At 39.1% G+C, this 117,394-nt stretch overlaps 4 protein-coding genes and 1 long non-coding RNA gene across 27 annotated transcripts; 3 read left to right on the top strand and 2 right to left on the bottom strand.

Moving 5' to 3' along the window:
- Positions 1-10,115: 10,115 nt before the first annotated feature.
- CCDC88A (coiled-coil domain containing 88A) lies at positions 10,116-94,536 on the top strand. Of its 19 annotated transcripts, XM_064145996.1 has the most exons (36): positions 10,116-10,285; positions 10,864-11,238; positions 11,349-11,449; positions 29,987-30,095; positions 33,699-33,768; positions 37,766-37,824; positions 38,263-38,346; positions 38,838-38,978; positions 39,645-39,814; positions 43,443-43,524; positions 44,187-44,345; positions 48,791-48,937; positions 49,682-49,826; positions 51,303-51,487; positions 53,652-53,789; positions 56,189-57,259; positions 57,746-57,873; positions 63,024-63,165; positions 63,792-63,968; positions 64,391-64,552; positions 67,112-67,389; positions 67,796-67,939; positions 68,940-69,126; positions 69,496-69,641; positions 70,311-70,403; positions 70,602-70,816; positions 76,383-76,466; positions 77,513-77,716; positions 78,027-78,098; positions 78,756-78,842; positions 78,970-79,026; positions 79,177-79,257; positions 80,641-80,906; positions 82,544-83,033; positions 87,122-87,221; positions 87,773-94,536. In XM_064145996.1, the coding sequence occupies exons 2-35, from the start codon at positions 11,176-11,178 to the stop codon at positions 87,184-87,186; spliced, it is 5,802 nt and encodes a 1,933-aa protein (XP_064002066.1). In that variant the 5' UTR covers positions 10,116-10,285; positions 10,864-11,175; the 3' UTR covers positions 87,187-87,221; positions 87,773-94,536. The 19 variants fall into 19 exon arrangements, with proteins under 19 accessions (XP_064002066.1, XP_064002067.1, XP_064002069.1 ...); XM_064145997.1 differs by lacking the exons at positions 87,122-87,221; positions 87,773-94,536 and adding an exon at positions 83,834-84,417; XM_064145999.1 differs by lacking the exons at positions 78,756-78,842; positions 78,970-79,026 and having other exon boundaries at positions 63,027-63,165.
- Positions 93,834-95,206, bottom strand: LOC135176727 (prolyl-tRNA synthetase associated domain-containing protein 1-like). Its single transcript, XM_064146002.1, has 2 exons — positions 95,068-95,206; positions 93,834-94,354 (listed from the first exon to the last, which is right to left on the bottom strand). The coding sequence occupies exons 1-2, from the start codon at positions 95,152-95,154 to the stop codon at positions 93,917-93,919; spliced, it is 525 nt and encodes a 174-aa protein (XP_064002072.1). The 5' UTR covers positions 95,155-95,206; the 3' UTR covers positions 93,834-93,916.
- A 2,412-nt stretch (positions 95,207-97,618) lies between these two features.
- On the top strand, positions 97,619-108,340 carry MTIF2 (mitochondrial translational initiation factor 2). Of its 3 annotated transcripts, none has more exons than XM_064146027.1 (14): positions 97,619-97,825; positions 99,213-99,444; positions 99,938-100,043; positions 101,187-101,358; positions 101,865-102,025; positions 102,431-102,607; positions 103,075-103,214; positions 104,150-104,274; positions 105,222-105,426; positions 106,277-106,529; positions 106,830-106,970; positions 107,236-107,400; positions 107,589-107,729; positions 108,093-108,340. In XM_064146027.1, exons 2-14 carry the CDS (start codon positions 99,220-99,222, stop codon positions 108,260-108,262), a joined length of 2,181 nt encoding a protein of 726 aa, XP_064002097.1. In that variant the 5' UTR covers positions 97,619-97,825; positions 99,213-99,219; the 3' UTR covers positions 108,263-108,340. The 3 variants fall into 3 exon arrangements, with proteins under 3 accessions (XP_064002097.1, XP_064002096.1, XP_064002095.1); XM_064146026.1 differs by having other exon boundaries at positions 97,721-97,806; XM_064146025.1 differs by having other exon boundaries at positions 97,746-97,940.
- A 556-nt stretch (positions 108,341-108,896) lies between these two features.
- Positions 108,897-111,061, bottom strand: RPS27A (ribosomal protein S27a). Its single transcript, XM_064146028.1, has 6 exons — positions 110,957-111,061; positions 110,804-110,865; positions 110,326-110,380; positions 110,111-110,196; positions 109,321-109,452; positions 108,897-109,078 (listed from the first exon to the last, which is right to left on the bottom strand). The coding sequence occupies exons 2-6, from the start codon at positions 110,849-110,851 to the stop codon at positions 108,929-108,931; spliced, it is 471 nt and encodes a 156-aa protein (XP_064002098.1). The 5' UTR covers positions 110,852-110,865; positions 110,957-111,061; the 3' UTR covers positions 108,897-108,928.
- On the top strand, positions 110,463-115,598 carry LOC135176735 (uncharacterized). 3 transcript variants are annotated; one of them, XR_010302793.1, is made up of 3 exons: positions 110,463-110,780; positions 113,338-113,505; positions 114,474-115,598. It is a non-coding gene; the product is annotated as an uncharacterized LOC135176735 (long non-coding RNA). The 3 variants fall into 3 exon arrangements; XR_010302795.1 differs by lacking the exon at positions 110,463-110,780 and adding an exon at positions 110,997-111,310; XR_010302794.1 differs by lacking the exon at positions 110,463-110,780 and adding an exon at positions 111,570-111,708.
- Positions 115,599-117,394: the final 1,796 nt, after the last annotated feature.

Genomic DNA, 117,394 nt, shown 5'->3' with positions numbered 1-117,394 from the left:
CCTATTTTCACTTGTTATTGTTGTCTTGCTGCAAGAACACTTAGTAAGTAAAACTGACCTATGTCTTGAGCTCTTTAGTGAGAAATACCTTAAACGAAACAAGCCTTGTATTCTTTATAGGGAGGATTAGCAGTTCCTAAATCCCTGACTAATTTCTTAAACAGTCCATGTTGCTGTAGAGGAAAATACAGTACTTCCTTGTTGGATGCTTCCACTTAACTACACCAGAACAAGACAGAAGCAGTAAAAAAAATCACTAGATAGAGCAAAAGATCTGAGCTTAGAGCAGAACAGTTATGATGTCAAGTCAGTCTGAATCATTTTCAGCAGTGTGTATTCACTCAGTGCAGAAGGATCAGCTCTGCAATGTTAAAAGCCTCACAAGCTGGAAATGTCATCTCTTTAAGGGAACTATGGATGAACTGGCTAGGGTGTCAAGGGTTCAGATGCTGATAATTTGAGTCAGAGGTTACTTTTTGTCTATTTCCACTATTAGTACCCATGCACTCTGTGACATCTGCTTTTCTACCAGCTGCTATCTGTTCTTCCGGGCTCCACATGCATCACCCCAGGATGAAAGCCTCAGCTCCAGCAGAGATCTCATCAGAGTCAGAAGACTTCTAGATACTTTGAGATAATGATGACTATTAGTGCCACCACCCCTTTGGGATGACTGGCAGTCTAAACTATAGCACAAAATTGTCTGTCCTCACTTGTTAATTATTTTTATTTGTAAAATACTCCTCTGAAGAAGAGGGAATAAATGTTACCATTAAGGACTTAAGTAGGCTTTCAGATGAAATGCCATAACCAGCTGCAGGTTAGCAACAAACCATTCTTTGTTAAGGTGTTTTCCTTTTACAGAGATGCAGACTGAACAAGCTGAATAATCTACTATTTTTAAGGTAGACTGTTAAGGTGGACTACTTCTAGGATCAAAAAATGTCATACAGGTCATAGTAGCAGAAATTAATTTTAAGGAATAAACTCTGAACTATTCATGTTTTCCATATAGCACTTTCTGAAGATTACCCTGTGACAAGGACTGTAATATTCTCCTAGTTATAATTAATATTTTATACATTTTTTGACCTGTTCCTAGCATGTAATACCATTCATCTGAAGCAAAAATAACCCCTTTCTGACTCCCACAAGAATTATCAAGATGGAATCAAGAGTAATGTACACAAAAATTAGAATCTTAATCTTACATCAGTTATTAAAATAATAATAATTGTAGCAGGTTATTAATAGAAGCATTTAAAAATCAGTCGTGTTTGAAATTGCTTCATAATAGACCAAAAAAACCCAGCCAAACAAAGAAAACCAAACAACTGACATGTTGGTGTGAGCCTGAAGTTACAAGTTAAAGTTACTCTATTTGCCAAATCATTCTTTGACCTTTAAGCTACCAGCAAGCTATGTTATACTCTTAACTCAGATGATCTCAGAAATTTCATCAAGTAGCAGCAGTATGTAAAAGTCATAAAGAACCTGAGTATTGAATGCCTACCTCAGGAAAAAACACAGCATTTTATAGGTATATATATAGCTGTCAAAAAGAATCCAAGGAAGGTATTTAGACACTGGAGAGGAATATACAGGAAGCAGTTGTTAATAAGACAGCGGTTCACAAAAGCCTAAACAAAATGATCACATGTATTGCTGTTGGTTTAACAGAAGAAAAATCAGCTGTTGTAGAATACTTGAATAAAAATTCTAAACATTGAGTGTAAAAGGGTAAAAATACCAGAAAATAAGAGAAAGGGAAATGGGTAAGAAATTCTGATTTGTGGCTGCTATTTTAATTGCATCTACTTAATTTTTCTATTTAGTGTAATGGTAGCTATTACATTGTGTACATATAATAGGGACCTTGGAGATCCTTCTCAAGATTGCTTCTAATAGCCTATAGAAAATAACCTAGGTATTGTTACTGTACACCATTAGCTCATTCAGTAGATGTAGCAGAAGTGAAGATGATACAGACACACCAGTAATTGTGTGCTACTGAAAGCTCACATTTACTGTAATTCACAAACCTGCTCTGAATCAATGATTTGGAAATTCAAGGTTCCTTTGCACACCTAGATGGCATAATTTCCACAGATGAGCAGGAATAGGTAAGAATTCCAAGTCTCTTTTCATCTCCGATTAAAATGGTATCACCATCTGGACATAATGTGATCAAAGTGTTCTTACAGTTAATAGTGGCCTCTGAAATAGGTGTGAATGAGTAAGGTGTTCCTAGATTTTAGGTGGCTTATGATTAGGATTCTTGCAAACATCTTAATCAGGAATGCTATCTAGTTAGTGTACATAGCTTAATCCAAACTTAGTTATTTTTTATTACTCTTTTTTATTAATTAGTTAAAATATTTTAATATCTATTTAATGTAATGTTATAAAAGAGTAACTTATGCTTGCTTGCTTGTCAGACGACTTTCCCAATGACAAAATGGGGATTTCTTAAAAGCTTTTAATTGTTTCACTAGTATTTCATAGAGAGAAAAGTTGTTTTCAGATGTAAATAATTTGACAAATAACCAGGGGTAAAAACAGATATGAAAACTAATAGATAATCCTGAGGGAGGCAGCTCCAGGAGAGAAAACTGAGATTATTTCACAACAATTATATTCTTATTGCTGTGTAATTTACATTTTTGTTGTGGGCATAACAAAGTTGCATACACAAATCTCAAAGGCAGAAATGTGTGCTCCCATCTAGTTCATTATTTACTGACTTCGGGAAGACCCTAACCAGCACCTCCAGTTGATGAGGAATGTCTATCTAATGAAACATGCTAACATCAAAGGTGATGCAATGCTTGATATGAAATAGATGCTAGTAACCTCTGCTGAGTTGGTAAATATGGGTTTCATGCCAGCATTGTCCAAGTACTGGGAAAAGGCAACTACAAAAATGTGAATGAAAGTAGAGAGGCAAGTAGAAAGTCTGAAGCAAAGGACAGAGAGGCAATTGCCAGTAACATTGTGGTGTGTGAATCAGGAAAACTTAAGGTTGTAACAAAACAAAATTGAAGCAACTGGAGTTTAAGAGGTAAGAAAGCCTTTCACGGGGGAATACAAAACCTCTTCTGTTTTGTTAAGCTGAATGGCAAGAGTGCTCTACACCAAAGGCAAACACTAAAGAAAATCATGCCATCTTGGATCCTTAACACATAGAAATGGCCTAATGGTGTTGGTACAATTATTGTCTTGCTCTTCTAGCCACTGATCTGCATATACAGAGCTAGTTGTAATTGCTGACAATTAGCAAACTGGGTTGCTCTTTGCTTCTTGTCTCAGGAAATGCATAGCATGCTCTAAAATTCCTCTTTCTGACCCAGTTCATGAACAGTACTGGCAAGAACTTGTTTGACAGAAGGCAAGTCAGCAAGAGCTTTTGCTTAGTCTCACTCCACCAGTCAAAGCAGAAGTTAGTACAAAAGCTATTGTCCTCAGTAACTGCTCTTCTTGCTGTAATATTTAACATTTGCTTTTAGAAAAATCAATCTGTTTTCTTTGTATGCAGCAAATAACAAAAGGAATTCATAGACAACTTTAGTCTTGTAGTTTGCAGATGAGTCAGAAACACATATAGATTTATTGGTGAAGCAGGCAAACTCAGCACTGTAATACAAAGTTCAAATGAGTATTTCTTGTAAGGCAGTATTTACCTGCTTAGGTAAATCTGAGGAGTCTGAGCCTATGGCAATACTTAAGAACGGCTATTAAATTTAAAACTGAAGGTGAATACTTTGGTTTGGAGCACATCAGCTGATTTGCCACAAAAGCATCCTTCAGGCCAGTGCAACCCCTTGAAAAAGAACAAAAAGCTATAAGCATCTCCCTCCTCAGATGAACAGCAGTATTAAATATACTTCTTCCATCATGGCAGTTTCAGTACCCACCTAGTTCTCCAACTAAATTAAGACTTGTGTAATGTGTAGTTCAGTCATACAGCAGTGGTTAGAATGTGGCTCTACCACTGCAGTTCTACCCCTATCAGTATGCTGTATTGTCTTAAGATGCTGCATATTAAAAAAAAACAACACCAAAACCCACACAAAGTATTTGGAACCTGTTATAATCAAGTCATTGACTTTGTTTAACAACTTTATTATCCATGTTACAGAAGGATTTCCCTTTCTTTTCACTTCTGCAGAACAAGAAGTAACAATCCACTGAACTTGCAGGACCTTTGGAAATTCCTAGCCACACTCAACCTTTCAATGCCCTTACTCTTCCCTTTATTGCCCTCTTTATTCTTATAGCCTTTGTTAGATGGGGAAGCAGGCTCCTCTAGGAAAAAACACAGGACAAGGAAGGTGATTGTCATTTGCCTGCAGTTTTCGCCTCCATCTGTCCTGCCAAGTCAGCCTGTATTCTGAGAACTCTGGTTTTGACTGTGTTTTCATAATTCCAGGTATCCATGCTGTTGTGGCGGGGATTTCTCTTATTCCTTCTTTATTAGGGGAAGGTGAGAAATTAATTTGAGGTGGTATTAATTTTTTTATAAAATTATTTATTAAAATTAATATTTACAAATTTGTACCACCCCCAACCACTATGTAATCAAGTTCTTTTGTGCATGGTTATGAAAACAGTTGGGATATGATATATTTATGTACAGGGATTTGATTATTAAATGTAAATATCTAATTATCAACAACTATAGACAAAGATTCCCTTAGGCTTAATGCCTCTTAACAACTATGGTGTCTGCCCAGTAAGGCTGAAACTGTGTGTGCTCTTAAGACAGAGGTAACTTATTTTACAAAGGAATTAAAGGTTGCTTAAATATATTGCTCTTAAGCATTAATAATCACCCTCTTGGGATTGTGTCACAGCGTGTGCCCAGTATTCGGGTCTTTGTGGAGCTGAAATCTTCCCTGCTTGCAGGAGAATGATAAGTGTTCCCAGTCTCTGGGGTAAACAGGATTTCTCTGTCCTTCCCTCCTGGTGTGAAGTAGTCTCTGCCTCGGTGCTGCTGGTTCTTCTGGATGCCGTGTGTCCAGGGATGGTCAGCTGGCAGGATTTCCAGGTGCAGGAGGAGGATTTGTCCATGCAGTCTCTGACACGGTCTTCTCACAGCTAGCAGGCTGTGTTTGTGGTTTCACAGACAATCTAGAAGGTCTGCTGACCTGGATTCTCCAGGTTTACAGGGCAGCGTGCAAGCAGTATATGCCGGGCTGCAGGGAGACTTGAGCTCCATAGATAAATGCAAGGTAGCAAGCCAGTGTGTATGGCTGCTCTAGGCTTAGGCAGGGGGCTCTTGGCTCCCCATACATGTATCAAATTCAGGCGTGCATGCGCTCTGCTTCTCAAAGGGTTCGCAGACAGCTTAACTGCACCTTGAGATCAATGCAAGAGGTCTGAGCCTCAGTGCGTACGCAAGTGAGTGAGTAAGGGCCTGACTCTGTGTCTAGGCCATGCAAGCAGGTCAGTGCTGCTATGTGGATCAGAGAGCTGAGCTTGAACCTCTGAACACGTGGTGCACCTTTGCACTCCTCTTTGTAGACTCTGAGCCTAGATTTGTGGCTCATTTGGCCAACTAAATTGACCAATCAGGCTGGCAGTAAGCCAAACCTTACCTTAATAGGCAGCAGCTGTTTGCCTGGACCCTCCCAATAGGGGATTACCTGGGCAGACCCCAGGGGTACACGGACTGGGTGTGTGTTTGTTACACAACCTGTTTACTGCCATGGGTCCTGGCAGAAAAACATGTCCGGGCATGTAGAGGCATAGGGAAGCCTCAGTTTTGGGGCAGCTGCCCCTCCACCACACATGCTTGGTTCCTCCTTTGACCTCTCTAAAGCTCCATCAAGCCAGGCAAAGGCCTAGCAACCTGGCAGCACAGATCAGTAGGTGAAAATAGCAACAAGAGCTTTATCTCTAGTACCTCTTTGCTTATATAGGAAAGGAAGAGAAAAACAGTGTCTCTTGCATCCCCTCCCCACGACGTCAGGGCTGACCAGAAATCTTCTGACAAGCTCTGAGGTGGTAAATGGTGCCGTACATAGGCTTTGCTGTTGTCTGCAGACTTAAGGCATCACTTTGTGTTCTAGTTATTATTTTTCATTTTTTTATTTTGCAATAACTACCATAGGAAGTTATGCTATGAGAAAACCAAGTTAACGTGAGATCATGAAGTAATGCTTTAATTTGTGGATCTGGGGTCTAAGCACAGGTTGTTTGGCATTTTGGTGTTTTCTGTGTATTATCTTTGTGGTACTAAAGGAGACACAATAGAAATTATATGGCATGCTTAATTCATAGAAGAACAAACACTGCACTTAACAGATCCACAGATTCAACTTATTTCAGAAGCAGCAGGCCACATGCTGTATTAAATACTGACAGGTCTGTTCTAGAAAATGAAGATATGAAAGAAGACTGCTCTCTGTGCCTTTTATGAAAGGGGTAATTTGTAAGTTGCAAAATATGGAATATGCAAGCCTAGAACAGTTTAAACTAATGTTTCTGCATGTTATTGTTTCAAACTAAAACCATTTTATCAGTTTTGTTCCAGCCAAAATAGTTTTACTTTCCAAGGGGAAGATAGGAGATGTAATTTCAAATGGATTCATATAATTTAGGAGAGATGCGGAGGAAGGATTTAGTTCAGCTCACATTTTGAGACGTAAGCAACTGCCTGCTACCAGTGTTCTCTATTTTTAGGTCAGTTAATGCAAGCTGCCAACTTTCTCAGCTGGTACTGACTTGTAGTAACAAAATTTTGAGATTTGCCACTACAAGTGTAGTCATCAAATTTGCTTTTAGGAGTCTTCCTAGGTAAAGAGTGCTAAATCAGTGCAGCTAGGTCTGTTAGAACCTACAGGTAATAGTGATGATGCCTCACTTGAAGTGGGGCTGTGAGTTCTAAGTATGTCTTAGATCAGTACTGCTGAAGACTCCTGACAGCTATGCTAAAAATGGAAGTCCTTCCATAGCACAGAATCACAGAATCAACCAGGTGGGAAGAGACCTCCAAAATCATCCGGTCCAACCTATCACCCAGCCCTATCCAGTCAACTAGACCATGGCACCAAGTGCCTCATCCATTCTTTTCTTGAATACTTCCAGGGACAGTGACTCCACCACCTCCCTGGGCAGCCCATTCCAATGGCAAATCACTCTCTCTCTGAAGAACTTCCTCCTAACATCCAGCCTAGACCTCCCTCAGCAAAACTTGAGACTATGTCCCCTTGTTCTGTTGCTGGTTGCCTGGGAGAAGAGACCAACCCCCACCTGGCTGCAATGTCCCTTCAGGTAATTGTAGAAAGCAGTGAGGTCATCCCTAAGCCTCCTCCAGGCTAAACAACCCCAGCTCCCTCAGCCTCTCCTCATAGCCTCTCCTCCTTGTGTTCCAGGCCTCTCACCAGCTTTGTCACCCTTCTCTGGATACGTTCCAGTATCTCAACATCTCTCTTGAATTGAGGAGGCCAAAACTGGTCACAGTACTCAAGGTGTGGCTTGACCAATGCTGAGTGCAGGGGAAGAATAACCTCCCTTGTCCTACTGGCCACACTGTTCCTGATAGAGGCCAGGATGCCATTGGCTCTCTTGGCCACCTGGGCACAGTGCTGGCTCATGTTCAGCCTACTATCTATCAGTACCCCCAGGTCCCTTTCTTCCTAGTTGTTCTCCAACCACTCTGTCCCCAGCCTGCAGCACTGCTTGGGATTGTTGTGGCCAAAGTGTAGAACCCTGCACTTAACCTTTTTAAATCTCATCCCATTGGCCTATGCCCACTCATCCAGCCTGTCAAGGTCCCTCTGCAGGGGTCTCCTACCCTCGAACAGATTGACACCTGTTCCTAACTTGGTGTCATATGTAGCGTGCAGTGAGAAAAAAAACAGCTGAAAACAAATATTTAACTTCTAATTATTTCTAGGAGTGTCTGTCAACCAAGGATTGAGCAAAGGGTCACAGCTCCCTGTCCTATGGCAAGTTATCTTACCTGTCTTAGATGGCTGCATTTAAAATAAATTGTTATGTATACCTTGTCCAATACCTCATCTTTTGTCTATTAATAATTTGTAAATACCTTTCAGGAATTCATTATGATGGATAGCTGGTTATACCTGAAAATTAAGTAATTTTTCTTACACTTACTTTGACGAAGCTTTAGCTACAGGAGCTGGCAGAACTTCACAGGTTTTGTCTAAAAAGAATGCAAGCCAAAACTCACATGACTGTTTCTGGGTGTCTTTTCTGAAATTTTCTCTTGTACTAATCTCCAGTTCTATTAAGAAACTAAATCATGACATAAACCAAATTATGATGCATGTCCTAAAGATAGTATGCAGTATTTATCTGAAGTATAGTAGTCCTGCAGGAACAGTGACCAGCAGGAATGTTGAGCATGAATGTGAACTGGATGGAAGTAAAACCACCTAAAACTGTCTAATCAAATCTTTATCTCAATGATATGAAATCTTAGTATAAAATGTATTTCAGGAACTCATGAGCGATCTAACATTAACATATGACTAGTACGTGGGTGGGCTATCAACTTCTACTGGCCTGTCTCTATTTCCTAGAAGTCACTTTATGCCAAAGTCATTACTGCCTAATCAGAGCCCACAAGAAATAGGGAAGCTCTGCAGTATTGCATGCACAATTGTATATTATATGGTGTGGCTAGATACAGAGAACTTAGTGGCTGGTTAGTCAGGCGTTTACAAAAATGCTTTTGTAAGTTGCCTTGAAGGGCAGTCATTTCACCTGTGGACCACCAGATTCTTAGTGAGAACCAAGACTGTAGTTTTTTCCCTTTCCGCTTTATCTCTTTTCATGAGAGGATGAGTTCACTCTAAAGATCTGGTTTGGACACTGGAATGGGCTGCCCGGGGATGTGGTGGAGTCGCCGTCCCTGGGGCTGTTCAAGGCAAGGTTGGACGTGGCACTTGGTGCCATGGTCTAGCCTTGAGCTCTGTGGTAAAGGGTTGGACTTGATGATCTGTGAGGTCTTTTCCAACCCTGATGATACTGTGATACTGTTTAGAAAGGAAAAACCTGTTTTTTGATGAAAACATGTAGTTGTGAGAATCAGAACTATGCAAATCTTTTAAAATAAATTTGCATGCTAATATATCAAGATCCATAGTTGACTTTTATGATCTTTTATTGGTTTTTTAGACATTCTCTTCAGTTTCACATATGAAGAGAATGGTCACGATTGGAACTTTTTAAAATCCTGGACGTGTGCTGTAGCCAGTGTTTGGGTTGAAGGACCAAATCTGTTTAGCTGTCGCTGATGTTTTCCAGAAGGACTTAATTTCAGTCACTTCTACAGCACTGTTTTCTGGTGGGTATTTTCTGTTTGGTTGGGTTTTTTTTTTTACAGTATGTGTAATATTAAAGCCATTTTGAAAAATGCTTCTGAAATTTAATTTGTCCTACATGGCAGAGGAGGTGGATTTAGTTTGTATTTTTGTAAAACGCTTTGTGAATAAACTACCTATCTATTATGCAGACATGGTCCCGTATATTAATGCAGCATGGGAGATGGGAAGCACAAGTAGCAAGAGATAGCTTAAGGACAATAGCTTTGGCAAGCAAATTGCTTGTCATCGTTTTGCTTTTCTGTAACCAAGTTGATCCCGTCCCTGTGTTCCTCTTTCTCTGCGAAAGCTCTCCAGAAAGCTGGATATTGCGCTAACCTGGGTGTTTCACCTCCTCAGGAGCAAACCTATCCTGCCCTGGAAAGCGGGAGCGTGTGGTTGTGATGCAGATAGGGAATTAATCCCCCATTTTTCTCTTCATGGGCGTCAGCGACTCCCCTTCCCCACCCGCCTTTCATTCCCTCACGACGAGTTTTTTTTCTCACTAAGAGCATCTTCCCTTGCGCTCCTCGGGGCACGGGGGCAGACTTGCGTGCGCCGGGTCCCCGCCGACTCGCCTGACCGTCCAGCTGCTGCGGGACGGAGGCCGCCCCGAGCGCACTCCCGCCCGAGCCGCCCCCCTCACGCGGCGCGGCCGTTGGCCCTGCGCGCCGCCACCGCCGCAGCGCGCGTGCACGCGCCCTGCAGCGCTTTGCCCCCGCTCGGCTCCTCCCCTTTCTAATAGCGCCGCCGTCCCCCAGCCGCGGTGAGGGGGGCCGGAGGAAGGGACCAGGGCTGGCGGAGGGATAACTGGCTGCGCACGCTGAAAGAAGCGGAGGGATCCATATGCTGGCACCGCCCGTCAGAGAGGAAGGGAGGGAAGGAGCAGGGGGCGAGTGATGCGGTGCGCTGGGGCCGGCTGAGGCGCGGTGGCCGTTATTTGGGAGAAAGGGGTAGGAAACGAAGCTGATGCCCCGGCGGCAGCCTGCAGTGGAAGGTGGTGGGAGAGCGGCTAGCTAACATCTGGAGCCTGGCGTTAAGGGGAAGTGGACTGGGGTGGGGGGGCGGGAAGGTGCCGCGGGGGGCGAGGAGAGCGGAGGGGAGCGGCTAGAGCGGGGGAAGGGCGAGGTTGTGGGGCGAGGCGGCGTGTGCCTGTCCTGTCCCTATCTTGTGTCGTAGTTCGGTAGAAAGGGGAACTGGTCTGATGTAGTGTCTCATCTCTGCCGGGGCTGGTTTCCTCTCCGTGGGCTGCGTGTGCTATTGCAGAGGGGGAACAGAAAGCTTCTCTTGTGTGCAGAAGCAGCCTGGGGGGCTTAGCTGTGAGTGGGGGTGGGGGTCTCTGCCCCTGTCTCCCTTCGTCTGGGTTTTTGGTGTGGTGGCTTTATGTTGGTTTTGTTTTTTTTGCGGGGAAGGGGCAGGATGTGGTTGCAGAGTTTTACTGGAATTTCTGCCTTTCTGAGGAGCTGCCGCAGCTGAAGCAATTTTCCTTTTTTTTTTTTTTTTTTTTTTTTTTTTTTTTTGTCTGATGCAGAATCCTAGTAGCTAGGCAGCGTCCCTCTTTTCTTTCCTTCCTTCAACCCTTTCGGTACCTGAGGAGGCAGAGACATTAATGGAAAGGCTGAAATACGCATAGAAGGACTTTTAAATGCCCGGTTTCGTTGGTGTGTTTTTTTGTTTTGTTTTTGAAAGAGGAAGGAAAATCCTAGTTGCCTGTCGCTTGGTAAAAATGGGGTTCACTTCCTCCAGCTAAATCTGTGGAGCATTTCAGAGAGCTGTTACAGTGAAGGACTTAGATTTTTTTGCATCAGAGGAGCTACATTGATGTTAACCAATTTTTTGTAAAATGGAGAATGAAATATTCACACCCCTTATGGAGCAGTTCATGTCTAGCCCTCTTGTCACTTGGGTAAGCATTCGTTTTTCCTCCCACATTATTCATCTATTCGGTCATTGTTTCAAGATAAGTGTGAGGACTAAGGTGGAGTTAGTGTCATGGTGGTAATGGTTATGTTTTAGGTTAAGACGTTTGGCCCATTGGCTGGAGGAAATGGGACCAACCTGGAGGAATATGTGGCGCTGGTGGATGGCGTGTTTCTAAACGAAGTCATGCTGCAAATGTAAGTGTGTGCAAGCTGTGCCTTGGTTGGGTTTTTTTTTTGTTGTTGTTCATTTGCTTTTGTTGGGTTTTGCTTGTTTCTTTTATGTTGTCTTATTTCTCTTTATGTTTTACTTTTTTTTCTGAAATTCTTTCCCCCCACCACCTACTTTCCTTAGTAAACCTTTTGCTTTTATGCTTGAGATAGTCATGTGGTCAGTTAGGAGGAGATTTGGGAGCATGGCAGATGCTCTTCATAGTTCTGTGTCTTGAGTGATGTGTATGCAGGATGTGTAGTGTAATACAGGCTGAATCATGATACGTAGAACTTAACTGGAAAATTGATTGGCTGTAAATAGCTTCACAGATTTCCACTGAGAAACATAAAGGTGCGTTCTACTGTAAATCATAAAATTTTGAATACATCTGCTTGGCTAGTAAGATTTTAATATGCATCTTGATTCATGTGGCGTGCAACTTAAGGATCATATGTGAGTTGCAGAATGTTGTTTACTGAGCAAATGAACCATCCTTCAACTCCTTCCACTTTTATTTTTCACAGTTCCAAATTAGAGATAGCAGTTGTGCAGTAAAGCTGGTATTTTAATTGAGAGTTTAGAATGTTTTCTGTCCATGAACCACAGAAGAAACATTTTTACATGGTTTTATAAATCATTTACTGAAAACTGATTGCTAGAGAAATTTCTTTAGAGGTGTTTTGACTGGAATGTTGCCAGCTACTGTAATGCCAGAGACTAACACATTTGTCAAGTGTGTGGTGTTATAAATATGTTAATGTAAAAATACATCGTACCTTTTTTTTCCTGGTATTTTAAGTCTTGACAGAAATACATCTTTTGTTTGTATGGGTGTGAAAAAATGTAGGCTTATGGATGAATAGACACATCAGTATGTGAGCTGCTTAAGTTGACAGCTGTTCCTTAGGAACACTGCTCAGTGATGGGCATACTTTTCCTCTGTAGCTTTTATTAATATTTAGTACTTTTAAACTTTTTGATGATGATATTTGGCTTGTGTAACTAATCTATGTAAAAAGATCTTCATATTATACAATTAAGTTTCAATTTGCATCCTTTCGAAAACAGTATTTTCTTTGTCACCTGATTCTCTGCAACTAAAACTCCCAGTTACTTATTTCTGTAGTACCAAGAAACATGGAAGATGTGGAATGGAACTTTTTGTAAAAACGTTGAGTGTGTTTCTGGTATATGTGATGCATTCACTGAAGCATACTATTTTTATTCTACTTTTTTTTTCCTTGCATTATAGTAAGTAACTTGTCACTTGTGGCCATACACTTAACACGTAGAGCTTCCATTCACTAGAAACGTTGGACAGCTGGAAGGCAAATTTAGTACTGAAACAAGGTGATTTTGAAGAACATGTTCTTGTAATTGAATTTTATTGGTAATTTTTTTGACTACTAAGAGTATACGTTAAATGTTAAATATAAGGCCCCCAAGAGGGACCTTTTTGCTTCTCAAGGCACTGTATGTTGAATCTGGCTTTGACTTTTGTGCATCTCTGACCTCACACTGTGATTACTGTTGGTAGGAGAGTCTCTGTATGCATGTATAAAACCAAATACACACAAGAGATGTAAATTAAAATTAAAATTGACAGAACAAAGAACTACCTTAAATTGGACGTGCATGTGAAAGGCATGAATAAGATCATGTTACAAATATCTAACTTCACTAGGAAAGTGTATTTTATTTAAAATAAATTTGACAGGGGAGGATCAAAATGCATTCTTACTTAACACTGCTTAGTATTGATGTTTCCAGAACTGTATTCCTATTTTAGATGGGTTTACTTTATTTTGGAGTTTTTGCCAAGATGGAAAGAGGGCAAAAAATGTTTCATGCTTTGCGACAGATTCCATGTCTGGTGAAGTCATTGTGGAAATGTGTGTTAAATTCTAGTCCTGTTCACTTTGAGTATCTTCCTATGAAATGTATCAGCATTTGCAGATGCATTTAAAAGATGCAGCTCCAACTAACCATCAGTATAAATTATTTTCAGTATTTCTCCATTTTATTAGTATTTCTTTATTTTTCCTTTCAGTCTTAACTAGCATATATTGAGGAAGTGTGGTAGAAAGACTTGTATCACGTGACTTAAAAAGCAAAACATTTTTCTTCAGGATGTGTGGTTTCGGTTTTTTTATAAGCTCTCTCTATGACTTGCTTCATGGCAGAACTAGAGATCTGTGGATAGGAGCTGTGATGCTCTTAGAAGTTACAGGAGGGCCATTCAAGCAAAACATCACTAGATTTTTTTTTAATGTGAGTTGTGTTGTTTGGTGCTTACTATTTACAATGGTTTTGAGATGTTTGCTGCAGTTAATGTTTTGGTGTGAGAATAGAGCTAGTGCATACCTGTGAGCTAAGGGTTTGCTGATGTGATGGAGCTGTAGGTTGGTTCCTATGGTTGAAAACCCATTGCAGCTTTTGATGCTCCAAAATGTGTTGAAAGCATAACAAGTGATGGCTGTTAGAGATGCCGTGATCCTGTGTTACGTATACTTTAGTACTTTATTTTTGCCTAATGTTGAAATAACAAATTCTGTAATTATAAAAGTGAGTGTTAATACTGCATTCAGTGTGGTTTTTAAATAGTGACACAATCTGAAAAAGTGACATTGTTGCTTACTGAGAGATTTTTGTTCAGTAAAGAGTCAATCTTGTCTTCTGTCAGTTATGAGTGAGAGTTTGGTAGTATGGCATTCGTTTCTCATTGTTTATTTCCAACAATTGTGAGCATCCAGACAGAGGAAATAAATGTCAGCATTGGAGCAGCCACAAGGTAGTGATACGGATGTGGTCAGGTTTTATCAGCACTGAGTTTATTACTACCTCAAAATAATTAATCATGTTTCCTGTATCTCTTTGCTTCTGAGGTTTTGGGCTTTGTAGTACACATTAAATTTAAACAGATGCCATTCAGTGTCCAGTTACGTCTAAAGAGGTCTGACTTTGCCAGACATGCTATAGGCAAATTTTAGTATTTTTTTAGATATAATTTTATTTTTAATTGAGGAGAGTTCCAGTGTTAAAATATCAACTCCTAACTCAAGAAAATGTTGTTTGCTGTTTAAATTTAGGTCCAGTTTTTCAGGAGTATTCAGTTACCTACCTTATGCTGGGATCAGTCACTATCTGATACCTTGGGATAGAAACCCATCTGTTTGCTAAATCTGAGCCTTTATCTTTGTGCTCTTTGATACGAAAAGGGGTCATGCTTCTTGGAAATAAATCAGAATGCAAGAGATCACCACAGTGGTGTTCTGTCATAGCAGGGAGGTGGCGGAACATACCAAGAATACTTCATACCTTTATTGTACCTCTATATCATAATTTATGCGTTTGCTGTTCCTCTGTGTCATACTATTGAATTGGACAAATTTGTCCAACAACTATGGACAAATCCTGTATGCAGAATAGGTGATGTGTAGAACCAATGTCTAAAAGTGAGTTAATTTAATCCACTGTTGACTTCCATCACACTGTTATTTTCATTACTTATTATTGAATATATTAATTTGCTGTATAAGACATGCTAAAAACCCCTTTGCCTTTTCTCGGTGTCTTTTTCACTGTCTAGATCCCCATGCAGGCCTCTCAGGCCCAGAGAACTTTCCAGGTGGACCAGCTGACTGGTTTTTTCCACCACTGTGTTGGTGTGTGCCTGGAATGTGTAGACTACTTCATTGACTCCTTTTCTGAGCCTTTAGTTCTGTGCTTTTTTTCCAAGCAGTTGACCTTGCCAGACCATACTTCTGACTTGCCTATATCTTTCTCTGAAAACTGGACTCCATCGCTAGTATCTGAGCCAGCTGCCTGGCTCTTTGAAAGAGCACAGGAGCATGCACTCCAATTAACTCTTTCTTGTGAGGAAGCCTACAAAGGGCAAGTGGAAGCTTCAGCCAGACTCTGACTGGGTGGGGAAATGGAAAGAAGTTGGGGTAGAATGAAATTGATGAGTTTAGCAGTAAAAGTGTAAGTTTGTATTTTAGTAAAAAGTCAAATACTGTTAAGTCTTCACCTTTCTCAAGGCTAATCCATTTGGTGTATGCTTTTCAGATATGCTCTGTTGAGCATCCATGGACGCAAGGTACTCGTTATTCTAGTAGTTTGTGAGAGTTGTTAATCTTTGGAGTGTTTCTGCAACATAGGGCCTAGGTGTTGGTTTTTTTTTCCTACGAAAAGCTGAATTTCTAACATTTCTTTTGTAAAGAAACAAATTCTTTACAAAATTCTGGTCCCCTGGAACGTTCACCAAGATCAAGATTGGCATTAAAACCTTCTGATTTTAGAAAAGGGAAAGATAGCTTTTATAGTGTAATAATGCTTAATTTTAGACTTGAACATCTGCCTGCATGGAGCTTTGAGTTGGGTGAATGAGGTGGACATGGGCTGGCAGCTGCCTTTGAGGCGCTTAAGGTTTTTATAGATAAAGCTTGAAAAAGTACATATTGAATGTGGAATGCTTGCAGTGTTTGATCTTTGCTTGTGTCTGTATTAGTAGGTGTTTCATGCTCTAATTTTTATACCAGAAAGATCAGTTTGCCCATATGGCTGAGCTGCTTTGAATTGTCCTGAAGCATTGCCATATTTCTTGGTAGTATAGCAGCAGTAAGTTCCAGGGTTTTAGGTTAGCTACAAAGGCTTAACTTGGGGCGATCAGTTTGCATCTTTCCTTTGGCAAGGCTGTGTCTCCTGGCTGCTTTAGGGATCTCTGCACCACAGATCTTCGCAAAATATTGCTGTGCTCTGATTTTTCTTTTAAAACCTGATTTAGTTAACTGAGCAATTGATTGCTGAATCATGCACATCTTAATCCTTAGCTAAGTTTGAGAGGCTTTCCTCTAGATTTTCCTCATTTGTTTCTTCTATTAAGAAGGGGTTCTTTGTGTTCTTTCCTATGTTCACCTTATTTTTTATTCCTCCTCATTTTTCTCTAAATAGCAGTTAGTTGCCAGCCTTGTCTTTCTTACTGTACCACTTTTCCCTATGTGGTCATTATTTAGGTATCAAGACTGTTTTTTTGAATGCTGCCTTGTTAGAGCACATGATTTCAATGGTTAGAGGTTATTTGGTGATAAGTATCTCTGTTTGTTTAATTTTAAAGAGTCTTATATTCATGCCTTAAGATACTCCAAAGAGGCACAATCCCTTAGTTGTTACTAAGCAGTATTTATAAAGTGCACCCACATAATTTCATTGATAGTAAGGCTTTGAGTCAAAGCAAGGCCACTGCTTGACCCAATCTCTGTTGATATGATTTATTTGCTTACTCTGAGGAAAAAAATAAGAATTATCTTCTGTTGTATTTTTGTATTGGAAGATCGTAAGGGATGAACTTATAGGAAGCTTGTATTATATTCCTGACTGTTGAGTGAATCTTTGTGTTGAACATTTAGACATACTTGAAAACTTGCTCCCTTTTTTATAGTGGTAGGAGATAAAGTCCACTTCAGTTTATTAGAGGATTTTAACTTACTTTAAGCTGCAGGGAAATGTTTGCTCTAGTTTTTGTCTTTGTGTTTCAGACTACTTTCATTGTGCAGTACTAACTGGGAATTCACAGCTTCAGCAAGGTTCAAAGTAAAGAATAAAATAACTGAACATTTTCCCAAATATTTCAAAGGAGAAATGGGTTTTGGTGGTGCTAGGATTATCAAATAAAAAGCAAAGTACATACTACTGTGTTGTTGTAAACTGGTTAGGGTAGAAGAGGGAAAAATTTGCATGTACAAACAATAATCTCTTGAGAGGGGGTTTTAAAGCTTAAATAAAGAAGACTGCATAAACGTTTATTGCTTTTAAATCCTACGTAAGTTATTTTTCCTTACATTAATATTTTAAATAATTGCAAAGCATGTTAGCTCCACAAATGTCATTTACCTGAGGGCAGTATATGTTTGTTTCCTTCTGCCCTATACTTGCTTTCTGTTTCCTATCTGTGGTGACAGCTTCCTGGCCGTATTCTTCTTGCATAAGTCTTTCTGATGTTTCTTCCAAATGACTACCTGTATGTTTCCAAGGTAGATTGTAAATGCTCTCACTTTAATGCCCTCTGATGCTTGGTATCAAGTCATGCTGCATCTTGGATCCATCTCTGTGAGCACTCTTTTATACAAAGCTGATCTCACTTGTCACAGGACTATTGTGGGTGTAAATGTTAGCAGTGTTGCAGTGGTCAGTTACATTGAGGTGTTAATTGCAAAATCCAGTAGTTCTCAGTTACCCTGTTAATTAGTAATGGAATGAACAGATAGTAATTAGAACTCATTTCCAAAGTGAAAGATATTGGCTCAGAGGGAAAATAACACACAGTGCCTAAAGTAGAAAGCAAAACTTTAGTATTCATTGTCATTAGTTCGTTTAGTTCTGGGCCCTCCAGTTAGGACGGACATCAAAATGCTTGAGCGTGTCCAGAGAAGGGCGACGAGGCTGGTGAGAGGCCTTGAGCACAGCTCTACGAGGAGAGGCTGAGGGTGCTGGGGTTGGTTAGCCTGGAGAAGAGGAGACTCAGGGGTGACCTTATTGCTGTCTACAACTACCTGAGGGGTGGTTGTGGCCAGGAGGAGGTTGCTCTCTTCTCTCAGGTGGCCAGCACCAGAACTAGAGGACACAGCCTCAGGCTGTGCCAGGGGAGATTTAGGCTCAAGGTGAGGAGAAAGTTCTTCACTGAGAGAGTCATTGGACACTGGAATGGGCTGCCCGGGGAGGTGGTGGAGTCGCCGTCCCTGGGGCTGTTCAAGGCAAGGTTGGACATGGCACTTGGTGCCATGGTCTAGCCTTGAGCTCTGTGGTAAAGGGTTGGACTTGATGATCTGTGAGGTCTCTTCCAACCCTGATGATACTGTGATACTGTGATTAGTACTTTGTTTCTGTGGTATGTCCATCTTTTTTCCTGTTTGTCCTTTGTAGAGTGTATAATTTTGCATCCTGTACCATCTCCTTGCCTTAGTTTAATTTGAAAAGTAATCCAAGTACTACAACAATCTTACTTTACCTTTTCATACAGTATTTGCTAGTAGAACTTCTGCAATTAAACAAAACACAAACTCAAAGCCCCAATAGGACAACTCTTGTAAGATACTTAGATTTGCGAAGTCATAAAGTGTGTTTGTCACACTTTGTTTCTCATATATTTGCTCAAAAAGGTTTTGTTTGTCAAGTTGTTTCTTCTGGGAATTCTCAATTATTTAGTACCCAGGAGTGTTTCTTTTGTGTGACAGCATTACATGTTCTGTGATGCTCTGAATCTAGTGGATTTTCTTTCCGTTGTTGGAGCTTCAATTTGGTGGAAATGAACTCACCTTTCACCAGCTGTGGAGCTGCTGCATTTTCTCATTGATCGCTGTGCTGTGGAGAGCTTACACAGGTTACTCAGTGCAGTGGGTAGTGACTTGCTATTTTCAGTGACAGTACATCTGATAGTCAAGTTAAGTTGTTTTATCCTATGATATAGGAATGGCTATTGCTCTGTAAGCTTCAAAATTAGGAACTTTTGGAAGGACCATACAAACATGTGCTTAATAAATGAGAGGTGAGACAGTTTATGTCCTCTCTTACTTTCTCCTATATTTTGCTCACCTAAATGTGTATTCCTTATTACTATTAAGGAAAAGACAACGGTATATCTGGGATGTTCTGTAATGTGATTTTTTTTTTTTTAAAACCCTGGGAGGGCAAGACTAAAGGTCACCAGACCTCTTGAATACACTACGATTTCTGTTTGGCTTTTTGTACATTCGTGTGTAAACCTCATGAAGGGCAAGTGTAGAGTCCTGCACCTGGGGAGGAGTAACCCCATACATCAGTACAGGTTAGGGGTTGACCTGCTGAAAGGCAGCTCTGCTGAAAAGAACCTGAGAATGCTGGTGGACATGAAGTTCACATTAGTTAGCAACATGGCCTTGTGGGCAAGAAGGCAAATAATATTCTGGAGTGCATTAAGAAGAGTGAGGCCAGCAAGTCAAGGGAGGTTCTCTTCCTTTTGTACTCTGTCCTGATGAGGCTGCACCTGGAGTATTTTGAGTTCTGGGCTCCCCAGTTTGAGTGAAACAGGAAACTACTGGATGGAGTCCAAGAGAGTGCCACAAAGATCATGATGATGCAGCTTCAGGCTGTTTAACCTAGAAAAGAGAAGATTGAAAGGGGATTTTAGAGCGTAGAAGTCATGAGAATGGGACTGCACGCTTTTCTGTGGTGCCCACTGATAGGTCAAGGGACAGTGGGTACAAATTGGAACGCAGAAGGTTTCACTTAAACGTAACGAGAAACTTCTTGTCACAGTGGTGGAGTGCTGGAACAGGCTGCCCAGAGAGATTGTGGAGTCTCCTTCTCTGGAAACTTTAAAAACCTGCTTGGATGTGTTCCTGTGCAATCTGACCTAGACATACCCACAATGGGGGTTGCACTAGATCTCCTGAGGTCCTTTTCAACCCCTACCATTCTGTGAATCTGTAAAGATGGGAGCATACACCTATAAGGGGATGTCTCTTCATGCAAATAATATCACTTAAAGTGGAGCCATGCAGCAGAGTAGTTGTTGAGGCTGTGAAGCACAGCAGAGTGATACTGGTGGACGAGGAAGAGATGGGGTTACTCTGCACAAAGGCTGTGGCACTGCTTCAGATGCAGCTATTCTAGCACACTTCAACCATGAGTAATTAGGCAGCTCCTCTTCTGTGAGTGCCAGCAAGAATGCTTAGACACTATGCAGCTACCTTGGTCAGATACTGAAGAGCTAAGACAGGGAGTTGGAAAGCTGTCTGCATATGCTCTGTATCTACTGATGTATTGTTGACAGTGTGCTCTGCGGTCTCCAACAGCCAATTGACTTTTTGGCCACTCGGTCATGTTTTTTTTTGAAGTAGGCACAGGGCTTCAGCCTCCTGATAGTTTATGATGTTGGATTAATTCTAGGAAATAGGGCTCTATACGAGACAAAAAAGCCTCCTAAAACTATAACGTTAGGATGAGGCAACCCCTCTTTGATACAATTGCTGAACGTTTTGCATATATTGTCCATCTTTCCTAAGTGTAAAGTTGGCCAAATATCTTTAAATTGAGATCTTAATATACACCTGGTTTTGTGGTAAAGGGTATTTCAGCATACGTAGTATCATTAGGTGTTTGTGCAGACATCTGCAGAACTACATGAGCATTTAACCTGTGTGTTTATTACTGCTGGAACAATATTGTCTCAGGGGTGTTTCAGAATTAAGAAGTAGATTGTCATAAATGCCTACAAAAAAGGCAAGAGTGATTAGTAGATATCACAACATTTATAGTTTATTGCAGATTAGGATTAGAGCATACTTTTACTGGATCCTGTGTAAGAACAGAAAGACATGTCTAAGCAGGATTCAAAAGTGCAAACTTGAACAACTCTAGAACATACATCACTTGCCTCTTCAGCAAGTCAGACGAGGGTCCTCCATGTGTAGTAATCGTGTGAATGGTTTAACATACCCTGGCCATTGCATTCAGTGTCATCAATACTTGTAGCCTCGGTGTTTATGTATCTTCTACAGTGCTATCCAAGATGTGGAAGGATTTATTGCCATCTATTTTTCAGATAAGATTGTGCCAGTTTAGTTCTGTGTATGCTCCAGCATGGTCTGTGTCATGAATTATTCTTTGGGAAATCCTCCATTTAAGTTCATTACTATCAAGACAGAAATCTTGATGAACATGTGCCAGAGGTATAGGAAAAGAGTTAAGATTCCTTTTTTCTGTATCTTTTTTATATGTTTAGCATAGGAATACCCTTTAGCAGCAGAAATTGATTATACTAATAGCTGCAGGAGGAGTTTCAAGTATGCCATCTTGCACCAATGTTTCTAGAGCATGCATGATCGCAAGATTCAGATACTGACAATAGGATACTTCAGAATCTGCCCCATTCTCTGATACTCTTAATTGCTGCAGACTGATGTTTTGTCTACTTTGGACCATGGTTTAGTGGGCATAGCAGTGTTAGGCTGGATGATCTTAGAGGCCTTTTCCAACCTTAATTCTGTGATTTGGCTGTTATTGGTGATTTAAAAATTAATCAGACAGTGCAGTGATGAAGGCCAGTGCACTGTTTGTCCCATATCACAAAACCCCAACATGACAGAGGTTGGAAGGGACCTCTGGAGACCAGCACCCTCACAGGAAGGTTTTTTGTTATGTTCAGGTGGAATTTCCTTGTTCTAGTTTGTGCCTGTTGTACCTTGTCCTGTCAGTGGGCACTACTCAAAAGGCTCTGGCCCCATCCTGATGGCCTCCTATGACAAAGTTACTGCATCAGTAGACAAGGTGAGAGCAACTTATGTCATTTATCTGGACCTGAGCAAAGCCTTTGACCCTGTCCCACATGACATCCTGATCTATAAGCTGGTAAAATACGGGTTTGATGGATGAACCACTTGGTGGATAAAGAGCTGGCTTGATGGCTGCACCCAAAGAGTGTATGTCAATGGATCTATGTCCAAGTGGAGGCCAGTGACAAGTGGAGTCCCTCAAGGATCAGTACTGGAATTGGTCTTGTTTAGCATCTTCATTGGTGACATGGACAGTGGCATTAAATGCACCCTCTGCAAATTTGACAGCTACACGAAGTTGTGTAGCTGACATGCTGGAGGGAAGGGGTACTGTTCAGAGGGACCTTGACAGGTTGGAGAGGCGGGCCAATGCCAACCTCCTGAGGTTCAACAACATCAAGAGCAGGGTCCTGCATCTGGGTTGGGGCAGTCCCAGGCAGCGATACAGGCTAGGCAGTGACTGGCTTGAGAGCAGCCCTGAAGAGTAGGACTTGAGGGCTGCTGGTGGATGAGAAGCTCAACATGAGCCACCAGTGTACACTTGTAGCCCAGAAAGAAAATCGTATCCTGGGTTACGTCAAGAGCAGTGTTGCCAGCAGGTCAAGGGAGGTGATTGTCACCCTGTGCACCACTCTTGTGAGACTCCACCTGGAGCGCTATGTCCAGTTCTGGGACCCCTGTTACAAGAAAGATACGGACATTCCAGAACCTATCCAGGAAGCAGCCACAAGGATGATCAAAGGGATGGATCGCATGTCCTGTGAGGACAGGCTGAGAGAGTTGGAGTTGTTCAGTTTGGAGAAAAGGCTCTGTGGAGGCATCACTGTGGCCTCCCAATATCTGAAAGGGGTCTAGAAGAAAGCTGGTGAGGGACTTTTAGGTGTTGGGTAGTGATAGGACTAAAGGGAATGGATCCAAGCTAGAGGAGGGTAGACTTAGATTAGACATTAGGAAGAAGTTCTTCACCATGAGGGTGATGAGACACTGGAACAGGTTGCCCAGGGAGGTGGTGGAAGCTCCATCCCTGGATGTTTTTACGGCCAGGCTCCGGGCAACCTGGTCTAGTGGAAAGTGTCCCTGCCCATGGCAGGGAGTTTGGAACTAGATGATTCTTCAAGTCCTTTCCAGCTCTAAAGATTCTGTGATTCTGTGATACTCTTTAGATCTTGGTAAGTACCGATAAGATCTGCGCTCATCCTTCTCTAAGCTAAACAGCCCCAGGTCTCTTGGCCTCTCCTTGTCAGAGAGGTGCTCCAGTCCCCTCATCATCTTCAGGGCTCTTCGTTGGACTCTATCCAGTAGTTTCTTGTCTCTCAAGCTGGGGAGCTGGACACAGAGCTTCACATATAGTCTCAAAATATATGCAGAAGTGCTTCTGGTAACTTCATGGCTTCAGTGTACTGACATCTCTGATGTTGCTTCAAATGTTTAAAGAAAATTGGAGATTATCAATTATTCTCCATTGAAGGCCCTCAATTTATTTTAACAGTAAAATGACACTGCTGTATTAAATCTCATTACGAGTCACATTTTCTACATGTTTATTATTTTCTTCCTAATAGTAAGTAATGGACAGGCTGCCCTGTTATTTGACATCTATTAAAAAATGGTGGTATGAGTAATTATTGAAATACCTGGCAGAGAGCAAGAGTGAGCCTGCATCAGTATTCCATTTAAGGAAACTTTGCAAAATATAACACAAGAGGCATTTATATGTAAAAGTGAATAGTGTGCTACTGTAAACTAAGATGCAGAGAGTCACAGTCAATATTTATGCCCCTTTGAGATGTACACTTGTGTAGAATTTTTTCAAATGTGTGTTTTTCAGCATTTCACTATACTTAACAAATACATTCAAGCAATGATATATTTAAAATTAGAGTGTGTTATGAGACTTAATGATTAAGTGCCATCAAGGAACAGATGGCAAGAGAGGACACAACTGGTATGCAGTCTGCATAGATTTAAGCATGAAGCCATTAAGCTATCACATTCCCATTTCTGATAGATTTTGGTCAATGAAAAATTAAAGACACATAATCCCTGATTATATGAGGTCTCAATCTGTAACGTTTGATACTGGTAGTAAGTCAAAAGCACTGAAGTTCTGTCTGTAATCAGGAGTTTTAAACTAATGCATTATTGGGCAAGATGCTCTTTTCTATTTTTATTGCTATTGAAATTAATGTATCTTGTCATAAGTAGGTTGCCCTTAAATGTAAAATTGCTTAAGGGTATCTTTTACTGCTCAGCTTCCTATTGACTTCTGGACAGATTTGCCCTATTTTGCTAGGCTGTTTGCCACTGAAGCAGTTCAGTATCTCCACCTAATAAAAGCAGCATGTGTTGCTTTAAAAACATTTACAGTCTAACTAGCACAGTAGCCACTAAAATCTGATGTCTTTAAAACCCTGTTTTTAAAAGTGATGTTTTACAAAGGTTTACTTTAGAATCAGTTTATTTTCAAAATTTTTCATTTGCATTTTATGTCCCTAACAGCATGTGCTAATTTATTTCAGTGGTATTGGATTAAATGTATTCTCATAAACAGAATGGTTAAGTATTCATAACATGAAATTATAATTAAAAAATCCTGGTCATAAAAATTAAATAATTCAACATATAGATACAAGTAATGTATTAAAACCTGTAATAAATCAGTTGCCCCAAAATGTATACTGATTTAAAGATGGGTGCTCTTGAGAGCAATGCAGACCTTGGTGATTTGTTTAGAGTGTTACCCTTCTGTATGTATCTTTCACTAGTTTTTCTCATCAGTTATTTCAAATGCTTGGTGAGAAAATTAATATGCCTGTTCCTGGCTTGGTCCAGTCTGACAAAATACGATTATACAAACCACATATAATGGAAAATGTGTAGCTGACATTATGGCATGTTACCTCCTCTGAGCGGAAGAAGTTAAGAAATCAGTACGTGAAAAGATGGATTATATTAAGTAAGTTTTTTTTTCTTTTTTTTGTGAATTAAGGAGTCTACTAAGCTCATTTTTGGGAATGAAGGTGGATTTATATTTTTACATAATGAATGCCCTTCTGAAGGACCTAATCACAGTTCTTTTGGTAATAGTACGTGGTGTGAGAATTGATCTGTCAGGCTGGTCTTGGACGTTCAATGCGCTTTGCAGGTCAAAACTGACAGTTCAAACATTATCTGAAAGCTAGAAATCACTGACTGGAGATTAGGGAACACTGATAAATACACTGAAGTATTCTTCTACTATGTGGCCTCTCTTTCAACACATGGGTCAGTTTAATAAATAGCCTACTAATACTCAGTATTCATTATAAAATATAATAATTTAGTAATGTATTGTGGTTTGGTAATGTATTGTGGTAATAATTTAGTAATGTGTTGTGGTTTAATGATTTAAATTACCATAGTACAAATGTAAGGTCTTATTTGCACTGGAAGGTACTGAAAGCATAATTTTACTCTGTGAAGAGTTAGAAATCACATTTTTCCAAGTAGAAGTCATCCTAGTCATTGCTAACATATCAATTGAGTGTGTCAAGGACAGCATACCTGCTTTGCCTGAAGAACAGAGACCCAATATTACAATCTTTACAAACAACTGACAAAATCTGAGAAACAATACTTCCTACTAGCTATAGTGAGTTATTGAGACTGAATGTTCTATACAACTTATTGTAAAGATTGTTACTGTTAGTACTGATATTTAAATAACTTATTGTTCTGATCCTTGAGCAAGAAAACCTTGTTACTATTACCTGTCTTAAATCTATGCTGAAAAATGTTGAGAAAACTTTGAGGTCTGGGTTTCAGGTGGACCTGTCTTTTGGAAAAAAATAAGATAATTAAAATTAGTTTATTCTGTGTACTGGTTGTCCTGAGGCTGACATTCTGATTTTAATTGCTGACAGTCTGCATGAACAGAGAATTGTAAAACTGGAACATTATTTTTTTAAAGTGGTAAAGATACTGTTCCAGAGCACATCTGGGGCTCAGTTTTCCCAGCAAAATTCAGTCTTGGTAAACTGTTTTCTGTAATTCCATGCTAATATCAAGAGAAGTTGAGTGCTTTATTTTTATCCAAAACAGTATAACTTCTATATTCTGGCATATAGCCTGGAGTTTCCATGAAGTGTAAGGAATATGTGTCAGCCCTTGACTTTACAAGACTAATAAACAGAATTTCTGATTGTGTTTGCTAATGCATAATTGGGTAAGAGTTGATCCCTATTATTAAGGATTAATCACAGAATCCCAGCATGATGGGAATTGGAAGGGACCTTTGGAGATCACCTAGTCAAATCCCCCTGCTAAAGCACGGTCACCGAGAGCAGGTTGACCAGGATCGTGGTGTCCAGACAGGTTTGGAATATCTTCAGAGACAGACACTTCCTAACTTCTCTGGGCAGCCTGTTCCAGTGCTCCAGCGCCCTTACAGAAAAGAAGGTTTTCCTCATGTTTAGATGGAATCTCCAGTTTATGTGTATTGTCCCTTGTCCTGTTGCTGGACACCTCAGAAAAGAGTCTGGCTGCATCCTCTTGACCTTTTGCCCTTACAGATATTGATAAGCATTGATGAGATCCCCTCTGAATCTTCTCTTTTCCCGGCTAAACAGCCCTAAGTCTCAGCCTGTCATTGTAAGATTGATGCTCCAGCCCGCTCATCATCTTTGTGGCCCTCCTTTGGAACAGTAGTTCCCTGTTTCTATTGATCTGGGGAGTCCAGAATTGGAAACAGTACTCCAGATGTGGCCTCACTGGGGCAGAGGGCAAAGAGAACCTCTGTTGATCTGCTCTTCTTAATGCAATTACAATGGAGAAGGTGAAGCATAAGAATGATTTACTGTAGGACTGTTGCCAAGAATCTGCTAAAGTGCTGAGGTTCCATTAGCATCTGTTAGTGCATTATTTGAGATGCAGTTTGTTTATTTTTGTACTATGGGGAGAAAAGTTGATATTCAGGAGTAAAGTGTAATGACATCTTACAGCTCCTGATCTTGCTGATTAAAAAAAAAAAAATAGTATCATCATATAAAACACAAAGCTGTATCTTTGGTGTATGTAAGTCCCAGTAGAGATATACTGTCCGTTAAAATATGAAGTAGTGACAAGGGTATGGAACTAAGCATTTGCATCCTTGAAGTCTTGGGCACTAATTGCCTTTTTTGATTTGTTTTTTCTCCTTCTCCACACAGCCATCTGACACTGATTGTTTCTGCTGTTTCTGAGGGGCTTCTTTCTGTGTCAATTTCCCATTTGCAGTATTAGGATAGTAATAATTAGTCTTAAAAGTGTATAAAACATTTATGTTTACATAGCATTACCAACTAGTGCCATGGAAACACCACTGCTCTCCGTTTTGAATTCTCCAAAGGGAAAGTCATCTAAAATGTTGCATTTATAGAAATTCTGGTGAAGATGATGAAAAAGCCTGGAGATAATCCGTTAGTCATTAAGGTTAGAGATTAAGATTAAGGGCCCAAATCGGCCTTTTGGAGATACGAATGCAGAAATAGGAGACTTCAGCTGATCTCTGTATGCCATCAGATCAGCAGGATTTATCCTGGATTTTCTATTCTGATTTTAACAAATTTGAATGAATTTCAGTTTGGAAGGGAGTTCAGTTATGTGCATTTGCAAAGCATAATGATTTTTAGCCCATGTGGCTGCAAGTTGGCTGATTTAATAATCCAAGGTGACATCTTAGAAGTCACATAGTTCGGGGTAATATATTCTAAAATGTACTGTAATTGTTTATATTTTTGTTTAGGAACATGGTGATGAGCATTTAGGAATGAGGCAATTACTCACGTGAGCATCTATGTCCTAATTTCCCTAGATTTATATTCATATGTGCAAGAAGAAAGGTGATGTGCTTACTTCTTTTTAAAATGGCCATATTTTGGAGGTTCCTTTTTGTATTTGATATGACTTCCTTTCCCAGCACTTTTTTAATGTTATTTTTATCCATGCATACAAGACAGGAAATTCTGATAGTAGTAAACTGAAGAAAGTATGTCAGTAGGTCTTTTAAAAATTAAAACATGTTAAAACCAAAGAAAGCTGTAAAAGGCAAATAAAAGTTTGTTTAGATAAGTTTAAATGAAAAATCCATACATTTTATATACAATATACATTATATACAAGCATGTGTGACACTACCAAGCAAAGTGCATCACAACAGATGATACTGCTGTGTTAGGTGGAGTAGAGGGAGTAGCTCATTTTGGGATGTTTATTTACAGATTTCAGTTGAATTAAGTATCTAAGTATCTGGGCAGAAATGTAGGGATCACATGTATCAGCAATCTTGTAGGATGGGGGGGTTGGCAGTGACATTTCTTTTCCCTCTGTATTTGGTTTTATCCACTACAGTGTTGTGGTAATTTTTATATTATAGCAAATTACTCCTCTTCCTGCATTTGATTCCTGAATATAATCTTTTAACTGTATCTCTGTCCTGCTGCTGTCACACCAGGATCATTGGTGTGCACTTTATCAGGGTCATTGTCTTTTATCAGGTTGCCATAGTGTTCTCTGACTTTTTTTTTTTTGACTGTGGATTTATTTTTTTTTATTCCTCCCAAATTTTGCCGGTAGCAGTTCTAGTAAGTGGATTCTGTATTCCATTGTCTAAATAATTAATGACAGTGTTGAATAAAACCAGACCCAGCAGACATACACCCTTGCGGGAGCCTCCTGCTTGATAGTGAGAAGTTGGTAGGTTCTTGTTTGAGTGCAGTACACCAGCCAGCTGATGATGGTGGTATCATTAAATCAATAATACAATTAAATATCAGAAGTTGCATTCTGCAGGTGTATAAAGTATTTCTGTAAAAGTTAAGAAACTTCACTTGGCCATTCTTCATGAATTCTCTAAGCCTTTTACAGGGTGTTATGGGGGAGTTGCATTGATTTATTTTTTTTTTTACATCACAATGAGTGGTTGTCACATTCTCTTGTACATGGTTAATAATGTGGTATGTTAAGAGGTAATTGAAAAAGGGTGACTTACCTGCATTTCCTCAAATCCTTTCAATGTTTTGGAGGAAAAGATTGATTCTGTGGTTTCCTCTCTGAAGCCATGCTAAACCAGAGAAAAAGTCTCATAGTATGAAAGAGTACATGATAAACTCCAGTTAATAATCCCTTTGTTGACAGATTTCAGTCATCTGTAAATAGATGTAAAATAATTGTGTGGTAGCATGCTGAATTTCATAATCCTTATGTTAAAGAGGGACATAGAACTGCTTGAGAGAGTCCAGTGCAGAGCCACGGAGATGATTAAGGGAATAGAGCAGGTAAAACTAAGCGAGCTGGGGCTCTTTAGTTTGGAGAAGAGGAAAATGAGGGATGACCTCATCAAGGTTTATAAGTATGTAAAGGGTGAGTGCCAGGAGGATGGAGCCAAGATCTTCTCAGTGATGCCTGATGGCCGGACAGAGGGCATTGGGTGGAAGTTTAGGCATAGGAAATTTCATGTAAACATGAGGAGGAATTTTTTCACTGCGAAGGTGACAGAACACTAGAACAGGATGTTTAGGGGGGTTGTGGAGTTTCCCACTCTGGACATGTTCGAAACTTGCCTGGATGCTTTACTGTGTGATATAGGTGATCCTGCTCTGGCTGGGGGAGTTAGACTAGACAATCTTTTGAGGTCCCTTCCAAACCCTGACATTCTGTGATCCTGAAAGTTAAAACTTGGTGGTTCAGTGCCTCATGACAGTAAAATAACATTGTATAATTCTTCAGTATTTAGGTGTTCATTAATGTAGCTGGACTGAATTCTGTTATTCTAATTGTCTGCATCAGTGAAAATGATTCTTGATGATTATTCAGTATGTGGTGGAATGTTTATGCTAGAGCTGTGTTCTGCTTTCTGTATTCCATCAGGGATGGATGGGGCTGCTTATATAGAAGTGCAGAGCCATGAAAATTTGTTCTCCTTGCAATTGTGATGGATGCTCCAAATTACATGTTGTGTTAATAGCCAAAAAGGGTGCTAAGATGAGTAGCTCTATCAGAGATAGATATTTCAAGGGTTTTTTTTTCTGTCTTTGGCAGTCACTTCCACAACTCCCTATTTGTGAACAGACAAAAAAAAAGGCATGGTAACCAGTAAGTTGTTATGCTGGCACATTAACTATATAATTTGTTTTATACAGAGAGTATTAAAGTTTAATGTTCGCTGTGTTTAATTAATTTTTTTTCTTCTTTCAGTAATCCAAAGTCTGCTAATCAGAGGATAAATAAAAAAGTAAATAATGATGCATCATTAAGGATTCAAAATTTGTCTATTTTGGTGAAACAAATAAAAACATATTATCAGGTCAGTAATTTTGTCTTTCACGCTTTGCCTGAAATTTTAGACCTCTAAAATAGCCACTGAATTTTTGGTGGGTTTGTTGCGATAGGTTAGAGCTAGTACTGTACCTTCTAGATGCAGAGCCTGAACAGTGTCATGGGTGCGCTATAGTGCGACACTGCAAATATTACCAGTGTGCTTTACAGTGTGTTTTTTATTGTTCTTCCACACTTGTCTGCTCATTTCCTGCCAGGAGAGTCCAGGTCTGGGAGAAAATTCTTTATCTGCCTCTCACAGTGCATTGTGGTAGGGCATGTGCCAATGTGTGCTTTTCCACCTGCATACACATAGATGTTTTCAAAAACTCCAAAGTACAGTAAAAATTCTCATCTGTCACTTAACTGCAGTGGTCCACCACCGTACATCTTCACAGCTAGCACTTTGCACCTCTGCTTGCTTTACATCATTCTTGGCAGCTACCATGTATGCTATGAGTGCTGTCTGCTAAGACCTGTGTGCTTTCCGTTTCCTGATGCTTGGTTGTTTTTAGCCAGTCATTAATGTTTCACAAGTGATACAGCAAAAGGCATGAACATTCACAGTAATGATCTTTATTTGAATACAGAGCATTCCCTGGCTATACACTATCAGCTGGTTCTAGTGCAACAATATCAGCTAGAATCATTTGCACTTGGTTAAATTAGCTCTGTGTGATTCAGGATTGGGAATGTTGCTCCAAACCTTTGCATTAGAAATTATTTTCTTTTCTTCTTTTTTTCTTTTCCCATTTAAAAAATACACAGTAAATGTTAAAATCAGTCATCATGACTTTAACAATTCAAGTTTGTTGCTGTGTAAGCATAAGCTGTATAGGCTTGCCTATACTTTTTTTCCCCCTTTCTCTCCCCAGTTGCTCAAGCTTCTGATTTTGTGAGATGCCAGCCTCTTCACATAGTGCAAATGAGGAAAGCTTTACTAGGAATAAAGGCGTTTAGTAGCTGAACTGAAGCACTTGTTCAAATTGTGTTTTTTTGCATGCATTAATATTCACTGAAATGTGCCCACGTGCATGCAGGGAGCATTATGCACTGTGGTGGTTTACTACGTGGGCTGTAGTCTTTGTTTCCTTAAATATAGTGCAGGTTGGCAGCTGGGGTTTTCCCATAGCCTGTACGTGGGTTAGCAAGGCAGCACAGTAAACATGGTTTCAAGAAGGCATCGGGTTAGTTCCTGTCAGCTGTGAAAATACCAAAGCAGAAAAGTTATCTCTTGATGGATGCCTCTGGCTCAATCTGAGAGGCCTCTCGTGGTCTGGACTATGCCTTGGCAGAGGCATGAGCCCTCACATCACATATGCAGGCATCATGCTTGCTGTGTATTCTGAACAGAATGAGATCTGAGAGTAATGAACGTGGAAAATAATCACTGTATTGAGGTATGTGATTAATTAATGCCTAGAATATTGGGTAGGTATAAGGTACTAACAGATATGGGGATTTTTAATTCTTACCATTACAATATCCTAACTCTAAAAACTTTTTTATTTTGGGTTTGTGTGTGCTAGTTTATTCCATGTGTTTCTACAACATCTGTGGAAAACAGTGTCTCAGTTTAGTGAATAATTGCATCAGTGTTGTATATGTGCTTGTCAAAAAACCTGCACTGATAAAATATAACATTCAAAATTAAAACAGATGAATAACAAGTGTTTTTGTTCCTCTATCATCTTTCTTGTCGTCTGTAATCGTGATTACATCTCTTCTTCCAACTGAAGCTGCTTTAATTGTTTACAGCAGCACCAAACTCTTACTAGGTCCCAAACCAGTCTCTTGAGAGTATGCCTGACAGCATAAAAGCATGGAATTGTTCTGATTTTAGAAGAACTAATCTCCTTTTAAGGTTTTGGTGTGCTTGGGAAGTTTAATACAGTGAGCTTCCGTGACCCCTCTGGGTGCTCTGGCAGCCTCACTTGCCAGATGGTGCGTGTCTTCAATAAGACAAATGCTAGTGAACTCTAGAACTAGTTTGTACAAGGAAGGCAGAATTTTGCAGATCAGCTTAATTTATTTTTGCAGGTTGAACAACAGGTAAAAGAATTAATGAGTTTTGGGACACGCAGGTTCTAATTTCAGGTTTTTAATAGAAGCAGTCATTTCAAAAGCTAAACACAAATAGAGAGCATTTCCACTGAGCTTACTGATGAAGTTAACACTGAAAGAAAAGATGGTAGACATATTTGAAGCAAGGTAGAAGTGTAAGAGAAGAGGTGATAATGTCAGTCTATAGGGGATATATTTCTTGACAACCTCTGCTTATACTCTGCTTCACGGTAAGAAAGTTTTATAATAGCACTGTTGAATTATTTGAGCTGTCACAACATCCCCCCCCAAAAAAGCCACCAATCCCCTACTTTTTAAAGTATGTGATTGTCTTTCACAGTGGCTGTAAATGCTTACTGAATTCCTTACTTTATCTGGTTTTTATTGACTTAGAATTTTCTGTGGAGCATTTAATATCTTATTTGAAAATCATCTTTCTCAAGATCTCTAAAGTGCCAAGAGCCAGAGTGTTGAAATTCATGATGTTTGAATAGACCAGAGCTATTTTCTCCCTTGTGCAATGAGTACATATTCTTCAGTCTAGTATCAATCAATTCGTATGTCATTATTATGTCTTAAATGAACTGGTGAGAACTTTCAAGTATAGCTATAGCTAGTAATTTCCAAAGATGTTTTTTAAGAAATGTCAGTTTTGAAGTTTGATATAAAACGGGACTTTTGTTATGTTAGGTTTTTTGTTTACAATATAACACATAATACTTACTTTTTGGATGTAAAATGGTGATGGTTCTGGATTTAGTTGTGTTTTAATGTGAACATTTAATGTATTAATGAATCTGACACTGTGGAAAAAACAAAAATGGATGGCATCTGCTGTGAGTAAACATCTGGGAACAGGGGAAAGACTATTTTGCTACAGAAGAATTAGGCTCTGTCTAGACTGGGGATTTGACCTGATTACAGCCATTACTGGCTGACAGAAACTCTCCATTGGTACAATCTATAGCATAGATAGAGCTGCTGCTTGAGTATGTGGGACTTAACCAAACTAAAACTCCACGTGATCACACAAATACAGTTTCATACTTTTATATTCAGGATTGTCCCAGCATAACTGCAGCAAAATAACAGAAATTTTCACCTCTGTGTTTTGGCAAGGCCAGCAAGACTACAAATATAAAATAGAGGAAATTGATCTTTTTTAGTATAAATGCAACTTGGATCTAATAAAATAAACATCTGTCGATACGGTAGAGAAAACTGAACATTAATAATTTGCAGGAGTTTTGCTACATTCTGAGACACAGGCTTAAGATCTGTAAGCCAGCTCTTTGCTATGAGAGGATTTTACTGTGTTGAAATGATCTTGGAAACCAGTAAAGGCTTTTGTAGAAGTAACTCATGCATGTAACCTTTTTAATTGGAGTCAAATTAATTACGATCGAACATATATGTATTAGGACTTGAAAAATTGTAAATTACTTATGTAATAATTTCGTTTTAACATTTGAGGTTTGCTTTTGTTCAGTGCATTTGATTTAAATAATATTTTCATTAACTTTTACAGGAGACTTTGCAGCAGTTGATCATGATGTCTTTGCCAAACGTACTAATAATTGGCAAAAATCCTTTTTCTGGTAAGTTTATTTTTGAGATGAAAATTTGTCATTGGTAAGAATTTACATTATTTCATTGGAAATAAAATTTATATAGGCTCAAGTCTGTCAGTGGAAGATTGTGTAGATACTTTAAGCAAATAAATAGTTTGATAATGATGAGTAACTTTTTCTTTGTTCACACCAAAGGTCCACACTTTAGAAAATTGTGTTTTGTCCACACCTCAAACACTGTCTGTCACTAGGAAATTTATACTGAAATGAAGTACATTTCCCAGCAACCAGTGAGCCACTGATAACAGCAAAGTACAAGCTTCATGTATTCCCAGCTACTATGCTTTCAACTTTCTTTACCTATGCCACCCCTGAGAAAATTGGCAGTTCAGTGCATCTCACTTGATCTAACTCCTGTTAGCTAACAAGGGTTAGCTTGTCTTTCTTTCTCCAGAATTCTTCTCCTCCATCGTTACCTGAAAAATGTTACAACTACCTTCTTGCTTTTTCCCCTGAACTGACACTGTCTTCTCCATGCTCCCACCTTCTCTGCTTCCAGCTCTGAGAGTTGCAATTTTCAGACCAAGAAAATTAGCCTGTGTGGACCCAGCTGACTATCCACAGCCATTTGGGAATCTCTGCACCATGCTCTCAATTCCAGAAGCACGGAGCAGACACACCTGGCCTGCATGGAGCCATATGGATTGTGCAGAATTTATTTACTTGGGTCTAATGTGTCCCAGGTGTTCTACTTCTGATGTTCTGAGGTGCTCCTCAGCAGAGAGGTTAGGCACTGTTCTAACAGGCTGTGTAGCTTCCCTTGGCTTTTTTAATTTATTTAAGATGTCTTATATACCATGCTTCCATGTATGTGAGACAAGACTTTTCTCATGAGCAAGAAGAACCATCTATGTTACCTCACTTTTCACTTCCAGGGTTCATAATGTTGATAATTTCCATATCTCATCTGCACATATCCCATTTATGTAGGTATCGTGATTTAAATATTTTAATTTTTACTTTCTGCTTTTGAATATTGCTGCTTCCGCTTCTGAGGTCATGACTTTTTAAGTTTTCATGTGTGTAGATGCTGTAATCTGTCATATATGCACCAAGAAGCTTGAATGTGGTCTCTCCTTTTCCAAAATGACAGAATGTGTTGTTCTTTTATATTTGGAATTTCTTAAGGTTTTCAAAACACTCCACGGATTTTCCTAGAGATCAGATTTAGTGGGAAAACAGATTTAACCCCCTTTCCCCACCTGCCCCACCTTAGTATTGTTTCTGTAGCAACATTTTTAATTATCTCTAAGATATTGAGACAAAACGTGTCTTAACAGTGTTGTAGATTGTAAGATTAAATTTTATTTAAAGAGCAGTGCAAAACCCAACAAAGATGCTTCAGTATTCGGTTGTATGCATAAAAATCCTATGCTTTAGTCATTAGTAAGAAAGCTTCTTCCTGTTTCAGGACCTGAGATAAGTCTGTGCAGCTTCTGTGGTTTGGCAGCTGGAACCTCAACTGGTGTATGCATTGCAATCCTGTGGGGGCGTTATTTGATTTGGGAGAAAATAAGGTCCACATATTAAAAACATTTGTGTTATATATATGGACAATACTCTCAAAGATGTTTCAGCTTACTCTTTGAGTTCATGGTGAAGTTTGAGCTGAATCAGGAGATAGACTTGTTCCTTCTGGGCTCTATTCAGAACGTTTTCCCTTTGAAAGCTCTTGCTGTGTCCACTTGAGGAAAATCTCGTCTTTATAGGGATTCTTAAGCAATTTCTTTTTTTTTTTTTTAAGACACGTCTCCTAGTTTCTCCCTTTTGCACTACTTTGCAAGGAATGATTAGTCAAGACATACTAGAAGGTGACAAATTACAGCAGGCAAGGGCAGATAAGATTTCAGGAAGAGAACTGTGTTTCTATCAGAGGCTGTTGGCTAATCAAGGAAAATGCAGCGAATGCTGGTAAGAAGAGGTCATCAGAGACTCTATCAAGAAACATTTCAGTTGAGCTAATTGGCAGGAAGCCAGTTTGAGGAGAAAACTGGAGGAGAAGAGCTACAGGCTGTGATTGTAAATGTTAAGTTAAATTATAGAGGAAAAGGAGAGAGGAGATAATGATGAGGCAAATGTCCTTTGATGGGAGAAGAGAAAATATTAAAATCAGTTCATGTTTCTGAAAGAGAAAGCCAGGGGAGGGTGGAAGGCTAACAAAGGATGTGGTAGTCACAGATAGGAGTGAGTGCAAGGAAGATCACAGTATAGGACAGAGTCAAGATAAAGTTCAAGCGGTGAGTTGGAGGGTGTAGAAGAGAATGATCTATTTCTGTATTTGTGAAGAAGAAAAGCATAGAGGATGGTTGGTAGCAGTGGGAAGATTGTTCTATATTTTGCCATGTTTCTTACGGGACAGTGGGGGAGAAGCATAGAAACAGTGGCTTTTAGGCTCTTAGACAAGAGATGCTGAAGCAGCATGCAAATGGGTGTCCCAAGAGGAGTTCAGGCATTGCTTTAAAAAAAAAGAAAAAGCATGGTGAATGTAGAATGTGAGATGCTGGGATAGATTTCATCTGTCAGAATATTCTGGTTAGTGATTATTGACTAAGAAAGGCAGCCAGGTAGAATTCCCATTCTTTAGCTGAAGTAATATGCTTCTGATGAAACATCAGTGGTACATATCTCCCTCTAAAAGAAGCAGACTGAGTCAGTGTTGAGAAAAGGCTTTCTACTTAGTATGGTAATGTACAGAAAACTCTGGAAGCCATGAAGAAGGTGGAGAAGCTTAGCATCTGTCTTTCATCTCTGCTTTATGGCAGCAGGCTTGACTCCACTGAAAGCTATTACAAATCATTAGGAATTCAGTACCCTTTTAGATTTTTTTTTGTGATTTCTTTTAAATTTTTCTCATTTGATTAAAACTTCCTCACATCAGCAGTGTTGAGAGGGTTGTGTTTTCTTTTAGATGCTTATAATAATCTCGTGGTCTGTGATTACTGAGTCCTTTAAGAAGAGAACTCAGTAACTTAGGTCAGGTTCAAGAGTGACTGTGAATACTTTAGTGCATGCCAGACATTTACTGTTTGGTGTATGGACTGAGACTGAATCTGTTGGCATCAGTAGTAGTTACACCAACTGTGTTGCAGAATGCGGTTTTGCAGAATGAAGGTCAGATTTCCAGTCAGACCTAGCATTATTGTTCTGGTAGGCTAACAATGAAATAAACTGTTGGCTGCAATCCAGAGTATGTTCTAGAAAGGATGTTATTAGGACCCCTTTATTCCTAGGTAGCCCAGTGGATAATGTTTTCTATTTCAATAAAGCAAAATGATACATGACCATGTAACGTTTAATTCCAACTAGCCTAAGCATTTTTTCCACCCTTGAACGCTTTTGCTTTGTGTCATTTATGTTCTACGTATGGCATATATTCAGTAGAAGGATAAGAACAATTTGACTGTAAAAAGTATGAATTATCTATACTAATCTGTAGACAGAGTTCTTTAACTTAAGCTTCTTTAGATTAAAATACCAGATTTGGAAATACATTTTTATTTTTAGATGTGCAGATGAATATCTAATACAGCTTTATAAAGTAAGTTAAATTAACTTGTCACTTAACTCTTAACAGCTTGGGGAGTGGAAAATAATGTAAGCACTTTTGTAAATATCTTGAGATACCCAAGATTACAGTTGAAAACTTCATTGTAGGTTACCAAAGAGGTTTTAGAAAATGTCACACTAAGTTTTGCTTTCTGAAAGCTCAAATGATGTTGTTTTCCATTCGAAACTGTTACAGATGTAAAGCTAGTTGTCAGTGTCCAAAGTTGGCAGTTAAGTGGTAGAAACAACTGAGGTGAAAACTGGAAAGATAGGGTTTTCTTCAGCTTTTTGTTTTCTAAACTAGGTAAAAAAATTACATGAAAATAATGAGAGAGCAGGATGCTTTTTGAGGAGTGGAGGAAAAAAACCAAATGACCATTTTACACCTGCCATATTTTTGTTCTTGTTTTCTTCTCAGAGCCAGGTACTGAAGAAATTAAAAAACTTCTCCTGCTTTTACTTGGTTGTGCTGTCCAGGTAAGTGTAATTATGCCAGTAGGGAATTGTTTAGCTGAGTTTGTATATGACTTCAACCTTCCTTCCTCTAATGGTGCTATTGCATTTCTTGACGTTCTGGATATTTTACTTCGACTAATAAAACTGAAAAAAATAGATCATTGTTCTAAGAACTTGACTAAGCATCTTGAGAACTGGAGGTGGACACTGAAAAATACCTGTGAACCTCACTGTCATAAAAATTGAATAAGTAGCTTTTTTAAGAACATTTTATTAGTGTCAAAAGTTGTTATAATTTCTGTCACATAGTATGAACCAAGTGTTTATTGGTTAACAAATTTATTGGACAGTTAGTTGATCATTGTAATTTCAGCCTTATACTTTTTAGCTTAGAAATACAAAAGGAGGATGAAAATACTTGTGATTTTATGTAAATGTTTATAAATTTACCATTTTTAGTGTCAGAAAAAAGAGGAATTTATTGAAAGAATCCAAGGTCTGGATTTTGACACAAGAGCAGCAGTGGCAGCCCATATTCAAGAGGTAATTTTTTTTTTGGCTTTTAAATTTTGGGGGGTAGAAGATTGTATTGCAAGAAGATTAAATGCATTATTTCAAAATCAAATAAATATGTGATTCCTGTATGTAGTGTTTTTAGTAAGCAAACAATTGCTTTTATTTTCACTTGATTCACAAAAGCTTTCATGATCAAGCTCTTTCAGATTACATTGTTAAAGCATGTTATTACATGACTGTATGTTGCTGCAAGATTTTCTTAAAATTAAAGCAAATTTAGTTACAATTGAAGTCACATGTATGTGATATATAATAATCTATATTAGGTATAGTCACCCTTTGCTTTTTATTTAGCAAAAAGTACAAGGTGGCACTTTCAGGTAGATGAGAATCTATTCCATTAATTTAATCAATTTTATTTTTCCAGAGCATTTAACCTATAGAGTTAAAGCATTATTTTCTTTATACTTCTTTCTACTTTTGTAATGTAAAGAATATTATTTTTCTCTTCCATATAGGTAACTCATAATCAGGAAAATGTGTTTGATCTGCAGTGGATGGATGACAATGTGTTGACACAAGAATATGTTGAACCTCTCTTGAAAAATATGGCGTTGCATTTAAAAAGACTTATAGATGAAAGAGATGAGCACTCAGAGGTATGGATGGGATGTGATGCTTAGGAGAAACATAAGAAATACTGAGTTTTTTTTAAGATGATACAGCTTGCTGGTTTTGTAACTAATAGTTTGATGTATGTTCTATTAGCATGTTTAAGAAGGGATTCCTTACTACCATAAAGTTGTTTCAGGTAGCTACAGTGTGCATACTAGTTGTTTTCCATGTGCCTTAGTTTTTTTGCAACAGGAAGGAAAAGTAACTTTAAAGGACAAGAGATCTTCATAATTGCATAACACCTGTATTTATACGGTCAAATCGGAATATTCCTGTAGATCTGATATTTTATTCAGTTGTCAAGGATACTGCTGCTTGCTGAAGAACACCAGTTTCTGTAGTGATTTATATTTATGCTTACATACAAGGAATTCCTGCCCTTTAATCTCCCAGTACATTCTGAACACCAATAATATTGTGGACCCTGAATCCCTGTAGTTTAAGAGTAGCCAAACAGTATTATGTATTTTTGATTATTTATTTGCTTTAGATGTAGATGTGTGTGTAGGGCTTCTTATGGCAAAACTTCACTTATTCTTCCTTCATTTTGGTCTTTGACTTATTGAGGCAGTGAGTGATTTTGGTTTTTGAAATAAAAGGTTCTGTGGATTCAGATCTATGCTTTTTTTCTCTCTCTTTTTAATGCTTAGACCATCATAGAACTCTCAGAAGAAAGGGACTGTCTCCGTTTCCTACCTCATGCATCAGCAGCACAATCACCTTGTGGATCTCCTGGCATGAAGCGCACAGAAAGCAGGCAGCACCTGTCAGTAGAATTAGCAGATGCCAAAGCAAAGATTAGGAGGCTTAGGCAAGAGCTGTGAGTACCTGTGGATTGCAGAAGTGTGTTGAGATTCATGAGGTTCTGAAATGTTGCTGATTTCTGACAATGGTAGTACTCCTAGACAAATTCTTTGTGCTTTCAAATGTTGAATTACAGATTTCAATGCCTTTTTTGTTTTAGTTATTGCACCCCAGGAGACTTTTTTTTTTAAATGTAAGCATAGTTGGTGACCAGTGTGACAAATACAACTTCTCATGTGTTTAAGTATTTACTGTCTTGGCTGTTATGACTTATATTGATGTTTAAATCATAAGCATGCTGAAATCAGTGTATTAGTGTGATGATTTTGTGTCATTGGTACTCTGAACTTTCTGGAAAAATTATGTTTGAGCAATCACTGGAGCATGTTACAGTGCTGTAGTGGGCTCTTCGCTCTACTGAAATATTTTGTCTTTTAGAAATGCATCTAAGGTAATGCAATGTTGCCTGCCTTCTATATATTCTTGTCCATACCATTGTTTCACAGACAGCTTATTTTTCTCTCTGTTGTTTGTTGTTGTCAATGAATTATGGAATGGTTTAGGTTGGAAGGGACCTCAAAGATCATCTTGTTCCAACCCCCCACCGTAGTCAGGGACACCTTCCACTGGAACAGGTCTCTCAAGACCTCATCTAACCTAGCCTTGAGCACCTCCAGGAAGGAAGCATCCACAGCCTCTTTGGGCAACCTGTTCCAGTGTTTCACCACCCTCACTGTAAAGAACTTCTTCCTGACATCCAGTTTAAATCTCCCTTCTTCCAGTTTAAACCTATTATCCCTGGTGCATTACTAGACCTTGTCAACAGTCCCTCCCCAGCCTTCCTGTAGGCGCCATTCAGATACTGGAAGGCCACCAAAAGATCTCCTCGAAGCCCTCTATTCTCCAAGCTGAAGAGCCACAACTCTCATAGCCTGTCCTCATAGGAGAGGGGCTCCAGGCCTTTAATCATCTTTGTGGCCCTTCTCTGGACTCACTCCAACACTTCGATGTCCTCCTTATGTTGTGGGCTCCAGAACTGTACACAATATTCCAGATGGGGTCTCACGAGAGCAAAGACTGACTATATTTTTAATATGGCTGTATTCATATGTTTCTGAGAGAATGCAGTTGAAGCATTTATGAGGTCAAATACTGAATAAAAATTTCATCAGGCATACAGGTAGGGAGTGGACTGATCATCCCGAGTGGAGTGGTGGGGAATAGATAACGCCATGTCCTGACCAGACAAGGACTGGTGGCAAACCCAACCTTTTTAAAAAGGAGGTAATTCTGTACTGATTCCTTTCTGGCAGCACAATTAGGCTAGCTCTTGTTGGAAACAAAGTAAGAAACAATCATCAATGATTTAGATTTGTTGCAGGTGGGAAAAAAATCCGAACATTAATATAATTTCCTGTCACCCCACAGCAGTGCTGATTTAAGAGTGAAGTATGTGCATTCTGAACTTAAAATACAGTATTAGATCTGAAGAGATTCAGTATGCATAGTAACTTGTCTATAGTTCAGAAACAGTATGAGTAAAGACTTCTTTAATCCAGCATGTGTTACGGACTGACATGAAGAGACAGGTGAAATTAAATTACAAGTTGAAGTTAGCACAAGTAAAAAATTTCAGCTCAGTGCTCATGGCCTGCTCTTATCAGACTTTGTTGATCAGATCATCTCTAGCTAGCTGGATTGAGTATCTGGTTGATTTACTCTGAAGGATCCCCTTCCCCCACTGTGTCTTGATTTTCCTGAAGAATAGAGGACAAAAAGATACGTCTCTTTTTTTTTTTCTGATGTCTGTATTATTATGTGTCTGTGAAATGAGCCCGCCCAGGATATTCTATAAACAGCTGCACCAAGGAAATTAGTGAAAAAATTGCTGTTATTAGTTTGATTGACAGTTAATAGATAGCCTAAACAGTGAACACTGGTATGTTCTGTATAATTTAGTACAATCCTCTCTAGTCTGTAGCTGAAGCATGCAATTAGGGCAACAGTGATGGCTCAGAACGTTTCACATTTTACACTCTATTTGAATTCAGGTTGTAAATAATTTTTTTTACATATAGTATTTTGTTTAAAGGTATTAAATGCTGCATATATTTGATAAATTTAAAGTTAGATTCCTTGTGCAGTTGAAAATGTTCAGCTCAAAATTTATTTATAATCTGCCGTTGGCAGTGAACCCTCATACCTGGGCTAATACAATTATATACAGAATGTTGGTAAGTTTTATTTTCCAACGGGATGCAAAACAGCAATTTGAGGCTTGTAATACAGAAACCCCAGAGCTGGAAATGACAGACCTAATTTTCCATATTAAGTCCTGTGTGTTTTTATGTTGAACAGTAATACAGGAGTACGAATGTTCATAGAAAAAATAATCTTATCATAGTACAGAATAAATTTGTATTTGCATATGGCTTCTGAACACATGATGTAGAGGAAAAGCTTTTATATCTGCTGTGGACAGTGGTGTTGCAGTGAGCTGTGCAGAGATGAATATTTGTAGGCTGTCAACAAACTTTTCTGAAAAATATCATTGGAAAAAGAACACTAATTGTGAGACTTTTTAAAACCAACTGTTTTGTGTAAAATAAATGTAGTTTTGATAGTATAACTGTATTATTCAGTCCGTTGAATTCTCTTGTTCCCATCTGTTCTACTACTTTTCTACTACTTTCATACTCACGTTTAAAAATCTAATGAAATGTTTGAACATGTAATGAATATTGTCTTATTATCCACAATATTGGATATGGCAGGCTTTTACAGCAGTGAATACTGTTCGTTTTGAGGTGCAACTGAATTTTGAACATTAGGTATTTTGTGTCCTTGAGAAAATTAAATATTTCTCTTGCACTTGTTTAATGAACTGCTTTTTTTTAACAAACACAATTTTTGAGCATTGAGAAATGTTAGTTGGAAGTTAAGAATGAGTCCTGTAAATACTGTAGTATTGTGTCAAATAACTTTTATTACTAATTTCTGAATAGACTAAACTAGGCATTGTGATGTTTCCATAAGATAAAAATTAATTATTATTTTTATTAAAATTATGCAGGTTATTAAGCAATATCTTATTTAATAAGTGATGACACCTGAAAACCTTAATACTTCTCTGTAAGAAATGGGAAAATTACAAGAGTATAAAAGTGCTTTCAAAATTGGCCTGATCTATGATAGGATGCACCTGTGGTCATTGACTGGCTGTCTGAGAGAATACTTGGACATTTTGAGTATATATTTTGAAATCAATCTGAGATTAACTTTTGGATGCAAATCTCCTGGTATGCATTCGTGTGGTTGTCTGGGGTTTTATTACCCTAAGAATCCCTTATCACATAAAAAACTCCACCTTATTACACCCTAATGTTTTCTGCCCTGGAAGAGCAGGAAATCTTTGGGAACAAATATTTAAGAAATATGAAAAATCTGTCAAAAAATAGAAGTTTAGATAACAAGTGAGACCTAAAAAATATCAAAACATAATGGCACAGCTGAGTTTTACACTGATACCCATGAATTTTTGCATTAAAAGATAGAAGTGTCATGAATCTCAGTATTCTTTTCTCAAGCTGATAGATATTAAGTTTTGCAGTCGTATTTAACTGTTTTGTGTTTTCTCTTTTAAGTGAGGAGAAGACTGAGCAGTTGCTTGACTGCAAACAAGAACTTGAGCAGATGGAAGCTGAACTAAAGAGACTTCAGCAAGAGGTATGGGGTTTGTAAATTTATTGTTTGAAGTAAGTGGGTTAAAAAAATTGCCATCACGAGAATGGTTTCTTTCCCTTTGTTTTTGTATTAGGAAGTATGTTTTCATGTATCTTTCTCCCCTCACCTCCCACTCTGGACACCATCTTGTGTAATTCATGCATTTATTTGATTTAGTATGGTGTGAAAATATTTTAGTTAGTGTTTCTTATCTCATTTTTTTGTTTCCTCATTTCCAGCAATTTACTACCAACATGTTGCATAAGCTGCATATTTCTCAAAAGCAATATGCTCAAATTGTATCTAATTGTCTTTAGACTTTGCGTCTGTGTGCTGATAATGAAGGAAAACACCCGATCCATTTATCATTAGGATATGAGTGTATAAAATTATTCAAGGTCGTTTAAGAATGTTATCTATAAGAGAAATGTACTGTTCCTGAAGTTGAAAAATGTTACATCTCTCTCCTTGTAAAATGCCAATACAGTTTTCTTGGAAATACATCATCTGAATGAAACACAAAAATATATTTTTCCTCTACTTTTCTCAAAATAAACTTGCGTCCTTCTGCACGAGCCCAGTTTAAGTAATAAAGTAGTTGTTTTCTATCAGCATGTACTGTCTAATATTCTTACCTTCAATTTCTGTGTTTTCATATTTTCTAGAATATGAATTTACTCTCAGATGCCCGTTCTGCCAGAGTGTACAGAGATGAATTAGATGCTCTCCGTGAGAAGGCAATTAGAGTTGACAAGCTTGAAAGTGAAGTCAGCCGGTATAAGGAGAGGCTGCATGACATTGAATTCTACAAAGCTAGAGTAGAGGTATAGTAAGGGAAAAAAAAAACACTGAATGACCATCATGTTTTGTTTGCTGTGGCTTTTTCAGTTATTTTGATGACTTGTTAACAGCTTTTTGCTTTGGAAAATATGAGTCAGTCTTTGTGATCAATTTCAGTTTTTAGGTAAGAGTCCCTGTGTCTAATGTCATGCAGTTTCATTTGAAGTCAGTAGGATTTGGAATCGGAATGGTTTGGAAGGTAATCTAGTCCAGTCCCCCTGCAGTGAGCAGGGCCATCCTCCACTAGATCAGGATGCTCAGAGCCTTGTTGAGCCTGACCTTGAATGTCTCCACGGATGGGGCCTCAACTGCCTCCCTGGGCAACCTGTTCCAGTTTTCCACCACCCTCATAGTAATACACTTGTTCCTAACATCCAATCTAAATCTGCTCTTCTCTAACTTTGAACTATTGCCCTTCATCCTATCACTCCAGGCCTTTGTAAACAGTCCTTCACCAGTCCTCTTGTAGGCCCCTTCAGGTAGTGGAGACTTTTCTTTTCCAGACTGAAAAATCCCAGTTCCCTCAACCTGTCCTCATAGGAGAGGTGTTCCAGCCTGCTGATCATTTTTATGATCCTTCTCTGGACCCACTCCATCAGGTCCATGTCCTTTCTGTGTTGAGGGCTCCAGAGCTGGACACAGTTCTCCAGTTGAAGTCTTACCAGAGCAAAGTACAATGACAGGATCACCTCTCTCCATCTGTAGGCCATGCTTCTTTTGATGCAACCTAGGATGCGATTGGCCTTCCGGACTGCAAGTGCAGTCCAGCTTCTCATCCACCAGCACCCCCAAGTCCTTTTCTGCAAGGCTGCTCTCAATTTCATCATCCCCCAGTCTGTATTGATATCTAGGATTGCCCCAACCTAGGTGCAAGACCTTACACTTTACCATAGCTCTAAGCTGGCAAGATAAGTAGAAGACTGTGTTTAGTGTATATATTATGTATCAAGAAGCTTATAACAGTAATAATAATATTATTTCTTCTGTTGTGCATCACCTAAGAGAAGGTAATTTTCTAAGTAAAGTGCTGAGAAAGCAGTGACAATACACATGAGTACAGGACAGTGGCATTCTATGGATAAAGGATATTAAAAATAGATATATTGACACCAGGCAAGAGAAATAGACAGTTCTGTTGTGATTTAGGAGTCCAGGAATCGAAAGGCGATAGCCTGTCTCAAATAGCAAATTTGTTGGGCAATGCCAAGGTGACTGAATTTGTGAAGGAAAGAATTACTTGTGGGAGTCAAAACTAATGTAAGTTGAAAAACATTTTCAAGGTAGTCATTAGGAAAAAGACTCCTAGTAAAGAACTTGAAATGAATGCTTGTTAGAAGAAATACCATGTTGCCTAGATGTAGTTTTGGGATACTGGTGCAAAGCCCTATTTAGGGCAGAAATTACCCAAAAACGAAGGTATGAGGCTAAACTGTAACAGAATATTGTTAAATAACTACTTCATTTAATATGGCCTCTTAGATTCACAGGCCTGGATGAAGTCTTGGGAATCATTCCATCAGTCCTGCTGCTTTAAGCATGGTATTTTTTAATATGGTCCTATTCCAAATGAGTGCTTGGCATTAATCAGTGTGTTAAGACTGCATCCACAGACGTTTTCTTCTCTGAAGACTGTGATGTGATGTGTCTTCTAGCTCTTTGTGCTCTGCAGCCCAACAGTGTTCGGTTTTGTTTGTTCTCTGGGTTCTCTCTTAATTCACATCTTCCTTAAAATACAGTCCCCTGAAATTGTAATGTCATTATGGCTTTACCAGTTCTGAATGCAGTGGAAGGATGACTTTTCTCTACACCTTCTAACACAGTAACTCGTAAGCAACACATTTTCTTTTGACTGAACTGCCACCTAGACATGATAGAATATCCCCAACATTTTAGTTGCTGCATCTGAAAAGTGTCATACTACTGATGACCAGTGATAGAGAGTCCTCTGGAAAAAGACTTCTCTTTAGAAGTTAAAACCTTTTAATGAATGTCTATTTCATGTGTCAAGATGATTGCTACTGATAAAAGTTACTGGTGCTGAGAGGGCAAAAACTGCAAAGCAGAAAGCAAATCTTTTTAATGCTCAGTTGCAGATCCCTCATCAAAAACGTCTAATAATAGCTTTAGTCAGAAATAAAATGTATTACCTGACACAGAAGCTGTTAGCTTTATAATGGAAAATGAGATGGATGTTTTTCCCAAGTGAACTGCAGTGTGAAAATGGCAGCAATAGACTCTAGTGCGAGAGGTCTGTAGTGCAGATAAAAGCATTGTCATAGTTCCCAAGACTTTTTTCTTTCTAAGTTGACTTGTTCTTAGCCTTGTTTGTGGAAATTAATTTTGTCATCTTACTGTATAATATGATTACAATGAGATTAGAAGAAACTTTCTCAAGATACTCCAAATACAGAACTTAACAGCTGTCACTGAAATATCCATGCTTAAAGAGTCTCCAAAGCTGCCTTGATATAACATTTAAAGACCAATAATTACTTCCCAACTCTGGATCACTTCTCAGTGACATACTTTAAAGATGATACTGCTGTTCAACTTGAGCTCAGTGTTAGAGCTCCAATGTTGTGATACAGACTGTCAAACTTTGTCAAAATTCTTGGCTGTTAACCTGTATATGATGTCACAGGTTAGTATAGATGGGTCTGTTGGAAAATCAAGTACTGAGAGTGGTGCGTAATCAGCCTGCCTCCATACGAGCAAATCTTTGTATGTGAGTTGTTTGAAAATGGTCTTGCATAAATCTTACTTTAAACTCTGTATATCTGCTGATGTTCTAAGAGGGACTGAAAGTATATGGTTAAGAAAATCAGTAAAGGAAGAGATTAGTGTGCAGGATTTTAAAACAGTGGGAATTTATTTTTCACAGAATGTTTAGTAAAAAGCTAAAATTTGTTTGCATGTTTCTTGGTTTATAAACTCTGACTTTTCAAGCATGCTTGAATAGAGACAGATGTTGATGATTATAATAAGTTAACTTAATATATGCATTGGGAGGAGTAAGAAGGATAAATATTTGTATGTTATATTCATTGATTTTTTTGTTTTCAGTTTTTGCAGATGACTGCATGATGAAGTTTGAGTAGTTTTTATATCACAAGTAAAATAATTGACTATATATTTTTACATATTATGATTATTTCATCGATGCCATTAACAAAAAATATTTTTTACATCAATTAAAGCTGTTTAGGACCTTTGGATAATGTCTGGTTGCAGTTTAAGGATGCAGTTGTGTTTTCAACATCATGTCCTGACTTCAGGCTTAAGAAGTTTGCCGAGTGGCCTTTACACCTTACTATGGCTTATAGAAAATTAATCTGGTTTGTTTTCTGTTTCCTACAACCCAAAGTTTAGGGAATTCAATAAATTAAGGACACAAAAGAAGTCTGCATTTGTCTCCAGGCTTTGACAGTGGCCAGTGGGTGCCTCAAGGAGAGTAAGGTAACAGGGCAAGCACATAGTGATTGCAACATCACAGAATGATAGGAATTGGAAGGGGCTGCTGAAGATCATCTAGTCCAATCCTCTGTTAGAGCAGGCTCACCTAGAGCAAATCAGACAGGAACATGTGCATACAGGTTTTTAACAACTCCAGACATGGAGACTTGACAGCCTCTTTGGGCAGCCCATTCCAGTGCTTTGCCACCCTCAAAGAAGAATTTATTTCCTTAATTTATGTGGAACCTCCTGCGTTCAGTTCTTGTCCACTGCCCCTTGTCACAGGACACCACTGAGAAGAGTCTGGCTCCGTTCTTCAGACCCTCACCCTTTAGATATTTGTAACCATTAGTGAGATCCCCTCTCAGTCTAGGCTAAACAGACACAGTTCTCAGCCCTTCCTTGTAAGGTAGACCTTCCAATGATACTTTTCCTGTTGTGCTCTCCCAGACATCAGCAGTCACTGCTTGGAAAAACTACTCTCAGAGGCCTTCTCTTGCATGAGTTAGATGACTTCTCAACAGGTGTAAGCTCTTTAATCTGCACAGTCATATAGAAGTAAACTCCATAAATGGTGTGTGAAGTGCTGCTTCTTGTTTGTCTTGAATCTGACACCTGTAACTTTTATGTCAGCATTTTTCTTAGCTGTAGTGTTATACATGCAGTACATCTTTCCAGATAGCAATTCAAATCAAAGATATTTATGGTGTGATGGTAACTATAAGCACTGAATTTATTATTAAAAATTTAGGGACTACATAATTTCCCTTCAGTTATGCAGAATTTTCTTCTCATAAAAATTCTGCAAGTTAAGAGTCATATGAAATTGCTGTCATTTTTTTTTAAATTTTAACTAAAAAGTCTGTTGCAGCTTCCAAATGGATGTTCTGGCATTAGAGCAATGTATCTAAAGCTGTATTAAAGTTCATGTGAATAAAGGAGCACTTCTGTTGAGATTTTTTTTTTATTGTTTCAGGAGTTAAAGGAAGACAATCAAGTGTTGCTAGAAACAAAGACAATGTTGGAAGATCAGTTAGAGGGGACCCGTGCCCGTTCTGATAAATTACATGAGTTAGAAAAAGAGAATCTACAATTAAAAGCTAAATTGCACGATATGGAGATGGTAAGTGTAAGTAGAGGATGATAAATACAACTGACATGCATTGAATTTAATTTTCATTTTTTATAAAACAGCTTCCAGTCAGAATGGAGAGGAAAAGAAGGAAGGTGTGTCTTGATTTCCTAATACTTTTCAGATACAGTTTCCTACAACAGCTTTGCTTCTACCTGGGAAAGGAAGAACTGCAAAGGCAGATCTCTTCCTAAAGGCAATACAGTGTTTAGCTGGATAGCTAAAATGCTATGATAAGAACTAGAGAGACCCGTGAGTAAGAGCAATAGGATTAATTTGGTTTATTATGTGAAGATATTCTGTTGTCACTTAAATAAAAATGGTTCTTCATATTTCAAGTTCTGGCAATACAGTGGCTTTTATCAGAAGGTTATTCCCAAAATAGTTTCTGTTTTTAACCAGTTCTTCTCTAAAAAGTAATGATTCTTAAATATAAAGTCATCATCTACTTGAGTGTTTGGGGTTTTTTTTTGTTATCTGCAAGGAATGACAGATGATTGCCTTCCATTCAGTTTAATTTTCAGCAGAATGTTGAGACAGAACGTTGAGAATTGCATCTGCAATTTGCTCCTGTTAAAGCAGCACGTGTGGGGTAAGGTATTTATAAAGTGAGACGCTCACCATGGGCCTGGTCCTGTTACAGCTGTTTGCATCACAGTAGTCCTATGATGATTTAGAGCAGGTGAAATTTTGCCTGTTTCTTTTTTTAACTTTACATGTGAAATAATTTTTAAGGAGCGTGACATGGACAGAAAGAAAATTGAGGAACTGATGGAGGAAAATATGACTCTAGAAATGGCTCAGAAACAGAGTATGGATGAATCCTTGCATCTTGGCTGGGAACTTGAACAGATAAATAGGACTACTGAACTTTCTGAAGGTAAGCACAATCACAGAATCCATCTTTCTGGAAGAGACCTCAAACATCATCCAGTCCAACCCTCAAACCACCACTGAAGAGTCAACACTGAATCATGTCAAGTGCCAGTTCCACACACTGCTTGAATACCTTCAGGAACAGCGACTCTACCACTGCCCTGGGCAGACTGTTCCAGTGTTTGGTGACCCTTTCTGTGAAGAAATATTTCGTGACATCCAATCTGAACCTCCCCTGGTGCATCTTGAAACCATATCCTCTAGTCTTGTCACTTGACACCAAGGAGAAGAGGCTGGCCCCTTCCTCACTGCAGCTACCTGAAGGGAGGTTGGAGAGAGTGACAAGGTCTCCCTTCAGCCTCCTCTTCTCTTTAGACTGACCAACCCCAGCTCCCTCAGACACTCCCAGTTGATCCTGTGTTCCAAGCCCTTCATGAGCCTTGTTGCTCTTCTCAAGATACACTGCAGCACCTCAGTGTTGGTTTTGTAGTGAGGGGAAGAGAATTAAACACAGTACTCTAGGTGTGACCTCACCAGTGCTGAGCACAGCAGGATGATCACCTCCTTGTTCCTGCTGGCCATCATGTTTCTAATGCAAGCCAGGAGTCCATTAGCTTTCTTGGCCACCTGAGCACACTGCTGACTCATGTTGAGTTGACTGTCAGCTAATACTCCCAGGTGCCTCTCCAAGTCGCAGATTTCCAACCACAAATCCCCAGATCTACAGCTCACCATGGGGTGGTTGTGACCCATATGGAGGACCTGGCACTTGGCCTTCATAATGACACTTGCAAGCTGATAAAATAGAAAAATTGAAAGATCTGAGACTGGACAGCATTGTGAAATTACAGGTCCTTCTAAAGTACAGATCCTTGTCCTTTGGAGAGATGCAGCAGCTTTAGGCTGAGTTGTTTGGCTTGGGTTTTGTGGTCTTTACTCAATCTCGTGTAGCCTTAGAGAACAGCCTGTGCGAGAAGTCTCTGTTCTTGTGGTTTTTGCTCAGTTAAGACAGAACTGTAAAACCGTGAAATACCTTGGAGTTACATCGTGCTGCCATTTAACCATGCTCTGGAGCACAGATTATGAGTTTTACTTTAATGTTCTCAGAGTTAAGAAAGATTTGTTATGGTTTCTCAGAGTGGCTATTTGCAGAGGTATCTGTATTGAAAAGTCTTGTTCTTCCAGGATAGCATGAATCCCATACAGAGAATTTGTGGAAATTTCAGAACGATGTTATCAGTTGCAGGAAACAAATCTCTGCTGTAATTCGGAGATGTGGAATGAGAACATTTACACTTTTATGAATCTGCAGTGTTATCTATTGAGTAAGGACAATGATTGATTAATCCTAAGAAGCTCTTCACCAAGAAGACAGTGGAAGGACCATCCAAAGTTTCTAAATCCTCTTAAGTCTAAAAATACAACGTCCAAGACCTAATTTATTTTTTTTTCTTTTATATTGTGTTTTTTTCCCCTGCAGTGCCACAGAAATCACTTGGTCATGAAGTCAATGAATTGACATCAAGCAGATTGCTGAAGTTGGAAATGGAAAACCAAAGTTTACTGAAGACAGTGGAAGAACTACAAAGTGCAGTGGGTTCTGTAGAAGGCAGTAGCTCAAGGATTCTGAAAATGGAAAAAGAAAACCAAAGACTTAGCAAAAAGGTAATGATCAGCATATGTTTGAATTGTGTAGAGGTTTCCTAGTGTCACTTGCCATTTTCTTTCTAAAGGGTGATTTTATTAATTTCTGTTACTTTGGGTAAAGCATTACTGGGGTGTACAATGTTAAGGTGCTCATAAGTTTATGGTACAAAAGAAAACTGCCTCAAAGAGGTTTTTCTCTTTTTTAATTATGCTTGGGGGGTTATTAATGATGTAAGAAAGATCTTACGCTAGTGAGGGAAAAATATTACCATATTGGGGAGTAACAAAAATGGGTTTTGAAGCTTGAGAATGTTATTTTTATCCTTTTAATGACTAAGCAGGGGAAAGTATGTGTATCAGCAGGTCTTCATATGTCCTCATTCATAATTGACAGAGGGTAGGCAGAGGAATTGCTGAGCACACAAATGAGAGGAGTTTGTCAGATTTGTCTATGCTGATCTGCAATATTTTGCTCTCTGAATTACGTATACCAAATAGAGAGATGTAGTTAGTGCATTTACAGAGAATAAATGTTGGGGAAAAGTGGAGTAATTACAGGGGAGTGAAATGTCTAAAGTTTTTTAAATAGCTTTTTGTTCAGCAGCTGCTTCGTATGTCAGAGTATTCTTAGAGCAAGTAATGTATTCCATACTTCTATGCTTTTTCCAATGTGTTAAATGTGGTTCCCAGATGGAAGCCAGCTTCATCGCTGCTGAGGTGACTGAGCTAGTGTGTTGGGTTCTAATTCAAATTCCCAGAGACTCCAACAAATTTGATAGGCTAACAATTTGTGGAGTGCCCTCCCCTCTTCTCCCTTCTTTCCCAAAGGAAGGGATTAGATATAGGGAGAGAGAGAGGTAAACGCACCTGAATAAATCAATCTCACTCGATTTGGAAGTTAAAAGGAAAAGTTTAACAATAACTTAGAAGAGGTATCTGAGGTAGAGAGGTTTACAAAGGTATAGGGAGGGAAAAATAGCAAAATCCAAAAGGTATAAATACAACCCGAGTTGTGTGATGGTGGCTTTGCCTGCTTCATGTCTGCCATGTGGTATGATGGCAGGCAGAGATGTGTAGAGTGAAGTGTGTGGAGAGAGAGAGAGAACAGGAAGTGCCCTCCCCTTTATAGGACAGGAAGTGGGGGGGACTGGGCTAACCATCACCTGGTGGTGTGACCCACCCCTGGGGAGTGGTCAAGACCCCTAGGGTCAGGTTCAGGGTTACTCCCCCTGGCGTGTTAACCCTATACAGCTAGCTATTTCTCCTTTGCAGAAGACAATGAAAGTGCTAATATCCCTGTAAAACATGTGCTAGTCTGCAAAGCAAGAGACCAGGAAAATCTGAATTGCAGAGGAGGAGGGAGAGGGAAGCAAAACAAACCTGGTCAAACATTAATGTTTTCATTTTAAGAAAAATGATTTAGTTCAGATTCTGTCTTAATTGATTGCCATGCTTTTTGTGTATTTTGGATCAACAAACTGCTTCATGGAGGAACATACTCCACTCTACTACCTTTTTGTGATTTTTATTTCTCCGTATTATGTACCAGCAATTTAATTTATAATTCAAATAATTTGTTTTTCAAAGTATTGCCTCTGTCTGGGATCCAAGTTATGTCCAGGCTCCTCTAGGATTGGGTAGTGTGGATGATGGACTTAACATAGGATGTAAACCTTCCAGCAGATGTTTGTTTAAAAACGCAAAGCCTACAATGCTTCTAAGTAGCTAATGATAACCTGCAGGTGACAGAAATGTCACAATAGTTTTGATGTCTTGCAAGTTGAAACTGTTTGACAAAACAGTATAATTAATTCCTAAAGAATTACCTCTTGAAATACTCTTTAACCCTTAGAAGTTAAAAGGGATTTGGAGAAGCATTGTAAGTCTTACTAAAATGGATTTCGAATAGAAAAAAAAGCTATCTGGGGAAATATACGTAGCCGAATAAAATCTTACTTTTTTAATGCAGAAGTATTTATAATAGCAATATTCTGAGATGGGGAGATAATTCAGGCAGAAGTTAGTTATTCCTGGAAGAGGTGAACTGTTTTAGATAAAGAATGGAAAACTCCGTTTTATCCTTTCCATAAACCTTTATTCATTTCTGTAAGGATACTTACAACCCAGCTAAGAGTAATGCTTTTTAAAGTGCACTTAAAAAAATGTGTTTCTTTTTCCGTAGCTTGAAGAGCTAGAGAATGAAATTAGCCAAGAGAAACAAAGTCTTCAGAACAGTCAAAACTTGAGTAAAGATTTAATGAAAGAGAAAGCACAACTTGAAAAGACACTGGAAGCACTTCGAGAAAACTCAGAGCGACAAGTGAGTAGCAGAATTAAATGTCTCAATGCTGCTTTGTGCAGTCGTTTTCTCACTTGTGCTTTTTTACAAGTATAAAGGGATTGTAAATGTAGCAGATTTGCCAAAAGGACATATCTGCAGCAAAACAGCTTGTCTTAAGACCTGCAGCCAGCAAGAGACATGACTCATTTTTAGTTGAGGCTTTGCTGGTTTAGAGTGGCTTTCGTGTGCTGTGCATTTGCTCTATTTGCTTTAGCGGGTGTAGCTCAGACAAAATAGAAAATGGGGAACATTGGAGGTAAGCCAGACACCTCTCAGTGGAGGAAAACAGGTTTGAGACAGCTGGTCAGTGTTTGAAGTAGTGTTGGAGTCGTAATGAGAATTACAGCAAACTGTCCCTCAGAGAGACCTGGCAGAAAGCTGTGTTGCTGCTCCATTGCTGACTGTATGCCTCCTATGTCACTTAGTCTTGTTTATCTGAGGTAGGAACCACGATATTCCCCTGTATTAAAATGTTTTCGTGCTATGACTTCTAGGTGGACAGCAGAACTTATTTATGTTTGCCAGAAACTGGCATCTGAGGCTCTGTAAAAAGTTTGAGCTGTGTTTGGGAGGGTACTAGATGTCATTGACTCGTGGGTGCCTTCTAAAGGCCTTTACAGAGCGATGAAGAGGACCTTTGGAAGGTAGCTACCAGGAAACAGGAACTGGAAATCCCATCTTCAGTAATCAAATCGTTCACAAGTAGAACTGCAGTTCCTTGTATAAATCCCATTGATCATTCGTGATGAGATTGACATGGTTTAATTAAATTTAATAGTACAGTATTGTGGCATATAGAATACTGTATTTAAGAAATAACTGAAATTGTTTAAGGCCTCATTTAATCAATAAATTAAATTCCAGACCAAATAAAAACAGAAAGAGAGAAAAGAAAGGCTTGGCATTGAAGCTCTATTTTCATTTAAAGAGAATGAGCAGGAGGGAATAGTTTTGAAGAAAGTATGTCAGCTTGTCTTAGTATTTCATTAGACTATGTTGATTTATACCTTTCATTAGAAGCGTACTCTGGGGGAGAAAGGATTAAAACTTTCTGGAATAGGTTAAATCCAAATTCAACCATCAAGGATACATTGTTTTAAACCTGCCAATAGGACTGGTATTTCAGTTGGACTATTTCTGCTATAAAATACTATGTTTTGATCTGTAATGGGTTAGCAGCACCTTACACATCTTCTGCTGTGCTGAAACTGAGTGGAGGGGGCTGTACAAAGTTAAACTAATTTCATCAAAAATTACAGAGGATCATGATTTCCTGTTAAGTTTGGATTACAGAAGCAGAATTCTGGGGAAGTAGTAATGCATGTTCAGTAAGTACCAGGTTAGGTAAAGAAGTGTTACAAAGTTGTGGGTTTAGTTTCTCAATTAATTGTTTCAGAACATTTTGTCATTGCTGGGAACAAAGCCGTAGATCCTGTAATTAACAATTACATTCAAACTTAAATATGAAAGAACAGTCTATAATTTTCTCAGTCTGATTTTCATGGCAACTAGCATTTTTTGCTTTCTCCACAACAGTTCATTGTTGAAATATCCCTTATGCTGTGTTATTAGTGTATTCCTAAATATTGATCTAAACAAATTTCTGGACTTTGCAATCTGTTGATACATGTCCAAATAATTTCAAATTGTTTGGAGTAACTGAAAAACTCAAGAAATACTAAAAATTAAGATGTGAATCCTATCTTTTTCCTTGAAGAAGATCTGGGAACATGTTATCTAGGAAAATAATTCAGTTTAATACAATTTACTTTCTTTGGAGACTGTTTTGGAACAGCATGTCCAAGGGTTCTCTTCAACTCAGAAATAAATGTAATTTTGCAGTTCTTCCAAAAATGTTGCTGGCTGTGGTTAGAATGTGTTCATGTCTCGCAGCCCACCTGTGTGTTTTACGAAGTGAAATGAAGACACTTTAGTGGTGCAGTCATTTCCCTCCATCTCAGGTTTGGTTGAGGACTTCTATTACTTTTCAACACATGTTTCAGGAAATTGTGGAGTTTAAGAAAAAATAATCTAAATCTGGGTAAACAAAAACAAAAACTAAATGATGCTAAGAGACAGTATTTTGGTTTGTGCTTTGATTAGTGTTATTTTTGTGCTATTTACCAATATCCAAGAGGAAGTTATTTAAAAATTCTCTTAGACTTATTTTGCTGTCCAGCTTCCACCTGTGTACATATGCAGTGTTTGTAATGCTTCAAATAAATACCAGCAGAGTAAGAGAGAGATTTTTTAAAATCTAAATTAAAAGGAAAATATGATGTAGTCTTACTGCCTTAGGAGCCTTCACTTTAAATATGGAAGTAGTGACTTATGGGCATGTTGTTCACCAGTCCTGACCATTTTTCTTCCCAAATTAGATTAAGCTATTAGAACAAGAAAATGAACATTTGAATCAAACTGTAGCTTCTCTGAGACAACGCTCCCAAATCAGTGCTGAAGCAAGAATGAAAGAAATTGAGAAAGAAAATAAAATCCTTCATGAGTCTATAAAAGAGACCAGCAGTAAGTTAAATAAGATTGAATTTGAAAAAAAACAAATCCGAAAAGAACTGGAACACTATAAAGAGAAAGGGGAGAGAGCAGAAGAACTTGAGAATGAGCTTCATCATCTGGAGAAGGAAAATGAAACATTACAGAAAAAAATTACAAACTTAAAAATTACTTGTGAGAAGGTAGAGGCCTTAGAGCAAGAGAACTCAGACCTGGAAATGGAAAACAGAAAACTGAAAAAAACTTTGGATAGCCTGAAAAATCTCACATTTCAATTAGAATCCTTAGAAAAGGAGAATTCACAACTTGATGAAGAAAATTTAGAATTAAGAAGAACAATTGAATCCTTGAAGTGTACAAGCATTAAAGTGGCACAGTTGCAATTAGAAAATAAGGAACTGGAGAGTGAGAAGGAGCAGCTTAAAAAAAGCCTTGAACTCATGAAAGCCTCATTCAAAAAAACTGAACGCTTGGAAGTTAGCTACCAAGGCCTTGACACAGAAAACCAAAGGCTACAGAAAGCGCTTGAAAACAGCAATAAGAAGATTCAGCAGTTAGAAAGTGAATTACAAGATTTAGAGTCTGAAAATCAGACTCTGCAGAAGAATTTAGAAGAGTTAAAAATCTCTAGTAAACGCCTAGAGCAGTTGGAAAGGGAGAATAAGTTGTTGGAACAAGAGACTTCTCAACTGGAAAAAGATAAGAAGCAGCTGGAAAAAGAAAATAAAAGGCTTCGACAACAAGCAGAAATTAAAGATAGTACTTTAGAAGAAAATAATGTAAAAATTAGTAATCTGGAAAAGGAAAATAAATCTCTAGTTAAAGAAATAGTTGTATATAAAGAGTCATGTGTACGCCTGAAAGAACTAGAAAAAGAAAATAAAGAACTTGTGAAAAGAGCTACCATTGATAAGAAAACGCTGGTCACTTTAAGAGAGGTAAGCAGAAATCAGCTGTTTGTAACGTAGAGGAAATTGTCTGTGTTTCTTGAAGAGAGTTTGTATTTTGTGAGGTTTTTAATGCTTTAATCTGTATACTCTTCATATCTTTAGTGGTTACAGTAAGGCAAGTGTTAGGTAAACATTTATATAACAAATGGACTCATATAACCATATGACGTTTAATTCATGGAGCTGTTAAACGAAGGTTGTTGAGACTCTTCACGTTGGTATTTGTTCTGGATGAAATATTTCCCTTTTACTGGGAAAGGGAAGTTCTGCAGAAAGGGGGCAATGAGCAACTACAGTGATACTATGTTCTAGTTAAAAACATATTATCCATTATATCTGAAATTTAACAACTGGAAGGAGAATTAACATCAAGTTGTTCAAGCATGCAGAGATAAAAGCCTTGCCTCAGCACATCTGGAATTAAGGCTACCTTATTTTGTTTATATGATAATACTGTAATTTCTCCTGTGTAAGGACTTGGTGAATGAAAAATTGAAGACTCAACAAATGAACAATGATCTGGAAAAGCTTGCCCACGAGCTTGAAAAAATAGGCTTAAACAAGGAGCGTCTTTTGCACGATGAACAGAGCAGTGATGACAGGTGAGAATGGAATAGCATAGAAATGAAAAGCTTTTTTATCCATAAAGATGAAATGGTTTTGCAGACTGACCTTATACATATGGATTTTAAGGAGCATTAATATACCCAGAATGGAACTTGATATTTTTTGCAGTTTGTAAGATAGTTGATGTGCTTTTGCATTGAACTGTTTGTGAATGTGAGTTATTACTTTTTGCTACTAGAAGTTTCTTGAGGTATGTCAGTAGATGCGAGTAATGTATAGTTAAAATGTTTTATGTTGTAATTAGCAGTAGGAACAGTAGCACTGATAGTAAATAGGCTCAAAGTGTTTGGTTTGCTGTTGCTTTTTGTTTGGATTTTTTTTCCTTTTTTCACTGCATGACTACACTATTGTCACATAGCAGTTACTTTAAACTGTCTCACTCTTTCTTTACAACTATTGCCTTCTCATTTTTCCTATTGAAAGGAAGCTGTTTGCACTCCCACTTAGACAAGGCTGGGAAATATCCAATACTTTAGCATCTCAAAAACTTCATTCTGGTTCTGTCACTCTACTACACTTCCCACTACACAAAGTAGCTGCTGTCTTGACATCTGTTTTCTTTATTGTGTGTTGTGTTCTGCCTTATCCTTCAGGGATTTAGGGAAAATTCATGACAGGAGGAAAGCAGACTAATGTGGGCTTCTAGCCAGTCCTTATTTCATGATGCTATTGTCATGATCTGTTACTACAGTGGATGGTCATGGACATGCACATTGATTGTGGGCCTTCTGTAGTGAAAGAAAACCAAACAACATTGTTTTTTGCTTTTGCAGTGTCCCTTTCTTGCTGCCTGTGCTCTATTACAGAGGTGGTGCCAGAACCCTGTAGCAAGAATCTGTTACTACCTCATGTTTTCTGCTAGTGTGTTTTATCTGCATTTCTCATCTTACAGATTAGTTCTGCCAAGAAAAGTCCTCAGAACTTTGACCAGTGTGACTTTTTATGATTTAAGCATTACTCTGTCTAATGCAGTGCATAGTGTGCATGAATATGGATAAATATACTACACAAAGACTTGATTTGAGTTAAAGCTTAAAATACTTAGGTGAAGTCCAGCTTGAGCAGTCTTTTATAAATCACATTCTAGATTCCAAGTGGTTGGATTGAGTGCTTCCAGAAAAGGAGAGAGTATTGTTCTATAAAAAAAAAATTGTTTGTTTTTTTACAAGTTACACTGCATGAAAAGATTCTTAAGTCTGCTTCTACTTTCCAGTGAATGGCATTTGCCTTTTGCAAATGCTCATACTTCTAAAGTTGGGAGTTCACTTCTGATGGGTTAATTGGCTTGTGATGCTATGTGAGTTATGACTTTGGGCCATATAACAGTAGTGTTTCCTTCACATTTGACTGAATGACTTTATATTGGCTCTATTGATTATAATTTGGAAGAAAATTTGGAGTTGCATGCCTCTGTGGAATGGGGAGTTTCATCTGGCTTTCATTAGATTATAATCTGTAAAATAACTTCTAACATACTCCTGGCACTTTCATGAGCCATTCAATTTTTCCTTTACTTGCAGGTTAGCTGTGTGTGGGAATTACACAAAAAAGTTTGTTTTCTTTTCATTCCCTCAGCCTTTCCTTGCTGCTATTGTAGCAGGTGTTCCTTTTTAAGTAATCAGTGCACATGCTTTGCTGTTTATATATTGCATATTCAGAGCACAGCCTAGGTAGCAGACTCAAGCATTGCATACTGGTTGACATGCACTTGACACATGTCTTCTGCTGGTGTTAGATGTCTTAGAACTTGGTGCTGCTCAGCTGCACTGTTATGTCATACTGAGCACTAAATATACATTTGTAGCCTCCTAGACAACAAATGCATTATTTGGTCTCCTGCAAGTATGCTGATTACTTTGTGATTATAATAACAGAATCACAGAATATATCTGGCTGGAAGAGACCTCAAAGGTCATCCATTCCAACCCTTGAAACAGCATTGAAGAGTCAAGAGTAAATTATGTCCCTAAATGCTAGGTCCACACAGTGCTTGAACACCCTCAGGGGTGGTGACTCCACCATTACTCTGGGCAGAGCATTCCAGTGTTTGAGAACCCATTCAGTAAAGAAATATTTCCTAATATCCAGCCTAATCTCCTCTGGCACAGCTTGTAACCATTTTCTCTAGTCCTGTCACTTGTCATCAAGGAGAAGAGACCACCCCCCTCCTCTCTTTTCAGGTAGTCATAGAGTGATAAGGTCTCCCCTCGCCTTGCCTTCTTGAAACTGAACAACCCCAGCTCCCTCATGTGCTCCAAGCCCTTCTCTGGACAAGCTCCAGCACCTTAATATATTTCCTATTAGTGAGGGACTCAGAACTTTACACAGTACTTGAAGTGTGGCCTCACCAGTGCTGAGTACATGGGAATGATGACCTCCCTGTTCCTGCTGGCTGCAGTGTTCCTAATACGAGCCAGGATGCCATTAGCCTTCCTGGCTACCTAGACATACTGCTGACTCCTGATCAGTTGACTATCAACCAATACCCCAGGTCTCTCTCCAAGCTGCAGCTTTCCAACCACACATCCCGAAGTCTGTAGCTTACCATGAGGTGGTTGTGACCCAAGTGCAGGACCTGGGACTTGGTCTTGTTGAACTTCATACAGTTAGCCTTGACCCATTGATCTGATTTGTCCAGATACTGTTGTAAAAATTCCCCATCCTCTGGCAGATCAACACAGCCACCCGGGTTGGTGTCTTCTGCAAACATACTGAAGGTGCACTCAATCCCCTCATCCAGATCATTAAATTAAAGAGGACACAGTGAACCCTGGGTGATACCACTAGTGGCTAGGTGCCAGCCAGATTTAGCTCCATTCACCACCACTTTGGGCCTGGCCAGCCAGTTTTTTACTCGGTGCAGAGTGCACTAATCCAAGCTATGTGCCATGAGTTTCTGAAGGAGAGTGCTGTGGGAGAGAGCTTTACTGAAGTCCATGTAGACAATGTCCACAGCCCTTCTCTCATCCACTGGGCAGACCACCTTATTGTAGAAGGAAATCAGGTTAGTCAGACCAGACCTGCCTGTCATAAACCCATGCTGGCTGGGCCTCATCACCTGATTGTATTGTATATGCAGTCTGATGCTCCTGAGGATGACCTGCTCCATAAGCCTTCCTGGCACTGAGGTCAGACTGACAGGCCTGTAGTTACCTGGATCAACCTGTCAAGTAGGTGAGCATCACATTAGCTAGCCTCCAGTCAACTGGGACATTCCCCAGCTAGCCAGGACCTTTTCAGTTAGCCAGGAAAAGAAGAACAACCCCTATTTAATTCTTTGCAGAGATAATGCCTCTCTAGAAAGGTGGTGATGTCCAACACAGACCATGTGAAAGCACAAAACCAGGTGCAATATTTGGTGGTAGAAGATACTCTACTATCAGGCTGTGTATTATGTGTCTATTCAGGCTGATCTGTGGGAGGTGTTCAGTAAGCATTGTAACTTGAATCTTACCCAGAATGTTATTTAAAGCCTACCTCTGAGCTCAGTTTTTGTAGACAGGTAGTTTTGGATGTGAAGGCATTTGGGCTGTGCTATTGTTCTGAGCTTCTTGTCAAACCAAATTGCAGACCTGTCTTTTAACTATTTCATGTAGAGCTGAATGATTGTGAATGGGGAATAATCTGGTTTTAAAGTGATTGGTTTGAAATTTTGCTCTGCCACTGTTCTGCTTTCTGAAAATTTTCAAACTTTTCAGTAATCTAGAAGATGCCTTGTATTACTTTGTAGGTGAGGCATTAGCAATTATTTCATTGGGCCTTTGGAAAGGCCAAAATTACCACTCAGTGTATTTTTAGTCTGTCTTTCTGCTTGTATTTTATTGTTGAACGTTTTGGTAGCATTTCTGACACCTAAGTTGACCATGTCTGATAAATTGTTTTCTATTTTCTGTTGCCTTTCTGATGGCTGTTGTCTTTAGAGAAAAGATTTGTAGATTTTGACTCAGTCAATATAAAATCCCCAGCTCTTAATCATTAGGTGTTCCTTAGGCAGCTGGAGTTTCAGTCTCTGTTTGTAATGTTTTTCCTTCTTTGTTTTCTATTTGTGTAACCTTACTAAAACTTTTTACTAAGACATTCCTATTTGCAGCTGAATATGTGCTTCAGAGCAAGAAGGTGAAATGATATCTATTCTACTGCACAGGGACTGCCTGCCATTTCTTAAGTCTCTGAGCATTTCTTGTCATTCCTTAAAATCAAAGATTCTCATCCTGCTGCATGATGCTACCTGACAGCTTTCTACTTAGTAATTCTCTTGCCATTGGTCTTCTGCTCCAATTCCCGACTCGATCTAATGCTGTTGTCCATTCAGGAGTCTCTTGCAATATATTCTATTCACTAAACTGCTAGAGTCTTCAGCAGTCAAGATTACAAAGGGAGATGTGGGTGGTTTGGTTTGCTTTCCCCTACTGTGGGGTAAGTGGAATGCTTTCCAGGTTCTGAGCACATACGTCATGACTGAACTGCTTAAAAACTCATTAATGAGTGTGATTTTCAATATTACCTAATAAGACATACATTTTTTATGTGCCTTACAGTATGGTAAATATGGTAAAAAATGGAAGCTTTACACATCAGGAGTGGGAACAGGCTTAATATATCAGCAGCTGGGCTGAGTGAGCAATTTGCGCATTCATACATTAAATTAGTATGCACCTGCAAAGTACTGTGTTCCTCCTCCTTCCCTAGTGTCTCCCCTTAGTGAGCTGGCAGGAAATGGGAATTGATGAAAATTCTTGCTCTACAAATACTTAACATTCTACTTGAGTTAATATGCCCTCTGGATTTGCTGGAGGGGAGCCAGAAGGAAGAGTGCTGTCATCGCACATGCGCTAATGATCCAAATAAAGGCAGCACCTTTCAGCGGTGTGGTTGAATGTGACTTTCTGTATGTCTTATGCTTTAAAAGAAAGAAGGGTTCAGAAATGTTTTTGACTACCACCTTCTGTTTGTTTCAGACATAAGTCTTGAAATTAATACTGAGGTGTCCTCATGCTTCTTAATAGTCAACATTCAAACATTTTTGAACGTAGCTATGAGTCTGCTGTTTCAGATCATTTAACAATTTAAATACCTCCCATCATTTTTTTAAGTACATTTTTTGTATGTGTGATGTATTGATCAGTAGGTACAAGCTTTTGGAGTCAAAATTAGAATCCACACTTAAGAAGTCACTTGAAATAAAAGAAGAAAAAATTGCTGCTTTGGAGGCTCGCTTAGAAGAATCAAGTAATTTAAACCAGCAACTCCGTCAGGAACTGAAAACAGTAAGGAAAATGACTGAGTGTTTTGTTTGTTTAAGATTAAATACTCTGTACCAGTTGTTGTTATTTCTACACTTGACCTTTTCATCAGATAGCAAAAGATGGGGGTTGATGGGGTAATGTGAAGTGGGACTAAGCCATGACTGCTCCTTAAGACTGCGGTAATAGAGACCCAGTGTTAAGATCACGTGAAAGGTTCTGGAGTTTATACATTGGTCGCTGAATATGTCAGGTGGATAAAAAATGTGAAGTTGATTTGATTTGGGATGCCAAAACTAGTCATTCTCAGTTAACATTTTCTAATCTACCTTGAAGATCCTGAATATATAGGTTAAAAAAAAGAAATAAAATCTTGTTGGTGGTAGAAATTTATTATAACATTTGGAGGATACAGTTGAAAGCAGTGAAATACAAAAGAAAATACAGACCTATTGCTCTTAGATGAGTGTTTGTTAGGGGTAAGTTATCCCTATCCATAAATAATTTGTGCATCGCATCCCCAAACTTATACAGAAAGCAAATTTACAAATACAGTGGCACTTTCTGCTCTTTGAAAAATAGTATTGTTATGTAATAAATTAGGATGTAGAAAATGGAAAATTCTGTGTAAATTGTCTAAATCATTTCAGGTGAAAAAGAACTATGAAGCGCTCAAGCAAAGACAAGAAGAGGAAAGGATGGTTCAGAATTCTCCTCCAAGAAGTGGGGAAGATAATCAATCTGTTAATAAGTGGGAGAAGGAAAATCAAGAAACTACAAGAGAATTACTGAAAGTTAAAGATAGATTAATTGAAGTGGAAAGGAATGTAAGTATTTTTTATATTATTCTGATTTTAACTAATTGTTGTGAGCCATTTCAGTAACATGAATGAGGGTATTGTAAGGAAGTAGGCAATTTGTCATGTAATTTATGTACTAAGCACAATCTGACTTAAATATTTTGCCAAGCAGCTGGATTCCCCTCTGACAGATGCTGTAAAGCACTTGATCAGCATTTAAAAGGAAGTGTGGAAACATGAACTTGCCCTTTTGAATCCTCAGTTATCTCTAAAATCCCAGTTATATAATTTTCACTTAAATGAGTCCTGGAAATTACTGTTTCTCCACAGGTACAATTTTAGTTACCCATTTCCTTAGTCTTAACCTGCAGTGCTAATTTACTGTGTCTTGAAGTTCAGTAAAGAGCTGTGAACTCCACTTTTTTTTCTTTTTTTTTTAATGTTCCAAGAATGCTACGCTGCAGGCAGAGAAACAAGCCCTGAAGACACAACTGAAACAACTTGAGACACAGAACAACAATCTGCAGGCTCAGATTCTTGCACTTCAGAGACAGACTGTTTCTCTACAGGAACAAAATACAACTCTACAAACTCAAAATGCCAAGCTGCAGGTAATATTTTCCTGTTTTGCTTCCAAAAAGAAAGCTTGAAAGCTAATGGCAATCAGGTATTGCAAGTCATGCTTTACTTCTGGTGCAGACATGGAAAAGAAAGGAATCTGTGCTAAGATAATGTTTTGTTTGCTAATCAAAAATGACATTTGAAGAAGTTGTTTTTAATCCTTCATGTTTGTCCAGTTTAAATTCTTCTACTTAGGAGAAGAGTATATTCTCTTAACCAATCTTCTAACTTTTAAATTAGGTCAAGGAACTACTGTGTCCATAGAGACGCTAGTAAATGTAGTATTTTGTCTATTTTTGTAAAGAGACTTTAAAATAAAAGCAAAAGCCACACCTAAGAGGGAAATCCAGATGTGGTCCAGATGTACAGAAACTTAAGAAAAAAACTTTTGCAAACTACTTGACATATGGGAGGATTGAATTCAGATAATTCAGAGGCAAAAAAGGTAATGTGTGACCATGGGAATTAAGAAATAGTTGCTCACAGAGATCTTACGGCCAAAATTCTGTTCTTCTTATTTCAGTGATGTTTTTTAAGACTTTTTTTTTCTCTGAGAAATGAAATATTAATGGATCTAAAACTTTTGAGCAGAAATGATGGAGGGTGGATAGAAATGGGAGTGAAGAACAACTAAAGTTTTTTGTCACTGCCTCAAGTTCTTAGCCTGCTTTTTTCTAGAAAGCAGAACACAGTTGTACTGCAGATGCACTTTGGACCTGCCACATTGAAACCTAATTAACGCACAGTACTCCCCTTTGTGGCTGCAAGCCTATGAACAAAACCAAACATTTGTGCACACGCTGTGTCTCATCTAGGCTTTAAAAACCAGTGGACATGGGCATGGAAATACACTGTTTTAAACAGATGTGGATATATTCTTGGGATTCAGAGCTCTTGAGTGTATTGCAATACCATTTGTCAAAAAATGTTCAGGAATATCTTTGTAGTTTTTTTATTTGCCTCATGAACTGCACAGCAATATCCTATCTGAAGTCTGAAGAATAAATTTACTGTAGATGTTTGAAAGTATTTGGGCAGTGAATTGGGAAGATGAGGTGTTTTCTGCCTTTTCTATAATGGTTTAGTTTTTTTGTGTGAACTTTACCAAGCAATCTTTTTTGTGGCCAAGTATGACTGAATGATGTACCCACCAGACTGAGAAAGGGAGTTCTCCTTCCTTGAGAATTTAGCTATTTTGCTTCATAGCTTCAGGCAGGTTTCAGAACAACTCCCCATCAGGTCTAAATCAAAATGAAAGGTGAAATATGTTCATGAAAATGAGTAATTAAGTGCAAACTACACTGGTGTACATGGACTGTATCAAAACTGTTCTTGGGCAACTGTAATTGGTCCGTTCCTTATGATACCTATAAAGAAACATGCAAGGGAAAAGATCTCTTTAAAGGATAACTAGGACTTCTGAACTAAATCAGACTTGGAATTCAGTCTGGGAAGTTTCACAGCATACACTTGCCATCAGACATTACTTCATTTCCACTGAAAGGTTCGACTTTCTCATCTGTAACAAAGAATGCTACAGTTCCAACAGAAAGGGATTTGTTCCTTAGTAACAGCGTGCACTGCGATGATGTTTTTTTTTTCCTTAGATACCCTGAGGGTATTAGAAGTCTTAGTAGTAGTTCTCATTCTTCATCTCTTGAATAGGAAACAGAAGGAAACTAACTTAACATAGGTCAGGTGACGAGCACATTGGGTATCAACAGTTTTTTAAAGTGTCTTTATATTATCTTTGAGGGAAAGCAAAGTTGTTGAGGTTTTTGTTTTGTTTTTTGCCTAGTACTGGAGACTTTAATGTATGAATAGCCATTAATACTGTTAAGACCTAATTGTTGGAGAAATTGCACTCTTCTGCAAGAATACTTTCCACCAGAACTCACCACATTTGCATAAAGTGATCAACAGACATTATTGTCTTTCGCAGAGAACTGTGAATGGCAGTTCCTCAGTAAAACAGAATACAAGTAGCTCTTTCCAGGTGCTATTATTTTATTTCTCTTTCTCTCTAGATAATGAATGGATGCCCCTGGTTGAAGTCGCATTGTAAAGGTTACATAGGAACAATAAAGATTAAAAAAAAATTCTGTGCCAAAATGAACATTCCTTTAGTCACATCACACATGTGGCTCATGTGATAGGAAGATCACAGTCAAACCATTTGAAATATTATGGTGCTAGGGATATTGAGAGGAAAATGTACTTCTTGTCTGGACACCACTTAAACAGATATTTGAAAATAAATAATAATTTGATTCCTTGCCCATCCCTCTTTCCATCAAATGAAGCATATACTTAAGTGCTTTATTGCAATACTGCTATAAAAATATTTCTGAAGTATTTTGATCTGGAATTGTTTCCTGGGAAATAGGTAAAAAGTACTCCCATTAAAGGTTGTCAGGTAATGAAACAGGTAGAAGGTTGCTAAGATGCTAAGGGTTAAACTCAAGAAGTCTTTCAGTAGAAAGAGATAAGCAAAATCCTCCCAGCTATGAAATTAATTTGTAGCTCTTTTCAAATCTTTATGACTGCAGGTTGAAAATTCCACCCTCAATTCTCAAAGCACATCTCTTATGAATCAGAATGCCCAACTGTTGATCCAGCAGTCTGCTTTAGAAAACGAAAATGAAGGTGTGCTCAAGGAACGTGAGGACCTGAAATCTTTATATGATTCCCTTCTCAAAGACCATGAAAAACTGGAACACCTGCATGAACGCCAGGCTTCTGAGTATGAATCTCTGATTGCTAAACATGGAAACCTGAAGTCTGCACACAAAACTCTGGAGGTGGAGCATAAGGACTTAGAAGATAGGTAAATAGAATCATAGAATCAACCAGGTTGGAAGAGACCTCCAAGATCATCCAGTCCAACCTATCACCCAGCCCTGTCAAGTCAACTAGACCAGTCTCTTTTGAACACCTCCAGGGATGGCAAATTCACCACCTCCCTGGGCAGCCCATTCTGATGGCAAATCACTCTCTTTGTGAAGAACTTTCTCCTAACATCCAGCCTGTGCCTCCCCCCAGCACAGTACTCATATCGTAAAATTAGAGTCTGAGCAAAAAGCAAAAAATGCCTGTGTAGTTAGTATGAATGACATTAGTATTCCTTAAATATAACATTAATATCTTAAAACTTTGTAAGATTACTGTTTAAAAAAAACCAAACATGTTTTCTTGTCCTTCCATAAGACCTTAGGAATTGTTTTTGTTTGCAGGTATAATCAGCTGCTGAAACAGAAGGTGCATCTGGAAGAGCTGGAGAAAGTGCTCAAGGTAGAACAGGAGAAAATGCTGCAGCAGAATCAAAAGCATGAATCAGTAGTAGCAGAGTGTAAAAAGCTTCATGATGAAAATGAAAGGTAAAGCAAATGTCTGATATGCATATTAGGAGTAGAGCTCTAAGCACTTGCCAGTACAGTTTGTGTTGTGTCCCCTTGCATTTCTAAATCCCTGTTGCTGCAATTCAGGATATTTATGATCCATGCCTTATAGCAACTCAACTCTGTTAGTCTGTGGTATGGTTGTTACAAGAAAACTGAACAGGAGGATTAAAAAAAAGAGAGGAAAAAACCCAAGGGAAGAAAACAATTTAAACCACAAGGAATAATTATTAATATCCTGAATATACTGAATTCCATCTGTGCAGCATACTTGTGAGCTGTAGAGGGAGCAAGCACCTCTGAGTGAGAGGGGCAAGTTAAACTGACGTTAGTGCCAGCAAGTGTAGAAGTAGTACAGCAGGTGACAAAGCCCTGTTTTGACTCTTGCAACTGACCTCAGCTTGCTGTAAGTAGTTTGGTTTAGTAGCAGAATTTACATAGCATGATATTTCTACCTTCAAGAAGAGGCATGAAGATTTGTTTGCTCATCAGAGAGGTTCAGAGTTAAGTGCCTCCTACCTTTGGTGGAGGAGGACATTAGGAATTGGAGATTGTTTTTTGGAAAGGGACATGGCAGGGCCCAGCAGGGTGTCCAGAAATCAATATACATGTTCTTCACAATTGCTAAAATTTGGATCATTCCTATGTACTTACTGTTTTGTGTTTGTGAGAAATTCTAGCTGTTCTGTAAATTCTTGTGTTTTGAAAAGTGGCATCTTAAAAATTTTGATGTCTTCATTTGGAAATCCTGCTTAATTTTCAAACATGGAGAACCCAGAATGTGTATCTTAAAGACAGAATGCATCCTTGTGAAAATCAAAGTGAGATGGTTTCCCTGTAGTAGGTGATACTAAGACATATTTGTATGTTCTGTGGAATAGTATAGAGCCTTGGCAATTTGTGTTTCATAAGGAATGTGGGTCATGAATAGATTTCCTTCTGTCTGCATGTGTTCTTTTATGGTATCTTTTCATTCCAGGCTTACTCATACATACAGTCAGCTCCTGAAAGAAAATGAAGTTCTCCAAACTGATCATAAGAATTTGAAAACATTATTGAACAGTTCCAAATTAGAACAAACACGACTAGAAGCTGAGTTTTCTAAACTCAAGGAACAGTACCAACAACTGGATATTACATCAACAAAACTAAATAATCAATGTGAGGTATGTGAGAATTATGCTCTTTTTTCATGATTGATATAATATTTATTTATTTTAGTATTATACATATATTAGTATTTGTAGATTCATAACATCATATGAAGTGCCTGAGAACCAGTCATTTGGTTTATAGACAGTGAAGTGTGTCTGAAGACAAAACAAATTTGCCTGTTGTACAGGCTCATGTTAGGTAAACTGAAGTTTTTTAAAGCATCAAAGAGGCTTTTATCAGTTGAGTCACGATTTAGTAAAGTTTTATGTTTGAATTGACTATTAGAATCCTTTGTAGACCTAACTTTTTTTTGTAGTCTCATTATCTGTGCATAATATTCTCACATCTATATGTGTGTACCATTTCATATATTTTAACAGCTGCTTAGCCAGCTTAAAGGAAATCTGGAGGAGGAAAACAGACATCTACTAGACCAAATTCAAACATTAATGCTACAGAATAGAACATTACTTGAGCAGAATATGGAAAGCAAGGATCTCTTCCATGTAGAGCAAAGGCAGTACATGTGAGTTTTTAAAACCATCCAATTACTGTGATTAGGACAGTTACACTAATGCCTTTATTTTTTAGAAAAAGCTTCTGGTTTATGTATATAGAGGTTAACAAGTGTGCTAATGCTGAAGTATTCCTCTTTTTAAAATAAAAATGTGAATCACATATGTAAAGAAGTTAATTCAAACTTACAAATATTTTTAGTTCTAAAGAATCAGTACAGCTTTGTTAATTACCGATGATACAGATGAAGAGTAGAAATGTTACTTATTCTGCTACAGGCAAAGTTCCTAGGTTTGTTTGTCAACTTTTTTTTAGTGAATTTGAAATAAGAGGAAATGTTTGTCCGAATGATTCTGTTAGAGCCTAAATCACTCTATTAATAGAGTATTAAAAAAGAGAAAAATTCTCCTGTGTAAGAGTTTACACAGGAGAATTTTCTCCTTTTTTTATATAGGCAAATGGATTTTTTTCAGTTTTATATGGACTGTAAAAAAAAGACTGCTTGTTTGCTCTCTCTCTCTCTCTCTCTTTGTGTCCTGGTTTTTTCATTAAGAAACAAGTGTTAGATAAAAATTCCTCATGAAAAGTGACAACTTTCAGATAACAGATATCCAGAGGAGCATGTTCCTTACATTATATGTTTTTGAAGCATACATTATTGTTCATTTTCTGTTTACAGTGACAAGCTAAATGAATTAAGGCGACAGAAGGAGAAATTGGAAGAGAAGATAATGGATCAGTATAAATTTTATGAGCCATCTCCGCCAAGAAGGTACTGATGAACCTGGTTTCAAAATAAAGAGAGATCTAAAGCATAACCTACCTATTCTGTTCTAGCTGAAAATCAACGTTTCATTAAAAATGAGGGGAGCAGAATCACATCTGTGTGGTTGCATATAAATTAGGAGACGTCTGAAGGCAGAAGTAATATATTATAAATGCAATTCATGTACTGTATTCTTCATAACAGGAGGGGCAACTGGATTACTCTGAAAATGAGGAAGCTGATAAAATCGAAGAAGGATGTTAATCGTGAACGTTTGAAGTCTGTGACACTTACACCTACCCGCTCAGAATCCAGTGAAGGATTTCTCCAGTTGCCCCATCAGGACAGTCAGGATAGTTCCTCTGTGGGCTCAAACTCTCTTGAAGATGGCCAGACTTTGGGGACCAAAAAAAGTAGCAGTGAGTACTACTAAACATCTTTTTCTTTTAATGATCCTTGTCTAAGTGATTACAAATTGAGAGATGCTGGAAGAAGCTATATGTTTGGGGGAATTTTAAAGGTTTTTTTTTTTAAAGTCTTTAAGAATTGAGCCTGGATTCATTTATACTGACTTCTTGAAAGTCCTTGAGTGGACAGGAGCAAGTTTCTTGCATTTCAGTAGCTCTGAATTGTCAGTGTTAAAATGTATTTATGGTGCTGGGACACAATGAATTAAGCACTGCTACTGGATCAGGTGAGCAGAATTTTGAACAGAATGTCAGATGCCTAGTGCCCTTTTTGAGTTTGAGTTTATCCCTCATCCCAGCATGAATCCTTCTTCCTGTCCTGAAAGTGCTTTCTAAGCTGTGGCTGTGCAAACATCCTTTAGTTGCTAAAAAGATCTGTCTGAAGGTGTTCCTCCAGCACCTCATAAAATCAACAATGAATGTTGATAATACTTGAACATGCAATATGAAGAGTAAATGTAGAGATATAACATTAAAAAGATGTGAATTGTTATTGATCCTCAAAATGGCTGAGAGGGAGAATTGGGAAGGGTTACAGAGTTGTGGAGAGACCAAATATTCCATACACAATTTAGTAACGCTAAAAGAGCCTGACAGCAGTCGTGTTAGGATGCCCACAATATAAAAGGCCAGATTCTATACAGCATGAACTTCATGAACCTCTTTTTTGTTATCTACTATTAGCATGGATCAAACTGTACAGTTTCACACAACTTGAGAGATAATCTTACAACCAAGTTACCAGGATGTAGTGATTTAGTTTTAAAACTATGCACCAAAAGCATTTTGGCTGTGCATGTAAAAGCATCAGACGATAATTTATTGAAATTCACTTAAAGTCTTTGAAATGGTATTTTAGATTCAGTGTCTTGAGTTTCAAATGACAGGAGATCGATATTCTGGGCTTTGTGCCAGCTATGAATTTGCTGTTAGAAATTATCAAAGCCATTATGATATGCTGTTTTCTTCTGTGCTTCTTGCAGAAGGTTAGTCAAAGTTAAAATCAGATTTTGTGCTTTTTTAACAACCAAAGAAAATAGTAAATTTGAGGGTATGTTTTGTTGTTTTACTTGTCAACTTGTCCATTTGGAAAACAGCATTTTTCAGTGTAAGGGTCTGTTAAGGTTCAAAACAGGTACTTTGAATGTTAAAAAAAGCAGCTGTTGCTTTTACATGTAAACTGTAAGTCTGTTGGAGTTCAGGAGTGACTACAGTGTGGATGTATCAGTTTTAGTCAAGAGCATGCATGCTTTGGTTCAGACCATTTGCATCTGTGTCAATGATTACATGTTCTGGAAGGGCTTTTCTGTGACAGTTTTCTTCGCATGATACTTGGGACCTTGTAGTGTGCAGTTAACCCTTCTTGTGGAGCCATGGTTGAAGTTACAGTGGCTGATCCTCAAAAGAGGTTTGAAATTGTTCAGACTTCATTAATTTTCTACTCCACAGACCTTGTTCGTGTTCCACTTAATCCCAGTGTATTTATCCACAGACTGGAAGGGCTGATCTAGTTCTGGATCATAACCTTCCTCCACTACATGTCACTATAGAAACAGATGTGTTATTTAGAATTTGGATTAATTATGTGACAGTTCAAAGCTGACAGTCTTACTGAGACAGTTTATTTCTCAAAGTAAATCCTAAACGTGAAAATACTGCATCCCTTTTCTTTTCTGTAATGAGTGGCTTGGCAGTGGTGGATTCCACTGAAAGAAGCTACAAGAACTGAGCTGCCTGTCTGTGCAAATGCTCAGGTATTGCAGCTTTTCTCAACGGTTAAATGCATTTTAGGCCACAGGAAGAGACAGGTTCTGTTCTGCCCTGACCACCTGCATGATTCTAGAGGGTAGAGGTGAAATGTCCTTTGTCCTTCAGAAGATGAAAGAAGGCAGCTTGCATCCCCCAAATTGCAGTCACTGACATAAATTGGTAGTGGTCCCACAAGCTGAAGGACAGAGCATCTGACATGGAGCGAACTTTGAGCTGTATAGGTTTCCTACCCCACACTCTCTAACAGGGAATGCAAGAGGAGATACTAATTCCAAAAGGAATTCTCCTGCTATCTTAGCAATAAATAGATTCTCTTTGTCTTTGAAAGTGGTGATGGAGACTCTTTTCCTGATAAATGACACTTTGGTCATGCATGTCTACAACTACCTGAAGGGACATTGTAGTCAGGTGGGGGTTGGCCTCTTCTCCCAGGCAACCAGCAACAGAACAAGGTGGGACAGTCTCAAGTTGTGCCGGGGAGAGTATAGGCTGGATGTTAGGAGGAAGTTCTTCACAGAGAGAGTGATTTCCCATTGGAATGAGCTGCCCAGGGAGGTGGTGGAGGCACCGTCCCTGGAGGTTTTCAAGAAAAGACTGGATGAGACACTTAGTGCCATGGTCTAGTTGACTGGCTAGGGTTGGGGGATAGGTTGGACTGGATGATCTTGGAGGTCTCTTCCAACCTGGTTAATTCTATGATTCTATGTGTTTTCAAGAGACCTGTGCTCTTTGAAAGACAGGTGATTGTAGTGCAGAAATCAGATTACCCTGTTCTGCAGAGGTGCCCAAGGTTTCACAGAGTGCTAGAAACCCTGGTCTGATTCCATAGGCCCTCTGGAAAGGAAGTGGTGCTGATATGACTATGTGTGTAGCACAAGTTAGAACCTGTGGATAATGTGACTGCAGAGGTTAACCTTTGATTTTCGTATCTGTGTTCAGTGGTTGACTCAGGTGAGTACCACAGATCTGACATCTGCTTTGTGCACAGCCTTTGGTCACAGGAGGGATGAGCTTTCACATAGAAAAGGCAGGCAAGTAGAATTTTTTTTTTTCTTCAGAGGAAAACTGATTCCTGTTACTAGCTTCCACTTTCAGTCATTTGAGTTCAGGAATTCATGCTATTAGTAAGCCTGTCATCTTCAAATAGTACCAGTAGTAGACAAACGTATCATCACAGAAGTAAAGGCTCAATTTCTACTACTAAAATATGTAGGAGATGTCTTCCTAACATTTTCTTGTGTGAATAAAGCATTTTTAGGATTTTAACCTAACATCCTGTGAACTTCTGAGTACTATATCTATACAGGATTCTCTGTATTTTTTTGGCAAACAGTAGGAGTATTACAAAATGGGAGATTTCCTGATCAGTGAAGGAATTCTGCAGAACTTGTCATTCGTTCTCAGCTCAGAAGGCAAGAACACATTCATGAATACTGAAAAGAGAAAGAAACTAGGGTTCTTTGAATAGATGATTAATAAGCCCATAATAGTCCTCCTGCCATCCTGTCTTTAATGTCTGTTGGAATAAAGGTGAAAAGAACTAAAGCTGTGTAGGCTAAACTTTATAGTGTCCTGTTTGTTCCTTTCTGTAGCTTTGTTATTTCACTATTTTTGGCAGAACATTTATTTAGTTATAATCTATGCAGAAATTGTTCACGTAATTCCTTCTCTGAAGGTGGTTTCATTTTTAATGACAGACAGGTTTCTGTGTATGATTTCCAGGATATCAGTAACTGCAGTGGAGTTTTCTGTTTGGTACCATAGCTGAGAGGCCTGCATGACCCATATTATTCTTAAACATCCTGTATTTACTTTTTAATAAGATTTGGGTGGACTTAGGTAATTAAGAAGGGTTAGATATTTTGTCTATAAAGTTGCAAACAGAAGTTGAAACAGAAAGTAGAGAAGAGAATAATGTGTTCAGTTGGGTGACATTAGTGCTAGAACTGTTACATAACTTGCTAGAAGACTGTTCAGATGCTGTGTCTCGTGTTCCTTAACAGGGAGCTATTCAAAGCTGTGTACTGTTAAGTGCAACTAGATACACACCATTCATGTTTCTTTTACTGGACTTTTACCAGCCTCTCCGCATTTTTTGAGCTGGTTCTCATGTATGGTCCCGTGGAGGGTATTTACTGTCCCTCTCCAGTCAAGACAGAGTTACATTCTTCAAGCATGAAAACTCCTGGACTCTCATAGCTGTGCCAATCATACATTTGTTGGAAATTGTAAAATGTGGTGTAAACTTCTTACTCAAGATGTAAGCACAGTATGATATGGTGATGAGGGAGATTTCCTTCTCTTTCAGGGTGGTTCGTGTGCACTTGTAAATGCTTATGTATATATACTGCTGTATAACACGCTGAAAACTAAGGCAAATGATAAAGCATGTGTCCCAAAAGTGACTTCAAAGAGATAATATATGCAGAACTTGGGCTGACAGAAAGGACTACACTGCTTTTGTGTCTGCATAAACATGAACTTTTGAGGAGTCTCCTGGTGCATTTCTGTCCGAATCTTTACATGCCTCTTGTTTGCATGTGGCTTCTGGTTGTTTGGCAGTCAGCTGATGTTTTATCTGATGTCTCAAAGTGCAGGTGTCTGCCAGTCATCAGTTACTAATCCAAAGTAGCTGAATTTAAGGACAAGATTAACTTGTCATTTCCCCCTCCTTTACCTTTTAATACTATTTGTAATTTTCACAGAATCACAGAATGTCAGGGGCTGAAAGGGACCTCGAAAGATCATCTAGTCCAACCCCCCTGCCAGAACAGGATCACCTGTACCAGGTCACACAGGAACGTGTCCAGGCGTGTTTTGAGTATCTCCAGAGAGGGAGACTCCACAACCATCCCTGGCAGCCTGTTCCAGTGTTCTGTCACTCTCACAGTGAAAAAATTTCTCCTCATATAATTTTAACTCATTTCTCAATGTTATGTATTTTAATTTTCTCTTTGCCCTTAACAGATGCTACAGCAGTACCCACACTTCAATTGCATTATGCTGAATTTTTTAGTCTTTGGTGTTTTTTCAGCTAAAAAAATTGGTGTGTACCATTTCAGCCAATAAATGTTTATTTTATTTTTCTTACTACAGATTTGAAATTGGATCATCTTAAAAAAACGCTTAAGTCACTGCACACAGATTGAACCTAAGGTCCATGTAATTCTTCTACAAGATAGCAGATGACCCAAATTAGTAATGAGCAAAAAAAAAGTAACAAATTAAGACTAATAATAGATTGTGCCCTACTAGAAATGCAGGGCAAAATATTAAAATGTGATTAACCTCAAAACATCATGATGTGATATTTTAAGGTAGAAGTACTTAGAGTCATTTAAGCTCTTTTTGTCTGACATTTTTATGTTCAAGAAATGTTACTTTTCAGAGTAAAATCTATATGATCACCCATTTCTATAATTATCTCAAAGAAATTCTTTTTTTTTTATTGTTCTCCAAGAGCTTGGCAGTTAGAACTTCCAGACTGTATTACACTCTTCACCATTATTCGTGGTGCATTTCTGAGTATATTAAAGTTTTCATCGTGTAGCTTTCATATTTCAGTGTAGCTTTCATATTTCATTGCCACACAGAAGCATGAGAATGATAGCTTTTAGCATAGCATACATAGCTTAAACTCAGACATTCATTTCTGTCCTTAGTTTCAACATTTAACTTCCATCTGTTCTTCTCCCTTTTTTTCTTTCATTTCCTTGTTTCCGTTTTTCCTCATGCTATGACATAAAAGTGGTTGCACTGAAAAGACTGCCCTTTTTGAGGAACAGACCGAAGGAAAAAGACAAAATGAAGGCCTTCTACCGTCGCTCCATGTGTAAGAGTTTATGACAGTTCAGCTTCTTTTAAATGGCTACACTGGCTTCCATTACTAATTTTTCACTAACCTCTCCCTGGACTGCGCTGATTTTTCCTCCTATTTTGCAATGTGCAAGTCCTGATAGAATACAAGGAGCTGGAGCTTTTTCTTTTTTCCTCTTTTTTTTTTTTAAAACCTTGGCACTGAATACTTTATATATATGCACACCTGCAGACACATACCCACATGTTGACATGCACAAGCACACACATACACATATATATATATATATATTCAGTGCATTGTGATTGCATATATTTGTATACATAGTTGCTTATATACACATGTCTCTATGTGTATATAAATTTACGGTGCACTGTATTGACCTAAATGGGTCCAAAGTACACATCTCATAAGCCTTTTGTTAAGAAATCACTGTATTTTTTTTCTTCTGTTTAAAGAAGGTGTAGAAAATAGTGCAAGGCTGTATGGTGGTCTGTCACTCTTCAAGTATTCATCAGTAGTTGTTGCCAAAATGTTGTATTGATTAATTTATTTCACTTTTTAATGAGGGGTGGGCAGTTTTCTCTAATTCTGTGAAGTAAAGGTGAATATCATCAGATGTCATATTTTTCAGATCCTTTGTTTGTTACTACACAAAATACAGTATCCCTGCAGTAACTTGCACTGTACAAGGATCCCGTATCATTGTTGGCATTCTATTGTATTAGCACCTTTTCCCATTTTGTCCTTATTCATCCCATTGTATCATTTCCCATGTTATATCAAGGCTTCTAACACATCACTGCAGCGCAAGCATGGTGATTATACCTAGTGAAGTCACTTTTAAGAACCATACTGAGCTGAATGATGCCTCTGACTCACAGCACTTCTCATGCATTGAGCTGACTGCATGTCATAACACGGATGATCTTGTATTTATATCTTCCAGTATTCAGTGTGCTTTTAATGCTTAGAAAACTGTCAAACATTTTGCAATACAAAATAAGAACCAAAGCAGATACATTGACCATGCTGATCATTTGCTTTCATTTGCATCCCAGCCATGAATGACCTGGTGCAGTCCATGGTCCTAGCAGGAGGACAATGGACAGGTAGTTCTGAACATCTGGAGGGTCCTGATGATATATCTGCGGGTAAAAGGAGGAAAGAATTGGGAGCTATGGCCTTCTCTACCACAGCTATCAACTTTGCAACTGTCAACTCTTCTACAGGCTTCAGATCCAAGCAGTTGCTAAATAATAAAGGTATAGGTAGAAGTGTTTTGCACTGTGATGTGACTATTTGTAACAGCAATTTCATATAAGTAATGGTTGTGCTTACGTTTTTTAATTGTTTTGGCAAAAAGCAATCTTAATAATGGAGTTGCAGTGCTAAGACATTGAAGAAATTTAATAACTGCAGCTGTGAATGTTTCAGGACTTTTCCTACGGAATGTTACTTTAGTGCAAATGGATTGGTTTCATAAATATTTTAGTATGTTTTACACATAATAAATATTTCAATTTTTGTCTTTTTTTTTTATTTTACATCTTCATTTATGTCTCTTGTGTATAGATACTACATCCTTTGAAGATGTAAGTCCACAAGGTATTAGTGATGATTCTAGTACAGGATCAAGAGTTCATGGTAAGATGTGAACCTTAATTAAATTTAGGATCTATTATGTGAATGTTACAACGTTTGCAAAAAAACAAGTGAATGGCATTATTAAAAGTGAGCATGCTTTCTGTGATCTGCATATCTTGTGAATGTATAGTGCCATTTCTTCAGACTATTCTTTTCCTTCTTAACTACTACTTCAGATATTCTCTGTCTCTAGTAGAAAGTACCTATGAAGTGCATCTGAACAGGACCAAAACATTTTCCCTTTAAAAAATTTATTTGGAGTTAGTAGTAAAATAAAAGAAGTTAAAATGCCAATCCTCAAAATAAAAACTAGCCCAAATCTGGCCTGATTTTTCAATAGTTATTATTCAATGAAACCTAAATTTGTCACCTGTATTTGGAGTTAGTAGTAGAATAAAAGAAGTTAAAATGCCAATCCTCAAAACAAAAACTAGCCCAAATCTGGACGGATTTTTCAATAGTTATTATTCAGTGAAACCTGAATTTGTCACCTACTGTATTCTATGAAATCATTACATGTTCCTTCAAACAAAGTTACAAAGTGAAAGATGTAATAGATTATTTAGAGGTGAAGGTTTTCGTTTAAGCATTTTAAATTAGTGTGAGCAACAAAGCGTTTTGAAGATATTAATGGTGCATTTCCCTTATATTGGATAGGAGTGCAGGACATTATCTGTGCAGATGCTCTTGCTCCTCCTGTTCGTGGCATTTCAACAATGTGCAAGGTTCCTTGTCAAATCTGTTGTAAGTGACCTAATCATGAGCAGCTTTCTGCATGCCCATCCTGGTTTCACACTAACCAGTTAGTTTCAATTCTAAATGTACACTCTATTTCTCTTTTCCTCTCCCTTGTACCTTACTATTCCTGTAGTGCCCTTTTCTAAAGTGTCCTCTTGGACTGCCTGGAAATACCTTCGCTTTCTGATCTGTAAGAAACCACTTTGTTGACAATGGGCATGCTCAGCCTGTGAAATAGTGCATGATTCCTGCCTCTGAGCATTCTGTGATCAGAATGTAAAGGTACCGTGTCACCTGCTAAAATTTTGTTCATCATGCTGTCTCCTAATTTTCCATTTAGCTTCCAGACCATCCAGCCTTGATAGTGGCAGAACATCCACTAGCAATAGCAATAACAATGCTTCACTCCATGAAGTCAAAGGTATGCTGTAGGTGAATTTACATACATCCTTCTTTTCCATTATTTGCTCTGTTAGATCATCTGTATAGGTTATAAACGTGACAGCAGACTATGAACATTCCTACAGTGCACCATAGCATGCTTTTCTTTTAAGCATTTTATAGCCTTCATTCCCCACACAAGGAAAGGATGCAAGTATTAGTAGAAATTAGGGGTTTTGTAATTATTGAAAGGGTGATATTGTGTTTATTATAGAATAACCTGACCTAAGTAAAAATGCTACAAAGAAGGAACTCCCTCAAAATACTTTAAGATTGCCTGGTTTTGAGCAGAGAGGCTGCCCCATGGTTTTTTTTCCTCCTAGCATCCTACTCCATATGTTGTGCTGATGCAAGACTGTATAATGTACAGTATCAACAGGACAAAATGGTGTATGTATCACCATCCATAAACTTCTGTATTTTGTTTTTAAAAGATGAATAATGACTATTTATTTAGCAATAGTCTTTCCTTGGCCTTGATACAGTTTTGTTTATAATGGCTATTCTAGCTGGAGCCTGTTGTACATACTAGATTAGAATGCTGCCAACTCCAGACTTCATTTAGCATTCCTGTCTTGCTTTTATAAAACAATATCAGTTTCAGAATTTAGAAATGTTATATTAAAATTTTTATCAGTGTATTTCCATTACTCCCTTCAATAAAAGATCCTTTGAGATAGTCTTTGCCCCAGTTTCTCTACAGTATCAGAAATTTCTCTGTCAACAATTTAGCTTTCTTCTAAATTAAGTTCATTTCTTGGTAGTAACATGAAGTAGGAAGTACTTGATTATTCATCAGGTTTTTTTTAAGCAATTCACAAGTATTGAAAAATGAGTTGCTGTTGTGGGATTTATTTTACATTTACATTTAGTGCCATATGCCTCCTTCAGGTCACAGTTGTAATAAAACCAGAAGAAACTGTTGGAGAGACAACATTCCTAAACAGTTATTTTCAAAGAACTGTGTTGAGGAAAATACTTTCTTTCTATTCCATCTTTTGTATTTCATTCAGTGTAGAAGTCATTAACACTGTGTTTGGGTATGTGCCTCACAGTGATGCTGAACAAGAGCAGAGGCATATCTTTAACCCCTTGGAATACAGTATTACAAAGCTAGAGGCCCTGATATAAGTGAATGGTAGTTTTTTATTCAAAAACTGTCATTACATGTTTAAAGAGTTTTAAGAGGTAAGTGAGAGGAGTACAACTGAATTAATAATGTTTGAGTGAAAAATAACAAATAAGTTTTTTAACATTTTGAATTGTTGTTAGCTAACAGCATTCCGGATTTGAGGAGGTTTTACTATTTAGCAGCTTTCGTATATTTTTCTTATGGAATACTTAATGCCATTTACCCCCAAAGCAGGTGCAGTTAACAATCAAAGCAGGCCACAGAGTCACAGCAGTGGAGAGTTTAGCCTGCTACACGAACATGAGGCTTGGTCTAGCAGCAGCAGCAGTCCTATTCAGTATTTGAAAGGTCATAGAAGGTCTAGTCCAGTGCTCCAGCAAAGAATGTCCGAAACACTGGAGAGTCGTGGAAAACAGATCAAAACTGGTTCTCCTGGAAGTGAAGTTGTTACCCTGCAACAGTTTTTAGAAGAAAGCAACAAAAGTACCTCAAGCGAGGTTAGTTTAAAAATATTTTAACTACCTATTAGGCCATATTTGGTCACAGAATTAACAGAGAACTTAAAGTGAATAGAATTGCTTTAAAACCTTGTGGGGATTCTGGTTACATCTGCATTAAGAAATAGCGTGGGCTTGTACCCTTATGAACTGTACTTGCTGTATTACACAGAAGAACTTTTAGAATTTTGCAGCTTGGCTCTTTCTGGTTACTGAATTATGTAAGAAAATTGATTTTCACTGCACAGAATCGTCCAGTGTACTTACGTACTCAGCAGAGGTCAGATGGAAGGCCAGAAACTCTGAGTAGGTTTACTTCTTCCAGTTCAGCTACTTGTCTTAAGTAAGGGCTGTTATCAGTCTGTCTTGTAACAACAGGCAGGAAGCTGCCTTACTTCATTCCCTGAAAAGAGACTCTTGTCTGCTTCAGTTCTACCTTTTTAACTCCACTGCACCAAAAACCTGACCTTGGAGTGCGTTGAAAGCTGAGAGGAATAAGACAGTGATTCTGTAAAACAGTGACAGTTTGTTAAAAGCCCAAAATCACCTTCTGTCTGTTAATACCCTGATTTCTTCATCGCTAATTCATGAGTAAATCTGTCTAAAATCTAGATGTGCTCTAAGATAAAACAAGTTACTGTGACTAAGGCCTATGAAGAGTTAAGGATCTGATTCCATTAATTTTAATGATACTATTTAAATGGAAAAATACTCACATCTGAATTGATTGGAGTAGTCTGTGACTTGAATCTGGATTAAGTTTTTGTATTTCTGGTTAGATACTTAAAATGATACTCCTGGACAAGTATTTTTTTATTTCTAACCATTAAACAATACTCTTCTGGCAATAGAAATAAAAGAAATCCCCCGAGTTGTCTGGTCCACTGCTGTTAGTGAATCCCAGAATTCATTTCATAGCATCATAGAATCATTCAAGTTGGAGGGCATATTTGGGTTTTTCAAGAGGTCCATGTGCAGTCTTCTGCCAAGCATTTCCTTGATGTTTTTAGCTTAGCGTTTTCAAATTGCCTCTTTTTCCATTTTGTAAAATACTGCAGACTTTCTCTGCTAAGGCTGTAAATAGTGTTCACCTAACCCTTTTTTTTTTTAGCTCTTAAAAGACAGGAAGCTGGCCAGTCCAGATACAGGTACCAAAGGTGCCTGAAGTTTACACGTTTTGTATTAGTTCCTAAGAGTTTTTTCTTTGTTATTTGAGTGTGTTGAGAATTTAAACTTTTAGCTCCAGTTGATCACTATAAGTTAAAATAGTAGCCCACATGAAATTGCTTGGAAGTATCAATGAGTGATGGCAAAGGGCAAGTGAATGAGAAAACAGACTTGGAAGTTTTGATTGTCTGATTTGATTTAATCAATATTGCAGGAACTAATTCCAGATAGTTATGATCTGAGACGTAGTTTTCAAAGTATTTGTAACCTGTGCAGAAGACTTATGAGTATATACCATAAATGTTTAATCTGCTTTTAGAACTGAGATATTAAAAAAAAAACAACCCAGCAAACACCCCAACCAGCAAATCTTTTTATATTTGTTCTTCATTTCTGTCCACAAAGAGCACTTAAGAAAAGGTCAAAAATTACCATTTAATAATTTATAAAATGTTTCATATTTTTGACAGTTGAAATCTGCAAGTGAAGAGAATCTTTTAGATGAAGTAATGAAAAGCTTATCTGAGTCTGCAGAGCTGTCAGGAAGGGAAAAGCTAAGAAAACAGCCCTCTGCTGGTTGTGGTATTGTAAGATCGTTAAGTGTGAAAGCTACTGTTGATTTCTCAGATGGACGATCCATTAAACCAGAACAACTTGTAAGGCCTAGCCTTTGTAAAACGGAAGACATCTGCTTTACTAGCTCTCCAATAAAATTTACATCAGGCACTCAAGGGAAGGCCAAATCAGTTAAAGAGAAGATACAAGGGACTGTTTCACAGCGACAATCAAGAGATTGCAATCCTTATGCTACCTTACCTCGTGCAAGCAGTGTGATTTCTACAGCAGAAGGAACTACTCGAAGGACAAGCATTCATGACTTTTTGTCTAAGGATAGTAGGCAACCTGTATCGGTTGATCCAGCACCATCCGCCTCTGACAGAAGTGTTCCATCAACCTCTAGTGAGTACTCACCACACCAGTTATCTTTTTTACACTGTGTGGCTTACAGGGTAGATTGTGTTCCACAAAGTGATGCAGCTAATACAGTTAAACCACATAATCTAGGATGTAACCCTGATGTAACTAAGACTTCAAGAATGGAAAGGTCAGATACTCATGAGAGAACCTTGCTAAACACAAGCACATTTAACAATAAAGTCAATATGTCTGGTAATGACAGCACAGGATCAGTTACTTTGGCTCTGCCATTTTTATCCCTTAACACTGAATTAGTTAGCAATATAAGTGGATTGCCTCCAAGATCTACATCAAAAACAACTAATCAGACAATTGGGTCAGCATTTCGAGCAGTACTGAAAAATCAAGAGCAGCCTTCTGCTAATCCAGAATCTGATCGTAGTGACCAACGGCCAGGTCTGACTAGTGAGCTTGTGGCTACCACCTGTGTAAACACCAGTGAGGCTGAATCCCCACTCCTGGTTTCTGAAGATAGTCAAACCGTGTGGTATGAGTATGGTTGTGTATGATAAGGAGGTTGTATTATTAAATCTACATATATGATGTTCTCATGTTCACTGGATTTAGAGAAAGTTTCACTTCAATGAAAAATGCTTCCATGTTAGGTTCATGGGCTGTTTCTAAGAGAAATGGCATAGAGCTGTTTTGTATGCCAGCATGTCTGAATGTAAATTGTAACCTCATCAAACTTTGCATGAAATATTAATTGCATTGTATATATTTTGCATGCCTTTAAAAGTGTTTATAATACAAGTGATACTTTTCTTTGTCGCGCATTACAGGTATTTTGGTTATTTCCTGAATGCATGTTAAACCAGTCGCATGCTGCATTGCCAGCAACATCCTTTCCAGTACAAAGAAAGTGCTTTTCAGTTGTGCTCATGCTTTTGGATGTATCAGTAACATGCTGGTCACGTATTTGGACATAATCTCCTTTAAAAGCGGCACACTAATGAGAAGAAGCACTTAGAGAGCTTTCAGTGTCCTATCCTTCTCATTTATGCCACATCCTGGCATAAATGCACTTTGTACAAGGAACAAGTTACAGCCCAATAATTCAGTGTCTCTGGCATGCACAGTAAATATAAACTACTGTTCATACTTACAAAACATCAATAAATACAGGGACCATCTGTAAGTCTAAACATAAATGCTAATTCTTCTGAAGAGGTACTAAAATAGTCACATGATAGGCAGCACTTGTAATGAAAAAATGAGCCTTTCCACCTTGTCCCTTTTGTGTGCTTTGTGTCCCTTGTGTACCTGGTGTACAGATGTGGTGAAGTGTATGGACTTAGCAGAAGTCACGTATCAGATTTCTGGGAGACTCCTTGTGTTGTGTGGTAATAAAAACTTCTGTTCATTATGGTGGAAATTCATTTTTTCTTCAAGTAACACTAATATAATAGAAAACAAGATGTGTAACAAAAATAACAGAAAAAATGTTAAATTAACACAATTAGATAAAAGAAGAAATAGCAAGAAGTTTTCTTGCAAAAATATAGAGGTAGGGAAATGCATAAGCCAATAACTTGCTAATTCTAGATAACAAGCTAAAGGGAGATGTTGACAGGTAATTGCTTTAAATTCAACTGTCTCTGCAATTACTTGAAACGTCTGTATCAAAGAGTTCTAAATGGTTTTGTACTCAAGACTTTAGATGCAAGTACCTTTTTTTTTGCAAGAGGAAATAGTTACTGATAGTTATTATAGGTTAAAATTGCATCTACTATAAAACAAAATATATCTAGAAGAAGATATTTTAAATTGAAAGTAAATATTAAGAATTATGGATGTTATACTCTGATTTTTCCAGATGAATTTATCTTGCCAGATATTTTGTGACAGTTGTGTTAGTGCTGTGTGGATTGAAGTAATTCCTGTGCTTAGTTAGGGAGGGGTAGCTGTGCTACAAATGCTCCATTCCCAAGGAAAAGAAGCAGGCATCCCACATTGTAGTCTGTATGGTCTCCGTTTCATACAGGAGAACTGGTAAAATACAGAGATAGCCTTTCCAGAACTCCACTTACATTTCAAGGTGGGAAAAGGGAATTAGAGGAGAAGAGAGGCATTTTGTGGAGGGTAGAATTTCTGTTTTAAAATGTCAAAAAGCCATCCAATCAGACACGCCTGTCTGTCTGCAGGCAGCCATTATTACTGGGCTGATAAATTCTTACTTCAGTGTTCACAGCATGCTGTTAATGCTGTGTTCCCTGTAGAATTGTCTCACCAGTGAAAAAAAACAGAAATCCAGATCCAAAATACAAACTTAATTTGACCTGCATTTACTGCTACCTAGCAAGATGAGTATTCTGACCTTGGGCCATGTAATTTGACTTTGTTTCCATTAATCTGTAGATGTGGTTTGAATTAGCTTTGAGATAAACAGTGGTGTTCTCTGAAGCAACGTGCGTGTAATGCATTTTGCAAATTGTTTAAGGAATTAAGAGACAAAACCTTCTTAGCTCTGAGAGCACTTAATACAAACTCACACTGTGCTACCAGTGCCTGTATTTTTATGAACTGATTACAAGCAAGCCTGTGTCTTGCATTGAGGCTACATGTTGTGAGCAGAACATGTTTTGTAGCTAGAGGTAGTATCTTATGTGTAGATCAACTGCTATTGTTGGAGAAATGGGATAAGCTTTCAGGCATGCTGTTTTCTCCTTTGCCAGCCTTGCCTTGTCTAGGTCTGTGCATTGTCACAGCTACAAAAAGTTCAGTATTGTCTCCAGAGATACTTACCACAAAATCTCCATCATGACCATTGAACCCTGAAGCCAATCATGAGCAAGGCCTGGATCTAAAGAAGAATTTTGGTAGTTACCCCTGTAGAGTGAAGTTGAAACTTGCTTTCAAGGCAACAAAGTAATTTTTTTCCCAGCTGCTGCCCATGGAACACTTCAATTTGTATTGTTTCATTTCTTTTCAAAGCACTGAGCTTTAATGCACAAACCAAACCTGATAGTGAATCTGTGTGCCTGACATTTAATGCCCTTTTACCCTTACTCACTGGGGAGGACAGCATTAAAACCAACTTCTTTGCTAAACACAAAGGACTTTGGAATACCTGAGTGTCTTTGAACATTAGTCCTGTAGATTCTCTATGGGAATTGTAGACTAACTGTGTCCTGATCAAGTTGCTATTTTGCATTGTTGTGTGGGTTTTTTTTATGAATTGGATTTAATTTCTGAGGATAACTTTTTGTTCTGCATTAGCTTCATTGAGTTGAGCTGCAACAGTGAAAGCATGCTGCTAGACTTCACTGTTAATGAGAAGTGGTCATTTTTTTGTTGCATAAAACAATTTTAATATACAGAAGGATTTTTTCCCCTCCGCTTTTTGGTCTTTGTTTTAACAACATATATGTCATGGATGGCTCTTTTGGTCTGTGCTCAACTAGTGGAAGGATCTGTGAAACTTTTTCTCTCCTGCCCCTTGGCCATTCAGATAACTGACTGTAAGCAGATGGTGCACTTGCTCCTTCCTTGGTCCCTTATGTCTTTAAAAATTACAAGTTTGGGCTTTGCATGGCAATGATAAACACTAAATCTGTGGCTGCCAACAAGAAAAGCTTTTGTTGTTCAGGCTAGATAACTTGCTTGCAGTTAAAGGAATAGTAAATTGAGATACTGTTCTGCATGTTTAAACTGTTGCATGCAAGGATTATTTTCTGTTTTGCAGAACCAAATGTGAACATTTCTGTCAGTGTGGTGTAGCAAGTGAAAATGCAAAGATGAGTTAAGTTCTCTTCTAGGTTCAGTCAGCCTTGATTACATTTGTTTTCCTTGTCATGCAGGCAGAAATGTAGGGTTAGTATATCTAAAAGGTAACACATCTCTGGCTTTGAACATAATGCTAAGATAACTTTTAATGAGTGTAGTTGAACAGGAACATCCAGTGAGTTTCTTCCGTTCCTCTCCTCTGTCTTTTCCTCTGAAATTTAAAAAAAAAAAAGTGTACACATATCCTTTTGCTCTACTAATAAGTAGACTGTATTTTAATGCATGAAGGTTTTTTTCATGTCCTGGTAAACATAATGAATAACATGAAATGCTTTTCTCTGCAGATGTGGAAGCTATCCCAGAAAGCAGAAATTCAAAAAGCAGGTCTAGGGAGCAACAAAGCTCCTAATTCTATTGCCCACTACATGAGATGTGGGCCAAGTGGTGAGTTTCCTGCCCAAAATGTAAATGAGATTCATTTCATTTACAACAAACTAACAGCATTACATGTAAGACCAAGTGCACACTGCATTAACCAGATGTAAATACTGCTTGCTTAACTGGCTTTTGTCTTGCTTAGTATTTAAGCCAGAACAGGTTGCTTTGCAAGAGTTACTTTGCCTGTTTAGGCAAGGAACTGCATCCTGTTTAGACTTTTGCCTGTAAAAATTACATTTATTTTCATTTTTTTAATCTCTTGAAGAAGGAATTGCAAAGAAATCATAAGTAATACTGAAGTCAGTTCTTGGAAAGGGACTGATAAATCCAAAAGAACAGTTTAACAAAGCATATAAAGCATTCTGTGCTACATGGAAACTGCCTTTTTATAAAGCTTGCCTTTGACACTCTGTCCTTCTCTTGACTTCATTAACACATCTTTGATGCATGATATTAGTGCTGTTAGTTCTGTAAGTGACTTAACTCTGTATTTTACATTTCTGCACTTCAAGCTTTTCTTATGTTCTTTTCTCTTTCTACCTTTCAACTGAACACAGAGAGAAAAGTGTCCTTCAGTATCTCAATGTGAAGCCTTTTTAACTGAAGTAACAAGACAGCGACTGTAGGATTCATTAATAAAAATTAAGGGAATTTTTTACATTCTTCGTGACTAGAGCAGGCAAGAAATAAAAACCTACCTATCTACCTACCTTCCTTCCTTGAATCAAGGAGCTCTACTGGAGTCTACTGCCGAAAATTTGTAGATGATCTTAGGAATTACTGCACATTGCACTGTTAAGATCTACTGAATAAAGGACAGTTCTCATCTCCCTAAAGACCAAGATTATTAAGGTCTCAAGAGTCACTCCAGGGAAAAAAACTAAAATTCCTTTCATCTTTTGTTTAAGAAATTAGCCACTGATTTGCTTAAGCTTCTGCTAATAATTAACCAACCCCTCCCCCCCCCATAACTAGCAGTTTATGTTTACTTCTGTAAATCTAAAATAAATTATGTAGTTATTTTGTTGAAATTTACTGTACATACAGATCCAAAACCTCGCAGCTTACTGGCACTTCACTGCCTTATTTGGTTAGCATAATCTGCATGGAATTGCTCTTGAAAAGGTTTATGCTGATTTTTGTTGCATACTGCAAGAGAAAAATCTGTTTACATACATGAAAACGTTGGGTAGCTAACAAAAGTGGGAGTCGTGGGATAATTGTATTCTCTAGAATTTGTCATTTGTGTTTTCCACACTCCCATGTTACTCTGACTATATATATGTTCACATGTTCCTGACAGGAAATTGTCAGGTATGCTTTTTCTATAACTTTAATAGAAGGCTGTCTTCATCAAACAGCATTTCCAGAATAAGACTGTCTTACAATGTTTGTGTACTGACTTTTTTTTATTGTCTTTCAACTTGAGCTGATTGTGGCTTAGGAGGTTTCTTGATGGCAAAGAGAAATGTAAATAATATCATATGCATTTTACAATCAGTTCCCCTTAAAGTTATCTTTCGCTGATAAAATACATTTTGTTCATTTTTTATTTCTATTAAAATCAACCAATGTCCTTGGTGCATTCAATGGTAGCATACATTTATTGTATGTGAATGTACAAGCAGATCCAAAATGAGTTATCATCATTATATTTCATTACAAATCAATCAGCATATTCAGATACCTGCTCTAAACAGTTAATTGTATGACCTCCTAGTGTCCCCTCTTCCAGCAGGCAGGTAGATAACTTCACCTACAGCTGTCTCCATTCACATCAGTACAGGTAAGCGTGACCAGGGACAGCATGAACATCATTTTTCACTGGAGGAAGACTGCAGTTCAGAAATTCAAAAGCTATCCTAGCAAGTTTTATTTTCCTGAAATTTTGTCAAAAGGGGGAAAAAAGGAGGAAAGTTCAACAGGCTTTAAAATTTTATTTTCTTCCTCAAAGTGACTTCTAGTATTTTTTTGTGATAAAATATGCTAGAATATCCAGATCTAAACAGATTATTTTGGTTTTACCTTACAAATACTTGATTCTCAGATTGTTGTCTCAGAGAATTTAGACATCTATTGGTTTATTAGTTGTTTTTTCCCTTAAGTTTTGTAGCTCTCAACCATATGTCACAAGATATCCAGTTGGAAGTGACCTCAAGGATTATCAGGTCAAATTTTTTGGACTACACAGAATATCTGTTCTTCCTCTGAGGACGTTTCTGGTATCTTATTAATTGGTTTATTTTTATTACCAGCTGACAACACACATACATTTCTGGTCCCTTAGTGTCAAGATTTCCATTGATTTTGGTGGAAGCATGGCGAGCACACAAATGAGCAGTCCCCAGGGTGATCTGAAGTCTAGCACGCTCCTGAAATCCATCTGTCCATGATGGTTTTGTAGGCAGCCCGAGTTTGGTTCACTTTGGAATACTTTCCCATCTTGTAACTGATACTGTGATATTTTTGAGAGAGATTTGGTACATTCCAAGCCATGCACTGACAGCTATGAGGTGCCACTAGAGGGGTGGGTAAGATGGTTGGCAAGGGCTAGAACACTCAGTAACAATACAAATACGGTGTCAGACCTGGTTTCTGTGCCATTCCTGTACTGCAGCATAGGCAGAGGCACAGAGACTAAAGGAAGGGTTGTCATTGGAGAATTTCACAGACAAAGATAGGAAACCTGGAGTGCTGTTAGCCCTTACTAAAAGCAGAGCTGTTAGGAAAGAGGATTGAAATACTATATTAGGACAACAGCTAATTGTAAATTATGGTATTTTCAAGCTCATTTTGTGGTCTGATTGTGATTGCATTCTCCTGACTTTCTTGGCAGCAGGGAACTTTTCAAACTACTCAAACTTTTTATACCCTAGCCATTCAGTAATGTTAGGACTTTTAGAACAATGTGTATTTCTTGACTTAGTGGATTAAAACTGTCATGCCAAGTGCTGTTTGTACTCACAGAATCTGAGCAGCTGTGTGTGTTCTGGTAGATTCTCTGAGACCCTGGGAATTAGGCAGTATTGCCATGTCATTGCCACGTCTGCCTGCTTCTTTCCTGTGAGGAGCATGTCTGGACACACAAAACCTGCCCTAGCCACACATGGCTGTATTGTTTTCATCACATGGGCAACTCCTGATTCATTTATTAGTTCAGCTTTTTCCTGTAGTCACTCTTAAGTTGTCCAAGGCTACCTGTAGTAACTTCTCTGCTTTCTTTTTGCATATTATTAACACCTTCTTAAAGCAACTTGCAATCACAGCCAGGGCATAGTTAACAACCTTTAAAATTACTATTTAACTGAAACAGTTTCCTTATGTGAGAGGATCAGGAGGAGTTTAGGGGCAGAATTCACCCTGCTAGGTCAGAGGTGAGCATGGATGAGGTCTGTGCCAGTCCTACTTGGTGCCTGTCAAAGCCACTGTGAGCAGGATTTGATCCACTTCCATACAAAGACAGGACAGCAGTTGGGGTTTTATGTGCTGGATTAGCCAAAAGCAGCACTATTTGCAGAATACGTTTGCATTCAAGAGATCAGAACCTTTTCCTTCCAGCACTTTCTTTGGCCAAAAACTTTCAGAGCAGAAGAGCAGTCAGGAAGTTCTCTGTGCTCTGATGACTTTGTATTTGTTTTCTTTGTCCTTTCTTATCTTTCCACTTTGTGCCCTTAAGATCAAATTAAGCAAAACCTAAATTTAATTTGGGAGTTGCTTCCCTTTTTCTGAAACAGACTCCCAGAGGACAACATGGCAGCTATTGATAGCGTAAAAGAGTGCACACAAAGATTTTTTTACTGCAAGAGTTGCCAAATCTAGTTCAAGATGACAAAAGAGGTTGTAGTACTACATAATGTGTAATTTTTATTTACTTTTCTGATCATCTGCTTTTCAACATTCCCAACACCTATTATTTCTAAACTGTTTCCAAGATGTTTTCTAGAGGTAGATCATAATGTTTATGTAAATAATGCTTTGATATTAATAAAACTGCCTTAAAGGAATGTACCTAGGTGTGAAACAAAAAGCTCTTATTTAAAACTGTAATTTTCTTTACATAGTTTTTTTGTTATGTTTGCCATTGTATACATTTATTAATTATGTTATTAAAATGCCAAACCAAATAATTTTTTTCTTAGTTGTGTGTACATTTATGCACACTTTATTTGGAAATGGATATTACTGGAAGGCTGTTGGTGTTCAATAATGGCATGGTGGTCAGTTAGTGACATGCTCTGTGTTTCTTCCAGAAGGAAACCCACGAAGCTGTAGCAGCAGCTTTCTGGACAATGCATAGTTGTTTTGTGTTGCTTATTTGCATAGAGCTGTGTAGCTTTTAACTATACACTATTTTGGTATTATTTTTAAAAGACACTAATTTCATAAGTAAATACAAATAATTCTAGATTTGCCAAATGTAGTCTTTGAAGCTTTGATTTTGCTTGAACATTATTTTTGCTGGGACAAATCTCAGAACGTCTTGAGGACAAAAGAAGTTAAATTTTGGGTAGTACGGATTTTGAGATTCATGAAGTAAACTGCTGTTGTGCATGTTTATAAATCAGATTTCACATTTAAAGCCTTCTGGATGTAAAAACCTTGATAAGTCAAATTTGTTTTTTTCTTTTTGTTTTGAAGTGATAAAGGATTTTAGGGTACCACAAAATCTCCTTAAAGGGGAAAAGAGTGAGTGGCAGGCAGAGGGTAAGATAATTCTTACTTTTTAAAAGACACATAAGACTGTATCTAGCTAATTTAGTAATGTCAGTCATTAATGTTCATTAATCAACCCAGTATTCCTAAACACCAGATGTTTGTCTTTTATTTAACAACAAATATAAGATCTCACGTACCCGGACATCCTTCTAGTGATTCTTTCTATAGCTTCAGCATTTTTTCGGTCACTTCTTTCCCAACTGAGGGAACTTCCATGGTAGAAGGGGTTGGTTTAGTGTCTTTCTGAGGTGGAGGGGAGAACTTAGAACTGTTTCATCATTAAGTATTAAGTCCGTATCTCTGGAGAACAGGTGCCAAATACCTCAGAACTGAAGGAGATCATGGCAAGGATGTTTGTGAGGTGACCTGTGTTTTGCCCTAGGTATTTTTTCTCAGTTAATACTAGCTATTTATTCTATAGAAGTAAAGCTCTCACTTTTTTAAGAGGAAGAAACATCAACACACCAATTTTGATGCTCTCATAGAACTATCTTGGCCATATAGAATGAAACTGGTTCACATTGGCCCATTTCTGACTTGTGCTTCTTTTGAAGTGTTTATCACTGTTGGCATCAAATCCTTTAGCATGACAAAGTCATCCAGGAACACAAGTCCTTCTGTGTGTTTAGTTCGCTCTTCTGTATTCTTTATTTCCTTTCTGTCTCAACTCATGTTGACAGTGCCACTTGCCTTTAGGCAGTTTGTACATTTTTGTTCAGCTGTGTTTAAAAAACCTTTCTCCCCATCCTCTCTAGATTTTGTCCCTTGCTTTCACAACTGCCATCTTTGGGTTTTGTGGAGGTTCTTGTTGCCACAGTATGTTTACTGGACATCACGGAGTTTCTGCTGCTTCTGTCTTTAGCACACAATCTGTATGAAGGGAGGTTTATTTAGGCAGAAGAAAGGAGAAAGATAATAATTTTTATTTTAATAGCAGTCTTGTTCTTGTGAAAGATACCTTTCTATACTAATTTTCTACTCATCAGTTGAAAGACAGATCAGCCTTCCCTTCTTAAGCACAGGGATGTTTGTGTGTGCAGTAGTCCCCTTCTCCCGAAAGGTGATCACATACAGCTACTTGTAGCCTTCTTTCCAATTCTATAGGTGCTGATTATAGTGAAGCAGAGAGGAAGATGCACATCCTCCGTGGTCTGGCTAATCTGCAGAAATTGTGCACAAAAGTTAATATAGTTCTAGGCTGTGTTAAGTTTTCTCTGAGAATATACTAAACCAGGTCAGGAACCTGCAGTAACATTATTCTTTGGAGCTTCTCTGCCAGGAGAGAGGCTGGTACTGAGGCTTACCCCTGCCCCACCTGCTAAAGGCTCCCTCCTCACTTGCCATTCTTAGAGAAGCTCTAGAAATAGGTGAAGCACATGCCTGTCTTCATGGGCCCATTGCCAGAAAACTCAGTATTTTTTCAGAGGAGGATACTGTGAAAGTGAAAACGCGACTAAAAATGTAGACAATCAGATATACTTTCTGTAGTGTAGGTAAGTTGTTTTTTCCTAGCTAAAGATAATAAAAAGAAAGCAACATGTAGTAATGGATAAATGGGTACAGGGACACAATCTAGACAACTGTGCACACTGACAGGTATTTTAGAATTTTTAAGCTCATTTGTTGTTTCGTAATGATGTTTTAAGTTTAAACCTTCAAGGCCAGTACCACAAATGGGAAGTTCTGGTTTTATCCATTTTACTAACAACTATATAACATTTTTTTTTAAATAACATCACCTCTACTTACTGGTTACTTAGAGGTAGACTGCAAGCATGTCTTGTCTTTTCAGAAATATTCTGTTAAGTTTCTAATAACCTGAAGACAGTATTTTTTTTCCCACCAGATTATACAAACTTACACATTTGGGGAAAAAAAAAAAAAAACACAAAAGAAAAATAGTAATGCTTGGCTTTTCAAATTTTATTTGTAAAGAGATTTGTGCCCATTTTGCTCATACAAAATCTGTGTCTAGTAATAGAAATCTACTTAACATCTTCATCAAAATGTAAGATGATGGGATCATGGCCTGTTGATCTCACAAACTTCAACAAGTCGTCGGGGCTTAAGCCCATAGTTGCAGAATTTGTCATTGGATGAAAGTACACCTTTTCATGGCCACCTTCCAGAAAGTCAGCATCCAGCACAAACCTCACATCCCCATGGTCACAGAAAAGGGCGAGGGGGGTCACACAGCCCTGGCCCACTTTCAGTTTTTCCAGCATCATCTTTTCATCAGCAAATCTTAGGTTTCCACTTCCAACACCCAATTTTTTAGCAAGATCATTTAAATTGATTTGCCTGTTGTGCAGAACAGTCACCAGCCAGAACCCTTTCTTCTTTTTGTCTTTAAGAAAAAGGTTTTTACTGTGACCTCCTTTCATGTGTTGGATATGAGGCATCATTTCTTCAACAGTGAACACCTGGAAAATGCAATCAGTGTAGCATGAGACTCTGTGTTCCACTAAACTTTAGCTGCATCGTGGCAGGGATCTTTTGTTAAATACTTAGAAAATACTGAATGTTATCATCGGCCTAAAACCTGTACCCTTTTAAAATTTCTTCATAAAAGAACACCAATAAAATGTGACATACTGCTCTTGCACTGTCTGAGTAATTTGTCTTCTGTAGTAGCAGTTTAAAAACGTAACAAGCCAGCCCCGACTGCACTCCTCTTTGCAGCTCCACCGGACAGCTTAGTGTAGCGCATGTACCCTTAGCTGGTAGTTCTAGAATAGTTCGGAACTCGTCCCAGGTGCTGGTCATTTCCTGGTGAAGTATATAGGTCGTAGCTCATAAAGCTGCCACGGGCCGGAAGGGGGAAAGGGAGAGGAGGACTGAGACGTGGAGGGGAAATGACCCAACATTTCCACTCGAAACAGTCCCTACCCCCCCGCCAATCCCCTGCCACGCCTACCAGGCTGGGTCACTTGGCGAAGAATTCCATGCCCATGACCACACTACAAGAATCACGTACATGTCCTAAGTCTGCCCAGCAGCCGGCTCTGACCTGCTCACACGGACAACTTTATTTCCTGATATAAAAAGGGCCGGAGAATGCCAAGAGGCGATGCGGCTCAAGCCGCACCCCCCTACAAAAGGATCAAGGGGAAAATGCGGCGCCCACGGCCCCTACCTCGGGGTGGTCGGCGGTGACCGTGGCGATGTCCAAGTCCCGTAGCCGCTGCGCCAGCGCCTCCCGCAGCTCCGGCGCCGCCGCCATCGCCGTCCGGCTCCGCGGGGCCGAGCGGAGGGGCGGGAAGTGCCGCCGCTGCCGCCACCCCTTCCGCCGGGTGGTGCCACGCCGAGCCGCGCCTTCCGCAGCCTCAGAGTGGGGGATAGCCCTTGCGTTAGAGCTCTACGGTCTGCTCCGGCCATCTGCTGTAGGGGAAGTGCGGTGGAGATGAGTGCTTTGTTGCCTTCACAATTCTCATTTGAAAGTTTGGATCTGAAGTGTGTGAACGTAGGGTACATTTCAACAAAGTGGCAGCTGTGGCCCTTAGCAGCTCTCTCGAGTCCTGGTGGGTGACAGGACGTTGAGCCGGCCATGTGCCCTTGCGAGCCAGAAGGCCAGTGGCACCCCGGGATGCACCCAGAAGAGAGTGGCCAGCAGGTCGAAGGAGGTTCTCCTCCTCTGCCCTGGTGAGGGCGCAGATTGTCCAGGGAGTGTCCAGTTCTAGGCTCCTCAGTTGAAGGCAAATAGGGAACTACTGGAGAGAGTCCAAGGGAGGGCCACAGAGATAACGAGAGGGCTGGATCATCGGTCTTACAAAGCGAGGCTGAGAGGTGCGGGGCCGCCTAGCCTGGAAAAGAGACTGAAATCCATGTGAATAAAGGGTGGAGGTTGTGAGGATGGGTCTGGAACACGTGTGACAGGACACGAGGTAACAGGTGGAAACTTGAATGGACTAAGTTCGATCAAAACATGAGCAGGAACTTTGTCCTGTGAGGCTGCTGAGCACTGGAACAGGCTGCCCAGAGAGGTAGTGGATTATGTCTCTGAAGTCATTCAAAGACTGCCTGGATGCTGTCCTGTGCAACACGGTCTTGGTGAACCTGCTGGAGCTGAACTAGATTATCTCCTGATCTCCAGAGGTCCCTTGCAACTCTTACCATTTTGTCATTCTGTGATCAGGTGGCACTGAAAACCAGTAAATTCAGAGCCAGTTGCTGAGGCGCTTGCCTTAAAATCAAACACTGGAACAGGGTGTCCAGAGAGGCTGCAAAATCTCCATCTGTGGAAATGGTCCAAACTCAGTGGGATATGATACACTGCAGCTTGCTTTCTGCGGACCCTGCTTCACCAGAGGGGTTGAGATGGGTCTGCTGATGCACCTTCCCACCTCCACAGTTCTGTAATCCTGTCACACACCAGAGGCCAGAGCTTGCTGTCTCCTTAAGGGCAGAAAAGTATGTTTGTTCCTCCTGTTTTATAAAAGGCTCGACAAGCCTCCTGCCATACTCCTTCAGGCTTATTTAGCTGGAGAACAATGGCTACAAAGCTAAGTGGAAAGTATTTTGACAGCCCACACCATTGTTCTGACCTGTGACATCAGAAATGACTTGTTTTCGGTTTGCCTGTCAGAAGAACAGGCAATCTGTAATAAAGCTTTAAATTAAAACAGTATGAACTTGTGGTTAAGAGACACGTGGATAAAATATGATTCCATGCTAATTCCCAGAGCGTTACAGCAGTTCACAGAAAAATTTCCATGCAGCAACCAATGGAAGATCAACTTAGAAAGCAGATTTGCGGTACACCCTGGTGACTTCTGCATGATAAGCTTATCTTTCAAATAAAACGTTTTTCAGGTCAATCACAGACTCACCAGTCCCATCACATGAAGGACATGTTGCCCTCAGCACCCAGGCTGGCAGCTCTGTGGTGTCCATGTGCTTCTGCTCCCAGTTTGTTTCCCTATGCAGGAATGCAGACTGCGTTTAATGCTGTTTGTACAACCTTTGATATTTAAGCTTTTTTACCATGATCTATTTTTGATATTATTTTCCCCCCCCTTTACCTTTGAAGATGCCCTCGAGGGTTGTGTGCATTTGAAGATATCAGTACCTGTCACATTCATCAGCAGATGGTGCCTTTGAAGTACAGGACATATTTTTTGTCAGTACTTGGCAGAAATGACCATCTCCCAAAGCAAGATACTAAGTGCAGCAAAACATGCAGTACCTCCTATTGCAAGCACGCAGAGAAACACTGGTGTGAGCTACTACAAGTCCTGTGTTACAGGCAACGCCTGTCAACCACACAGGGAAAATGATGGTTATTTCTTGTAACAAGCGCTTAGCAGCCGCCTGATGGAGATCGCTGCAGTAATGCCATTACCACACAGGCTCCGGGACTGAAGACCATCATAGGATGGGATTTGGGATTACCTCTGGATTCACAAGTGGCATTGAGGGAATATTATGGAATTTTCAGAAGCTACTTAGATGGCTTCCTCTGTTATTTATGATTGTAGAAATGACAAATTAGGAAGAGTCAGACGTGTAAAGCTTTCGATTGTGGGTGGGTGGGGTGACATTGCAAAGAAAAGTGACTGTCTCCTGGTGGGTAGGGAAAAAACCGAATGGAAGCGTATATATGTATTTCATTTAAACAATCAAACAAAACCAACCAACCAAGCAAAACCCCACCGCCGCTGAGCAAAACCGAAGCTCCCAGCTGAGGAAACGTGCCCGCCCTCTGAGGCGATTCCGCTCCTCCTGCGAGGGGCGGGTCTGCCGCCGCCAGAGGCTGCCGCTGCGCCAGCCTGCTGCCCGCCTCTCCCCCGCGCCCGCGCAGTAGCAGCGAGCCGCTGCCCGGCAGAGGCCGGAGTTGGGTACCGCCGGCGAGTCGGTGACGGTGGGGTCAGGCCAGGTCGGTCGTCGCTGCCCTGGTACGGGGGACAGCGAGGGAAGGGTATGGAGCGGCTGCGGCCGCGGGGAGGGCGGCAGCAGGCAGATCTCGGGGGCCTGACGGTCTCTTTGCGGTGCGGCCCCGCTCGCAACGAAGTAAGGCTGTTTCTGAGGCATCTGTTTCGTGTTTGTCTGTCTCGCCCCGAGTGAACGCATTTCGTTAGGCGGAAGGTCTGTGCAGGCTGAGGGCCGCTTTGCGGTAGCAGCCAACAGATGAGCGTGAGAGCGGTGTGGGCTAGAGGCGTGTACCTGGCCTGGGCACCCAGAGGCCCTGGCAGTGAGCGACCTAGCGTGGATTTCTCCTCTCTGTGACCTTATGTTAGTTGTCAGTGTATGCAGAGTCCGAAGGTTCCTCGGGTTTACCGATTCTGCGCCTTTATTTTTTCTTTAGAGGGGAAAAATCCAAACGCAGCAGCAGCCGGGTTGGTTTGGGATAGTTAATCCGTCATCTTCCTTCGGGTATCTGGGTATAAGAGGGCTTTAAAGGAATGGCAGCCGTTCTGAGTAGGCACTGATAGCATTTCACCGATTTAGAGCTGGTTGGAAGGTGGTACAAAGGCACCTTTGAGAGAAGACACAGATCCTGCTGCCCCCCCAGGACACAAGGCCACCAGCTTCACTCCACTTCCCAGAACTTGTTTTGCTTCTGGGTTTTTTTTCAAAGTGTAGACAACTTTATGTGTCCATTTGAATTGAATGTATAAAGGATTGCCCTTAGAAGGTACAGAGAGTGGCATCACTGAGCAGAATGACAAAATAGGCAACTGAGCAAGCAAAGACCAAATAGGAGACTGGACAGGATTATGAGCAATATTACTGAAACCAAGGTTTTGATGCCCACAATAAGATGTGGGACAGTCTGACGAGCATCTTGGAACGTGTAATTTTTAAGTCAGGGCTCAGCTTCAAAGAATGTCTCTGTCCATATGACAGCCTAATATTACTACAGTGCTACAGTCTTTTAGTGGTGGCACACGGTCATGTCAGAGGCCGTTTGCAAAGCTGTTACACTGGCCTAGAGCACTAGGTTACACCTGGATAACTGTCAGTAGAGGGTGTGGAGTGCAAATGAGGAGTTCCTCCTGCTGAGTGCATGAGGAATCGAGGAATCGAGGAATCTCTAAGTTAACCTGAAGTGGGGATTTTGGTGGTTTATACGAAATACAAAAAGTCATTGGAAATAGGTGAAAGATTTGTAAGTTGTGGCAATATTAGATCTACATTAGGATAATGGAAAAAGAGGCAGCACTTAAGGAAACTGAAAAAGTGGAACAGTTACCATGTGCCTTGTGTTCCTGTCCCTATTATCAAAGGAAGGAGTATATTCAAGCTTTGAGACTGATTTTGGTGTGTTCTCTGTGTTTTCAGTGAGGAAATGAATCGAAGGTTGATACTGAAGTTTGAAAATCTAGTCCAGTTACATGGTGCTTGCCAGCAGCTGCGTACTCTTTCCTACAAAAAAATTCACAGAGCACAATGGAAGCCTGTGCAGTCACCTGCACGTCCTGTGTGGTCTGTTCTCCTGTATCCACAGTTCCGGCAGAAAGGCAAGCTAGTCAGTGTTGCCTTACCACAATGCAGATGTCTGTCTACAAAGGAGGTAATTAACAAAGTCCAGTAATTTCTGATTTCATGTGAAACTTCCAAGTGCAAGAGATCAATTTGAGCATTTTAATTGGGGGGAAAAAGGCAGCAAGCTTTATTAATTAATATAGAGAAGTTAGTACAAATTTATAAGACAGAATGTACTAGTGTTGGCCTATTGTGTCACCTGTTGTGACTCCCTCTCAAATATTGATCCAAAGCACTTACGCCAGCAGCATCACAAATCTCGCAGGAGGGAATTACCATAAACAAAAATGGCAATTGTTGATTCCCCACCCCATGTTTTGAACAATTAAAAGCAAATACTTTTGCTTTTAGATGGTCAATATGATGTGTTAAGTCATTAATATATTGTAATTCATTAGTACTATAGTAAAAAAGAGATGTTAACATCTTATGGCTTCAGACCACTGTCTTTAATATTGTTTTTATTATTTCTTAGTCTATGCCAGCTATGTGTTCCTATGTATGTGTCTCATTCCATGTAGGAGACAAAGGGGAAGAAAAAGAAGATGCCACTGACAAAAGGTGAAGTGGAGATAAGGCAGAAGATGACTATTGAGGAGCTTGCACAAGCTATGGGTAAAGACATAGGTGAGAGCCTGGTCTATTGTTTGAGACTGAACAAAACACAGCAGTTAAAATTCATCACACCCCTTTCAGGAGTGGCAGAGGCCAAAATGCCTGCAACAGCATTAGTTAGTGGTTGCTAATCCCACTCTTAGCAAGGTTGATGAAGGAAGTGTTAGTAGACACAAAGGCATACTAAAGAGAAAAAAAGTTTGGCTATCAAAATTATTTGTCAAATGCAAAGAAGTCAGAACTCTATCCTGTGTCCAGCAGAAAGGCTTCAAATTCATGTAGGCTCTGGATGACTGTATGTTTCATAAGTCCTAAAATATTTTGAGAGGAAAATTACTGCATTCTGAAACCCTGTGAGTAAAGAATTCATGGCTGTAAAGTGAAGGCACAAAAGAGCTTCAACCCGTAATCCAACCCTTAGATATTCATCTGGGATCAGGAATCTTGGATTCAGGAGCGATATGTATTTTATTTTAACAATGACTTGATTAACTGAGAGCAGGCAGGACTTCCCTGGAAACACTCTCATCTTTAGGTGGCTAACCTAACACTGGGATTACAGAAGCAGGCCTATGCTTTTAACCCCATGAACCATTTCATCTTGAGCAGTTTTCAGTGATGTTTTAGGAGGGTTATTAGCATGTTGTGACTACTGAGACTTGAAATAATCTCATACCTGTGTAATATCAGTGCCTGAAATCTTTCACTCCGTCTGGGTGCTTCTGGCAAACTTCCTTTCAGGATTGAGGAGAGAGGCAGAGAAGTTTGTCATGTCTAGCTGTAAGTTTTTTAAATAGGTGTGTAATGATACTTCATTCAGCAATGCATTCTATATTTTTACTATCAAAGAAAGAGGCAATAGACAGAGATACCAAATTTCCTTCCTCTTAAGCTATTTGGTTTAAAGGAGTTTCAGTAACCTATGAAAAACTGAGTGAAAATGAGATTCTGGCATCTAAATGAGGCAGTAAACCATTCTGAATTAAGTTCTGTGCAAGTATGTAGTGTAACAGGAACTTCAATCTAACTGAAGGGAAAATGCATTGTGAATGAAACACTAGCAAGATACAAACTATTAATGGAAAAGTCTTAAATGTGTGGAGTGGATTTTTGTTACAAGTTTTTGTAGATATAATTCTTAAATGCCCTTTTCAGATCATATTTATGAAGCACTGCTGTACACAGATGTTGACCTTGATTCACTAGAACCAGATTCCATCTTAGATGAAAACCATATTAAGCTAATTGTTAAAAAGTCAGGAATGAAGTATAAATCAGCGAGACTGAAAGAGGAAAAAGAAAGAGAAAACACAGATGCTGTGAGAAGGTAAGTTGTGAACTGTCCCTTTTGGCTCTTTTAATCCAGTTTGAGTCTGATTTTTCATGTACTGTATTTCCTTTGTTCTGGTGGTTTGGTGATAAAGAATCATTTCGATTTGGAAAAGATCTTTAAGATAATTGCATCCCAACTGTTAACCTTGTCACAGTATACTCACAATCTGATGATATTAAAAAGTTGATATTTACTATTTTGATTTCTTTGATCATAAAACTGATACTTATATTTGATTTGTTTTAGAGGAGCTTTTTCTGTGGTGTTTTCTGAAGAAAAGGCAATTCTTCTTTGCTATACTGTATTAAGTGATGCAGCAGTTAAGGCAGAGTACTAAGAGGGCTGGCTGTGTGGTGTACCTAGGATTTGTGATCACAGTGGTGTGAAGTTAAACCTCACCTGTTCATCACTGAGTTCTGGTAAATGCATGTTCATTAGCCATAGTGGGTGTGCAGAGAACCCTTAAATAGTTACAAAGCACATTATTGTTCTAATTGCAGACCCCCTGCAGACCCAGCAGTGCTAACCCCAAGGCCGCCGGTTGTTACTATCTTGGGCCACGTTGATCATGGGAAAACAACCTTACTTGACAGCCTGCGAAAAACTCAGGTGGCAGCGATGGAGGCAGGAGGCATTACGCAGCACATCGGTGCTTTTCTTGGTATGACTCAAGTGTGCATGCCTGTGTATAAAACAGTTTACTCTCCATCTTCCGTCATGGACCAACTTGCTCCCAGTTCACTGGGGAAAAAGGTTATGACATGAACATCTTATGTGTAAGCAGTGAAAAAGGAAATCATAACTTGTGATAACTGTCATAACTATATGGATGGAACTTCATGGTCTGCACAGTTAAGACTGTGTTTAGACTGTTTTGGATTATGAAAGTCCCAGGACACTTTCTGAGGAGTTGAAAGCACCATGCCAACAGTTATCTGTCTCCCTAGAATACATTGTTGCCGTTATTTAAAAAGTCCTCCAAGGAGTGATGCTCGATTTGGAATAGGTCAAGTGAAGCTTTGTGAAATGCTGATTTTTAAAACGTGCTGTATGTCTGTGTTCACAGTGCATTTGCCTACTGGGGAAAAAATAACTTTTCTTGATACACCTGGGCATGCAGCTTTTTCAGCCATGCGAGCGAGAGGTACTCACGTTACTGACATTGTCATACTGGTTATAGCGGCAGAAGATGGAGTAATGCAGCAAACTGTAGAATCCATTCAGCATGCTAAAAATGCAGGAGGTATGGTATTCAACTTGGAGATATTACAGTGAGTGGCAGGCTCAGTACACAAAGTTACTATACAAGGTGTGTGTTAGCGTGCAGTGCAAATAGTGGGTACTTTCCAAATTTATTTACTTCTTAGCATCTTGAACCGGAATCCAGAAAAATTGGGAAGTAGTGCCTTAGGAAAGGTGTTTGAAAACATACTGAATATTGCAGTAATGCATAAAGATATTAAAATAGTCATAGCTTTAAGATTTGCCAAAGAAGCAATCACTGGGATGTTTTCCCCTCCCTACTAGGGTAACTCCTCCAGCTTACTTATGGTAGCTCAGGCCTCAAATGGCTGTTCAGAGAATAGGCACCAAGTGAGATGGTTTGATGATTAGTTCAAAGTGGTCATAATGTGCTCTAACCTTTCATTGCAATTGTGCAGGTAGCAGCAAATTCTGTTTAGGTTGCTAATACATTTGCTCTCCTTTTAGTTCCTCTTGTCCTTGCCATTAATAAATGTGACAAACCTGAAGCCGATCCTGAAAGAGTAAAGAAGGAATTGCTGTCTCACGATGTGGTCTGTGAAGAATTTGGAGGTGATGTTCAAGCTGTAAATATTTCTGCACTCAAGGTAAAGATTTGGTGGAAAAAAATGGTGGCATCATGGGCGTTCAACATGCGCATGCAGTTGCATTTTTGTTTGGCAGATGGAAAAAAAGACGCTTATTTTCCTACTGTTTGAAACCTTGCCATAAGCTAACTGCTGCTAGCTATCACCTGAATTATGAAATGTACTCCTGTTGTATTTTGAGGTTCAGGCCTTCAGCAACCAGTAATACCTTTTTTTTTTCCCCTGGAAGTTTCTCAGGTTAATCTTAATTGCCATTTCCTCACTGTACAAAATCTGTGCAAAATCAAGGTTAGTGGTAATGATGAAGAGAAAAATTAAAGAAAGAGTAAACAGATATTTTGTAACCCATGACTAATCACAGGAACATAGCTTTGTAGTGGTCTCAAATATTTACTGTCTTATCCTTGCAAACAACTGATACCTAAAAACTGAGTGAAAATCTGAAACATAGTTTTGTGGTGGATGGCCAAAGCAGCTTTGTCCAAACTGATGGAGCAGTATCTTGGCCTTTTTGCTGTCTTTCACAATGTATTCGAAGTAATCTCCTAAGACTTCAGGCAGTTTGAAGACCTTTTCAAGTAATGCCCTTACACTTAAAATAGGCATATGTAAAAACGGCTTCTCTGTTCATAGCACATGTTGTCCTAATTCCTGTAGATCTGAGTCTGCTGAGTGACAAGCTGGTTCATTTGATCTATTCTCCAAAGTAAAATGTAACTAGAATAAGAAGAAAACAAACAGAAAATCAAACCAGACCAACAGTTTTGTCTGTTTGCTGTCATGGAGTCTTGACAGGATGGTAGATGTCATAGGTTCCAATTTGACTGTCGAGGTTATCTTCTTGGATTTTATGTTTTTTTTAGTAAATTATAATTTGAGCACTTCCTTTTATTCCTGTTGGGTTTTTTTGTGTGTGTGTGTATGGTTTTATACAGGGTGAAAACCTGATGGTTTTGGTAGAAGCAACTGTTGCTTTGGCAGAGATGTTAGAATTGAAGGCAGATCCCACAGGTCTGGTAGAAGGGACTGTGATTGAGTCTCGCAAAGATAAGGGGAAAGGGTAAGTAATCTGCAGTCTTTACACCTTCAACAAACAACTTATAACAATGCAGAGAAACTTATGTTTATATGCTCTGTACCTCCATATGTAAGTTTAACATGGAACTTTTATTGTTGTTAGATAAAACTCTTAATGTTTTTGCAGTGTTTTGTAACTAAATAGCTGAAAAGTTATTCTATGAGGCTTGGGAAAAAATGTTATAAACTGATAGGGCAAAATTCATCATATCACTGAAATGAAATACTGTAATCACAGGAAATACTTAGAAATGCTAGAAGAGATGTAATTTTAGATGTCATTAAAAATAGGAATGATTAAGTTACTAGTCATATAATCATATAATGGTTTGAGTTGGAAAGGATCTTAAAGGTCATCTAGTTCTGACCCTCCTGCCATGGGCAGGGATACCTTTCATTAGACCAGGTTGCTCAAGACCTCATCCACCCTGGCTCTGAACATCTCCAGGGAGGGCACACTCACAGCCTCCGTAGGCCATCTGCTCAATAATCAGTATGCTGGTTTTGGCAAATTGTGTGTAACACATGACATTTTACCTTTTAAAATACTTTAGTTGTTTTGCAGATTCACTCTAGAGGTGTATTGTGCCCTCTTTGAACATGAATGAACTGAACTCTAGAAAGTTGTTTGGTTTGGGGTGTTGCTTTTTGGAGATGGAGTCTGTACGCAAGATCATTCAGTTACTGATTTCACCAATGCCAAGTTTTGTATTGATCTGCAGAAATGAGTGTAGCACAGATTTGGAACTTTTTGCAAGTCACATCAAAACTTCTGTTAGTGCTCTAATAAAACGTGCCAGCAAAATATTCTACCTGTGATTGATCACAAGTACATTCTGGTTTGTGTTTACTTAGCTACGCTAACAGTGAAAATGGGGAGAAGAGTCATTTCAATTTTGTCTGTTCATTTTCTTCTCTGCTCTTTGCTAGTCCAGTTACCACAGCCATCATCCAAAGAGGGACTCTGAGAAAAGGCTGTGTCCTGGTTGCAGGAAAGACCTGGGCAAAAGTGCGTTTCATGTTTGATGAGAATGGCAAAGCTGTAGAAGCAGCCTCTCCAGGCATCCCAGTGGAAATCATGGGCTGGAAGGAAGTCCCTTCAGCAGGAGATGAAATCCTTGAAGTAGAATCTGAGGTACATAAAGAACTGTTCAATGAAAAACTTAGTGCAGTAGGATGGATGGGAAGGAGCTAGGGAACAAACTAAAAATAGTGATAGCTTTTATTCTAAGTATCCTAGATAATCTGATGAAAGACAAAGTCCAAGCGTGGATATTAAGAGATCTGAGCTAGGTGTTCTCTAAGAGGAACAAAAATTTGCATATTGCCTCTTTATTTTCCACTGTCCCCATCTCTCCTTTGCCAAACTGTCCTCTCCTTATCTTCATGCATCCACAGCTCAGCCTGCTTTGCAATCACATGAGGGAAGCAGGGTGCCTCTGGAATTAAAGATGACTCACCACTGGTTCATGCTTTTGCTTCTCATGTTCATCCTGCCTTCTCCATCCTTGTTTGCAGTAATTGCTGTTGTGAATGCCTTCTGCTGGGGTACTGTGTGATGTATTCTAAATGTGTTCTCTTTCTGAAGGCACAGAATTCTGTTCTCATTTATATGAACATGCTGTCACCTCACCTGGAGAACAATAAAGTTCTTAGTAGTGTCAGATTTTAATTTTGGAATAAGTGGTTTCAGACAAAATAACATGCGTAAAATACAGCTTGAAATTGATGTTGCAAGAGATGGACAAGTAACATATGAAAGAATGAACACTGATTTATTCCATTCTGCAGTGCAGAGATACCACAAAATGGGCCTTGAGTTACGTTGTAGCCTAGGGAGGAAGCTGTTGTACTCCTCTGCTGTCCTTGCAGCAAAATCTTTGTTGAGTGACCTTGTAGAGAAAGTACAAAAGGATGGAAGTGCACTGATGTGGAGGTTTCTGGTGCAGTGCTTTAAAAAGTGACATGTCTGTCTTTCTACTTAGCAAAGGGCACATGAGGTTGTGTCTTGGAGAGCCTATGCTGAACAGCAGGAGAGGATGAAAAAGGATGTGGAAGTTATTGAAGCAAAGCAAAAGGAACACAGGATGGAATATGAGAAGAAGCAACAGAAGCTAGCCCATCTGACCTGGAGACAGAGGAAAGCAGTGCTGTATAAGTCCAACAAGCATCTCATGTTTTCAAAGCCGAAAGAGAGAACAGAGATGGATAAAAACATGCTGTCAATAATTGTTAAAGGTGTGCTGTTCTGTTCTGCTTACTGGTCTTGGGCTTCCCAAATGCTCAGTCTGAAGCGTAGCTCTAAACTATTAGCGACATTTGTATTACCAGGAATGTCATTTGTGTTTGGTCAGTTTAAAACTGGTCTTATCGTAGTTTGTTTTGAGAACAGACTTGTTAAATGTGTTTTAATATACTACTGAAAAATAGAGTAATAATGATAGAACGTTGTAAGAGTTTACATTGTATAGTGTGAAGTTGCCATGCTCTTAGTTCCAAGTGTTTGACATACACAAAGCAGTGCATTTATATCCACAGGTGATGTGGACGGATCTGTTGAAGCTATTCTGAACATTCTGGATAGCTATGACGCCAACGATGAATGTAAATTGGATGTTATTCATTTTGGAATTGGAGACATCAGTGAGACTGACATAAGTCTTGCTGAAGCATTTAATGGTGAGCACGTGTATAAAAATCCATTTACAACTATGACAAAATTTACTGAAATGACTAGGTCTCATTCCCTTTCTCTGAGGGCTTTTCTGAGTCATTTGTTGTGATACAAGGTCAGTAGCAGTTAATGTGCAATAGTGGGAAGTTAAGTCTCTCCCATTTTCTACCTGGGTTGCAAATTCAGCATGACAGAATAGGCCCAGCAGATACTTGCTGCTTAAGGAGTTGGCTCCTGCAGTCATTGCTTACTGTTTGCTTTGTTTGTCAGGTGTTGTATTTGGATTCAGTGTGAAAGCCAATGAAAGTATTAAAAAAATGGCTGCTAAAAAGGGAATAAAAATTAAACTTCACAGTATCATCTACAAACTTATTGAAGACTTGAAAGATGAGCTAAATAGCAGACTACCCCCATCAATAGTAGAGAATACAATAGGTGAGTCTTCATTGTTAACTTTTTGCTTCACAATGTGCTGTAAAGTTTATTCTTTGGTTAAGTGTTCCTATTGCATCAATTATATCTCTGTAGCTCTTCTGTTCTAAAGCTTGGAAAGTGCAAGAGTGTAGGCTTGCTTCTGTTACTTCCAGTTTGTTATTTTGTACAACTTCTCTTTTTTCTTTCAGGAGAAGCTTCTGTTCTTGACACCTTCTCTGTAACAGTAGGAAAGAATAAAATTCCAGTAGCTGGATGTAGAGTCCAGAAGGGGCTGCTAGACAAAAAAATGAAATTTAAGTTAATCCGTAAAGGGGATGTTATTTGGAAAGGTAAGTGTCATTACTGACATTAGGCACTGCTTGTTCCCTCTGAAGTTAGTGCAAAGTGTACACGTGATTGTAGGATGATCCCACATGGAGTTGCTGCAACTAGAGAAAAGCTGGAAAATGCCATTATGACGTTTTGCAGTCCTTTTTCTAAGCAACTCTAGTTAATGAAAGCAGGAGCATCACAGGATTCCTCTGAAGAGAACAGATGTCTTTCAATAGATGCAAGTGCTCCTACTGTCTACATTTTCTTGCTTCCATTTTGCAGCTACGACATGAAACATTAATTGCATAAAAAGGGCAAACTGAAGCACAGCTATGTTCCAATGTCAGAGAACTTTTATTTGATACACTTTCTCTTTTTAGGATCTTTATCATCACTGAAGCACCATAAAGATGATGTCCCTGTAATAAAAACAGGTATGGATTGTGGACTGAGTTTAGACAAGCATATAGAATTCAATATTGGAGATGAAATTATCTGTTATGAAGAGAAAGAAGTTGAACAGACAACTTCCTGGGATCCAGGATTTTAAAATACATTAACACAAAAGGACATGTATTTTTCCTGGCTAGGCTTGGGCTCTTTTTACATTAAAGCTTTCAGAGATGCACCTAAGTGTTGTGATGTTTGTAACAACGTTCTGCTTTTACATGTTGTCAAGCAGACAGCTTACTCCATTGAACAGGGGATGAACTACAATTCACTGCAGCCTGTTCCATGCATGTAAAACTATCCCTCTATAAATGCTTCTGTTGACTATTGGTTCTAAACAGATAAGCCCTCTTTCTTCCCCTCAGTGCTGCTGTACAGCTTCTCAGCATGCAGTTTGTATTTTGTTAGTGGGGCACTACCACTCTTTTCACCAGCACCAACCCACACGTAGACATGACTTCTGACCTCTCAGTCTGTTTTTCCAGATTAGAACTACTGTGCTGTCTACTCCTCTTAATGTTTAAAATTTACAAGGTTAAATAGTGTTACTTTCTCTCTGCCCTTGCTACCCATTATCTCCTTTGAAGGAGGCTTGGCTAACCAAAACCAGTCTTCAAAAGCAGTTCCTACTTGAAGTTACTGTGGGGCAGTCAAAATGCAGAGTTTCAGATTTTTCCTATCAGCAGAGAGTAACTACAGTGCTGTAGGCAGAAGAAATAAATCCTTAAGCCATGTGGAACTTCAAATTTTTATTTTTCTATTACATTTACTTGTCTTCTGGTTTATTGAAGCAGTATGTCAGACAGCACTTGCCACAGTAGTGTCTGTCAAAGTGGCTAGCCATGAAGACTCCAGCTCCACACTCCTCAGAGGGGCACTCCCGGCGCAGCCGACTGATCTTGCCATTCTCATCCACCTGGGAAGGGCAAAAACACAACACCTCACATATACACTCTCCATCTTTTAGCACTTAAGTATTTGTCTTCAGCAAAGTGTTTTTTTGTGAGTTACCTACATCAAACTTTTTGAGGCAAAGTTCAGAAAGTGTGCAAGTTGCCTTTGTCTTCTGTTTACCAAGTGGGACTTTTAAATACACGTGGCTACGTGCAAACTAGTGACTGATGAGAGCTAAGTTCCTGTTAGGTTACTTCTACACACCTTGTAGTACTTAAGCACAGCAAGCTTAACCTTCTTTCTCTTATGCTTGTTCTTCTTTGGAGTAGTATAAGACTTCTTCTTCCTTTTCTTGGCACCACCACGAAGTCTCAGCACAAGATGAAGAGTTGATTCCTATTTGAAAACACCTAACACTCACAATGCTTTCTCAAGACAAGAATAGCATTTAAACATTTTTATTCACAGAAAGTGTGTCTAACCTGCCAAGACTCTAAAGGAATCTACAAGGATTACTCACTGCAAATTAACAGGCTCCAGACAACAGTGGGCTACTGCATCCCAAACCCCACAACATTCAATTACTGTAAAATCTCTTTTAACAATATTCCTCAATTGCAATTGCAGAATTTCATAATCTAAGAGCCATGCTGACAACTAGTTGTTGCTCCTCCTTTCTAGGCACACTCACTGGCCTCACTGTCAAGACTGTACTCTCAGAAGGAGCAGTACTTTTAACATAAAACCTCTAAAGGAGGCCACTACAGCATGCCAAGTGCCAGGGATGACAGAAGGGAAGCTCTGTAAGTGGAAGCTATTAGAAATGTTCTGGGTTTTTTTTAATGACCTGAAACCACAGGCAAGGCTGCAGCAAAGATTAGCAAAGTGTTAATCTTTGTATCAATACTTCCCCACTCAAAAGTGCCACCCAACCCTGAATCAATTGTTTTCATCGAATCCACTTGAAATAGTTCATAGGTCCATCCACAAAGGTCATTCCGTTCTGACAGTAACAATTAGTTGATATTACACTACTCTATCCAGCTCTTCTTACTTTTTGAATGTTGTAGTCAGACAGTGTGCGTCCATCTTCTAACTGCTTGCCAGCAAAAATCAATCGCTGCTGATCAGGAGGAATGCCTAAGCGACATAAATCAGCATTAAATCAGAAATGTGAATCATGACATCCTACAATAAAATAGGCTGCTGCAGACCATCACATCTACGCACAATATACATCAATGCAACAGAGAATAATATTCGACTTACCTTCCTTATCCTGGATCTTGGCTTTTACATTTTCTATTGTATCAGAAGGCTCAACCTATCATGAAATAAGCATTAAAGTATTTTAGTTAGCCTAGAAAACACTTAAGAACCACAGGGAGCTTCACGCACACCACCTCTGCGGTCACGGCCATTTCGGCCCCGGTGAAGCAGTCAGCTCCGAGCAGGCTCGGCAAGTGGGGCTATAAAGGCCCGTAGCAGCAGCAGCAGCAGGGCCAGCGTTTCTCCACGCATCCTCTCTCGGTGCACCGCGGCCTACGGGACACGGGGCACCACGGGAAACCCAGGAAAACCAGGCGAGGCACCGCCGCCGCACGGGGCTGGGATGCGACCAGGCCTCGCCGTTCTGTGCTGCTCTGGGACCACAGTCCACGCCGGGAAAACTGGCACCGGCGACCGCTCCCCGCCCGCCTCCCCTCGCCCGCTGAGGCAGTGAGGTGATGGATCCGCGGCGACTCACCTCGAGGGTGATGGTTTTCCCCGTGAGGGTTTTCACAAAGATCTGCATGGCGAAGCAGGCACCTGAAGCGGAGAGGCAGTGAGCTGCGCTGGGGCTGGGGATGCGGGAGGGAGGCAGCACGGCCAGACGTGCAGCCGTAGAGGGAACACTCACCCAGGACCTGCTCCCGGAATGGCGGCTCCCCGAAAGAGCGCGGCGCCTGCCCGCACGGGGTTTCCTGCCGCGCCGGCGGAGGGGCTGGGAGCGCCGCACGACTACAGCTCCCGGCTCACCCTGCCGCCGCCGGCCGCGCCGGGGCCTGCCGGGAGCTGGAGTCCCGGCCGCGGGGCCTCGTGGGAAGCGTAGGCGGGGGCGAGGGCAGCGAGGGCGAGGAACTGCAGCTCCCAGGGTGCACTGGGGAACGCTCGAGCAGCGCAGTCGCCAGCGGTGACGCCGCGGGGCGCGAGCGTGCCTCCAGCCGCGTCGGCGCTGAGGCAGCCGTGAGGGGAGGGCGGCGCTGAGGCAGCGGTGAGGGCGGCGCTGAGGCAGCGGTGAGGGCGGCGCCGCCGGCGCTGCAGCTAGGCGGTGTCTGTGCGGAGAAGCTTTTTCCGCACTCCAGCTGGGCTTTGTGGCCACGTTTGGTCGGGGGATAGTTGTGGGTTTTTTTTTCAGGTAGCCATGTCTCCACAAGTCTGCGCTGCGGCATAAAGTGGTGTAACTCGAAATCGGTGCCCTGCCCTTGGTCCAGCCCTGTGGAGGCAGTTTAAGATACCGAATATGTCTGTCTCAGTTATGAGAGCCAGGTGATAGAACTGAAAAAGGCAACAGGGAAATAATATCCTTTGCAGAATAAGACTGAACAAGAACCGCACTTAGCTGGCATTGTGAGATACAGATGACATAGTGAGAGAAAAGGTGGAACTCAGGTGCGAGGCTGTGTCTACAAATACCTCACGTAGATGTTTTCCTTGTGCCATATTAAGTTTCTTTTTTCATCTTGTCGATTGAAGTTGTGTATGTTAACCAGTTACATGGATACTGTTGATACTGATAGAGGAAAAATCGAGGAGTGCTGGTAAAGGGCCTTACAGACGGGATGCACGTTTTGAAGGTGTCTGTGGCAAGCCATAAAATACCAAACTTTGTAGAAATGTTTGTTTATAGTAGTCAGTTGACAATAAAAACAGCTACTGCAGAAATGTCTGCAGCTACTAGCTGGAGATCTGTGATAGGCAATCTTGTAAAGGCCCAGGCTGGCAATGACTACGGGAAGCAGGAAGGAGGTAAAGGAGAAGCAGAGATATCCTGACATCAGCAATAAAGAGGGGTCTTCTGATCAAAGATCAAAAGACCCTGTGAGGAAGACTGTGCTGGTGCTCATCTCAGATAACCAAGACCACAAGGGTGGAGAATGGGAAAATATCTATGTTAATGAACTCTAGGAAATAATTGTAATAGCCCTACCTCTTATTATGAATATGCATGCTCTTGTAGCATAAACTGTGGCTTGTGCCAGCATGGGGTGTGCAGGATTGATGGAGCGATCCTGCCCGCACCCAGTGCTGTAATAAAACATACCTGCTTCATAACTCTGCATCAGTTTTGGGGTTCATTTGGCAGGTCAGTACTATAGTGAAGATTTCTGAGTTGGGTAACTGCTTGTAACAGATATCTTTCCACCTATCCATAGATATGGTAGTGCTTTGTTGCAAATGCTGGTTTTGTCAGGCCAAAATTGGACAAGATGGTCACCCTGCAGGATTTTCTCTCTCTGATCATGAAAAATATATTAAAAAAAAAAAAGGGGGGTAGTGTCATTAAAAATTAAACATAACAATCAAGAGGGAGAATATGAGACTAGACAATCAGCAATAGTGGACTAAGAGTTTGGTTTTTGAGATGGTGTGTTTTATTCCTGTTTAGTAACTTTGGAAGGCACCAATGGGAAAAGTTTAATGTTGCAAAAAAGTGTTTCTTAATCACCTGCTTAAGGAGATTATTTCAGTTCTTACCAAAAAAAAAAAAAAAAAAAAAAAAAGTTGGAATGGAATGGAATGGAATCAACGTGGTTGGAAGAGACCTCCAAGATCATCCAGTCCAACCTATCACCCAGCCCTATGCAATCAACTAGGTCACGGCAGTACATGCCTCATTCAGTCAGGCTCAGTTCAAAAAAAGAAAAAAGCATGCTCTGATTAAATGAGGAGTTAATTTTTGTACAGTTACTAAAAAATTTCAGCATTTTTGCAACTGACCCCAGTAGGAGGTCATGGGGGTTCTTGGATAATTTTAAGGAAGGATTTTTAGGTCATAACTTCTTCTAGCATTTGTTCATTTTCTTGTTTTATACGTTTCTGAAATAATTGCAGTCAGAACAATATTCTTTATATGTGGTGGGATTTTGTTTCATTTTTAATTAGAAGAGTGTTAGATTTTAATGTCACTACCTTGTCCTCTGCGTTTGGGAACATTAGTCAAGATCGTTGGGGGGGTTTTATGGTGAGAAAAGGGAAAGGTAACCAAATACATAATAATCTTGGTGTTTAATTTTTCAGATAATTCTTTTGGAAAACTGTCCCTGCACAGCATTAATTTGCCATCTCAGTCAACAGTGGATTAGAAAACCACCGGTTCCATCGGTGTGGGCTACAATCCTGCCTTAAGTCTCATCTGATCACAAAACACACAACAGAGTAATTTTCATGAGGAACTGAGCAAGAAAAGTAAGCACAGCAAAAATATAGTAACAAATATTCAAACCTAAAATTGTCATTCAACTCCCATTCCAGCCTGTTAAATTATTTTGGACTCAGCGTTTGTAATGTAGACTGAGTAAAAGCTTTTCCTTCAGGGGGTTGAACTGTGCGTTCTCATGTTTTTCAGTGTTGCCACAAGGATGAGGGTCACAGTGTTACATTTGACACCCCATCTAGCTTGCCCTTAACACACAGGTTCAGTCTGTGCTGTACAGCCCTTGGGGCAATCCTGACGCTGAGAGTATCACTGCAGTCACTGTGCGTATTTCCATCACGGCCTGTAGCCTGCAGCCTCAGCACTAAGTGCTTAGAACACACAAAAATAAACGAAAGTCCTACTTTGTAGTGAGGTTTCTAAGTTTTCAGAGGGTGTTTTTTTTTAATAATGCCAGACACAGCAGCACAAGTTCTCCAAGTAGCATGAACGCTAGCCAAGGGCAGACAGCTGCAACAAACCGTACGGGCAGCAAATGCCAGGGCCTGAAACTACTCTTCAGATAGACTGGAGTCAGTCAGGGAAAATGTGTAAATTTAAAGATAATACTCCTGAAAATTAGATTTTTCTGGATCAATGGATGGTTATTTGCATCTATTGTGCATCTCTTGGACTCCAATAAACTGCTGTTGACGTTAGTGCCTGCCCCAGTCATTCTCTCGCTCTTATGGGTGTCAGAACTGATTTTGAGTGCAAGTGGGGATTTTGACCTTTAAACTTTTTTAATTAAACACTGATTTTCTTAACAGTTTTTAATTTGATCAGTTTGATTAGCTTTTTTTTTCTCCATTTATTTACTCAGTTTTAGGATTTATAATCCATCTATAGAGACAGTTAATAATTTGTACAGTATGCTTAATATGAATAGCACAAAGCTTATGAATGCAAATGCAGAATCTGTACATGCAATGTTTCATTGTTTTTGTTTGTTTTTTCTTAGATACATTGGAGCAGGTTATCCTAAATGACAGTGTCTGCACTTTGGAGGACTAAAATAAGATGGTACTTGCTTGTGTAGAAAATAAGCATTAAAAGTTATCTCAGGAAATGCTGCTGATTCTCACCTCACAGGGTGGACTCCTTGAAAATTCGATGCTGGAAGATGAAAAAGGTGAGAGGATGATAATGGAACCTGTTTTCTGGTACTTTTTCTGTGTAACAATAGAGGGAGCTCTTACAGCAGTCAAGCGGGGAAGCCGCCTTGCTCTTTGTATGAACCATAGTAAATACTGGGCATGCAGAAACAGTGCTGAGAATTATTCTACCATCAAGTATCAGTCCCTTTTATTACGTCCGTGTGAGAATGTGTGCATGTTTGTGTTTTGTTTAACTGAAGATATGTTCTCCGTGTACAGGAAAATTGGTGTGTTGTACTCTGGAATGTTATGGTATGGTAACTGCATATACTTTCCATCCTGTTACCTTCAGTATATCACCTGTCCTTTAGTATAGTACACGTCTTTCCATTTTCTTGTGGTTTTGTTTGTTTGTTTGTGTGGGTTTGGATTTTTTTTGTTTGTTGTTGTTTTTTAACGGTAACTCAAGATAATGTAACAAATCCTGCTAAAATACAACAAATGTCCACTTAGAACAAACTTAGGTTTCAATTACATGCATTCACCTACTCTAGATTGCTGTGGGAAGTGTGTAACTTGAGGACTATATTATACTGTAAGAGCCAGTGTAGGAACGTAGCTTAGAGTGATAGCTAAGAGACAGAGAAAGGAAGATGTCCAATTACAGTCCTACACCAGCACATTCATTGGGTGCATGTTGGCAGAGCCTCTTTGTAGCTGTCAGCCCACAAGCAGTATGAACAGGAAGAATACTGAACATGTGCTACATGTTCCTAGATAATATATTTCTTTGTAATTAGTCTCTAGCTATAACTACTTCAGTTTAGTTTCAAGTTTAATATGTCTTGGTACTTTTAAAAAGCGTCTGGGGTATATTTATTATACCAATACCTCTGCAAAGTTAGGGTTCACAAGAGAACTTTATTTAAAAGAGAGGAATGACAAGTCTACAGATATTGTAAGTATTGTGTGGATAAGGAACATAGAAAGTTTTAGTTTCAACATGTATGTCCTGTAAATACAACCTGTAAGCTAAGCATAAGTGTAGAGCTATTTTCTGGCAGAAATTAGTGTTAAATATTTTTCTGTAGTAATGCCTGCCATTTGGTAGTGTGTTTCCAAATGCTTGTGATTTATTACTGCTCTGAAAGCTTGAAATGTATGCACATTTTGTTAGGGATACAATCTTTGTAATGAGCATTAGAACTTCTGCCTCAAGAACATTCAGATCTGTCAAAGACTGTCCGGTTCAGTGGTGCTTGAAGTGTGTTTAGTGCTGTAGAAAAAGGGTATGTTCTGTGACCCTGGGAAGTAAGGCCTTGCCAGGGTATTTTTGTAGTTGTCTGTGGATCACATCTTTTTTGTTTGGGTGCAGCATTTTCTGTACTTTATTGGCTATGCTGAGAGTGAATTTCTATCAGTTTTAAAGGTCAAAGGGCAGTTTATATAATCCTGTTTGCAGGAGAGGGGAGAAAGAGATTATACTATTAAAAAAATCTATCTTTTAAAGCCTTTATTTTGAAGAACATGTTTAGGAATAAATTACTTAGATGATTTCTACCTTACATATCATTGCATCTGAATTTTGGCCAATGCTCAAGTATATTTTCCCAGAATTACTGAGGTTGAACTACAAATTAAGAATGTAATTTACTCTTTGAGTAAATTTTTTGCTGTTCATATTACTGAAATTAATGTAATCCTGCCAAACATAGAATCACAGAATCATTGTTTTGCTTGGAAAAGACCTCAAGATCATCAAGTCTAACCATCAACTTAACACCACCATGGCCATTAAACTGTGTCCCAAAGCACCATATCTACATGTTTCTTGAATACCTCCAGGGACAGTGACTCCAGCACCTCCCTGGGCAGACTGCTCCAATGCCTGACCACTCTGCAAAGAATTTTTCCCTATAATCCAATCTGAACCTTCCCTGGCACAATTTCAGGCCATTTACTGTCATTCAGTGTTATCCATTGTCACAGATGTAGAAGTTGGAAAGCTGTCTGATCACTCACTGGTAAGAGATTCTGAAACATTTTGGATACTGACAGTACTCAGATTCCTTTTTTTCCCTCTTATTTAATAATCAAACTCAGAATTTACTGTTTCCCCAGTGTTTGGCAGACCTAGATAATGTGGTGTGGTCCAAAACATAACAAAGTAGTTGTAAGTTTTGAAAGCACTTCAAAAATTAACAAAATTTATGGGTACACAGTGTCATGGTCCTCTGCAATTTATACTGCCAAGCCCTGAACAGCTGACCTAATTTCTGTAATTCCTTAATTGGTGTGCTGCACTCCTTCAAATGTGTCTCCCTTCACAAAGGGGAGCCACAGCGTTGCACCTTGATTTACTGAAAAAATTAGGCTTTTACAAGACAGGTGCTGAGTGGGATGTCAAAGGTACTGAGGTAAGATGAAGTGTTGTGAGGTTAGTTACACAGCCTGGTGCCCAGGACACTTACCTGAAGGAGGAGCTCATAAGATGGGCTTTCTGCTTCATGGAAGCAGGCTGTCTTAAACCCGATTCATCATTCATCTTCTCTGTTTAAATTAATTCATTATTCACTGTAAAAAGTACAAAGCCCATCCAAGATCCACTTCCCATGTGCATGCCCTTGCATATATAAGATGGTTTTGCTCCACCACCAACTTAAGAAAGTTTATTAAAGCCTTAAAGAAGTGACAATACTATTCTTATTGCATGCTTGTCTTTGTGCAATGGGATTTCTACATTACTCCAGCAAATTTTATGGAGAGAAAATGGCTGTACTGTAGA

Source organism: Pogoniulus pusillus, chromosome 7 (genome assembly GCF_015220805.1).
Source record: "Pogoniulus pusillus isolate bPogPus1 chromosome 7, bPogPus1.pri, whole genome shotgun sequence".
Taxonomy (NCBI): domain Eukaryota; kingdom Metazoa; phylum Chordata; class Aves; order Piciformes; family Lybiidae; genus Pogoniulus; species Pogoniulus pusillus.
The sequence above is the reverse complement of the archived record's forward strand: the minus strand, read 5'-3'. Positions and strand labels throughout refer to the sequence as shown.

Excerpts from the sequence above, each read along its gene's own strand:
- RPS27A (XM_064146028.1), bottom strand. The coding sequence starts at position 110,851 with ATGCAGATCTTTGTGAAAACCCTCACGGGGAAAACCATCACCCTCGAG. Across the intron at positions 110,381-110,803 it reads GGAAAACCATCACCCTCGAG|GTTGAGCCTTCTGATACAAT; the intron begins GTGAGTCGCCGC and ends ATTTCATGATAG. Across the intron at positions 109,079-109,320 it reads CTGTGCTTAAGTACTACAAG|GTGGATGAGAATGGCAAGAT; the intron begins GTGTGTAGAAGT and ends TGCCCTTCCCAG.
- MTIF2 (XM_064146027.1), top strand. The coding sequence starts at position 99,220 with ATGAATCGAAGGTTGATACTGAAGTTTGAAAATCTAGTCCAGTTACAT. Across the intron at positions 100,044-101,186 it reads AGCTATGGGTAAAGACATAG|ATCATATTTATGAAGCACTG; the intron begins GTGAGAGCCTGG and ends TGCCCTTTTCAG. Across the intron at positions 106,530-106,829 it reads GCTGTCAATAATTGTTAAAG|GTGATGTGGACGGATCTGTT; the intron begins GTGTGCTGTTCT and ends TTATATCCACAG.
- CCDC88A (XM_064145982.1), top strand. The coding sequence starts at position 11,176 with ATGGAGAATGAAATATTCACACCCCTTATGGAGCAGTTCATGTCTAGC. Across the intron at positions 63,166-63,791 it reads TCCGTCAGGAACTGAAAACA|GTGAAAAAGAACTATGAAGC; the intron begins GTAAGGAAAATG and ends AAATCATTTCAG. Across the intron at positions 63,969-64,390 it reads TAATTGAAGTGGAAAGGAAT|AATGCTACGCTGCAGGCAGA; the intron begins GTAAGTATTTTT and ends TAATGTTCCAAG.
- LOC135176727 (XM_064146002.1), bottom strand. The coding sequence starts at position 95,154 with ATGGCGGCGGCGCCGGAGCTGCGGGAGGCGCTGGCGCAGCGGCTACGG. Across the intron at positions 94,355-95,067 it reads TCACCGCCGACCACCCCGAG|GTGTTCACTGTTGAAGAAAT; the intron begins GTAGGGGCCGTG and ends TGCATTTTCCAG.